Genomic DNA, 134,984 nt, shown 5'->3' on the forward strand with positions numbered 1-134,984 from the left:
AAATAGATATTTGCTTACGGGGGTCGAATATTTTACGCGCTGGCCTATGGCCTGGCCCCTGCCAAATCAGTCGGCAGCAGCCATCGTTGACGCCTTTGTCCAGGGTTATGTCATGGACAAAGGTGCTCCGGAGCGGTTGCTGACCGACCAGGGTAGAAATTTTTCCGGGAAGCTCCTAAAACAAGTCTGTGATCTCCTAGGAACGAAAAAAATTCGAACCTCTCCTTATCACCCGCAAACGGACGGGATGGTCGAGCGTCTGCATCGCACCATCTCGTCTATGTTGTCGCAGCAAGTTTCGGACTCGCAGACTGATTGGGACTTACAAATTCAAGGGGTTCTAGCGGCATACAGATTGGCTCCCCATGCTGCGACGGGGTTTTCACCCTTCTTTCTTATGTATGGCCGCGAACCCGACCCACCTGTTCCGGCACAGCTGCAGATCCCCGCGCCGCTGGGCAAAACTAAATTGGACGAACACGTTAAATTTAACCTTGACAAACTGACTGAGGCGCGGGATGCTGCGAGGCTAAATTCTGACAGGCGTCAAAAGGCGAACGAGCGCCTCAGGCTGGCTCGCGCGCACGTGCTGCAGTGGAAGCCGGGGGACAGGGCATGGCTGCACTGTCCCCAGGTACCACTCGCGACCTCCTCTAAACTCGTACGCCCGTGGCGGGGCCCCGTCGAGGTTGTCGACGTTTTGAGGCCTCAGTGCGTTCGAATCAAATGGGGGAGGCGCCGGTGGTTTGTACACCCCTCTAGGCTAAAACCGTTCGTTGCGGTGCGAGGGCCCACTCCACATGCGCGGGGCCAAGCATGTGGGGGGTCGACCGACTCGGAGGGTCCGTCGCTGCTCTCGCCTGATGTGTTGCCGGCTGTCCCACCCACAGGTGCACCGGGAATGACGGGCTCGTGCCCTACAACCCACACGGGTGATGCCGACGGTCGCGCCACTTCAATCGCGACCTCATCTCGAAAGGGACAGCCGCCACCGGATGGTCCGCCGTCCGGGGTTGCCCCGTGTGACGGGCCTGCGGCAAGGACGCGCGCTAAAATGCGCAGACTCTTATAAAATACGAAAGGAAGAAAATGTTTTTTTTATTTCACGTCTCATGGTTACTGTATGCTGCGTCGGTGGTGCGCTCCTGGCACATTGTGTGTGTGGGCGGGGTGTGCGTGTTGTGGGTGCGTTGTGTGTCGTGGGTGTGCTGTGTGTGCTGGGGGAGTTCCTGGCTAGTTGTATATACGCGCTTTTACGGATTTCGTATTTATACGGGGGGGGGGGGGTGCGTCGGACATTCCCTTCGGGGGTGTGGTTGTTCTTCTTGTTGTTCTTGTTGTTGTTGTTCAATTTGCATTTTGTTGAAAAAAATTAGGCACACACGGGCTTGAGGGGTAAATGTTCCTTTATTGGAATTGTTGCAGCCGGGACGGCTGCGAGCTGTAATGGGGGGAGTGATGTAGGGTTGTTACGGGAGGGCTGTAGGTGCATAGGATCCTACGGGGAATAAACACAGTGGGCGGAGCTCCGGGAGTACACGGGGGGGGTGCCCGCAGCGACGTCCGCATCAGGCAGCCTGGGGGGTTGTGATCCTGACGAGGGGTATAAAGGGGGAGGACAGAGAGAGCTCGGGGCTCAGTCTGGGAACGAAGGAGGAAGAAGGAAGATCTTCTAGTTAGAAGCCCTGGACTCCCCTCGACGCCGCCCTTGTAAGGGCTGCGGAGGATCGAGCCAGAGGCGTGGTTCCGTGAACCAGGGTCAGTACCCTGGGACTCCGGAGACCGTAGCCCGACTCACCAGTGTCGGGCCAGTTAGCCTCCCCTAGCCCGTTAGTGGAGGACTTGGGAGTAGGTCAGGATTAGCTAGAGTGTATCCCGAGTTATCCGGGTGAGGGGGCTGCTACCCCCTCTAGTGCTGTCCTGTACCGACAACTTGTAATAAAGATACGTGTGCCTCAACCTGGGTGTCCAGCGTAATTACCGGTACTTCACTGGCAAAGGAGGTCCAATTAGGTAGATGCTCACCCCGAGCCCTCATTACTCTGATAATGTGTGTCTTTGTGCTGTACGCCTTTTGGCGTCCTCTGGTCTAACACCGTTGAGACTAGGCTCAAATAAGAAAGCTGTCTCTGGTGTTGATCAATCAGTCTCAAAGACAATGCATATATTATCAGAGTATGTTTTTTGTTTGCATGCTGACCACAAGTATTGTGGTTAATGCAGACATGATTCCTTGTAAAAGGTTTCAGTTTGGTGTTTTAACATCTTAACACCTGTTTTGTTGCCAGAAAAAAGGGGAAAATCTATTCTCACAGGAAATGTAATGTTGCTTATAGAAGGTCTATCTAATTATCCTACCTTCTGAATTGTGTTAACTGTCTTGCTTTTGTACATAATTAGCTTTGTTTTCTCTTTTATCTTGGCAAAGTGTAACTGTCCATTCTCTGATGGTTCCTGTGCTAAATTTGCTGCGAACATGGTCAAGTTACAACATTCTGGGGTTTCAGCTGCCCCTTATTAAACTGGGTTCTCAAAAAAATGGTTTGTGAAAAAGTTAATGCATAATAGAGATTTTTTTGGGTTAGATCGCGTAAATATATAAATGTTTCGTTAAAGCCTGCCACCACCCGATACACACAATGGACGGAAAGGACAGGATACAAAGGCTCGCATAATGCACATGCATAATGTGCGTTAGCTCATTAATCGCCCCCCCCCCCCCCCACATTGCGTAAGAGCGCAGAAGAGTGGTCACCACATCTACGCCTCTATATAAGGAACGAAACAGGTGGACTTCTCAACATATGAAGCTGTCGCCTGATGAAGCTAGTTGTAATTACTGGCGAAACTTCGTACTCAGATTGTAAATGTTGTGGCTTGGCTTTCCAACACAGTGGTGTGCTGTACTAGTGACGAATTGGCACGTTCTGTTTACGTGACAACCCTTACTAGTTGGCTGTGTCGGGTGGTGGCGGGTTTTAACGACACATTTATATATTTACGCAATCTAACCCAAAAAAAAGAAATATTATGGATGATATTGGTCGCGAAAGCCTACGTGTTAAAAAGTTAATGGTCTTAGCCCAGTCACCAATGACTACCTGAAAACCCAATTATATATACTGTATATATTTACTTAATTTGGCTTATTACAGTTCTGATAATTAAAACAAATGGTTTACCACGTGATGAACACCCGTTTGTAAGGCATATAAAGAGGTGTGTGCCCTTCGTGTGAATAAAGAGGCCTCGTAAATTGACTTTCAGAAGTCGGTCTGTGACATCACATCCCAGAGCCATTATCAAACACTGCAGGGCACAAAGAGTTACAAATGTAAACTTTTTTTTTTCCTCCAATGAAATTGGTAAGATAACAGATAAACAACAAACATTTCAACTCATAATTTTTCAAACAGCTGATTTTATTATCATGACAATGTTATTACGTTCTCAATAAAACACATCAAGAAAGATTACATGCAAATTTTAATCATACCTTCACATTGTGAGGTTTTTCAATTACAAAACATTTTCTAAATATTTTTTATCATAAATACTGTTATTCAAAATCACAGAGCAAATATTAAATAGCATTTCTTAGGTGCAGGCAATACATTTTGCAAATCATATTAGTTAAATGACGCACTCTCTCGCTCTCTATGATTCTTAAATATTCACACCTCTCAACATTTTAAAAATAGCATTCTACGGTGGGGAACTTGTCGGTTCAAAGTTACATGATCTCCCTGCTCACATTATCCATTGGGCAGTACAGCCCTGAGCTAGTGGTTGGAAATTCCACATTCCTATGGTAACAAATAGGGAAGGATGATAGGTTAAAACGACGTAGAAATTTCCATTGGGGGGGGGGGGAGTGAAAAAAGTGCATTAGTGCAAGGTGTCTATTAGTTATGAAAACATAATTTTTAGCATTATAACATTTAGCCAGAAAGAAAAAAACACAGTTTTGTAGCCAAAATACATGTAGCTCCACCACTGCCAGGCCCATTATAAAGACTAATAATATTATGCCAGCCAATTTCAAACACTCCCCCTTTCAACAAATGAAATATTCCAGTCAATAACGTGTGTGTGTTCACCACACTAGCCTTCTGCACGAACACACTGGAACTCGTCGGAGTGTACCATTTTAACGGAGACGACCAACAGCGGGGGTGGGTCGAAATGTTCTCAAATTAAAAGTGTAAAAAATAAGGATAATTTAAAAGTGCCTGTCAGAGGTCTGTACTTGGAATTGCCCAATTAAACATGCTCTTATTTTTCATTTCTTAAGCTGGGTTACAGGCACTTGTGTCGTTGTTTTCAGCCTCTAAACTCCCACTCACTGCCAGGTACAGGTCCTCCCGTATTTTCTCTCAATTGTGCGACCTGCGCCAATGATTGAGAAGGATATTTAAATTTACCGTGAGACCCGTCTGTCAAGAGCAGACAAAGACTCTTGAATGAGCAACCCTGCGTCCTCTCACCGCCCCCTCTTCTATCAATATGAGTTACAGTATGATTCAGAATTAGTGTATTTTGGGATAGATCGCGCTGTAAAATTTTGGTGAACGACATAATTTTGCCAACACAATGAAGCAGGACCAATGTTTTACAGGACTCGTGTTTTACTGACACCAAAATATGATTGGCATTCGTGCCCTCAACCGCACAAAACAACGTGAGTCGTTTATAATATAATATAAATCCATAAAAGGACAGGGAGAATCTCTTGACAACATTCTTCAGTTTACATGTCACTTGATTCCAATCTACAGATCAGCTGGATTTAGTCTACACGTGAACTGATTACAGTATGTGTGACTAACACGAGGCAGCCAATCAGTAAAAAAGTGTCACGTTGACAAAAGACAAATTAGTTCACTGCTTTAGCCCACCGGTGTGTTGAAGCGCGAAACCACAACATTTACAATTTGAGTACGACGTTTCGCTGGTAATTGCATCCAGTGTCAACGTGACACTTTTTTACTGATTGGCCGTGTCGGGTGGTGGAGGGTTACGACACATTTATAAATAACGCGATCTAAACCCAAAAACGTTGATTATGAATAATATTGGTCGCGAAAGCCTACGTGTTAAACTAACACGAGGCACTTTACCTGAGCAATAGGCATTGACCGATTCACTCACTCTCTGTAATGATCAAATTACTTGGGGACAATTTGAGATCGATTGCTTTCCAATAACCAATTGATATCTTTTTGACATTGTGGTGAACGCACCATCACTTCAAGTGACTGCTGCAGGGATGAGTAAACCTATTCCATAAAACATAGGAAACAAAATTACGATGCATGAATCGTCATCATAATACCGATTTTAATAAGTTAATGAATGTGTAAGTTCATGCCGAACTATTAAAGTGTCGGCTACCTCATTGCGACTTTGTCCAGAAACCCCACAGAATCACGAGGAATTCCTCCTCATTTTGTCATTATTAATTTTATTATTTAGTTCGAAAGGGGTTTAAAGTTAATATTATCGCTCTCGAGGTAGCATTGTTTTAATCAAAGTTAGAACAAACACGCTCGCCCTGTTCACATAGTTTGTTACCATGTCATGATTTATTAATTTCCCACGATGAAATTGGCGATTAAGAGTTTGAACTAAATGAGGACATGGAGATCCGACGACAACATTCCATCTGCGAGATTCGAATCCCCGACCGTTGCCGCCGCTGTAGAATATCGTCGATTTGGAGGATTTTCACTGACACCCGTCCTTCTCTTCCTCCACCTCTTCCTCCACATGAAGGTCCTAGCCAGAAGCGGGCAACATAAATTAATGGGGAAATGGTCGTATTGGCGGTTACACCGTTGCAGCATGACACACACTGGTCTTCATAAAACAGCTCTTAAAATCAAAATTTTAACTGCCGTTAGTCTTCCGACTGCTTCGACACCACGAGAACTGATTTTGACGCTCACCACCACCCCGCAAGATTTTCTGACCGGGGTTGCGAATCGCTGAGAAAAAAAAACACAATTATTGCTTAAATTTTTTTTTATATATATACCGCGCACCACAGGCGTACCCCCAATAAGTTGAATTTAAGTGGAGCAGATATAGTCGGCAGAGCCAACGCATACATTGTAGCAAAACCACCGCTGCTCCACGTGCAGATGAGGCGAGATTGCGTACTGCTGGCGTGAGACCAGAATCGTACGATGTAAAACTGCACGTGCCATGATCATCATTATCATCATAATAATGTTGTCAACTCGCAACGCAGCACTTCGCAGGATTCGCTCACTCTCTCGATGAGAGAAAACGATTCAGAGGTGCGAGGCGGAATCACGGACGAGCGGGAAGGCAGCAGCAGCAGCCACGCGGTGAGACGGCACCAAATTGCACCCTCTCCCCCGTGCTCTGCGGTCCTCTGTATATTAAGGTGTAATCGGCCAATTAATGAGCGATTACATGTGGGGCGAAACCGGAACTCCCAGATACATTTTCGCGAATGCGTTTTTACACGTGACTTTCGACGTGACTTTCACACGGCCAGAGCACCAGATACACAAATATATAATTATAAATAAATAAATACATATGTATGTCGATATTACGCGTGCAAGGGAGTAACAGGCAGTCTACAATTGCTGTACGGGCAGCCCTCGGCTTACGAACCTAATTCGCTCCTGAGACCCGTTCGTAAGTGGAGCGGTTCGTAAGTCGGAACACAACAACGCACTGCATTTAAATGCTCATACGGCGACTGTTATGAAATAAGTTCCGGTTCAGCAGCAAGGTAAGCATCATTAAACGCATTATATCGCACGGAGGATCGCTCCTCTGAACAAAATAGCTCCGCAGTTCAGTTTTCAAGCACGACTTCGTGTGTTAAGTCGATGTTATTTGCTCGTATTATTTTTTCATGGAAGCTGGTTTGTAAGTACAGGTGTTCGTAAGTCAGGCGTTCGTAAGTCGCCTGTACCGCCTTTTGGCGAGCCAGGGTATGGCAACCCCCATGACGCCCACGGGAAGGGGAGTTTCACAGCATATGCGTGATTATAATCTCGTGATTATAATCTCGTGATTATAATCTCGTGATTATAATCTCCCAACACACCGGTGTGCTGAACTAGTCACGAATTGCCACATTTTGTTTACCTGACAAATCTTATGTATTGGCTGTCGGGTGGTGGCGGGTTTAACGACACATTTATATTTACACGATCTAATCCAAAAACCTCTATTATGGACAGACACCATTGGTCGCGAAATCCTACGTGTTAAACAAAGTGTATGATGTGGTGGGCCGGATTATTTTTTAGTGGGAGCCCGAGGTGTGGGGGGCAGGGGGGAGGTTAGTTCTGGGGCGTCCTCATTGTCCACTACATTAATTTCCCCTCCCTTTAATATTTTACCACTGCCCGTGCCTGATGTCAAACGCTCTGTCGTTATTTATTTCGGGGGTTTTGTCAGCTCCGTTTTTTTTAATGTGACACGCAAATCGTCATCGCTAATATCAAGGATACAACAAACTAAACTAGTTTAAGTTCTGCACGTAAATAATGTGGGCCATAATTACAAAATTTCACAAAGGATACAGTATTGCATTTGAACCATTATACATTAAAGCAGTAATTTGTTCGTTCGTTTGTTCATTTCTCAATCCGCTTGTCCTGGTGAGGGTCGCGGCGGCAGCGTGTTGAGTAGTGGTGGTCCACATCTCCATTTCCCTGGCGACGGACTACGGCGCTACTCCACCATACACTACTATACACTACTACACTATACACTACACTATACCCTACTACACTACTATCAACTATACACTACATTACTATACACTACTACACTATGCACTACAACACTATATACTGCACTATACACTACTATACACTAGACTATACACTACTACACTATACACTACTTTACACTACTACACTACTATACACTACACTACTATACACTACACTATACACTACACTACTATACACTACACTATACACTAATATACACTACACTATACACCAGACAACTATACACGACTATATACAGACTCGAGCTCTTCCTGGAGAATCCCCAGGTGTTGTTCCCAAGCCTGCCGAACGACACACATATTATTTTTGTGGGGGGGGGGCTCAAAATCCGAGGGCCCCCCGGGGCCCTAAAAGCCGCCGCGTTAATCCGGCTCTGGCAGTGTAGGGGAGAAGGGGCGAGTGTGTACGCGCCCCCCACCACCGGCGTACCTACCTCTGGACGCCTCGGGGATGGGTCACTGCGATACCAAAGTGAGAGCGACAGGGACCAGCAGCAGAAGCATCACAGCCAGGCACGACGTGGGCTCAATGCGACTCGAATCGTTGGTTGTTGCCACGGAAGAGGACGTGGTGCTCCCCGCTGTCCCCGTAGACCCTGATGCAGACGAACCGACGGATCCACTGGATGCAGCCTACGAGCAGATGGGCAAGCGGATAGGTAGGTGGGCAGGCAGACGTGTAGGTGGGTGGATGTTCGGTGGATGGAAAGGTGGATGGGTAGGTAGGTGGATTAGAGGAAGGGTAGAAGTGTAGGTGGAAGGATAAGGTGCGTAGATGGTTGGATGTGCAGGTGGGTGGATGGATGCACAGGTGGCTAGGTAGGAAAATATGTATGTGGGTGAATGAATGGATAGGTAGTTAGTTGAGTGTGTAGGTGGGAGGGTAGGTAAGTGCATCGATAGCAGCGTAGGAAGTGCGGTAGGTATGTAAGTGAATTGGTGGATGTGCGGGTGGGTGGATAGGTAGGGTAAAATATTTGTGTGGGTGCGTAGGTAGATGAAGTCCCTCTGATATGAGTGTTGCATAACAATAGTGGGTGGTCTTAGAGTTATAGCAATGTTTGGACTACAAGGTAATAATTTATTGCAAACAGTGCTCAGTCAAAACAGCATTTTAATTGTGACATTTTTTATTATATTTGTTTCAACCGCATGTACAAATGAAAAAAACTAAACCAAATCACCAACCTGAGTGCTTGCTGCACTTCCGGGTGCAACGGTTGTGGTTGTTGCAGTATTCGCAGAGGTTGACTGCAGTGCAGACAGATGGACAAAAACAACAACAACCGTCATTCGCCACTACGTGGTGGTGACGTCACCCCGGCGCTTGTGCCAGGCTAAGTGCACTGTAAGGCCACGTGAAGTGTTGAACGCCTGCTGGCAGGAGGTCATGGGACAGACACAGGTGCCATGCATTGACTGACTGAGATGACTGGACGATGCACCACCTGTGTTCCCTACTGTGCCAACTTGCTGTGTTTTAGCCGCCCGACGCTCCGCTCATTGCTGTGAACGTCGCTCCTCTACCCTCAGTTGTTGATGGAGGGCGACTGCCTCCAACTGCCCAGTAGCATGCTTCATGAGCCTCCTCCACATAGGCCGATCGTGACACCGCTGATACCAGTCATCGGCAAGTCCACTCAGCTTCACATCCTTTTATACCACATCACCCCATCTCTTTTCAAGCCCATACTGCACATATTTAGCCACCTCTATCCGGCCGAACAAAAGCTGTTTAGGTATGCGGTGGCTGGGCATGCGAGCTACATGACCCAGCCAATGCAGCCTTGCCTGCCGGAGGAGCACACCGATGGAACTTTGTCCAGATCTTTCAAAGATTTGTGAGCTCATCACACCATCCAGCCTGATTATAGCCAGGATGGAAAGTAGGCAGACCAGCCTAAATTATTCTAACCGATGAAGATGTTCCATTCGGGGGGTCCATGTTTCGCAAGCACAGAAGAGGGAGGGCATGAGCATGGCCGAGAAGACCCAAGCTTCATGTGGAGCAACAGACCAGGCAGCTTCCACACAGCGTTAAGCAGCCGATGAAAATATAATGCCGCTCGACTGATTCGGAGTGAGACCTCTACTGTCAAACCGGAGCTGGTCATAAGCACACTGCCCAGATATGGAATACTCTCAACTCTGTCCATAACTGCCCTATCACCAATAAGGAGTTGAGGGGGTGGCGTGTTTGATGGAACTAAATACCCAGGCAGGTGATAAGTTTTGGAGGGGCTGATGGTAAGTCCCCAACTCTTAGTGGCACGTTCTAGGGTCGGCAGCAGTGCCTCCAACTCCTCATCTGAGTAAGCAGCAATTACCAGATCATCAGCATACGTAACATGGTTGCCTAATACGGAGCCATCCCTTGACCACACCCTGGCATCGATCAGCCTACCATTCTCTCTGTACCAGATGGAGATTCCTCTGGTACAGCCAAAGAAGGCTTCACAAACTACGTGGTCGAAAAATATGTTAAATAATGTGATAGATAGAGGACATCCCTGTCGCACCCCAAGGTGAACAGGGAATGGCTCCGACTCCCAGCCATGTAATTTTACCAAGGCCGGCACACCATCATGAAGGTCCTTAAGCAGAGAGTCTGAGACTCCGAAAACACGAAGAACAACCCAGAGCCCGGGCCTATTGATGGTATCATAGGCCTTGACTAGGTCAATAAAGGAGAGATGTAGGTCCTGTTGGAATTCCCTATACCTCTGCTGTAACAGACGGACAGAACATATGGCATCTCTTCAGGACCGCCCTGGCCTGAATCCACATTGGCGCTGCACAAACTTCTCCTCAGCATGCCTGGCAAGACGATATTCAATAATCTTTGCCATGACCTTTCCTGGCACACTGAGGAGGAAGATGCCCCTGTAGTTGTTAAAGTATGTGTGGTCCCCCTTCTTCAACAGGAGAGAACCACCAGGGCATCTTTCCAATCTTGCAGAACCCGTCCAATGGTCCAGCCTGTTATCATGATGTCATATAGGGCAGTCTGCACATAAACGCCACCCTCCAGCAGCATAAGCAGAGTAAACAAAGATTGAACCATTTTCTTCTTACAGTGTTTCTTGAGAAGTTTAAAAATCACCTCTCCAAAAGAAAACAGAAAAAAATCGTAAATATGTCTAGAAATTTATTATAAAGTTACGTTATCTGTGAATGAGAATGTTGTTAATATTGATTATGGCTGGGGCGGAAAATCCTGTTAGTTGGCTGCACGCCCTTCAGGTAAATCAAGATGTCACCAGGATCCACAACAGATGTCATTGTGAAATCACAGGATTTGAGAATACAACTACAATTATCTGTCACGGATTGATCTCGTGCCATGTAAATTGACATTGCATTTAATAGGGCTGGTCTTACAGGTACAGTGATTGCTGTACTAGAACGCAATAATTCATTTCAAATAGCGCAAAGTCAAAACAGCAGTTTCATTGTGCAAATTGTCAGCGCATGTGTTCCAACCACATGTACACATTACAAATCCACACAAATCACCAACCTGAGTGCTTGCTGCACTTCCGGGTGCAACGGTTGTGGTTGTTGCAGTATTCGCAGAGGTCGACTGCAGTGCAGACAAATGGACAAAAACAACAACAACCGTCATTCGCCACTATGTCGTGGTGACGTCACTACGGCGCTTGTGCCAGGCTAAGTGCACTGTAAGGCCACGTGAAGTGTTGAACGCCTGCTGGCAGGAGGTCATGGGACAGACACAGGTGCCATGCATTGACTGACTGAGATGACTGGCCGATGTACCACCTGTGTTCCCTACTGTGCCAACTTGCTGTGTTTTTTACCGCCTGACGCTCCGCTCATTGATGTGAACGTCGCTCCTCTACCCTCAGTTGTTGATGGAGGGCGACTGCCTCCAACTGCCCAGTAGCATGCTTCATGAGCCTCCTCCACAGAGGGCGATCGTGACACCGCTGGTACCAGTCATCGGCAAGTCCACTCAGCTTCACATCCTCTTATACCACATCACTCCATCTCTTTTCTAGCCCATGCTGCACATATTTAGCCACCTCTCTCCGGCCGAATAAAAGCTGTTTAGGTATGCGGTGGCTGGGCATGCGGGCTACATGACCCAGCCAATGCAACCTTGCCTGCAGGAGGAGCTCACCGATAGGACTTTGTCCAGATCTTTCAAAGATTTGTGAGCTCCTCACACCATCTAGCCTGATTAAAGCCAGGATGGATAGTAGGCAGACCAGCCAAAATTATTCTAACCGATGAAGATGTGCCATTAGGGGGCCCATGTTTCGCAAGCACAGAGGAGGGAAGGCATGAGCATGGCCAAGAAGACCCGAAGCGTCATGTGGAGCAACAGACCGGGCAGCTTCCACACAGCGTTAAGCAGCCGATGAAAATATAATGTCGCTCAACTGATTCGGAGTGAGACCTCTACTGTCAAACCAGAGCTGGTCATAAGCACACTGCCGAGATATCGAATACTCTCCACTCTGTCTATAACTGCCCTATCACCAATAGGGAGTTAAGGAGGTGGCGTGTTTGATGGCACTAAATATCCAGGAAGGTGCTTTGTTTTTGAGGGGCTGATGGTAAGTCCCCAACTATTAGTTCCACGTTCTATGGTCGGCAGCAGTGCCTCCAACTCCTCCTCTGAGTGAGCAGCAATTACCAGATCATCAGCATACATAACATGGTTGACTAATACGGAGCCATCCTTTAACCACACCTGGGCATCGATCAGCCTACCATTCTCACTGTACCAGATGGAGATTCCTCTTGTACAGCCAAAGAAGGCTTCACAAACTACGTGGTCGAAAAATGTATTAAATAATGTGGGAGCCAGAGGACATCCCTGTCGCACCCCAAGGTAAACAGGGAATGGCTCCGACTCCCAGCCATGAAGTTTTAACCAGGCTGGCACATCATCATGAAGGTCCTTAAGCAGAGAGTCAGGGACTCCGAAAACACGAAGAACAACCCAGAGCCCGGGCCTATTGATGGTATCATTGGCCTTGACTAGGTCAATAAAAGAGAGATGTAGGTCCTGTTGGAATTCCCTACACCTCTGCTGTAGCAGCCGGACAGAACACATGGCATCTCTACAGGACCGCCCTGGCCTGAATCCACATTGCAACTGCACAAACCTCTCCTCAGCATGCCTGGCAAGACGATGTTCAATAATCTTTGCCATGACCTTTCCTGGCACACTGAGGAGGAAGATGCCCCTGTAGTTGTTACAGTATGTGTGGTCCCCATTCTTCAAGAGAAGAAGACCACCTGGGCATCTTTCCAATCCTGTGGAACCAGTCCAGTGGTCCAGCCAGTTATTATGATGTCATATAGGGCAGTCTGCATATGAACGCCACCCTCCCTCAGCATAAGCAGAGTAAACAAAGATTGAACCATTTGGTTCTTAAAGTGTTTCTTGAGAAATAAAAAAATCACCTGTCCAAAAGAAAACAGAAAAAAGTCGTTCATATGTTTAGTAATGTATTTTAATATTAGGTTATCTGTGAATGAGAATGTTGTTAATATTGATTATGGCTGGGGCCGAATATCCTGTGAGTTGGCTGCACGACCTTAAGGTAAATCAAGATGTCATCAGGATCCACTGCAGATGTCATTGTGAAATCACAGGATTTGAGAATACAACTACAATCATCTGTCACGGATTGATCTCGCGCCATGTATATTGACGTTGCATTTAATTGGGCTGGTCTTACAGGTACAGTGATTGCTGTACTAGAACGCAATCATTCATTTCAAATAGCGCAAAGTCAAAACAGCAGTTTTATTGTGCAAATTGTCAGCGCATGTGTTCCAACCACATGTACAAATTACCAAACCACACAAATCACCAACCTGAGTGCTTGCTGCACTTCCGGGTGCAACGGTTGTGGTTGTTGCAGTATTCGCAGTGGTCGACTGCAGTGCAGACAAATGGACAAAAACAACAACAACCGTCATTCGTCACTAGGTGGCGGTGACGTCCCCACGGTGCTTGTGCCAGGCTAAGTGCACTGGAAGGCCACGTGAAGTGTTGAACGCCCGCTGGCAGGAGGTCATGGGACAGATCCAGGTGCCATGCATTGACTGACTGATATGACTGGCCGATGCACCACCTGTGTTCCCTACTGTGCCAACTTGCTGTGTTTCAGCCGCCCGACGCTCCGTTCATGGCTGTGAACGTCGCTCCTCTACCCTCAGTTGTTGATGGAGGGCGACTGCCTCAAACTGCCCAGTAGCATGCTTCATGAGCCTCTTCTACAGAGGCCGATCGTGACACCGCTGGTACCAGTCATCGGCAAGTCCACTCAGCTTCACATCCTTAAATACCACATCACTCCATCTCTTTTCAAGCCAATACTGCACATATTTAGCCACCTTTATCCGGCCGAACAAAAGCTGTTTAGGTGTGCGGTGGCTGGGCATGCAGGCTACATGACCCAGCCAATGTAGCCTTGCCTGCCCGGAGATCACCGATGGGACTTTGTCCAGATCTTTCAAAGATTTGTGAGCTCCTCACACCATCCAGCCTGATTAAATTCAGGATAGATAGTAGCAAGGCCAGCCTAAATTATTCTAACCGATGAAGATGTCCCATTAGGGGTGTCAATGTTTCGCAAGCACAGAAGAGGGAGGGCATGACCATGGCCGAGAAGACCCGAAGCTTCATGTGGAGCAACAGACCAGGCAGCTTCCACACAACGTTAAGCAGCCGATGGAAATATAATGCCGCAAGACTGATTCAGAGTGAGATCTCCACTGTCAAACCGGAGCTGGTAATAAGCACACTGCCCAGATATGGAATACTCTCCACTCTGTTTATAACTGCCCTATCATCAATGGGGAGTTAAGGAGGTGGTGTGTTTGATGGCACTAAATACCCAGGAAGGTGCTTTGTTTTGGAGGGGCTGATGGTAAGTCCCCAACTCTTAGTTGCACGTTCTAGGGTCAGCAGCAGTGCCTCCAACTCCTCCTCTGAGTGAGCAGCAATTACCAGATCATCAGCATACATAACATGGTTGACTAATACGGAGCCATCCTTTGACCACACCTGGGCATCGATCAGCCTACCATTCTCTCTGTACCAGATGGAGATTCATCTGGTACAGCCAAAGAAGGCTTAACAAACAACGTGGTCGAAAAATATGTTAAATAATGTGGGAGCCAGAGGACATCCCTGTCGCATCCCAAGGTGAACATGGAATGGCTCCGACTCCCAGCCATGTAATTTTACCAAGGCCGGCACACCATCATGAAGGTCCTTAAGCAGAGAGTCAGGGACTCCAAAAACACGAAAAACAACCCAGAGCCCGGGCCTATTGATGGTATCATTGGCCTTGACTAGGTCAATAAAGGAAAGATGTAGGTCCTGTTGGAATTCCCTACACCTCTGCTGTAGCAGCCGGACAGAACATATGGCATCTCTACAGGACCGACCTGGCCTGAATCCACATTGGGACTGCACAAACCTCTCCGCAGCATGCCTGGCAAGACGATGAATAAAAACACGAAAAACAACCCAGAGCCCGGGCCTATTGATGGTATCATTGGCCTTGACTAGGTCAATAAAGGAAAGATGTAGGTCCTGTTGGAATTCCCTACACCTCTGCTGTAGCAGCCGGACAGAACATATGGCATCTCTACAGGACCGACCTGGCCTGAATCCACATTGGGACTGCACAAACCTCTCCGCAGCATGCCTGGCAAGACGATGTTCAATAATCTTTGCCATGACCTTTCCTGGCACACTGAGGAGGAAGATGCCCCTGTAGTTGTTACAGTATGTGTGGTCCCCCTTCTTCAAGAGGAGAAGACCACCAGGGCATCTTTCCAATCCTGCGGAACCAGTCCAGTGGTCCAGCCTGTTATTATGATGTCATATAGGGCAGTCTGCACATGAACGCCACCCTCCCTCAGCCTAAGCAGAGTAAACAAAGATTGAACCATTTGGTTCTTAAAGTGTTTCTTGAGAAGTAAAAAAATCACCTGTCCAAAAGAAAACAGAAAAAAGTCGTTCATATGTCTAGTAATGTATTTTAATATTAGGTTCTCTGTGAATGAGAATGTTGTTAATATTGATTATGGCTGGGCCTGAATATCCTGTTAGTTGGCTGCACGCAATGAAGAAAAATCAAGATGTCACCAGGATCCACTGCAGATGTCATTGTGAAATCACAGGATTTGAGAATACAACTACAATCATCTGTCACGGATTGATCTCGCGCCATGTATATTGACGTTGCATTTAATTGGGCTGGTCTTACAGGTACAGTGATTGCTGTACTAGAACGCAATCATTCATTTCAAATAGCGCAAAGTCAAAACAGCAGTTTTATTGTGCAAATTGTCAGCGCATGTGTTCCAACCACATGTACACATTACAAATCCACACAAATCACCAACCTGAGTGCTTGCTGCACTTCCGGGTGCAACGGTTGTGGTTGTTGCAGTATTCGCAGTGGTCGACTGCAGTGCAGACAAATGGACAAAAACAACAACAACCGTCATTCGCCAGTAGGTGGCGGTGACGTCACCACGGTGCTTGTGCCAGGCTAAGTGCACTGGAAGGCCACGTGAAGTGTTGAACGCCCGCTGGCAGGAGGTCATGGGACAGATCCAGGTGCCATGCATTCACTGACTGATATGACTGGCCGATGCACCACCTGTGTTCCCTACTGTGCCAACTTGCTGTGTTTCAGCCACCCGACGCTGCGTTCATGGCTGTGAACGTCGCTCCTCTACCGTCAGTTGTTGAGGGAGGGCGACTGCCTCAAACTGCCCAGTAGCATGCTTCATGAGCCTCTTCTACAGAGGCCGATCGTGACACCGCTGGTACCAGTCATCGGCAAGTCCACTCAGCTTCACATCCTTTTATACCACATCACTCCATCTCTTTTCAAGCCAATTCTGCACGTATTTAGCCACCTCTATCCGGCCGAACAAAAGCTGTTTAGGTATGCGGTGGCTGGGCATGCGGGCTACATGACCCAGCCAATGCAGTCTTGCCTGCCGGAGATCACCGATGAGACTTTGTCCAGATCTTTCAAAGATTTGTGAGCTCCTCACACCATCCAGCCTGATTAAATTCAGGATAGATAGTAGCAAGGCCAGCCTAAATTATTCTAACCTATGAAGATGTCCCATTAGGGGTGGCAATGTTTCGCAAGCACAGAAGAGGGAGGGCATGACCATGGCCGATAAGACCCGAAGCTTCATGTGGAGCAACAGACCAGGCAGCTTCCACACAACGTTAAGCAGCCGATGGAAATATAATGCCGCTCGATTGATTCAGAGTGAGACCTCCACTGTCAAACAGGAGCTGGTCATAAGCACACTGCCCAGATATGGAATACTCTCCACTCTGTTTATAACTGCCCTATCACCAATGGGGAGTTAAGGAGGTGGCGTGTTTGATGGCACTAAATACCCAGGAAGGTGCTTTGTTTTGGAGGGGCTGATGGTAAGTCCCCAACTCTTAGTTGCACGTTCTAGGGTCAGCAGCAGTGCCTCCAACTCCTCCTCTGAGTGCGCAGCAATTACCAGATCATCAGCATACATAACATGGTTGACTAATACGGAGCCATCCTTTGACCACACCTGGGCATCGATCAGCCTACCATTCTCTCTGTGCCAGATGGAGATTCATCTGGTACAGCCAAAGAAGGCTTAACAAACTACGTGGTCGAAAAATATGTTAAATAATGTGGGAACCAGAGGACATCCCTGTCGCATCCCAAGGTGAACAGGGAATGGCTCCGACTCCCAGCCAGGCCTGCACACCATCATGAAGGTCCTTAAGCAGAGAGTCAGGGACTCCAAAAACACGAAAAACAACCCAGAGCCCGGGCCTATTGATGGTATCATTGGCCTTGACTAGGTCAATAAAGGAGAGATGTAGGTCCTGTTGGAATTCCCTACACCTCTGCTGTAGTAGCCGAACAGAACATATGGCATCTCTACAGGACCGCCCTGGCCTGAATCTACATTGGGACTGCACAAACCTCTCCTCAGCATGCCTGGCAAGACGATGTTCAATAATCTTTGCCATGACCTTTCCTGGCACACTGAGGAGGAAGATGCCCCTGTAATTGTTACAGTATGTGTGGTCCCCCTTCTTCAAGAGGAGAAGACCACCAGGGCATCTTTCCAATCCTGCGGAACCAGTCCAGTGGTCCAGCCTGTTATTATGATGTCATATAGGGCAGTCTGCACATGAACGCCACCCTCCCTCAGCATAAGCAGAGTAAACAAAGATTGAACCATTTGGTTCTTAAAGTGTTTCTTGAGAAGTAAAAAAATCACCTGTCCAAAAGAAAACAGAAAAAAGTCGTTCATATGTCTAGTAATGTATTTTAATATTAGGTTCTCTGTGAATGAGAATGTTGCTAATATTTATTATGGCTGGGCCTGAATATCCTGTTAGTTGGCTGCACGCAATGAAGAAAAATCAAGATGTCACCAGGATCCACTGCAGATGTCATTGTGAAATCACAGGATTTGAGAATACAACTACAATCATCTGTCACGGATTGATCTCGCGCCATGTATATTGACGTTGCATTTAATTGGGCTGGTCTTACAGGTACAGTGATTGCTGTACTAGAACGCAATCATTCATTTCAAATAGCGCAAAGTCAAAACAGCAGTTTTATTGTGCAAATTGTCAGCGCATGTGTTCCAACCACATGTACAAATTACCAAACCACACAAATCACCAACCTGAGTGCTTGCTGCACTTCCGGGTGCAACGGTTGTGGTTGTTGCAGTATTCGCAGTGGTCGACTGCAGTGCAGACAAATGGACAAAAACAACAACAACCGTCATTCGCCAGTAGGTGGCGGTGACGTCACCACGGTGCTTGTGCCAGGCTAAGTGCACTGGAAGGCCACGTGAAGTGTTGAACGCCCGCTGGCAGGAGGTCATGGGACAGATCCAGGTGCCATGCATTCACTGACTGATATGACTGGCCGATGCACCACCTGTGTTCCCTACTGTGCCAACTTGCTGTGTTTCAGCCGCCCGACGCTCCGTTCATGGCTGTGAACGTCGCTCCTCTACGCTCAGTTGTTGAGGGAGGGCGACTGCCTCAAACTGCCCAGTAGCATGCTTCATGAGCCTCTACTACAGAGGCCGATCGTGACACCGCTGGTACCAGTCATCGGCAAGTCCACTCAGCTTCACATCCTTTTATACCACATCACTCCATCTCTTTTCAAGCCAATACTGCACGTATTTAGCCACCTCTATCCGGCCGAACAAAAGCTGTTTAGGTATGCGGTGGCTGGGCATGCGGGCTACATGACCCAGCCAATGCAGCCTTGCCTGCCGGAGATCACCGATGAGACTTTGTCCAGATCTTTCAAAGATTTGTGAGCTCCTCACACCATCCAGCCTGATTAAATTCAGGATAGATAGTAGCAAGGCCAGCCTAAATTATTCTAACCTATGAAGATGTCCCATTAGGGGTGGCAATGTTTCGCAAGCACAGAAAAGGGAGGGCATGACCATGGCCGATAAGACCCGCAGCTTCATGTGGAGCAACAGACCAGGCAGCTTCCACACAACGTTAAGCAGCCGATGGAAATATAATGCCGCTCGACTGATTCAGAGTGAGACCTCCACTGTCAAACCGGAGCTGGTCATAAGCACACTGCGCAGATATGGAATACTCTCCACTCTGTTTATAACTGCCCTATCACCAATGGGGAGTTAAGGAGGTGGCGTGTTTGATGGCACTAAATACCCAGGAAGGTGCTTTGTTTTGGAGGGGCTGATGGTAAGTCCTCAACTCTTAGTTACACGTTCTAGGGTCAGCAGCAGTGCCTCCAACTCCTCCTCTGAGTGAGCAGCAATTACCAGATCATCAGCATACATAACATGGTTGACTAATACGGAGCCATCCTTTGACCACACCTGGGCATCGATCAGCCTACCATTCTCTCTGTACCAGATGGAGATTCCTCTGGTACAGCCAAAGAAGGCTTAACAAACTACGTGGTCGAAAAATATGTTAAATAATGTGGGAGCCAGAGGACATCCCTGTCACATCCCAAGGTGAACAGGGAATGGCTCCGACTCCCAGCCAGGCCGGCACACCATCATGAAGGTCCTTAAGCAGAGAGTCAGGGACTCCGAAAACACGAAAAACAACCCAGAGCCCGGGCCTATTGATGGTATCATTGGCCTTGACTAGGTCAATAAAGGAGAGATGTAGGTCCTGTTGGAATTCCCTACACCTCAGCTGTAGCAGCCGGACAGAACATATGGCATCTCTACAGGACCGCCCTGGCCTGAATCCACATTGGGACTGCACAAACCTCTCGTCAGCATGCCTGGCAAGACGATGTTCAATAATCTTTGCCATGACCTTTCCTGGCACACTGAGGAGGAAGATGCCCCTGTAGTTGTTACAGTATGTGTGGTCCCCGTTCTTCAAGAGGAGAAGACCACCAGGGCATCTTTCCAATCCTGCGGAACCAGTCCAGTGGTCCAGCCTGTTATTATGATGTCATATAGGGCAGTCTGCACATGAACGCCACCCTCCCTCAGCATAAGCAGAGTAAACAAAGATTGAACCATTTGGTTCTTAACGTGTTTCTTGAGAAGTAAAAAAATCACCTGTCCAAAAGAAAACAGAAAAAGTCGTTCATATGTCTAGTAATGTATTTTAATATTAGGTTCTCTGTGAATGAGAATGTTGTTAATATTGATTATGGCTAGGCCTGAATATCCTGTTAGTTGGCTGCACGCAATAAAGGTAAATCAAGATGTCACCAGGATCCACTGCAGATGTCATTGTGAAATCACAGGATTTGAGAATACAACTACAATCATCTATCACGGATTGATCTCGCGCCATGTATATTGACGTTGCATTTAATTGGGCTGGTCTTACAGGTACAGTGATTGCTGTACAAGAACGCAATCATTCATTTCAAATAGCGCAAACTCAAAACAGCAGTTTTATTGTGCAAATTGTCAGCGCATGTGTTCCAACCACATGTACAAATTACCAAACCACACAAATCACCAACCTGAGTGCTTGCTGCACTTCCGGGTGCAACGGTTGTGGTTGTTGCAGTATTCGCAGAGGTTGACTGCAGTGCAGACAGATGGACAAAAACAACAACAACCGTCATTCGTCACTACATGGCGGTGACGTCACCACGGCGCTTGTGCCAGGCTAAGTGCACTGGAAGGCCACGTGAAGTGTTGAACGCCCGCTGGCAGGAGGTCATGAGACAGACCCAGATGTCATGCATTGACTGACTGAGATGACTGGCCGATGCACCACCTGTGTTCCCTACTGTGTCAACTTGCTGTGTTTTAGCCGCCCGACGCTCCACTCATTGCTATGAGCGTCGCTCCTCTACCCTCAGTTGTTGATGGAGGGCGACTGCCTCCAACTGCCCAGTAGCATGCTTCATGAGCCTCCTCCACGGATGCTGATTGTGACACCGCTGGTAGCAGTCATCGGTAAGTACACTCAGCTTCACATCCTCTTATATTACATCACTCCATCTCTTTTCTAGCCCATACTGCACATATTTAGCCACCTCTATGCGGCCGAACAAAAGCTGTTTAGGTATGCGGTGGCTGGGCATGCGGGCTACATGACCCAGCCAATGCATCCTTGCCTGCCGGAGGAGCTCACCGATGGGACTTTGTCCAGATCTTTCAAAAATTGTGAGCTCCTCACTCCATCCAGCCTGATTAAAGCCAGGATGGATAGTAGGCAGGCCAGCCTAAATTATTCTAACCGATGAAGATGTTCCATTAGGGATGGAGATTCCTCTGGTACAGCTAAAGAAGGCTTCACAAACTACGTGGTCGAAAAATATGTTAAATAATGTGGGAGCCAGAGGACATCCCTGTCGCACCCGAAGGTGAACAGAGAATGCCTCCGAATCCCAGCCATGTAGTTTTACCCAGGCCGGCAAACCATCATGAAGGTCCTTAAGCAGAGAGTCAGTGACTCCGAAAACACGAAGAACAACCCAGAGCCCGGGCCTATTGATGGTATCATAGGCCTTGACTAGGTCAATAAAGGAGAGATTGTAGGTCATGTTGGAATTCTCTACACCTCTGCTGTAGCAGACGGACAGAACCTATGGCATCTTTGCAGGACCGCCCTGGCCTGAATCCACATTGGCGCTGCACAAACTTCTCCTCAGCATGCCTGGCAAGATGATGTTCAATAATCTTTGCCAGGACCTTTCCTGGCACACTGAGGAGGAAGATGCCCCTGTAGTTGTTAAAGTATGTGTGGTCCCCCTTCTTCAACAGGAGAGAACCACCAGGGCATCTTTCCAATCTTGCAGAACCCGTCCAATGGTCCAGCCTGTTATCATGATGTCATATAGGGCAGTCTGCACATTAACGCCACCCTCCCTCAGCATAAGCAGAGTAAACAAAGATTTAACCATTTGGTTCTGAAAGTGTTTCTTGAGAAGTTTAAAAATCACCTGTCCAAAAGAAAACAGACAAAAATCTAGTAATGTATTTGAAAGTCAGTTTTTCTGTGAATTCGAATGTTGTTAATATTGATTATGGCTGGGCAGAATATCCTTTAAGTTTCCTACCTGCCCCTAAGGTAAATCAAGATGTCATCAAGATGCAATTGAGATGTTATTGTGAAATCACAATATTTGAGGATATGACTACAATGATCTATCACAGATTGATTGTACGCCATCTGCATTGTCTTTGCATGTAATAATTCAGCAGATAATAGGGCTGGTCGTATAGGTCCAGTGATGCCTGGACTAGAATGCAATAATTTATTTACAATAGTACAAAGTCAAAACAGCAAATTGTTATTCTATTTGTTCCAACCACATGTACAAATGACCAAACTACACAAATCACCAACCTGAGTGCTTGCCGCACTTCCTGATGCAGTTGTTGTGGTTGTTGCAGCATTCGTAGAGGTTGACTGCAGCATAGACAAATGGACAAAAACATGCACCCATAATAGAGGGGTTTTGTGGGGGTTTAACCGCTCAAAAATATTAATTTGTCCTTAAACCCGCCACCACCCGACACAGCCAAATAGTAAGGGTTGTCACATAAACAGAACGTGCCAATTCGTCACTAGGACAACACACCGGTGTGTTGGAAAGCCAATAAAAAGCTCTATTCTGGATGATATTGGTCGCGACAGCCTACGTGTTAAAAACATGCAAGTTCATACACACACACTCATTTAAACATCAGAATACTACAAAAATTATATAATTTGGTTCTTAAAATGTTTCTTGAGAGGTTTCAAATCACCTGTCCAAAATGAAACGTTACAAAAATGCATAATAGATGAAGTGAAGGTGCAGACTTGCTAAATATGAAAAGATATTATATATTGCTAAAACACATCACAATACATGTTGTGGGTGTGTATGTGAGTACGTGTGTGCCATACGTAACCTAGAGGTTGAATTGCAGTTAAGATCTTCTGTCTGGTGTTTAGGACAACCAGACCAACATGATTCGTACCTTCGTTTGTGCATTTGGACGGCACTTACCTGTGTCGTTGTGGGTATTGAAGTTGAGGTGGAAGAAGTTGTAGGTGGAGTGGTTGACTTTAATAAGAAGACGTGACGAATGGAAAATACACACACGCCGCACATACACATACACACAGAATTTAAAAAAATACTTGGTGATGATTCTTCAAATAACTTATCTATTTTAAGATGAGGTGTCCATTGAATCAGAAAATGTATTCTGGTTGAGGTGGTATATCCTGGTTTTGTGCTGCCTGCCCCCAAGGTAAATCAACATATCATCAGAATGCACTGTTGATGTCATTGTAAAATCACAGTATTTGAGAATACAAATACGATGATGATCCATCACGGATCGGTTGTGGGCTATGGATAGTGACATTGCAGGTAATAGAGCTCCATACGACAAGAGTTACAATGGGACACTGCCGTGATGTAATAGTTATCACTCTGGACTTGCAATCCAGAAGTAACCAATGTGATCAAGCGGCATGGCAGTCGCAACAATGTTGCACGTATATTAAATCCCCACACCTCTGCCCACCAAACAGTATAATTGGCTAAACTCCAGCTGATGGGGCAGGTTGCATGTGGTGGGGTGAAGTGTGGCTTATCCTGCCTATCCAAACCATCAGGCCTGTGTGGAAGAGTAGACCAAATATGCTCTAGACGGGCTTTCTATAGCTCTCTCTGGTGCAGGCCCTTCTGCCAGCAGTGGCATTTCTTGCAGGGCTGAACATTTACCTTTTTAACAAGAGTTACACTGTACATTATGACCGGGGTTTAATTAACTCAACTAATCACGACCCACCACCAAAGCACATCTCTCCATCCCTGCCGATATTATCTCAGAACAAAAAAGTAATGTAGACTAAACTATAAACTCAATTATTTTTATTTTACCAGGTATGGCGCACTGCGCAATATAGCCCTATTTCAGGGGCGACCTGGGCACAAATGATTGTTCAACGAAGTGGCTTATCATCACGTGGAAATTTATCGCAGCCGAATTTATCTAAACGTATCTTTCTAAATGCGAAGGGAAAACCCGGAGGACCCGGAGAAAATTCCACACGACCACGGGGAGAGAGAGGCACGGAAACTCTAAATATACATGTGCCAGGGTTGGGAAAGAACCCACGACCTCATGTTTACCAGGCGAAGTGGTTAACATCTCCACACTACGGCGCCCCAATTACAGGCTACACACGCCTGATGATTGCGAAAACACATGACAAGACATGTTGTGGGTGTGCATGTGAGTACGTGTGTGCCATACGCAGTAGTGTAGCGGTTAGCGCGCTGCGCTATGAACCCGGCAACTCAGGTTCGATTCCCGCTCACGGCCAACACCAGTGACGATTATCTGAACCAGTCCGGGGCCTCCCCTAGGTCGACTCAGCCTGAAATGAGCACCCGGTGCGGTGTGTAAATATCGCCACTGGGGAGACAAAGGCGGTCGGGCGTGGTGCTGGCCACCCCACCCCCTCGTGTACCGTGCTGGCCTTCATAGGTGCTCGCTAACAGCACTTGCCCCTACAGTCTGTTAAGGCTATACGGGGGGTCTTTGTCTTTGCCATACACAACCTAGAGGTTGGATTGAAATTAAGCTCTTCAGTCTGGTGTTTAGGACAACCAGACCAAAATTATCGTACCTTTGTTTGTGGATTTGGAAGGCACTCACCTGTGTAGTTGCGGGGATTGAAGTTGAGGTGGAAGAAGTTGCAGGTGGAGTGGTTGACTTTTATGAGAAGACGTGACGTATGGAAAATACACACACGCCGCACATACAGATACAAACATAATTTTGTTTTAATACTTGGTTATCATTTAAAAAATAAATTATATATAAAAAAATGAGATTTCATTGAATGAGAATATTGTAGATATTTATTCTGGTTGGGGTGGTATATCCTGGTTTTGTGCTGCCTGCCCCTAAGGTAAATCAACATGTCATCAGGATGCACTGTAGATGGCATTTTCAAATCACCAGATTTGAGAAAACACGTATAATGATGATCTATCACGGATCGGTTGTGGGTGATGGATATTGACATTGCAAGTAATAGAGCTCCATACGACAAGAGTTGCAATGGGACACTTCCGTGATGCAATAGTTAGCACTCTGGACTTGCAATCCAGAAGTAACCAATGTGATCAAGCGGCATGGCAGTCACAACAATGTTGCACGTTTATTAAATCCCCACACCTCTGTCCACAAAACAGTATAATTGGGTACACTCCAGCTGATCGGACAGGGTGCATGTGGTGGGGTGAAGTGTGGGTACTCCCGCCTATTCCAAGCCATCAGGCCTGTGTGGAAGAGTAGACCAAATATGCTCTAGACGGGCTTTCAATAGCTCTCTCTGGTGCAGGCCCTTCTGCCAGCAGTGGCATTTCTTGCAGGGCTGCACCTTTACCTTTTTTAATAAGCGTTACACTATAAATTAGGACCGGGGTTCAATTAACTCAGCTAATCACGACCCACCACCAAAGTACATCTTTCCGTCCCTGCCGATATTATCTCAGAACAAAAAAGTAATGTAGACTATACTATAAACACAACTATATGTATTTTACCAGGTATGGCGCACTGAACAATATAGCCCTATTTCAGGGGTGACCTGGGCACAAATGATTGGTCAACCAAGTGGCTTATCATCACGTGGAAATTTATCAGAGCCAAATACTCTAAACGCATGTTTCTACATGAGGAGGGAAAAACCGGAGGACCCGGTGAAAAATCCATACGACCACGGGGAGAGAGAGGCACGGAAACTCTAAATATACATGTGCCAGGGTTGGGAAAGAACCCACGACCTCATGTTTACCAGGCGAAGTGGTTAACATCTCCCCACTACGAAGCCCCAATTACAGGCTACACACGCCTGATGGTTGCTAAAACAAATTACACGAAATATTGTAGGTGTGTATGTGAGTACGTGTGTGCCATACGCAACCTAGAGGTTGGATTGAAATTAAGATCTTCAGTCTGGTGTTTAGGACAACCATACCAACATGATCGTACCTTCGTTTGTGCATTCGGAAGGCACTCACCTGTGTAGTTGCGGGAATTGAAGTTGAGGTGGAAGAAGTTGTAGGTGGAGTGGTTGACTGTTATGAGAAGACGTGACAAATGGAAAATACACACACGCCGCAAATACACACATACAAACAGAATTTTTTAAAAATACTTGATCACTCTTAAAATAAATTCTTCATTTTAAAATTAGGTTTCCATTGAATGAGAATATGTTTGATGTTGATGAAAGCTTAGGTGGCATATCCTGTTTTTTTGCTGCCTGCCCCGAAAGTAAATCAACTGTCATCAGAATGCACTGTTGATATCATTGTGAAATGACAGTATTTGAGAATACAAATACGATGATGATCTATCACGGATCGGTTGTGGGCCATTGATAGTGACATTGCAGGTAATAGAGCTCCATACGACAAGAGTTACAATGGGACACTGCCGTGATGTAATAGTTAGCACTCTGAACTTGCAATCCAGAAGTAACCAGTGCGATCTAGCGCATGGCAGTCGTAACAACGTTGCACGTTTATTAAATCCCCACACCTCTGCCCACCAAACAGTATAATTGGCTATACTCCAGCTGATCGGGCAGGGTGCATGTGGTGGGGTGAAGTGTGGCTACTCCTGCCTATTCCAAGTCATCAGGCCTGTGTGGAAGAGTAGACCAAATATGCTCTAGACGGGCTTTCTATAGCTCTCTCTAGTGCAGGCCCTTCTGCCAGCAGTGGCATTTCTTGCAGGGCTGCACCTTTACCTTTTTTTAACAAGAGTTACACTGTACATCATCACGGGGTTTAATTAGCTCAACTCCTCACGACCCACCACAGTACATCTCTCCATCCCTGCCGATATTATCTCAAAACAAAAAAGGTAATTAAACTAAACTATGAACTCAACTAGTTTTACTTTACCAGGTATGGCGCACTGAGCAATATAGCCCTATTTCAGGGGCGACCTGGGCACAAATCATTGGTCAACGAAGTGGCTTATCATCACGTGGAAATTTATCGCAGCCAAATACTCTAAACGCATCTTTCTAAATGCGGAAGGAAAACCCGGAGGACCCGAAGAAAAATCCATTCGACCACGGGGAGAGAGAGACACGGAAACTCTAAATATACATGTGCCAGGGTTGGGAAAGAACCCACGACCTCATCTTCTTGGTTCTTTCGGTAAAGTCACGTAGAAGGGAAGTAATAAAATAATAAAAATAAAACATAATAAAATAATTCTCACGACGTTTCGGCCACAACACAAGCAGCCGTCCTCAGGTGAAGACCAGGTCTGTCGAGGGACAGCGTCTAAATGAAACACCACCAGGCTTGGAGCGTCTATTTAAGCTGGTTTGGAAGGGGGGGGGGAAATGCGCCTTGACAAAAGAATCTGCATATCAAGAGGAATTTAGCATATTTATGGGAAATGCAGGAATGCGACTAGTGCTACTTGTGAAATGCGTAGGAGGTGGGTGGGGGGTTTTCAAAGTCATATTATGCCCATGCATTATGCAGGATTAGCAGCATCAAAGGGAGGGGGTAGGGGTAGCATTAATAAAGGAAAGGAATGTATAAAATACATAGTATCATCAGTATGCTAAATATGCTCTCAATAAGCTGAGCTACTAACCGTAAGTAATACATTACAATTCTAGGTCGCAAAAAATATAATATGCTTCCAGCTAAACTTTTTAAACTTTTTCCTTACATCACGCGGGTCTATCCCGTACTATATGCTGCCATAGACAAACCCAACATTAAATTGTATACTGTATTACTATACACTACCCTATGTCTTAGAATAATACATAGTATAATATTACACTATGTATTATTCTACCCACCCAACTGTATACCACACTGCTGTATATTCACTATACAATTACGATACGATATTACCTTATACATTGTATTAAACATTACACTTTAATACTATTTATTATTTTACAATATGTTATACACTATACCATTGACCGTCGCGTGAAAGGTACTAAGAGGAAGCAACGAAATATGTCAATGGGAGAGTGGTGGTAGGAAGCTTGCAGCGGAGCAAAGAATCCATTCCCTGCGGAGAATACAAGATATATAGTCCATGTCAGTGAGTGGAACGCGGTCTGAAAGTCACTGTAAACGTGGACACAATCAGTTAAGATCCGAAATGGTTTATTACGTCCTTCCAATGATTGCTAAGCCGGAATCCATCTTCTCGGTTGAAATTGTCTCTGTGTTTGTATACGTGAATCGCCTCATGAACGAATCTCTCATGGTAGCCAGGTGGCTTGCAGAGAACCTCTGTCTTGGAGAAGTCAATATCATGTGAACCCACTGAATTGTAACAGTGATCTGCCACGGCTGAGGTGTTTGTCCTACCGTGTTTCAAATCTGCTTTATGTTCACGGATGCGGTCCGAGACATGTCGTTTGGTTTCTCCAATGTAACTGCTACCACAGAGGCAACTTAGTTTGTAGACGCCAGGGTACTGTATGTCTGGAACCACATCTTTTACAGACGGGGCCAGATCACGGATTTTATGCACTGTGTTGAATCGGACCTGGATCTTGTGTTTAATCAGGATTTTGGAGATCTTTTTTGTGACCCCAGCAATGTAGGGTAAGGTGATGGTCTTGAGAGGCTCCTCAACAGGATCCTTCTTGATGGTTGGAGTGATGGCTTTGTGGATTGTGTAGTCGGAGTAACCATTAGCCTTAAGAGCTTGGCGTACGTGTTTGAGTTCACTGGCAATGTGTTCCTGGTCGGAAATGCATTGGGCTCTATGGTATAGAGTCTTGATGAGGGAATTCTTCTGGGATGGATGGTGGTGGGAATCCGGTTTTAGGTAAGCATCCGTATGGGTGGCTTTCCTGTAGACAGAGTGGCTCATTGAACCATCAGGTCTCCTTTTAATTAGGACATCCAAAAAGGGTAGCTTGCCATCTTTTTCGACTTCCATGGTGAATCTGATGGCTGGGTGTATGGAATTGATGTGGTCGAGAAATTGGTCTAGAGCAGGCCGGCCATGTGGCCAGATGACAAAAGTGTCATCTACATACCTCTTCCATAAGGTTGGGCATAGAGTGGCAGTCTGGATGGCGTCAGTCTCAAATTTCTCCATGATGACGTTGGCTACAACCGGAGATAGAGGGGAGCCCATTGGGGTGCCCTCAGTTTGCTAGAGTAGATGTAGCTCTCAAGGGCCTGAGTCACATCTCTGCAGACGTAGCAAGATCTGAAATCTCTGCAACCCTCAAAAACGCTAAGATGCCAGCTAGCAACATCAGCAAAGATGAGCGTTTTGAATTAGCTCAATTAATTGTGTCCACATTTACGGTGACTTTCAGACCGCGTTCCACTCACTGACATGGACTATATATCTTGTATTCTCCGCAGGGAATGGATTCTTTGCTCCGCTGCAAGTCTCCCTTTAACCACTCTCCCATTGACATATTTCGTTGCTTCCTCTTAGTACCTTTCACGCGACGGTCAATGGTATAGTGTATAACATAATGTAAAATAATAAATAGTATTAAAGTGTAATGTTTAATACAATTGTAGTGGTGATACGCGCTGGGGTAGCGATCAGGTGCCAGCGCGTTGTGATTGGATGTGTGGGTGGTGACGCGCGCTGACGGTGAGGGATCAGGGGTCAGCGCGGGATCGTGGGTTGTGTGGTGTTGATTGGCTGGGTGCCGGTGACGTGCTGGTGTGGGAGTGATCGAGTGGCAGCGCGGTGTGATTGGTTGGTGAGTGAAAACACGCGTTGGGGAAAAAGGATCGTACAGATAGCGCGTTGTGATTGGTTCACTAACAAGCGATGCTCGCATCGAGGTCCGCATCCGCTCCGTCTCCCGGGAGGAACGACTATATAAGAGGATGCGCACAGGCACACGGGGAGAGTGTAACCAGCGAAGACTGAAGACGGGAAGAAGAGCCAGGGCCCTGCGGTACCTAGTCCCGCTGTCCTGTGAGGACCGGGACTCTGTGTAACCCAGAGGCGGAGGTAGTGTGAGCATGCAGTGTCAGCATGCCGAGTGTGTAGCCGGGGCCTAGAGTCTACACGAGACGAGTGATAAGGGTGTAGCCAGAGGCATAGGGTCTACACGAGACGAGTCTACACAAGAAGAGTCTACACGAGACGAGTGATGTGTGTGTAGCCAGAGGCATAGGGTCTACACGAGAAGAGTCTACACGAGACGAGTGATGTGTGTGTAGCCAGAGGCATAGGGTCTACACGAGAAGAGTCTACACGAGACGAGTGAGGCGTGTGTAGCTAGAGGCTTGGAGCCTACACGAGTTCAGTACGGTGTGTTATAGGAAGAGAAGAGGTTACGAGTTGTACCGGTGTCTGGTGACCGTACGCGGAAGAATAGAGACTACACGTTGTATCGAGATAAGTGAAGATTTAATAAAAGAAGTGTGTTACCCGTCAAGGAGTTTCCTGCCGTCATTTCCAATACTTCAACTGGCGTCAGAAGTGAAACCGTCTTCCAAGCATGGATACGAGGAAGACCGTTCGGACCCACGGGAGTGACCGCGAGGACAACCTTGACGACCCGGGCCAGCTGCCGTCGGGGGGTGAGGACGAAGAATGGCCCACGCTGCAGGATCCGCCGGCGGCGCCGGAGGAGTGGCGGGGGACCGAGGCCGTGCTCCGGGAGGCGCACTCTCGTCTGGCGGAGCTGCTGCTCGCCGCCGCGTCCATCCTGGCGGAGATCAGCTCGTCGGCTGGAGCAGAGACGGCAGCAGACATTCTACAGGGTCGCCCTGCAGATTCCCGCCAAAATGACTTGGCGATTCCCGCCATTTCATCGGCGGCAACTTTTGGCGGGAACGGCGACCGCCACGTGGGTGCGGGTCTCCAAGCGCGCCATCTTACGTCATCGACGCGCGCTGCGAACCGCCATCAGGCGTCCGCCATTGGAGCCGCCATTTTACACACCGACGGCGCGGCGGGAAGGAACCACGACGCGGAGGACGACTTCATTTTTCAACAGCGCCTCCCCGCATTGTCAGCCTTCAAGGCGGAAGGTGGGGACTGGGGCCAGTTTCAGCGCAGATTTTTGGCGCATCAGGAGATGTCGGCCTGGTCCGATGCTACGGCGCTGCGGGCATTGCCTGCCATGTTGGACGACAACGCGCTCGCGGCCTTCATGTCAGCTTGGAGGTCGGACCGATCCACGCTTAAGGCAGCGCTGGGTCTCATGGCCAGGGTCTACGGACCTCCCTCGGCGTGCTGCCATCATTTTTATGTGAGGCGGAAGGCGGACACGGAGACCGCGCTCGCCTATCGCACGGCGTTGCTGGCTCTCGCCGATGCTGCATTTCCTCGGATGGACGAGGAGGGCCAGGATGCGATGGTTTTGGAGCAGCTGCTTAAGTTGGCACAGGACCTGGGGGTCCCCATCAACACGGCCGACGAGATCGACATTTCTTCCTTACGGGTCGCTACGAGTATACAAGCGCACGAGGCCCTTCAACGCAAACAGGGGATCGTCTGCAACGCTGCTGTGGCCTCAACTCCGGGTCCGGTGATCACCGAACTACAAGTCGTCAGTCCGCGAGAGGAGGCGTTCACCGCGGGACGACCGGGGGACTGGAGGTCGGGGGGTCGGTCGCCCCTGCGATCGACCCGCAAGCTGGAGCAACCGAGATCACCGACGACCCTCATCACGTGCTACAACTGCGGCCTCCGGGGCCACGTGGCGTCCGGTTGCCGCGCTCCCCGTCAGCGCGACATGGGATCTCGGCTGGACGACGACCAAGGCCCCAAGGCATCCCTACAAACCCCGGCAAGTCGCGGCACCTCACATGCTCGGCCCACACACTCGACACGCATGGGCCGTCGCGGAGCGACGGAAGAGGGCCGGTTAGGGTTCGGGGATTCGGTACGGCGAGGGGGTTTCGGCCGGGACCGGAGAGACATTGAGTGGTCGGAGTTGGGACATAGAATTGTGGCTGCTTCAGCGGGTTCATCCGTCGTTGCGGGTTCTATTGATGGGGTAGAGGTCAGGGTATTGGTGGACACGGGGGCGTCGGCGACGATTATATCTGACCTCATTTATAACATTCTCCCCGTCCAGTGCCGTCCACTGCTCCCAGTGGATGTGCCGTTTTTCGCCGCAAATGGGGGATCGTTGGGCATTATCGGTCAGATTAGGGCGTCCATTGGCATTGGAGATATCAAATTGTCGGGACCCGTTTTTGTTTCGTCTTCTTTGGCGGTTCCTTGTCTATTGGGCACTGATTTTTTGGCTAAGATGCCCATTAAAATTCTAATTGATCAGCGTTGCATTGAACTACCTTCGGGTCGCCGCATTTCATTTTTGTCGAGCCCTACTGAGATTCGGACGGCGTGCGCCACGATACAAGCATTGGCGACGCAGACCGTGCACGTGCCCCCGGGTTCACAGATGTTAATTCCCCTCCGGTTAAGGAAACCATGGGTAGAGGGGACTTCGGAACAAGGCATGCTTTTGGGTCCTTCTAACAGGGCTGTAGGAGGGGTCGATTTGTCGGTGGCTCACACTTTGGTTCGGGCGGACAAGGATCCGTTTGTGATGGTTTTAAACGCTGGATCGCGGCCAGCCGTCATTCAGCAGGGTACCGTGCTGGCTCACGCGGCGCGGGTTCCTGCGGAGGAACGGCTGGTTGCGCATGTTGATCCGAGCCCCACGCAGAATATTGAACCGAGGGAGGACCTTGAATGGGTCCATTCGCTGTGCGCGGGCTCGGACGATTTGTCAGGGGTGCAGTTGGGTGCGCTGCGCGAGTTACTAATGGAATTTTCTGATGTGTTCAGCAAGCATAAATATGACATTGGGTGTACGGATTTGTTACGCCACCACATGGACACGGGCGATGCGGCATCGGTCAGGTTAAATCCCTTCCGGCTGAGTCCTGCCGAAAAGGAACATGTTCAGTCGGCCGTTAACGATATGCTTGAAGCCGACATTATTTCGCCTTCCTCCAGTCCGTGGGGAGCACCTATTGTGCTGGTTAAGAAGCAAGACGGCTCCTTGCGATTTTGCGTAGATTTCCGTCGCCTGAATAAGATCTCTGTGGCTGACGCGTATCCGCTCCCCAGGATGGACGAGTCCCTCGATGCATTGTCTGGTGCGCGATATTTTTCGACTCTTGATTTGTTATCGGGATTCTGGCAGTTGCCGCTCGACGAAGAGTCTAAACCTAAGACAGCATTTCGGACTCCAGGGGGCCTGTTCCAGTTTAACCGGTTGCCCATGGGACTTCACTCCTCTCCAGCGACGTTTCAGCGCCTTATGGAGTTGGTTTTGTCAGGCTTGCAATGGGAGACGTGCTTGATTTACCTTGACGATGTCATTGTTTTCAGTAAAACATTTGAGGAACACCTCCGGCGATTGAGAGGGGTGTTCTTGCGAATGCGATCGGCTAAATTGAAATTTAAACCGGCCAAATGCCACCTTTTTCGTAAGTCCGTTAGATACTTGGGTCACATTGTCGACTCTTCGGGGATCTCTACCGATCCCGCAAAGACGGACTGTGTCAGTTCATGGCCGACACCCACGTCGGTTGCAGACGTGCGCAGTTTCATTGGGTTTGCTTCGTATTATCGCCGATTCGTTGAGCACTTCGCCACTATTGCAAAACCCTTGCACGCTCTCACGGCGAAGGGTGTGAAGTTCAAATGGGGACCGGAAGAGGAGGCCGCGTTTTGCGGCCTCCGGGACGCCTTGGTGGGTGCCCCACCCTTGCGTTATCCGGATTTTGCGAGTCCCTTCTTGCTAGACACGGATGCTAGCAACACGGGCATTGGGGGGGTACTGTCCCAGGTCGTTGGGGGAGTCGAAAGGGTGGTCGCTTATGGTAGCAGGGTGTTGTCTCCGGCTGAGCAGCGCTACTGCGTCACCCGTCGTGAACTGCTCGCCATTGTTTTTTTTGTACAACAGTTCAGACCGTATCTCTATGGGCGTCACTTTACGGTCCGGACGGACCACGCGGCGCTACAGTATTCATTGAGGGTCGCCCAACCCTCGGGCCAATTGTCACGGTGGTTGGAAGTCCTCCAAGACTATCAGTTCACGACCACATACCGTAAGGGGTTGCGACACACAAATGCCGATGCCCTGTCGCGATTGTTGCCGTGTCAGAAATGTGCGTGTCTATCGGGAGCGGCGCGCTGTAAACCGCCGGTTGTGGAAGATAAGGGGACATTGGCTGCGACTGCGGGCGCGCCAATCGGGGAGGTCCCCGCTACTTATCAGGATCGGGACTCGCTGCTCTCATTGTCGCTGGGCGAGTGGGGCCGCCTCCAAATGGCGGACAGCTCCCTGCTAGCATTGCGCCGCAGGGTGGGTGGTCCTAAAGTGGACCAGGAGCGAACTGGCTCCTATGTACTTAAACAGGGCATGTTGATGAGATGGGACAGTTTGTCCCTGCGGCACGCGCTGGTGGTGCCTTCTGCTGTAAGGGGGAAAGTTGTTTTGGCCGCACACGAACGCCTCTTGCATTTGGGAGTAAACAAAACGCTTGCCCTGCTTCAGCGTGACTATTATTGGCCGGGAATGGGGAGTGACGTGGTAAATATTCTGAAGGGGTGCGTTGAGTGCGCCAGACGGAAACCACCACCCGTGCTAACTAATCTACCGCTGCAATCGATTCAGGTCTCGCGCACTAACGAGCTCGTTGCACTCGATATTTTGGGGCCTTTTCCAGTCACGCCTAGAGAGAATAAATACCTGTTGGTGGGGGTCGAATATTTCACCCGGTGGCCTATGGCGTGGCCTCTCGCCAACCAGTCGGCAGCGGCTGTGACGGACGCCTTTGTCCAGGGCTATGTCCTGGACAAGGGGGCTCCCGAACGCTTGCTGACCGACCAAGGTAAAAAATTTTCGAGTAAATTGTTGCAAGAGGTGTGCGATTTATTGGGTACTAAAAAGGTGCGTACCTCCCCGTACCACCCGCAGACAGACGGGATGGTGGAAAGACTTCACAAGACTTTGACTTCTATGCTGTGCCAGCAGGTGTGTGAGGCACATGTAGATTGGGACCTGCAGGTCCCGGGGGTCCTTGCCGCGTACAGAATGGCCCCCCATGCAGCGACAGGGTTTTCCCCATTCTATTTGATGTACGGTCGGGAAGCCGACCCGCCCATGGAAACGCAGCTTGGCCTGTCCGCTCCACGAACCAATTCTAAATTGGCGGAACATATTAAATTCAATATTCACAAGCTAACAGAAGCAAGGGAGGCTGCACGGCTTAATTCGCGGGCTCGCCAAATTGCTAACGAACGACTGCGGGCACGGAAGGTGTCCGTGCACGAATGGAAACCGGGTGACAGGGCCTGGCTGCATTGCCCTCAGGCGCCCTTGGCTACGTCGCCTAAATTGTTGAGGCCATGGCGGGGGCCCGTGGAGATCGTGCGCGTTGCACGGCCCCAGTGCGTTCAGATAAAATGGGGGAAAACGACGGTGGTACGTCCACCCCTCCCGACTGAAACCGTTCTCGCCTCCATATGGCCTCCCATTGTGTCGTGAGGGCCGAGCATGTGACGTGACCGACGACCCAAAGGGGGAAATGTCTCTGCCTGATCCTCACATGTCTCCGCCTGATCTGCTCCCAGGTGTCTCGGAACTGACAGCTGCCGACCACCGGCGGCCGGATCTTCGCGGCGGGGCCGGGCCTTTCAGGCCCGTTCCACGCCGTCTAGAGCAGCCGGAGCCGCCTGACGGTCGTCAGTGTCCCGTTCCGTATGACGGACCGGCCAGACGGACTCGCGCCAGGTCGCGCTACTTTGTTTGACCTGCCACGTGAGGAGTCGGGGCAGTAGGAGCGCCTCGTCACTTCGCTATTTGCAGAGACGCGGGGCGCGTTCGTTTTCTAGAAATCGCTTTTATTATGTTGTTCGTCGGGCTGTATATAGTTTTTTATATATAAGGTGTTGTGTGTGGTATTGTTAACTTTTCTTGCGGTTAGTGTCAAATTGTACATAGGTTGCTGTTGTGTTGTTGTTGTGTTACGGGGCACACTGGGGGGGAGGGTTTTTTTTGTTGTGTTAACGATGTGGGAGGTTGTTGGTTAGCAGCCGGGACGGCTGCAAGCTATGTGGGGGGGGGGTGATGTAGTGGTGATACGCGCTGGGGTAGCGATCAGGTGCCAGCGCGTTGTGATTGGATGTGTGGGTGGTGACGCGCGCTGACGGTGAGGGATCAGGGGTCAGCGCGGGATCGTGGGTTGTGTGGTGTTGATTGGCTGGGTGCCGGTGACGTGCTGGTGTGGGAGTGATCGAGTGGCAGCGCGGCGTGATTGGTTGGTGAGTGAAAACACGCGTTGGGGAAAAAGGATCGTACAGATAGCGCGTTGTGATTGGTTCACTAACAAGCGATGCTCGCATCGAGGTCCGCATCCGCTCCGTCTCCCGGGAGGCACGACTATATAAGGGGATGCGCACAGGCGCACGGGGAGAGTGTAACCAGCGAAGACTGAAGACGGGAAGAAGAGCCAGGGCCCTGCGGTACCTAGTCCCGCTGTCCTGCGAGGACCGGGACTCTGTGTAACCCAGAGGCGGGGGTAGTGTGAGCATGCAGTGTCAGCATGCCGAGTGTGTAGCCGGGGCCTAGAGTCTACACGAGACGAGTGATAAGGGTGTAGCCAGAGGCATAGGGTCTACACGAGACGAGTCTACACAAGAAGAGTCTACACGAGACGAGTGATGTGTGTGTAGCCAGAGGCATAGGGTCTACACGAGAAGAGTCTACACGAGACGAGTGAGGCGTGTGTAGCTAGAGGCTTGGAGTCTACACGAGTTCAGTACGGTGTGTTATAGGAAGAGAAGAGGTTACGAGTTGTACCGGTGTCTGGTGACCGTACGCGGAAGAATAGAGACTACACGTTGTATCGAGATAAGTGAAGATTTAATAAAAGAAGTGTGTTACCCGTCAAGGAGTTTCCTGCCGTCATTTCCAATACTTCACAATGTATAAGGTAATATATAGTATCGTAATTGTATAGTGAATATGCAGCAGTGTGGTATACAGTTGGGTGGGTAGAATAATACATAGTGTGATATTACACTATGTATTATTCTAAGACATAGGGTAGTGTATAGTAATACAGTATACAATTTAATGTTGCGTTTGTCTATGGCAGCATATAGTACGGGATAGACCCGTGTGATGTAAGGAAAAAGTTTAAAAAGTTTAGCTGGAAGCATATTATATGTTTTGCGACCTAGAATTGTAATGTATTACTTACGGTTAGTAGCTCAGCTTATTGAGAGTATATTTAGCATACTGATGATACTATGTAGTTTATACTTTAGCTTTTTACATGGTTGTTTAGTTACTGTAGTTACATACTATTAACATTCCTTCCCTTTATTAATGCTATCCCTACCCCCACCCTTTGATGCTGTTAATCCTGCATAATGCATGGGCATAATATGACTTTGAAAACCCCCCGCCCACCTCCTACGCATTTCACAAGTAGCACTAGTCGCATTCCTGCATTTCCCATAAATATGCTAAATTCCTCTTGATATGCAGATTCTTTTGTCAAGGCGCATTCCGCCCCCCCCCCTTCCAAACCAGCTTAAATAGACGCTCCAAGCCTGGTGGTGTTTCATTTAGATGCTGTCGCCTCGACAGACCTGGTCTTCACCTGAGGACGGCTGCTTGTGTTGTGGCCAAAACGTCGTGAGAATTATTTTATTATGTTTTATTTGTATTATTTTATTACTTCCCTTCCACGTGACTTTACCGAAAGAACCAAGAAGATGAATCCCTGCAGTCACGAAAGCTTTAAATCGAAATCCACGACCTCATGTTTACCAGGCGAAGTGGTTAACATCTACCCACTGCGGCGCCCCAATTATACACTGCACACGCCTGATGATTGCTAAAACACATTACGAGACATGTTGTGGGTGTGTATGTGAGTACGTGTGTGCCATACGCAACCTAGAGGTTGCATTGAAATTAAGATCTTCAGTCTGGTGTTTAGGACAACCAGACCAACATGATCGTACATTCGTTTGTGCATTTGGACGGCAATCACCTGTGTAGTTGCGGGGATTGAAGTTGAGGTGGAAGAAGTTACCGCTGGAGTGGTTGACTTCAATGAGAAGACGTGACGAATGGAAAGTATACACACGCCGCACATACACATAGAAACAGATTTTTTTTTCAATACTTGGTTATCATTTTAAAAATAAATTTTATATTTAAAAATGAGATTTCCATTGAATGAGAAAATTGTAGATATTTATTATGGTTGGGGTGGTATATCCTGGGTTTTTTGCTGCCTGCCCCGAAGGTAAATCAACATGTCATGAGAATGCACTGTTGATGTCATTGTGAAATCACAGTATTTGAGAATACAAATACGATGATGATCTATCACGGATCGGTTGTGGGTCATGGATATTGACATTGCAGATAATAGAGCTCCATACGACAAGAGTTACAATGGGACACTGCCGTGATGTAATAGTTAGCACCCTGGACTTGCAATCCAGAAGTAACCAGTGCGATCAAGCGGCATGGCAGTCGCAACAATGTTGCACGTGTATTAAATCCCCACACCTCTGTCCACCAAACAGTATAATTGGGTACACTCCAGGTGATCGGGCAGGGTGCATGTGGTAGGGTGCAGTGTGCGTACTCCCGCCTATTTCAAGCCATCAGGCCTGTGTGGAAGAGTAGACCAAATATGCTCTAGATGGGCTTTCTATAGCTCTCTCTAGTGCAGGCCCTTCTGCCAGCAGTGGCATTTCTTGCAGGGCTGCACCTTTACCTTTGTACATTATGACCGGGGTTTAATTAGCTCAACTACTCACGACCCACCACAGCACATCTCTCCATTCCTGCCAATATTATCTCTGAACAAAAAAATTAATTAGACTCAACTATAAACTCAACTATTTTTATTTTACCAGGTATTGCGCAATGAGCAATATAGCCCTATTTCAGGGGCGACCTGGGCACAAATTATTGGTCAACGAAGTGGCTTATCATCACGTGGAAATTTATTGCAGCCAAATACTCGAACCGCATGTTTCTAAATGTGGAGGGAAAAACCAGAGGACCCGGAGAAAAATCCACACGACCACGGGAAGAGAGAAAGACACGGAAAAACTCGAAATATACAGAAGCCAGGGTTGGGATAGAACGCGTAACCTCATATATACCAGGCGAAGTAGTTAACATCTCCCCACTACGGTGCCCCAATTAAAGGCTACACACGCTTGATGATTGCTAAAACAAATTACACAAAATATTGTGGGTGTGTATATGAGTACGTGTGTACCATACGCATCCTAGAGGTTGGATTGAAATTAAGATCTTCAGTCTGGTGTTTAGGACAACCAGACCAACATGATCGTACATTCGTTTGTGCATTTGGACGGCACTCACCTGTGTAGTTGCGGGGATTGAAGTTGAGATGGAAGAAGTTACCGCTGGAGTGGTTGACTTCAATGAGAAGACGTGACGAATGGAAAATTCACAGATGCCGCACATACACATACACACAGAATTTAACAAGCTACTTGGTGAAAAAATAAGATTACGTTTTACCCTTTCTGGCAAACAAACATGCTCTGATAATATATGCATTTTCGTTTTAACTGATTGGCCTACACCAGAGACAGCCTTCTCTATGGGCTAGTCTCACCGGTGTCAGACCAATTGAACGCCAAAAGACAATGCACGTATCAAAGAACACTTATAGCTCGGGTGGAGCAGTGATACCTGTCAACTCTTTGTCTCCTCATTACAGACCAATTCAGACATTATTGGTCACCCCGTGCCCTTATAAATCTCAACGTTCATCCTGCAAAGTCCCATCACGAGGGAGAAACGCAAACAAATTGATACAAAATATGTGTATGTTTTGCCCATATTGAAACGGCTGTACGCCATATGGACCTGAAAACTCAATTTCCCTGTACGGGTTAACAGTATGGATTGACAGGTATCAGTTCTATCTATGGGACCTTTTTGCCAGTATCAAACATTAAAAATAAAATAATAACAGGTTTTATCTTTTCTGGCAATAAAAACAGGCGTTCAGATGCTCCGGTTTACACACATTCGTCAATTAACATTGCTTGCCTTAAAAAGAAAATAAAAATTATAGTAGGCGACATTTTAGGCAATGGTCCTTCTGCACAAGCATAATAGTAGAGGCATGGAAAGATCAAACAGAATCGCCGTAGTTACGTGAGCCTAGGGGTAGGTAACTTGCGACCTATCCACTCTTTTCTCCATAAGTGGACTCGCATTTGTTTTTTATCCTTCCGTGGCTATCGAATGTTGTGTGGCTCGCTTTACAGTTCGGTCATCGATTATCCGGCTGTTTTGCAACATCTGGTTGAGGTCCCGGGCCGATCCGGCAAAAAGTGCGTGCAAATTGACCGTTCGTATCAGCCCGGCGATCGTGAAACGCATGGTTGTGTGAAAACAAGATGCACAGTCTTCGAGATTGGACCGTGTAAGTACGGTACACAGTAAATACGATAACTTTTTGACAGGAAGTCTCTATTTTAGCATACCGATAAACCCGTACGGTTTACCCCGTATTCTTGTACAGGGAAATTGAGTTTTCAAGTCCATACGGCGTACAGCCGTTTCAATACGGGCAACAAAAGAAAAAATGTGTCTATTTGTTTGTTTCTCCCTTGTGATGGGACTTTGTAGGATGAACGTTGACATTTACAAGGAGCACGGGGTGACCAATGAGGTCTGAATTGGTCTGTAATAAGAGAGGGCACTGAAATGGAGTTGACAGGTATGATATTTCGTGGGCATGAAGTCGACACGCCGTGCTATGCCACACAACTGACGGCACCACAAGCCACACAACTGACGGCACCACAACAACAACACATCAGAGAGCTGTGCAACAACAACGAAGTGTGTTAAAATTTAAACAATGGAGGACTTTGTAATTGCAGTCACACCCCATTAAAGCATGCGCACGAGCACCAGAGCCCCATTCGAGAAAAATAACCTAGCCGAATCCTTTTCAGAAAGAAAAAAAATCCACAAAAGACCTCCACCAAAATGCTGGTGGCAACAGGAATAACAACGAAAGGGTTTACACACTTGCACAACGCAGTGTCCACGCAAGCAACATTGATTTCTCAAACAAGTTACACAACAACATCGCATGTATTAAATGGGGCTTCTGGGTTATTCACAGTTGCACTGACCACTGCTCCCCAACAAAGATTCCCCCGTATAGGCTGTAGAGGCAAGTGTTGTTAGCGAGCAGCACCTTTGAAGGCCGGCACGGCACACGAGGGGGTGGGTGGCCAGCGCCACGCCCGGCCGCCTTTGTCTCCCTAGTGGCGATGTTTACACACCTTACCAGGTACTAATTTGAGGCTGAGTTGACCTAGGGGAGACCCAAGACTGGTTAAGATAATCGTCACTGGTGTTGGCCGTGATCGGGAATCGAACTCGGGTCACCAGGTTCGTAGCGCAGCGCGCTAACCGCCACACCACCGCTCCCCAACACACACACGGACACACAGGTGCGCCCCACCTGTACAATTCCCACCAGTGGCTGATTGGAGGCTTGCAAAACATACCTGTATAGTAGATAAAGTCTGAGCTGCTGCTGAAGGCTAGAGGCAACAACAAAAACATTTACACAAAAACGCATGAGTGCAAATGAGAAGCGTCCATATAATTACATGCAAAATGTATGCATTAATAATAATGTACATGTATTTGTAAGGCGCCTGCCGCTCACGTCTCAAGGCGCATTGCAGCTTCCTCGTTCATCCCGCAAGACTTTCGAGGCCACATGTTTATAAAGGCCGTTACAATAACAAAAAAAAGTTCAAAAGGCAGTGCGCTAACAATTGAACCACCCCCATCCCCCACCGTACGTATTGAATATTACTGGATTAAAACAACCAATACCCATACAAAAGATTAAAAACAATAAATCCTGAAAACATGCAGCATTTGCAAAGGCATGTGACCAAATCACCTCGTCTTTGGTTCCTCCATTTAAATCACAATTTTATGCTAAAATGAAAACTACACTTACTGTTGCATTTGACGCATAATCCTTGGTTCTTTACATATTGTATAGTTACACAGATATCCGCGTAAATGTTAACGTTTCAATAGCTTAGTTTTGTCATTTGCGCAGCGTTCAATCCGAAAGTAAATATGCTTGAGCCGATTCACGCTGCAGGGAATTAAGTTAGCGATGGTTGCAATTCCTCACGTTGGGTACGCGTTCTAAATTCCAATTGTTTTGCGTTTGTCATTTTGGTGAGCGAGTGCCACGATCCTGGTCTCTTGAGTTCTCTCCTCAATATAAACAAAATAACCTGGCAATTTAAACGTGAAACCTAGAATGTGCCCAATCTAATCTGGCTTCAAGATAAGCTGGCTTCAACATGGATAATGCTCGACTAACCTGCTTCCGTTCCTCCATTCAAACTCAAATATTCTCCCTCGCCCATGCTACTGCTACACCCCGTCTCCACCTCCCAGCTACAACCAGGCCTATCGCAACCACTCCCACTACCCCAACTCCTATCACTTCCCCAAACCCTATCACTACCCCTATCACTCACCTTACTCCTATCACTACCCCAACTCCTATCACATCCCCAAACCCTATCACTACCCCTATCACTCACCTTACTCTTATTACTACGCCAACCCCTCCTTAACCTCCTCCACCTGTCCTAACTGCTACCATAACTACATCATCATTTTCAATAACCCCACTATTTATCTCAACACCATTATCATTTTATGTACACATTTTTTTATTGCTGTAAAACGCATTGTAATAAGGTGTTATATGAATCTAGATAAGGTAAGACCAACCGTCCGCTCCGGCTTATTATGTGCAAATATGGAGCGATTATATACCCCGTGGTTATCAGAGGCCAGTGCGTATAAATAAATGTTGTATTTATACTTCAATTCTGTTACGTCCAAACATCACCAAGCCACGCTGACCAGTATGAACAGCTGTGGTCAAACCAACCCCCCACGACTCGCACAGCATGGAGAGAAGCCCTCATGCAGCAATGGATTGACAACGGGCATGTTGAACATTTCATCCCAAGGGCTGATGCCTGCTGCCATGTGTTAAGGCACACAAGGTGTGACTCATTCAGGCCCTGTGCTTTACAAAGCGAACACTCATCCGCTGAGCCCTCCCTTTGTCCGTGCGTTTGTATTATTGGTGTGCACATCAAAACAGGCACACATCCTTGCTTTTGAATAGACTGAACGGCAAGTTCAATTTCTGAGCTCCTATTCAGCCTGGTGTGGTCAACTCTACGCCCGACTGCACTGATATTGATGTCTTTAGGATAAGTCAACCTCGGGTGTGCTCAGGCAAGGTTTAGAGACCATTAGTTACTGTTGTGTGTAATTTTTGCAACTTGTAAAAATTAAAGCAACACCTAAATGACTTTCCTTAAGTATAAAGCGTAAGTATATTACACAACTACATTACAAATAAAATGTAAAAAGCAAGAAGGTGTAACGTGTATATATGTCAGTCATATAATTCAAAATAACCTACATATTTACTTATTATTTAATTCGAATCGTTTCGCAGTGCCATTAATATTAGTTTTTTACTTAAAATAAATAAGCAATTAAAATTCTGCGTTAGTCGTTTCCCGTAAACGAGAAACAATCCTGTTTCAATGGGCTCTGGCCTGCCTCAAAGAGAATGTAAACCCAAAGGTGGACAATGGAAATTGCTTGCACTCTTCATTTCAACAATGTTCATTGCAATAATGTTGTCGGTGCAACCATATTCTTAGGTTTTTTCGGTAAAGTCACGTAGGTGTAATGCGGGCGTAAGCGACCTTCCGGATGTGACGTCACGGGGGGTGGAGTCATGTGACGTGGGTGGAAGGTTCGGGTCCTTAAACGGGTAAACCGGAAGGGGAAGTCAGTCGGGGTGTGAACGGAAAAGAGTGAGGCCACGCGGGCGAGTGAGAAGAGGGGGGGCACCGACGGCCATCGGGAGCCAACCCCGAAGAGAGGCGGAAGCTACGGAGTGGTGTGCAGCTGCGGAGAAGACAGCCAGAAGAGCTGCGTGTTAGAGGCAGCGGTGTGGCTGCCAGCTGAGGCGGGAGAGAAGAGAGAGAGAGACAGCACGAAGCTGTCAGAGCTGCAGAGAGGACGAAAAGAGAGAGGAGTTGCAGCGAGTACAGCCAAGGGGGGCTGTGTGAGAGTAACAGCAGCGGGGCTGCTGTTGTGGATCGGGCCGACATCGGAGTCAGCACCGTGGAGAAGCTACAGAGTAGAGACAGCCGTGTGGGAGTACAGCACGAACCGAATAAAGGACACTGAGCCAGACATCGTGGTCCAGTCGTTTATTACACTGGTGTCGGAAGTGCAACGGCATGTCGAAACAAGTGAGGAAGAAAGTTAATCCGGTGCCTGCATCGGCTTCTTCGTCCGACGACGACGAACTCCCTCCAACCACGGATCCTGTTGGGGTGGTGGAGGAGAGCCCGGCTGAGGCGACCACGGGAACGGGAGTGGAGGATGTTGGCGCGGTGGCGGGTCCGTCGACATCATCAGACGCGGATCAACGATGGCAAGCGATGGCGGTACAACTGGAGGCACTTAAGGACGTCCTGACGCATCTATGCCATCTCGTCGCGCCAGGGACGATGGAGGACGCAGTTGGTGCTCCGCGGGCCGCCACGTTGCCTGTCCTGCCGCCGCCATTGCCCACGCGGCAAGAGGCCGCCATCTTGCGCGCTCCGCGGCGCCAAACCGCCATCTTGGCCACGCCGCGGGCCGACGCCATTTTGAATTTGCCACCACAACCACCACCATTGGAAGACGGCGGGAAGAGGAGTCGGAGTCGCCACCTTACCACGGTTAAAGAATTTTCCGTCGGTGGGGACTGGAGCGCGTTCGCCTGCTGCTTCTTGGCGGCGGTACGCACAGCAAGATGGACCGATGCGGAGGCTTTGGAGGTGTTGCCGACTCTCCTGGACGACGAATCTGTCCGATTCTTCCGTTCCATAACGACCGATAAGAAGGCTACTTTATGTGGTGTTTTTCAAGAAATGGCCGACGCTTATGAGCCACCAGATGATGCGCATCGGCGATTCGCTCAACGACAACGAGCACCAGAGGAGTCGCCCGTGGCGTTCAGGGGTGCGGTGCTGGAGCTGGCCATGGCAGCTTATCCTGAGACGCCACAGGACCTGCTCGAGCCTCTCATATTAGGGAAAATGTTGGAGCTGTCTCGGGATCTAGGGATCCCCATGCCTGTGTGTGGGCATGAGAAGCTAACTTCCCGGACGGCTGCTAAGTGTCTCGATGCGCAATTCAACCTCCGTCGCTGGAAACAAGTGACGGCGTGGACGGGGGGGCCCGTCAAAGAAGGGGATGCGCTGGGGTGGAACCCTGCGCAGGCTGTCTATGTTCCGGATGACCGGGGCCCTCAACAGCTGACGGCCGCCTCCGCTCCATGGACGGGACGCGGCGGGCCAAGACCGCGCGCGGCGCTACCAGAACGGGGCCGTCAGGAGGCAAGGCCTGCGCTTCGGCGCAACGAGGCCGAATGTTTCCGCTGCGGGCGTAGGGGCCACTACGCCAGAGACTGCTGGGCCCGATTCCCGGCTCCGCCGCAGCAGGAGGCCTCGGCACCGGACAAGTCGACTAAAGATCCTCCGAAACAGGCATGTCGGCACGCACCAGACACTCGGCAAGGCTTTACACCTCACCCATCGCCTTCGTTGCGCCATCCTAACGTTGTGGTTAAAACATGCCCTTCGACGGGGCCTTGTCGCTCGGTCACGCAGTGGCGCAAGTTAGCACGGAGAGTCGTCGCGGCCGCTACGGGCTCGTCCACTGTACCGGGGTCTATACAAGGGGTGGACGTACGCATTTTGGTCGACTCCGGCGCGTCTGCGACTATTATTTCGGATGTCATTTTCCATCTGTTGGGCATCCCGCCGGGGGCTGTGCATCCGGTTTATGGGTCGTGCGTCGCTGCGAACGGGGGTAGCATGGGTATCGTGGGTCAGGTAGATGCTAAGATATCTATTGGGGATGTGTCGGCCTCGGGCGTTGTGTTGATATCGAGATCTTTGGCGGTTCCTTGTTTGTTAGGCACCGATTTTTTGGCTAAGATGCCCATTTTGATCAAAATCAATGAGAATTGTATTGAACTGCCGGGGGGCCGTCAAATCTCGTTTCTGCCGTCGCCCTGGGGGCGACCTGCTTCGGCCGTACAAGTGCAGGCGCTGTCCGTCGCATCAGTGGACATCCCACCTGGTACACAGATGCTTATACCCTTGCGGTATCGGAAGCCCCTGCCTGATCGGCTAGGAGCAGTAGGGGTCTTGTTGTCACCGTCCGCCACGATAACAACCGGGTTGGCGTTAGTGGGGGCACAGACCATCGTCCGGCCGGATCAATTACCGTTTTTACAGGTGCTTAATGCGGGGGGGGAAATCGTCCGTGTCCCGGCCGGTACGGTTGTGGCACATGCCACTACGGCGTTTGCGACCCATGATTGTCCGCATAGCCGGGGAGTTGTTGCTGGGGTTTCCGAGCCAAGGAGTTCGGATGATCGTTGGGTTGCTGATTTATGTGACGGAAATTCTTCCCTGTCCATGGAGCAACGTGGTGCGCTGCGTAAATTGTTGTTGACATATTCCGATGTGTTCAGCTCCGATGATTTGGATTTGGGCCACACATCGTTGCTTTACCATCACATTGAGACGGGCGATGCTGCCCCTATTCGATTAAATTCGCATCGGATGAGTCCTGCGGAGCGAGAACACGTACGGGGGGCAGTGGAAGACATGTTGGCTGCGGACATTATATCGCCATCTAACAGCCCATGGGGCGCTCCGGTCGTCTTGGTTAAGAAAAAGGATGGCAAATTGCGATTTTGTGTTGATTTCCGCAAATTGAATAAGATATCGGTGGCAGATGCGTACCCCCTGCCGCGTATGGATGACTCCCTCGACGCATTGTCGGGGGCTAAGTTCTTTTCCACATTGGACCTCTCTTCGGGATTTTGGCAGCTTCCCCTTGACGAGTCCTCACGGGAGAAAACCGCATTCCGTACGCCGCAGGGGTTATTTCAATTCAACTGTCTCCCGATGGGATTGAATGCGGCCCCTGCTACATTTCAAAGATTGATGGAGCTCGTTTTGTCGGGGTTGCAGTGGGAGACGTGTCTTATATATTTGGATGATATTATTGTCTTCAGCCGCACATTTGATGAACATTTGACGCGGCTGGAGACAGTGTTCACGAGGATGCGTTCTGCCAAATTGAAATTCAAACCAAAGAAATGTCACCTACTGCAACGGTCCGTCCGCTATTTGGGGCACATTGTGAGTGCTGAAGGGGTGTCCACGGATCCGGAAAAGACGGCGTGCGTCCGGGATTGGCCGACTCCGGCCACCGTGGGGGATGTTCGGCGGTTTTTGGGATTTGCCTCGTATTACCGAAGATTTGTGCCGGGTTTTGCGACGATTGCGAGGCCCTTGCATCTCCTTACAGGTAAAGGACGGAAGTTTGGTTGGGGACAGCCGGAGGAGGCGGCCTTTCGGAGTCTGCGTGATCTATTGGCCACGGCCCCAACATTGGATTATCCCAATTTCGATCACCCATTCATTCTTGATACGGACGCGAGTGACACGGGTATTGGGGCGGTATTATCACAGTCTAAAGGGGGTGTAGAGCGCGTCGTGGCGTATGGTAGCCGAGTCTTGTCTCCTGCGGAAACCCGCTACTGTGTCACTCGCAGAGAACTATTGGCGGTTGTTTTTTTCCTACGGCAATTTCGACCATACCTCTACGGTCATTCTTTTATTGTGCGTACGGATCATGCGGCCTTGCAATATGCCCTTAAAATTGACCAGCCATCCGGACAGTTGGCACGTTGGTTGGACACGCTACAGGAATTTTCCTTCCAAATTCAACATCGGAAGGGAGTGCGCCATGCGAACGCTGACGCACTTTCCAGATTACCGCGGCGCGCCCCTTGTAAATGTGAGTCGGGGACGCATAGGTGTTCGCCGATTCCAAACCCCCCTCAGCCGCTTACGTTGGCCGTCGAGAAGTCGGATACTCCGATGGAACCGGGACCGGCTGACGGGGTTTTGAATCTGCCGCGGTCTGTCTGGATCCGGGAACAGATGATGGATGAGTCGTTGGTGTCCTTGCGGAAGCGGTCTGCTAGGGACAATGGGAGTCCGAGTGCGGCTGTGGGGCCGCAAACCGCTCTCCGAGATGGTCTGCTTATGTGGCGGGAGGGGTTCCAGGAACGTTGGCGCCTGGTGGTACCAACGTCCTTGCGATTCGAGTTGATTAGAACTCTCCATTGTGACACTCTCTTACATTTAGGGGTGCAGAAGACCTTGTTGACGTTGCAACGTCATTATTTTTGGCACGGCATGGCGACAGATGTCGTAGGGCACGTGCGCGCGTGCCCTGCGTGTGCACGACGTAAGCCGCCGAAACATCCTTACGTGCCGCCTCTCCAGTCGATTCAGGTGTCTCGAGTCAATGAATTAGTGGCACTGGACATATTGGGACCTTTTCCACCATCGGCGAGGGGAAATAAATATTTGCTGGTAGGGGTTGAGTACCTCTCCCGTTGCCCGATGGCCTGGCCATTGCCCGATCAGTCGGCCGCGGCCATTACCGACGCCTTTTTGTTTGGGTATATTATGGACAAGGGGGCGCCTGAGAGACTCCTCACGGACCAGGGCAGAAATTTCTCTTCTAAATTATTGTCGGAAGTGTGCGCGGGCCTTGGGACTAAGAAAGTACGGACATCCCCATACCATCCGCAGACGGATGGTATGGTTGAACGGCTGAACAGGACATTGTCTGCCATGCTTTGCCATACCGTGAGTGAACAACAATCAGATTGGGATCTGCACATCCCCGGGGTGCTTTCGGCGTACAGGATGACGCCTCATGCGGCTACAGGGTATTCGCCGTTTTACCTTATGTATGGTCGGGAAAACGTGCCGCCGGTGGATGTGCAATTGGGAACTGGGGTGAAGGGACCTCGTAAACCACTTCCTGAATACATTCAGGACACGGTTCGCCGAGTCACGGAGGCGCGGGAGAATGCCCGCATGGCTACGGCCAAAGCCCAGACCCGGAACGAGCGATATGCGCGACGGTCCGAGGGGGAGTGCCCTTGGAAGGTTGGGGACCTAGCCTGGCTTCATTGTCCACAGGTACGTCCGGGAACCTCGCCGAAATTGCACAAACCCTGGCATGGTCCCGTACGCCTCATTGCGGTTCCCAACCCACAGTCAGCACGCGTCCAGATTGGGTCTCGTCGCTGGGTTGTGCATACGTCGCGCTTGAAACCATATGTTGCTCCCTTACATGATGCGTCATCCCCCAATGTTGCCTTGCCGGGGTCTGTTGCTGCTGACTCTCCCCTGCCTGCGTCCATTGATCTTGCTAGAGTGCCTGTCGTACCTGTTCCAGACAGGCCAGCCGTGACATTGCGGGGGACGAGGGGCCCTGCTCGGAGGACGCCTGCCAGGTCTGCGGGACCTTCGAGCCCTGCAGCCCTTCCGACCCAGCTGCGGGCACGGTCACAGGACAAGCCCAAGACTAACTCTTTAGGGACACGGGACATCGGTGGACTTCCAGCTGCGACAGGGGGATTACCCCCTGTCATTCCTCGACTTTCATCGCGTTCCCGTTCTGCGAGTGGGCCGCCGACCGTCCGGGACGGGCCGGCGACCCGCACACGTTCCAAATCGCTTACGTTTCGTTGATTGTTGCTGTGTTGTTATCTTTTCTTACAGTTGTATTTATTGCATGCTTTTTGTACGTTCGTTGATGTTAATTGCGTTGTTGTTGTTGTTCTTGCTGTTACATTGTATGCTTAGTGTCCTTTAGGGGGGGAAGCTCGGTTCGCCGCATTACGATTTGCTATTGGTCAGCCAAGGTCGGCTGGGATTTTTCTACGGGGAGGGTGGTGTAATGCGGGCATAAGCGACCTTCCGGATGTGACGTCACGGGGGGTGGAGTCATGTGACGTGGGTGGAAGGTTCGGGTCCTTAAGCGGGTAAACCGGAAGGGGAAGTCAGTCGGGGTGTGAGCGGAAAAGAGAGAGGCCACGCGGGCGAGTGAGAAGAGGGGGGGCACCGACGGCCATCGGGAGCCAACCCCGAAGAGAGGCGGAAGCTACGGAGTGGTGTGCAGCTGCGGAGAAGACAGCCAGAAGAGCTGCGTGTTAGAGGCAGCGGTGTGGCTGCCAGCTGAGGCGGGAGAGAAGAGAGAGAGAGACAGCACGAAGCTGTCAGAGCTGCAGAGAGGACGAAAAGAGAGAGGAGTTGCAGCGAGTACAGCCAAGGGGGGCTGTGTGAGAGTAACAGCAGCGGGGCTGCTGTTGTGGATCGGGCCGACATCGGAGTCAGCACCGTGGAGAAGCTACAGAGTAGAGACAGCCGTGTGGGAGTACAGCACGAACCGAATAAAGGACACTGAGCCAGACATCGTGGTCCAGTCGTTTATTACATAGGTAAAACATTAAAATTAATAAAAGAAAAGCAACCATGTTAAACGTCGCAACAATCTCCAACACATTTATGAATAACACCATGACCTTAAAAGGGTAAATATAGCGACGTTTCGGTCAATGGCCCTTCTTCATAGCATATAAATAGAGGGCAGAGAGATAGAGTGAGGTGGTTTGGATACGACTGCACTTCACGCCTTGGGACCTTATAAGAATTACGCTTAAAAAAAATCCTGATTAACAGTTTTTAAATTAGCTTTTAAATTAGTAAAAAAAAACTCTATTATGGATACATGTTCTTTGTTGCTCCGTTTATCATCGCGGACAACAATGTTGAAATTATATTTCGTCGGGGATGGAAATGCAGATCAACTTTCTTCCAAAAGTCGTCGAATAAACAACATGCTCATGGCTATCATGGATACCCTCGCTCCAACGCGACTGACTTGTGTGCGGCTGGCAGAAAGTGGTTAATAAGACAACGGAATTGTTTCCTTTGGAAATACAAGTAGCACTTTCAACTGAGTTGTTTCAAATAATTTGTGTTGTTAAAAGTGCCAGTCCAGGTGGCGTTAATGATGTACATGCATTCGTTGTTCACAAAAGTGAATTGTCATCTTCAATTTGTGATGAAATTGCTTCTCAGAAGCTAGCGTCGCAAAACACGAACCTCGACAAACATTTTACTTTAAAAAAAGCTTTAACATGTACAGTGTTAATAATAATAATACACAAGGATGTCCATGTTAATATTTTTGCCTACAACAGCATTCTTATATATTTCCACACGTTGTGCAAACAAGCCATAGAAGGGAGTGAATGAGCTTAGCTGAACAAACAATTGCTGCTGGACCGTCACGCCCTGTTGATTTTCATGAACTCTTGTTTTCACTACTTTATTAAAACGTCACGTGCGTGCCAAACGCCTTGCAACAGAGCAATGCACTGCGGAGATCGATCGATGCTTTCGAGACGTGAGTGGCAGCAAATACACTGAGCAGGTGAAAGCCACCTCGCTCAAATGTTATCCTTAATTTCACCGTTATTTAATGATGCTTCAGTTACACGAAACAGTATTGTATCGCATCATGACGTTTGAACATCTGTATCGCCTCGATGCAAAAAAAATAAACAATTGTAAATTTTTATTCGTAACTTCATCGAGCTCTGTTTTAAGTAATAATTATGTTTTTATGTTTATAACTGTATGAATACAATGTATAAGACCATACCTGTCAACCCATACGGTTTACCCGTATTCTTGTACAGGGAAATTGAGTTAAAAAAAATGGGTGTCTATTTGTTTGTGTTTCTCCCTTGTGATGGGACTTTGAAGGATGAATGTTGATATGTATAAGGGCGCCGGGTGACCAATAAAGTCTGAATTGGTCTAAACTATATAAGGCACTGATAAAAGGTTGACAGGTATGTAAGACTGACTCGTTTAAACTAGCGAATTCATAATACATGGAGTGAATGAAATACATCAGCGCTGATTAATCATTACAAATCGCATTATACATGTGTGTGTTTATATCTATATAATTAAATGACCTGTACACTAAAGTTATGCGAAATTAAGAGAGCACAAACGTTGACGTGATACGGGGAAGGCAGACGTCTGTATTCATAATTACACATCACAGTTGGTGGATAGCTCTCAAACATCTCAGACCCCTGTTGATCCTGGTGGAGATAACATTTTCTTCTTTCTCATTGTATGGCCACTTAATACGTGGCCATACAATTTGACAGTTCTTTAACTGGCCGTCAATAAATGTAAACAAATCACTGATCCCTCCTAGTTTTCTAAAATACGAATTAAATAGTAATTATATGTACCCATTCAATACAGACAAACCCATTTCAGTATCAATTATTGTTTTTACTTGGCTCCTACTTGTGATGTTTGATCAATAAAAAATCTCTGTCCCATCCGCACTTCTATCCCAGATTTTTTTCTGTTGCTAAATATTTCGCGTTACAATTTTTGTATTTATTGATGGGCTATACATCGGGTTTCCAATTAGATTTGTCTGCTGAAATTAGTGCTATGGGTTGTTTTCTGATAAAGGCACGGCGGGGGTGGTTTGGATAAATTAACGGTTCAGAAAAAATATCCTCCAATTGCCAAAGAAATACCCCTTTCCAGACCAGGATTTATTTTAATAAACGTATTTATCTTATCTCAAAATAATGTACAGAGCGTCTTGTGCAAGGCGCTTTACGCATAATTAACAATGGCACATATCAATGCAATGGAGGAAATCAGGTGACTGAAATAGATGAGAGGAAGCAATGGGTGGCAAATCTTTGGTGATGCGTGTCATCGGTGATAGCGAAATTGATGACGGTAAATGATGAATAGATTGCATGAATGGGGAATGAATTGAAGCCATGCAATGAGGATGAGCGGATTGAATGAATGGGGAATGAGTGAAAGCGATATAGTGAGAATATGAAGAGGGAAAAGTAACGGTGACGGTGACGAGTGGGAGATGAAGGGGCCTTGGGACGAGCGAGAGAAACTAGGAGAGTTTTGAGTGCGGAGCGGAAACTAGTGAGCGAAGGTGACTTTAATTTAGACCACGAACGAGATTAACAATTACATATTGGTGGGGGTTTTGGTTTGAACATTTAAAAAATAACTATTGTACTCTACTTCTATGTTTCCACATTTTATGTTCACCGCATTATAGCCAATCCTCACTCACCGGCGGGGTGAAATTTGTGAATCAACCCGCAAGGCATGGGGAAGTCCTCTCCCAGCAGTGGATTTATAGAAAAGGGCTTCACGTGTACAATTAATTGTGGTTTTGATATGCCAATGAGCGACATACATTGTCCTACTTTCAACAGCAAATCCGAATCATTTACAATTAGTTAAGTAGACGAAAGCTAGTTAAGACTACTCAGTGTCTTTTTTTAAATCGAGACTTGGGCCACAAGAGCAAATACAAAATCAGATCCAGAAATCGCTTTATATGGATATGCCTGTACAATGAAAATATATTGGGCTCCATGCATATTTGCACCAAAATATGATCTCACTTACGATTGCTACTGTGAAGAGCAGGGCCAGAAGCACTCCCACGATGTTCAGATGCATTCTTCCCATGGCGATGATTCAGGGCAGCAGCAGCAACGGATGCTAAGAAGAGAGTGGTGGAGCTTTGCAGGGTTCAGCTTAGCTGCAGGTGGGTGGGGTCTGGCTTTTCCATCCTTGCTAGTCCTCTATTTAAATCCCTGTACCCCCGACGCGGTTACTAATTGCACTAAATTGCCATGGAAACCTTGCAAGCACAGAAAAGTAAGGTGAACATGGCGACTGTGGTATTGCACGATGTTTGTTGCTGTGGTTGTGGTTTACCACGTGTAGACTCACTGTGTCACACACCGCCACATATGCGATTATCAGTCATGCTTGTCATAGCATGCAATGACTTTGTGTGGTCCGTTTTATGGCCTGTGCATGCTGTGTGTGGCTTTAATTTCTTTGGTGCACAACAGAGAAATCACACATCATATGATTGATGATATCAGTAACCCATCATCGAGAACAGATATTGACATTGGTGATGGGATACAAGATATGTGTGGATAAAAACAACACGAGCAGCAGTAGTGCGTATTACTGCGCTGCGGATTTAACGATATTGGTTTGATTCCCAACCAAGGATAACATCAACGGTGACTACTATCCGAACTAATATCCGAACTGTACCTCCCCTAGATTGACTCAACCATAAATATAATATCTGGTGCAGTGTGCAAATAATGACATCATAGGGGAAACAAAGGCGGTCGGACGTGGACCTGGCTACAACCAACCTCCTCATGCACTTTGCATAAGGGGGAGCATTGTCTTTGTACTTTTGGAGGTAGCCGTGTGTTTTTCCCACTGCATATCCTGGTGTCCCAAAAAGCCGGGTTCGATTTCTGACTCAGGTCCAACACTTCAGTGGTCTCTCCTAGGTCGACTTAGCCAAAAGTGAGCATTGGTCACGGTGTGGTAAACAACAGAATATTTGTCATTCAGAGTTTTTGTGAACAGGAGTTTGCCAATGAACTTGCTTAACAGCATCGCTATCCTAGCGGGGTTGTGTACTTATGTGCTAAGAAGGATATTGTAAAATGCACTCTTCCGGAAGGTGACTGGTTTACCGTTTGAACTCACGTAGACCTTGCTATTTATGGGTGATTGTATTGGTTACATAAACCTAAGTTTTAAAGTGAACTGGCTACTGGTTAACACTCTTTAAAACTCATTTAGGCTATGATATGTTTTCACATAAGTTGAAAACATTGAAAAACAATGCAGGTCGTAGCTGTTCCTGTTTTTTCCTGGCATCGTTAGTAAATGTGTTTTTGGTAATATAGTACATACGTTAATACATGTTTTCCTATAATGGAAATGACATATATATGTAATCCTCAATGCCCTCTCTATTGAACTAATTTACCTGAAATCAATGGGTCAATACAGAGGACTAAACCGGCAACTACTGATAACTGGGTTCAAATCTGGGTTTTAGTAACCCTTGGTTAACATATATTAAGGGTAGTAAGTGAAATTTCGATTTAAAGCTTTCGTGACTGCAGGGATTCATCTTCTTGGTTCTTTCGGTAAAGTCACGTAGAAGGGAAGTAATAAAAGAATAAAAATAAAACATAATAAAATGAAATAATTAATGAAATAATTAATTTCATTTTATTATGTTTTATTTTTATTATTTTATTACTTCCCTTCTACGTGACTTTACCGAAAGAACCAAGAAGGTAGTAAGTGAGTTGGTCAATGGTCTCAAGACGGTCAGCAATGAAGACACCAAAAATACCTGTCATTGTACAACTCTGATTGTGAAACATTTGTTTGGTTGCTTAGCTATTCAACGAGACGCTCCTTACAAAGAAAAGTGGTATTGGGTAAGACAGGCCTATTGAAGTCACTATATAAGTAGCTATGACATAATTTTCACGTGTTGTTTTCTCACAGCTTTTCAACTATTGCCCGCGTGGAATAGAATGATCACGACTATAACAATAATTATCATTGACTTCAAATTGTCAGTTCAGTGCTGAATCAAGCTCTCTATTTTTCTCTTTTACAAAAACTATTTAATTAAGACACAATAGGCCAAATCAATGAATGTGAATATAATTATGATTAAAACAATCTCATGCGCGTAAATCAACACGTTACTTTCATATCCACGTGAGAGTTCATACAGAGATTCAAGACGCGATCCTCCTTCTGGGATCGCGCTCTCATCATCCTACAATCTCAGCCAGGCGCAGAAGAATGCTCACAAACAGAGTGGAATAATGCAGACGTCCAGAATGAACACATCATTCTAGACCCAGACATCGCACCTCCTCCTGACTTTGACATTCCTCAAAGACGCTGGAGGTGTAACCATCAATCGTATCGTAACATCAACAGGCAGATGCGCACATCTCCTTCATGAATGGGAAATTAAAGACAAGCCACAGTAGTGCGATTGTGGCCAAACAACCCAAATTATGGACCGTGTAGTAAACCCCTTTAACGAAGGAATGTCAAAACTGTAGCAACTCTCTCCTGAAGCCCCCCCATGGCTCGCACAACCTCAACTTTGCCATATATCTCCTGAACAAAAATTGTCAGGCGCGAGAAGAGAAATTCACGTTGACAATAATGCTCTTTTGTGAAAGACTCTCATTGGGTGTGTTACGGCATACATTGATTTGAAGCTTTCGTGACTGCAGGAATCCATACTCTTTGGTTCTTTCGGTAAAGTCCCGTAGGTATAAAAAATAATAGATCACGATGTTTCGATCGCAACACAAGCAACCGTCTTCAGGTGAAAAAGAGGGGGAATCTTCTGAGGCAGGCTGTTTATAAAGGTTTAGAGATGGGCGGGGTAGCTCATGTTAATGTAGGAGCGAGCAGGAGAGAGCGAGTAGGAGAGATAAATTCGCTTGTAAATGTAAGCTCGGCGAGGGCCGAGCTCGGCGAGTGCCCGGAAATTTGAGAGTCGGCTAATATCGGCAGGTAGGAAGGGAACATCAAAGCAGTTAAAACTTTACCTGGTTGATCACGTCCTTCCAATGATTGCTTAATTTGTATCCATCTTCTCGGTTGAAGTTATGTCTGTGTTTATAAATTTGGATGGCTTCATCTTTGATGATAGCCATATGTTGCAGACAAGTCAAAAACTCACAGGCATGGAGCCAAACTCAGGGCTGATCGAAAGCCCTGACCCAGACAGACAGAGGAGGCCTTGAGATGTTTCTTAAAAGTCAGAGTGCATTTGATGTTTCAGATGTGCAAATGGGTTAGAGGGTTCCACACCGAGGGGGTGACAGCAGAAAACCGATGTGAGGCTGTAATAGTTCAAAACCTTAGTGTCCGAAGCAGATACATCTGGTAGGAAACATTTTGTCTAGTTCCTGATACTTCATAGTGCAACTACCACACACATGGGTCATCTATCATATTCAGTCACACTCATTCATTCATACTCAATATTGCTCATTCACATTCAATTGCGTAGAACTGCAGGCGAATGAATATGCAAGTGCCTTTACTATTGAAATCTGCCTATTAAAATCCATGTAACTCGTGCTGGAGCGGTGGTCTTATCTAGCTTGAGACTGCCTATGGGCATTCGACATATTTCATGCAGCTCATGATTCCTATTTTTGGGGCATGCTTGGTGTGTGATGCTATACACGAATATAGTTTTCAATGTATTCTTCAGAGAAATCACACATCACATGATTGATGATATCAGTAACCCATCATCGAGAACATACATTGACATTGGTGATGGGATACAAGATATGTGTGGATAGAAACAACACGAGCAGCAGTAACGCGTATTACTGCGCTGCGGACTTACCGGTATTGGTTTGATTCCCAACCAAGGATAACATCAACGGTGACTAATATCTGAACTAATATCCGAACTGTACCTCCCCTAGATTGACTCAATCATAAATTGACATCTAGTGCAGTGTGCAAACGTTGACATCATTGGGGAGACAAAGGCGGTCAGACGTGGACATGGCTACAACCAACCTCCTCATGCACTCTGCATAAAGGGGATCAATGTGTTTGTACTTTTGTAGGTAGTCGTGTGTTTTTACCACTGTATATCCTGGTGTGCCAGATACCCGGGTTTGATTCCTGACTAAGGTGCAACACTTCAGTGGAAATTAATTTCTGACCATGGCCGTGGTCTCTCCTAGGTCGGCTATTCCAAAAAATTTGCATTGGTCATGGTGTGGTAAACAACAGAATGTTTGTCATCCAGAATGTTTTCGATAAGGAATTTGCAAATGGACTTCCTTAAGAGTATCGCTATCTGAGTGGCATTGTGTACCTACGTGCAAAGGCTGCAAAGGTATAATGCCAGTGATACGCACTGACCGGCGCAGCCTTTGTGTGATGTTAAACCTCGCAAGGGAACATTCCTCGCCTCTAAACGATACGCCTGATATGGACGATGCTGAGCAATAGGCGACTGCGTTGTCTTCATGGGCGACAAAGCCAGCTCACACCAGTTCCTCTACAATGGATTGCCACCAAGGTTCAGTACTCGCGCCAACGCTCTTCAATGTCTACACCAGTGACATGCCACCGACCGGGTCACGCATATTTGCGTGTGTGGATGACTTTGCCCTGGCAACGCAAGCAGCCGCTTTCAATGACATCGATTCCACTCTGAACAAAGTCCAAAACACCATGGGGGGAATATTTCCAGAAATGGAAGCTCAAGCCATAACCCGAAGAAAAAACAAAAGTCACTGCATTTCATCTTGGTAATAGGAGAGCCAAGCACACTCTGAACGTGACCTTCCGTGGCAACACTGTTGCGACACGACACCACTCCAACCTATCCCGGAGTGAAGCTGCACCCGAGGCTAAACCTTCCATGACTACCTCAAAAAGACAGCCGCCAAGACCAAAACAAGGGGACGCCAGTTTCTTTATCAGGTTGAGCACAAGCTGGGGGGCATCAGCACCAGTGCTACAGACATCAACGATGGCCCTTGTGTACTTTGTAGCCGAGTACTGTGCATCAGTATGGACCAGAGTAGTCACCACACGACTTGTTGATGTCCAACTTAACACTGCGATGCAGTGTATCTCTGGAACCCTCAAGTGGACCCCAACATCTTGGCTGCCCATGCAATCAGAAATCTCTCCCCTACCCATCCACCGTGATGCTGCAACCCTCCGGGAAGTTCCTGCGAATCGAGGAAAGCAGTCGCCTTCCCATTCATCAGGACCTCAGTAGCGTCCCTCGTCATCGCTTAAAGTCATGTCAATCTCTTTTTGGACCCATGCGCTTAGCCTGAAACAATGCGAATTAAACCCCGATGAAGCCTGCAGAGCTGAATTTAGTTAAAAATAACTCACGAACACCTTGTGAAAGACCCAACGCAAAAGATCCCTGGGTTTGATCTTCCATGAAGCTCATGGCCGGCTCTAAATCCCATCCGTATAAACCGCAACAGATGCGGATACCTGGTGCACAAATGGAAAATTATGAAATCTCCAGTAGTGTGTAACTGTGGTCATCCAAAACAGACCATACAACATGTAACGATGCAATGCCCAATCCACAAATACGAAGGAGACGTCACGGCGACAAACTCCGCTGCTCCTGACGCGGTTATCTGGCTTGACCACCTGAATGTGAACTTATAGTTGTTGCTCTACACCTACATCGGGAAGGTGATCGGTTTGACTATTAAATAGTACAGAACTCGTCCAAACACTCAAACTCATGTAGAACTTTCTACTTATGGGTGATTGTATTGGTTACAAACCTAAGTTTTAAAGTTAACTGGCTACTAGTTAACACACCTTAAAACCCCTTTAGGCTGTGATATATTCTCACACAAATTATTTGGGTCTTTTGGATAAGCCATGTAGATAAAAAAAATAATAATAAATAATAACAATATCACGACGTTTTGATCGCAACACAAGCAATCGTCATCAGGTGAAAAGTATAGCGGGAGAACTGCTGAGACTATATGGTGGGAGAGCTGCTAAGGCAGAGAGTTATAAAGGTTTGAGATGGGTGGAGCCCAAGGGTCAGTGGGCGGGGCTAGGTAGTCGTGTGTTTTGCCCACTGTATATCCTGGTGTGCCAGATACCCGGGTTTGATTCCTGCATGTAAATGTAAGATCAGAGAAATGTTGACAAACGAAGCTGTGGGGGTGGCCATTGTATTGTGAGATATTAGCATGTCAATGTGAGAAATGTGCTTGTAAATGTAAGCTCAGAGAGAGCTCGGAAAGAGCCATCGCCACATGGAGGTGGAAAAGGATGGCAAGCCGCCATTTACTAATTATCTCAGCCTCGCTGTGCGCTGCGTTGCACCGCGAGTCGAGTAGATAACCTTGCATTCAATAAACCCTCGGAGCCAGGATGAACGTCCAACTCCAATCGTCATTTATGGATTGTAACAAGGTAAAACTGGTGAGAAAACACAGACACAGCATCTGTTATATTCCGGAAACACCAACACAATGAACACCACAGCATCAGAACATTGTCTTAGATAACAATAGATCCTGGACGGACCAGGCCCCTACATTACCACTGAACAGCTAGACAAGAGCACAATCCGGTGCGTTGCATACAGGCACATTGTGTATTCATCCCACTGCACCCCAAATGTACAGCATTACACATAACACTAAACTGTGGATGAGATACTTCGTCATCTTTACTCTCAGGATCGCAACGTAGGCACAAGTCTGACTCGACCTACTAAATCACAAGTAACATCCACAATAAGGAAAGTCGCAGGCTTCGTTACTAACTAGGCCTCGTATTTACTACAACAACTTAACGGCACCATAAAGGCATTTACATCACTATAATGGTCATTCCAACATTACAACAGCATTGCCAATATTATAGGAATATAAACAAACTTACAGACAATGCTTTTTAAGCTCCCACAATGGACAGGTGCGACTGTGGTCTCACTAAGATGCGATGTGTGCCGCCATCTTGAATTATCAGTAAGATGGCAGATGCCCGCGTGGTTCGCTGAAAATCTAACATCGTCACTTCCTGGTCACGTGACCAAAATTAGTATAAAAAAACAGGAACTTCCTGTGAACGTACGCTCCACATCTGCCATGAGGCAAGACACTAATACAGCTAAAGGTGGCTGTTTTAGTGAAAGTAACTCAGAGAGTAGAAAATAACTGCTAACATGGGTAGGTAGGGAGGGAACATCACAGCCAGTTATAACCTAAACTGGTTAATAACGTCCTTCCAATGATTGCTAAGTTTGTACCCATCTTGACGGTTGAAATTGTGTCTGTGTTATATATATCTAGATGGCTTCATGAACGAATTTTTGCTGATAGCCAGTGGGCTTGCAGAGTACCCTCGTCTTGGCAAAATCAATTTCGTGTGTGTCCACAGCGTTAAAACAATGATCAGCCACGGCTGAGGTATTGGTCCTACCGTTTTTCAGATCTGCCTTTTGTTCACGAATCTGGTCCAAGACATGTTGTTTAGTTTCCCCAATGTAACAGCTGCCACAGACACAGCTTAGTTTGTAGACACCAGAGTATTGCATGTCAGGGATCATATCCTTTACAGATGGGATGAAATCACGAATTTTACATACTGTGTTGAATCGTACCTGGATCTTGTGTTTGCTCATGATTTTGGAAATATTTTGGTGACCCCTGCTATGTATGGCAAGGTGATGGTTTTGATTGGGTCCTCCGATGGTTCTCTCCCAACGTTTGGGGTGATAGCTTTATGGATTGTGTAGTCTGAATATCCATTCTTCATGAGGGCTTGGTGTACATGATCCAGTTCACTGGCTAGGTGGTGATGGTCGGAAATACAACGAGCGCTATGGTATAGAGATTTGATGAGGGAATTCCTCTGGGATGGATGGTGGTGGGAGTCAGGTTTTAGATAGGCATCCGTATGGGTGGCTTTCCTGTAGACAGTGTCCCATTGAGCCATCAGGTGTTTTTACGATTAAAACATCCAAGAATGGTAACTTGCCATCCTTTTCCACCTCCATGGTGAATTTGATGGCTGGGTGTATGGAATTTATGTGGTTGAAGAATTGGTCCAGAGCTGGTAGGCCATGTGGCCAGATGACATCCTTAATCGAACCAGCCAAGTGGCTTTCCTTAAAACCCTCTACTGCTAGACCACCCAGATTTTATGACTTACCAAAAATCCATAAAGAAGGTACACCACTCCGTCCTATTGTCTCCACCATTTGCTCACCCACCTACAGTACAAACTGGCCCGATTGATGTCTAATACCTTGCAACCATTCACTGGTAAGACCACCTCAGCTGTACTTAACTCAGCTCACTTGATATATTCAATTAAGGACACCTCACTATCTCCAGGTGATTTGGTTGTAAGTTTCGATGTGGTATTTTGTTTTATGGTAGCGTTCGTTAATGTGCTTTTAAAAATAAAGTACACATGTTATTACAATTTTCCCTATAATTCACATGACATGTGTAGGGGTGTTACGGAGGAGCTGTATGTGTAGGGGTGTTAGAGAGAGAGCCGTTATGCATGGCAGCTTATGGGAAACAAACACAGTGGGCGGGGCTACGTGAGTGCACGGGGGGGGTGCTCTCAACGACGTCCGCACCAGGCAGCCCGGGGCCCCACCCCTCAGCGGGGGTGGAGTATAAAGGGGGATGTGTCAGAGGGCTCGGGGCAGAATGTTTAAGTAAACTCTTGAAGACCGAAGACTGCCTAGCTAGAGCCCTGGACTCCCCTGGGACGCCGCCCTTGTCAGGGCCGCGCAGGACCGAGCCAGCGGCGTGGTCCCGTGAACCAGAGCCAGGACTCTGGGACTCCGGGTACCGTAGCCCGACTGACCAGTGTCGGGCCAGACAGCCTCCCCTAGCCCAGTATTTGGAGGATTAGGAGGCAGGCTAGGGGTAGCTAGCCGTGTGTTCCCAGCTATCCGGGTGAGGGGGCCGATACCCCCTCCAGTACTGTATGTCCCCAGTGACTGTTGTGAAATAAATACGTGTGCCTCTACTCGGGTGTCCACGCGTCCTCAACGGTACTACATCTGGTGACAGAAGTGAACAACAACGAACATGGACACGCGCCGAACAGCTCGGGCCGGGGTGCAGGAGGCGGAGGACACCGCGGGAAGTGCAGTGCCAGAGACGGCTGATGGAGGCAACGAGCAGCCGGGGCTGAATGCATCCTTACCGGGGCATTGGGAGGAAGGGGAGTCGCCATCCGACGGACTTCGGCTGGCGCACGCGAGGCTGGCGGAGCTGCTGTATGCTGCTGCTGCCACACTCGAGAGCATCACTCGGCTGGGGGCTGCTGGACCGCCGCGGGGCGAGGACGGCCGACGACCGTTGCGCCTTCCTGCCATTTCTACTGACTACAACTTTGAATCTCCCGCCATCGCCGCAGCAGCTGCCGAGGGCGTGGCCAGCCTCAACCTGGGGTCCGACATCGGCCTCGCAGGGGCTGCCGCGTCACCACCAACGGATGGAGCATCACCATCAGCGCGACAGGCGATTCCATCTGTCGTTCGTGCCGACGCTCAGCCGAGTTGCGGGGACAGCAAAGCGCGGGCCTCCACGGCGATCGCTGTGCTACGCCAAAGGCTGCCCCCGCTGAAAGAGTTTGTAGCTGAGGAGGGCGACTGGGGGGGGTTCCAGCGGCGCTTCCTCGCGCACCAAGAAATGGCGGGGTGGTCGGACGCCGAAGCCCTCTGCGCGCTGCCGGCGCTCCTCGACGGCGACGCCCTCGCCGCTCTTACGTCGGCACCGAGGGACAAGCGCTCCACTCTTCAGATGGCGCTGCAGTTGCTGGCTGGGGTCTACGGACCTTCAGCGGAATACAGACAGCGATTTTACGATCGCCAGCGGGGTGCAAAGGAGTCGCCCCTCGCCTACTGTACGAGCCTTCTGGCGTTGGCAAAGACGGCCTTCCCTCGTATGGATGACCAAGGCGTGGACGCGATGGTCACTGAGAAAATTCTTCTGCTGGCGGACGACCTGGACATCGCCATCGTCGCACAGGAGGACACGGAGATGGGTTCCCTCCAGGCGGCGCGGCTCCTCCACGCTAACCTCCTGTCACAGCGACGGAAGGCCAGCAGGGCAGCGGCCGGGCGTACGGTGGCTGCCGTCACCCCCCCGACGGAGGAGGTCTACGCCGCCGACTTCCGACAGCAGCAGAGGGTGGGAGTACGGGCGGGCCGGGATGGGTCGGGCCGCTCCGACCGTCCGTCATCACCGCCTGCGCTCCCGCGCTGCTATAACTGCGGCATCCGGGGCCACGTCGCCTCGGGGTGCCGCTCTCCTCGACAGCGGGGGACGACGCCTCGCCGGGACGCCGGCCCTCCTCCTCCTTCCAAGCTCCATCAACATGACCCGGCGAGTCGCGGCACCCCACATGTTTGGCCAAAGCACACACCCGTTACACACAAGCACACCGCAACGAACGGGGGCCAACATTGCGCACCGTCGGGCCAACACGCACCACTATGGGGACCCAAATCGAACCCAGGCAGTGGTCCGTGTTGGCCCACCGCGTTGTGGCGGCGTCGTCGGGGTCGTCGGCCGTAGTAGGGCACATTGACGGGGTCGAAGTGCGTATCCTCGTCGATACAGGAGCGTCGGCGACTATCATTTCGGAACTCATATACAACATTCTCCCCGTCCAGAGTCGTCCTTTGCTACCGGTTAATGTCCCATTCTACGCTGCTAACGGGGGCTCATTGGGTATCATGGGTCAGATTCGCGCACAAATTTCGATCGGTGATATTAAATTGTCCGGCCCCATTTTTGTTTCCTCCTCGCTGGCGGTTCCGTGCCTGCTGGGGACGGACTTCTTGGGCAAAATGCCAATTCGGATTTTGATTGATCAAGGTTGCATTGAGCTCCCGTCGGGACGACGGATGGCGTTTTTGCCTTTCCCTACTGCGGCTCGGTCAGCGTTCGCGACGGTACCGGCGTTTGTCGTTCAAACGGTTCGCGTGCCGCCGGGGGCACAAATGTTGGTGCCCCTAAAACTTCGTAGGCCCTTCGCTAAGGGTGTTGGGGACCAGGGTGTCCTGCTGGGGCCATCTAGGGCCGGGGTTAGCGGGCCACATTTAATTCCCGCCCAGACCATCGTAAGGGGGGACGGGGACCCTTTCATCGCGGTCCTCAATGTGGGGTCGCAGGCCGTGGTAATTCCTCAAGGGACCGTGCTTGCTCACGCAACGCCGGTGCCCTGCGAGGAACCTGTCGCCAATCACGTTGGCACTGCCACTCTGCCGCTTCCACATTCGGACACCGATGAAGGGTGGCTTGAGGCGCTTTGTGCGGGATCGACGGACCTGTCGGATGTAGAGCGTCAAAAACTTAGGACACTCCTGCGCGAATTTGCCGACGTGTTCAGTCAGAACAAATTCGATTTAGGCTGTACCCATTTGCTGCGTCACCATATTGATACGGGTGACAGCGCGCCCATACGCCAAAATCCCTTCCGGCTGAGTCCCGCCGAGAAGGACCATGTCAAATCGGCTGTTGATGACATGTTAGCCGCCGACATCATTTCTCCCTCTACCAGCCCGTGGGGAGCGCCGATCGTTCTGGTTAAGAAACAGGATGGATCGTTATGGTTTTGCGTCGATTTTCGCCGCCTCAACAAAATTTCCGTTGCTGACGCATACCCGCTTCCCCGTATTGACGAATCGCTGGACGCCTTGGCGGGGACGCGATTCTTCTCCACATTGGATTTGCTTTCGGGATTCTGGCAGCTTCCTCTGGACGATGAATCTAAGCCTAAAACTGCATTCCGTACACCACATGGTCTCTTCCAATTTAACCGGTTGCCGATGGGATTACACTCGGCGCCGGCGACTTTCCAGCGATTGATGGAATTGGTTTTGGCTGGATTGCAGTGGGATTCGTGTTTAATCTATTTGGATGACGTTATCGTCTTTAGCAGAACATTTGACGAGCATCTCCAGAGGTTGCGGGCCGTTTTCCTCAAAATGCGGGCTGCTAATTTGAAATTTAGACCCCAAAAGTGTCATTTATTGCGCGAATCGGTACGTTATTTGGGGCACATCGTTGGACGCTCGAGTATTGCTACCGATCCCGCCAAAACGCAGTGCGTCAGCTCCTGGCCGACTCCCACCTCGGTGGGAGAGGTCAGGAGCTTCGTTGGTTTCGCGTCATATTACCGACGCTTTGTCGCGGACTTTGCCACCATTGCTAAGCCCCTGCACGCTTTGACGTCAAAGGGGGTCCGCTTCCATTGGGGACAGGAGGAGGAGGCTGCGTTCCGCTCCCTTCGGGACGCTCTGGTTAATGCCCCTCCCCTGGTTTATCCCGATTTTTCAAAACCCTTTGTGCTCGATACCGACGCGAGCAACACAGGTATTGGGGGCGTGCTTTCCCAGGTGGTTGAGGGCGTGGAACGGGTGGTCGCGTACGGTAGTCGAGTGTTGTCTCCAGCGGAGCAACGATATTGTGTCACCCGTCGGGAACTGCTGGCAATTGTCTATTTCATCCAGCAGTACCGGCCATATCTGTACGGGCAGCGTTTCACCGTCCGTACAGACCATGCGGCGCTACAGTACGCCCTGCGAGTCCAACAACCATCGAGACAATTGTCTCGATGGCTGGAGGTTCTCCAGGATTTTGATTTTGAGACCACGTACCGTAAGGGCGTTCGCCACACCAACGCGGACGCTCTGTCGCGCATGCCAACCACCCCCGAATGCGCATGCCTCCTGGGGTCGGGTCGGTGCAGGCATCCTGGTGAAATGCCTGTTCCGGTCTTGGCGGCTGCTGACGACGCAGCGTCAATGACGAATTCCATCGCACAACAGGGATCTGATTCCCTGTTGGGGTTGCCTGCCACGGAATGGGGGCGTTTGCAGATGGAAGATACCTCCCTCCTTGCGTTGCGCCGCCGCGTCGGGGACCGGGGGCGGGGGAGGGGTGATGCCGACGCATGGGAAATGCTCGGTGGGTTGTTAATGCATTGGGACGGGAAATCCCATCGATACCGGCTGGTGGTCCCTTCGGGGTTACGGGGTAGGGTGGTGTGGGCCGCTCACGAGCGCCTCCTCCACCTGGGAACCCAAAAGACCCTGGCCTTGCTCCAACTTGATTTTTTTTGGCCGGGCATGACAAGGGATGTCGGGGATCTGTTAGGGTCATGCCCTAGGTGTGCGCAGCGGAAACCACCAGCGAGGGAGTCGAACCCGCCCCTGCAGTCTATCAGGGTCTCCCGGGTGAACGAACTTGTCACGCTGGATATTCTGGGACCATTCCCCGCCACCCCCAGGAAAAATAGATATTTGTTAACCGGGGTGGAGTACTTCACGCGCTGGCCTATGGCCTGGCCCCTGGCCAACCAGTCGGCAGCAGCCATCGTGGAGGCCTTTGTCCAGGGATATGTCCCTGACAAAGGTGCTCCCGAGCGGCTGCTGACCAACCAGGGTAAACATTTTTCTGGCAAATTGCTCCAACAGGTCTGTGAGATCCTGGGCACGAAAAAGATTCGTACCTCTCCATATCACCCACAAACCGACGGGATGGTCGAGCGGTTGCATCGTACCATCACGTCGATGTTGTCACAGCAGGTTTCGGACTCACAGACAGATTGGGACTTGAAAATTCAGGGGGTCCTGGCAGCGTACAGATTGGCCCCCCATGCTGCGACGGGATTTTCCCCCTTCTTCCTTATGTATGGCCGCGAACCTGACCCACCTGTTCGGGCCCAGCTGCAGATCCCAGCGCCACAGGGAAAAACTCAATTGGCCGAACATGTTAAATTTAACCTGGAAAAATTGACAGAGGCGCGGGATGCTGCCATGCAGAATTCTGACATACGGCAGAGGGCTAATGAGCGCCTCAGACTGGGTCGCGCGCATGTGCTACAGTGGAAGCCCGGGGACAGGGCATGGCTGCACTGTCCCCAGGTACCACTCGCGACCTCCTCAAAACTGGTGCGGCCGTGGCGGGGCCCCGTCGAGGTGGTTGAGGTCCTGAGACCTCAGTGCGTACGCATTAAATGGGGGAAGCGCCGGTGGTTTGTACACCCCTCCAGGCTCAAACCCTTCGTTGCGGTGCGAGGTCCCACTACACACGTGCGTGGCCAAACATGTGGGGGGGCGACCGACTCAAAGAGTTCGTCTCCGCTGCTCTCGCCTGACGCGTTGCCAGCTGTCCCGCCCCCAGGTGCACCGGGAGTGACGGGCTCACGCCCGACGACCCCCACGGGGGATGCCGAGGGTCTTGCGACGTCAACAACAGACTCACTCGGAGATGGACACTTGCCACCCGACGGCCTGCCGGCCGGGGTTATCCCGTATGACGGGCCTGCGGCGAGGACACGCGCAAAAATGCGCAGACTCTTGTGACGCACGGAGTGAAAATGGGAAAAAAAAGGAAAAAAAGAAAAAAAAAATTTGAAATATTTTTTTTCCTGTGTACGTTCACATGTTATGCTCACTGTGTGCGGCGTCGGTGGTGTGCTCCTGGCACATTGCATTGAACGAATGTTGTGTTCGCTGTGTGTTGTGTGTGTGCTGGGGGGTTTCCTGAAAAAAATGTATATACGTTGGTTGTACGGATTTCGTATTTATTCGGGGGTGGGGTGCGTCGGGTTATTTTCCCTTCCTGTTGTTCTTCTCGTTGCGTTATTGTTGTAAAAATGAGGCACACGCTGGGGGATCGAGGGGTGAATAAACTTTTATTGTCAAGGTTGCAGCCGGGACGGCTGCGAGCTGTACAGGGGGGGGTGATGTAGGGGTGTTACGGAGGAGCTGTTTGTGTAGGGGTGTTAGAGAGAGAGCCGTTATGCATGGCAGCTTATGGGAAACAAACACAGTGGGCGGGGCTACGTGAGTGCATGGGGGGGGTGCTCTCAACGACGTCCGCACCAGGCAGCCCGGGGCCCCACCCCTCAGCGGGGGTGGAGTATAAAGGGGGATGTGTCAGAGGGCTCGGGGCAGAATGTTTAAGTAAACTCTTGAAGACCGAAGACTGCCTAGCTAGAGCCCTGGACTCCCCTGGGACGCCGCCCTTGTCAGGGCCGCGCAGGACCGAGCCAGCGGCGTGGTCCCGTGAACCAGAGCCAGGACTCTGGGACTCCGGGTACCGTAGCCCGACTGACCAGTGTCGGGCCAGACAGCCTCCCCTAGCCCAGTATTTGGAGGATTAGGAGGCAGGCTAGGGGTAGCTAGCCGTGTGTTCCCAGCTATCTGGGTGAGGGGGCCGATACCCCCTCCAGTACTGTATGTCCCCAGTGACTGTTGTGAAATAAATACGTGTGCCTCTACTCGGGTGTCCACGCGTCCTCAACGGTACTACACATGTATTCCTCAGTGCTCTTTCTCTATTGAACTTATTTACCTTAAATCAATATGTCAATACAGAGTACTAAACCGGCAACTGCTGATAACTGGGTTTAACTCTGGGTTTTAGCAACCCATGGTTAACATATATTAAGGGTAGTAAGTGAGTTGGTCAATGGTCTCAACATAGTCTGCAATGAAGACACCAAACATACCTGTCACTGTACAACTCTGATTGAGAAACATTTGTTTGATTGCTTAGCTATTCAACGAGAAGTTCCTTACAAAGAAAAGTGCTATTGGGTAAGACAGGCCTATTGCAGTCACTATAGAAGTCGCTATGACATAAATTGCTCGTGTTTTTTTCTCACAGCTTTACAAATATTGCCCGCGTGGAATAAAATTATCACGACTATAACAATAATTATTATTGACTTCAAATTGTCCGTTCAATGCCGAATCAAGCTCTCTATTTCTCTCTCTTACAAAAAACTATTTAATTAAGATACAAAAGGCCAAAGCAATGAATGTGAATACAATTATGATTTAAGCAATATCATGCAAGTAAATCAACACGTTACTTTCATATCCACGTGAGAGTTTATACAGAGATTCAAGACGCGATCCTCCTTCTGGGATCGCGCTCTCATCATCCTACAATCTCGCCCAGACGCAGAAGAATGCTGACAAACAGAGTGGAATAATGTAGACGTCCAGAATGAACAAAAAATTCGAGACCCAGACATCGCACCTCCTCCTGACTTTGACATTCCTCAAAGACGCTGGAGGCGTAACCATCAATCGTATCGGAACATCAACAGGCTGATTCGCACATCTCCCTCATGAATGGGAAATTAAAGACAAGCCACAGTAGTGCGACTGTGGCCAAATAACCCAACTATGGACAGTGTAGTAAACCCACTGTGAATTAAAGTTTTCGTGACTGCAGGGATTCATCTTCTTGGTTCTTTCGGTAAAGTCACGTAGTGAGAATTATTTTATTATGTTTTATTTTCATCAGTTTATTTTTTTCCCTTCTACGTGACTTTACCGAAAGAACCAAGAAGATAAACCCACTGTGGTCGACGCTCCTTCAACGGAGGAATATCAAAACTATAGCAACTCTCTCCTGAAGCCCTGTCATGGCTCGCACAACCTCAACTTTGGCATTTAACTCATGAACACAATTGTCACATGCGAGAAGAGAAGATCACGTAGACAATAATGGTATTTTGTGAAAGAATCTCATCAGCTGTGTAACTGCATACATTGGCGAGGGGGGAAGTCTGGCATTCAACCCATGCTTTGGTTAACTCTAATTCTGGTATAATTACTACTAATATAAATGTGTTTTTATTCAACAGCGTCATTTTTGCAAACTGCATCTCACACCGCTGGAACACGCATAACACATCGAGGTGTGTGTATATATTCAGATGTTTTCAGCCATCTAACGAGCGTTTATACATCTGGTATTAAACCCCTTTTGTCGAATTATTGATACCTGAAAGTGCAAGTCCTATGCGCATGGCTAATATATCACACTCAGTCACACTTGAGATATTAGTGGAAGGCGCCTTACAAAAAATATATAAATTAATCATTGTTATTACTCATTCATTTAAACGCAATATTGCTCATTCACACTCAATGACGTAGGAATGCAGATGAATTATTATACTATGTAACACAATTTTTGTTCCTGGGTAGTAAGTGTTACTTCGTAATTGATTATTCTTAAAAAGTATAGATAATGGCTATTATTCCCCACAAACTTTGTTTTGTGACCAGAACAGTGATGTTTTGAAATTTACATATTTTCAATGAGAAAGCAGGCAAATGTGTGTCTTTTCGTTCACGTAAATTCAGAAGAAAAAAACACATATGAATCAAAATTAACATGTATTTATACTAAAGTAATACAAAAATGACTACAAAAGATTTAGAAGTGAGTAGTTTTTCGAGATTTAAGATTATACTGTAAATCACTTTCACGAATCAGCCCCCAAATGTAGTCTCCCAAAATGTTCTCGCGATACTGTCCTTGGTATCGGTGTTCAAAGTCCAGTATATCCTGGTGGAAGCGCTTACCATTTCTCTTTCGAGTACGCTCCCATGTTCTCCTTGAATGTATCAAGATGAGCATCAAGGATATGGACTTTGAGGGACATCGTACAGCCCATTGTGCCATAGTTCTTCACCGAAGTCTCAACCAGCTCCACATAGTTTTAGACCATGTGATTGCCCAGGAAGCCATGAACCACTGCGACAAAGCTGTTCCAAGCCACTTTCTCCTTACTAGTGAGCTTCTTGTGGAATTCATTGCACTCTAGGATCATCTTTATCTGCGGTCTGACGAAGACACCGGCTTTGACCTTTACCTCAGACAGCGTAGGAAAGAAGTCTTGAAGGTACTTGAAGGCTACTGACTCGTTATCTACAGCTCTGACAATTGTTTCATGAGGCCCAATTTGACGTGCAGTGGTGGCATCAGCACCTTCTGGGGATTCACCAGTTGCTCCCACTTGATGTTGTTCCTCCCCACAGATAATTCAGTCCGCTCTGGCCAGTCCCACCTGTGGTAGTGCGCCTTGGTATCCCTGCTGTCCCAAAGGCAAAGATAGCAGAGAAACTTGGTAAAACCGCCTTGGAGACCCATCAGGAATGCCAACATTTTGAAGTCTCTGATGAACTCCCAGCTGTACTCATCATACTTCAAGGCGTCCAGCAAGGTCTTGATGCTGTTGTAATCCTCTTTGAGGTGCACCGAGTGAGCCAGGGGAAGACGGGTACTTGTTACCATTATGGAGCAGCACGGCTTTGAGGCTCCTGGATGAGCTGTCAATGAAAGGCGTCACTCATTCTGGTTACAGGCGATGCCGATTACCTTGAACAGACTGGTTACATTGTGGCAGAAGCAGAGCCCATCTTGACGAGTGAAGAAGCTGCAAAAAGGTTGGTGACACTTCCTCTGATCTGCGACTTGCACACTTTCATCCAAAAAATTTCACTGCTTGAGCCTAGACGTCAAAAGCTCGGATCTTGGTGAGACCAAGATCTCTGATCAAGTCGTTGAGGTATTTTTGGTTAGGGTAGTATAGGTTTCTCTCCTCAGCTCCACCTCTGAAATTGTCATCTGGATCTACAACGTCTTCCTCGCTCTCTGACTTGCTGCTCTCTTCTAAAGACGGCTACTTTCTCTTCGGAGGAGTGGGTACCTCGAACTCATGGCAGTGTAGCACCAGGGCGATGGATGAAGGAAGGTCCAGAAACGTGATAGCAGGTGAATTCTTGCCAGTCCAACGTTTGTAAGGGTCCATCATGCAGAAGTAGCAGATGCTTGAGTGGTCAGTGGGTTCCCGCCAAATTCTTTGGATAGAGAACTTCATGGCTCTCTTTTCCCCTCTGTACTATCCTACAAAAATACATTCGTTTCACCCATGACTAATGTGTAAGAGATTTTCGCAACATTTTTCATACATGATATATTTTTTCTATAACATTGAAAATTGTAAAACATTTTAAAATGAAAAACTTTTACAATTTAAATGTTTTTAATTCATTTTATAATATAAAATTCCGAGCAACAATTGTCCATCTTACCTTCCAGAGTGTTTTGCATTGCTCGCAGGTGAAATGAGATGCCCAGCGGTTGTCTTGATCCCCGACAAGCATGCCAAAATATGCATTGTAGGCCTCACAAAACTTAGCAGATGCTTCTACAGAGTACTTTTTCGCTCTTGTCTTGATAAATTGGCTGCAGACGTAGCAAAATGCGTCTACCGGATGCTTGCAGCCTATTGATGCCCTCTCAGAAAAATGCAGAAATGTATCCACTTAGGTAGCTGGAACTAAACTGAACTGGTGGGCTTAAGGCCCCTGTATTTATACTACTATTTATATTACTGGAAAGTTCTAGAATGTTCTAGAAGTTATTACAAGTTTACTCAGCACTGCATGTGTAGTGTGGTTCAAGGAGGCTTGGACGACGTAGTCGGAGGCACACTTATTTATTCAACACAGTTGTATCTACAGGCCGAGATATACAACACTCGGAGGGGTATCGGCCCCTCCACCCGTCTAACTGGGAGATTGACAACCTATGTTACAGCTAGCCTATTCCTAGGTCCTCCACTATCGGGCTAGGGGAGGCTAGCTAACCCAGCCCTGGTTAAGCTGGGATTACGGCACCCTGAGTTCCCAGACCGGCTCTTACAAGAGCATCGGCTCTGGGCTCTTGGGGCCACGCCACTGGCTGGCCTTGGTCGGTCCTGAGAAGGACAGCGATCCAAGGGAGTCCCAGGGCTTATCTAGCAGGTCTTCTTGCTTCTCTGGTTAAAGCTGAACACTCAACCCCGAGCCCTCTGGCTCACCGCCTTATATAGCCACTCCCCCCTGAGGGGTGGGGCCGTGGGGGATCCCAGCGCCGTATTAGCCCCCCAGGCTAAACGGCGCGGACGTCGATGTAAGCACCTGCTCGCGTACAGACATAGCCACGCCCAGTGTGTTTGTTTCCCATCCGTATCAACTCTATAACACCCCCTCCGTAACACCTCTACATCACCCCCCCCTGTACAACCCGCAGCCGTCCCGGCTGCAACAAAATCACACTAAAGATGCATGCCCCCCAAATCCGTGTGTGCCTCACGAAACTTTCAACAATAACAACAACAACAACAACAAAAACAACCCGACGCACCCCCCCCCCCCCCGAATAAATACCCCATCCCATAAAACCAACATATATACAAGTATCCAGGACGCCCCCCCCGCAAGGGCCCCCCAACGGCTGACCTCACAAAAGTCTGCGTGGTTTTGGCGCGCGTTCTTGCGGCGGGCCCATCACAAGGGGCAACCCCGGCTTGCCCAGTGGCGGGTGTCAACAGTCCGGGTGTGAGAGTGTCTGGCTTCGCTGCTGAGCGACCCCCGACCCCCCCTGAAGGGGTTGGCGGTCGTGAGCACGTCACTCCTGGTGCACCTGGAGGTGGAACAGTTGGTGTCAAGTCAGGCGAAAGCAGCGAAGTCGGACTCCGGGAGTCGGTGGACCCCTCACATGTTTGGCCACGTGTGTGTGAAGTAGGAACATGGGCCGCAATGAACAGTTTCAATCTGGAGGGGTGCACGAACCACCGACGCTTCCCCCATTTGACACGGACACATTGTGGCCGCAAAACCTGCACCACTTCCACGGGCCCCCGCCATGGCCGCACCAGCTTAGACGAGGTCGCCAGTGGCACTTGGGGACAGTGCAACCACGCCTTGTCACCCGGTTTCCACTGAAGCACATGCGCCCGACCCAGCCTGAGCCTCTCATTAGCCTTCTGGCGGAGTTCCGAATTCTGCATGGCCGCCTCCCGTGCCTCTGTCAATTTAGCAATGTTGAATTTAACATGTTCGGTCGCCGCATGGGGAGCCATTATGTATGCCGCCAAAACCCCCGGAATCAGAAGGTCCCAATCGGTCTGGGATTCGGAGACCTGTTGGGACAGCATGGACGTGATAGTCCGATGCAGACGCTCCACCATCCCGTCAGTTTGCGGATGATATGGGGAGGTACGAATCTTTTTCGTTCCCAGGAGCTCGCATACTTCGTGGAGAAGTTTTCCCGAAAATGTTTTACCCTGGTCGGTCAGCAGCCGCTCCGGAGCACCTTTGTCGAGGACGTAGCCCTGGACAAAGGCCTCCGCGATGGCTGCTGCCGACTGGTTGGCGAGGGGCAAGGCCATAGGCCATCGCGTAAAATATTCTACCCCGGTTAACAGGTATCTATTTCCCCTAGGTGTAGCGGGAAATGGGCCCAGAATATCCAATGCGACAAGCTCATTAACCCGGGAAACTGTGATAGACTGTAACGGTGGGTTAGATCCCCTCGCTGGTGGCTTCCTTTGCGCGCACTGAGTACATGAACCTAAAAGATCATCCACATTCCTTGCCATGCCCGGCCATGAAAAATCCAGCTGGAGCATGGCAAGGGTTTTCTGAGTGCCCAGGTGAAGGAGTCGTTCGTGCGCAGCCCACACCACTCTACCCCTCAATGCAGAAGGCACCACCAGCCGGTGTCGATGGGATTTCCCGTCCCAGTGCATCAAAAGACCCTGGACCAACCCCCACGAGTCGACATTTCCCCCCCCCCCGCACAACTCCCCCGATACGACGACGCAAAGCGAGGAAAGAGGTGTCCTCCATTTGGAGGCGTCCCCACTCCGCAACAGACAACCCCAGCAAGGAATCCCTCCCTTGTTGCTCAATAGGGCCCACAGTCGAAGGCGCGTCAGCGGCGGCCGCAAGGACTGGATCAGATATCACATTCGGAGGCCTGCAACGCCCCGAACCCAGGAGGCATGCGCACTCGGGGGTGGTTGGTAACCGTGACAGAGCGTCTTCATTCGTGTGGTGAACGCCTTTACAATACGTAGTGTCAAAATAGAAATCCTGGAGAATCTCCAACCATCGAGACAATTGTCCCGATGGCTGTTGAACTCTCAAGGCGTACTGCAGTGCCGCATGATCTGTGCGGACGGTGAAATGACGACCGTACAGATATGGGCGATACTATTGAATGAAGTTAACGATTGCCAATAGTTCCCGATGGGTAACACAGTATCTTTGTTCCGCCGGAGACAACACCCGACTGCCGTACGCTACCACACGTTCTACGCCGTCAACAACCTGTGAAAGCACGCCCCCAATGCCCATGTTGCTTGCGTCCGTATCGAGCAAAAAGGGTTTTGTGAAGTCAGGATAATTCAATGGCGGAGCCCCCACTAGAGCGTCCCGGAGGGAGCGAAAAGCAGCCTCCTCCTCCTGTCCCCAGTGAAACCTGACCCCCTTCGATGTTAAGGCATGTAAGGGCTTTGCAATTGTCGCGAAATCAGTGACAAAGCGTCGGTAGTATGACGCGAATCCAACGAAACTCCTGACCTCCCCCACGGAGGTGGGAGTCGGCCAGGAGCTGACACATTGCGTATTGGCGGGATCAGTAGCAATACCTGAGCGTCCGACAATGTGGCCCAAATACCGCACCGATTTGCGTAGCAAATGACATTTCTGGGGTTTGAATTTCAAATTAGCAGCCCGCATTTAGAGGAAAACCGCACGCAACCTCTGGAGGTGTTCATCGAATGTTTTACTGAAGACGATGACATCGTCTAAATCAATCAAACATGAATCCCATTGCAACCCAGCCAAGACCAATTCCATTAATCGCTGAAAAGTTGCCGGCACTGAGTGGAGCCCCATTGGCAAGCGGTTAAATTGGAAAAGGCCGTGCGGCGTACGGAAAGCAGTTTTAGGTTTAGATTCGTCATCCAGAGGGAGCTGCCAGAATCCTGAAAGCAAATCCAATGTGGAGAAGAATCGCGCCCCTGCCAAGGCATCAAGCGATTCATCCATCCGAGGAAGCGGGTATGCGTCGGCTACAGAAATTTTGTTCAGCCGACGAAAATCGACACAAAAGCGCAATGAGCCGTCATGTTTTTTAACTAAGACAATCGGCGCACCCCAAGGGCTGGTAGAAGGGGATATAATATCGGCGGCTAACATGTCATCAACGGCCGATTTGACATGGTCCTTTTCGGCGGGACTCAACCGAAAAGGATTTTGGCGTATTGGCGCGCTGTCACCCGTGTCAATATGGTGTCGCAGCAGTTTAGTACAACCCAGATCGTATTTGTGTTGACTAAAAACGTCGGAAAACTCGCGCAGGAGGATTCGAAGCCTCTCACGCTGTGAGTCGGACAGGTCCAATGATCCCGCACAAAGCGCATCGAGCCACCCTTCATCACGGTCCGCATGTGGTTGCGACGGAGGAGCAGTGCTCACGTGACTAATGACGGGTTCCTCACAGGGTACCGGCGTCGCGTGCGCAAGCACGGTCCCTTGAGGAACCACAGTCGTACGCGATCCCACATTGAGGACCGCGATGAAAGGGTCCCCGTCCCCTTTCACAATGGTCTGGGCCGTTATTAAGTCAGGTCCGTTAACCCCGGCTCTAGATGGTCCCAATAGAACCCCCTGGTCCCCAATCCCCTTAGCAAATGGTCGACGCAGCCTAAGAGGCACGAGCATCTGAGCTCCCGGCGGTACGCATACCGTCCTCGCAACCAGCGCCGGTACCGTCGCAAATGCCGTCCGACCCGTAGAGGGGGAGGGCAGGAACGTAACACGTCGGCCCGACGGGAGTTCAATGCAACCCTGGTCGACTAGGATACGAATCGGCATTTTGGCCAAGAAATCCGTCCCCAACAGGCACGGAACCGCCAGCGAGGAGGAGACCAATATCGGGCCAAAAAATTTGATGTCCCCAATACAAATTTGCGCGCGGATCTGTCCAATAATGCCCAGTGAGCCCCCATTAGCAGCGTAGCATGGAACATCAACGGGGAGCAAGGGACGGCTTTGAACGGGGAGAATGTTATAAATCAATTCGGAAACAATAGTTGCTGATGCTCCCGTATCAACTAGGATCCGCACCTCAACCCTGTCAATATGCCCCACAATGACTGACGACCCCGACGACGCGGCAACAACGCGATGGGCCAACTCCGACCACTGGCCCGGTTGGAATGCAATCCCCACAGTGGCACGTTTCGGCGCGACGACAGGCAATTTACGACCCCCGTCCGTTGCGGTGCGTGAGTGTGTGACAGGTGTGTGCGTAGGCCAAACATGTGGGGTGCCACGACTCGCCGGAGTTTGCTGGTGAAGCTTGGGTAAAGGCACGACGTCCTGCTGAGGCGTCGCCCCGTGCTGTCCAGGAGCCCGGAATCCTGAAGCCACATGGCCCCGGAGGCCACAATTGTAGCAGCGCGTGAGTGCTCCAGATGACTTGGGCTGATCCTGGCAGCTCGGTCCGTCCCGAGCTGGTCGTACTCCGGATCTCCACTCCGTCGGGCGATCGACGGCGCAGATTTCTTCCGATGGGAGGGTGGTTGCAGCCACGGTATGGCTGGCCGCCGCCTTGCTGGCCTTGCGACGCTGGGACAGCAAGTTCGCGTGGATGTGTCGCGCGACCCGCAGGGAACACATCTCTGTGTCGTCTTGCGCCAAGACAACAATGTCCAACTCGTCCGCCAACAGCAGGATTTTCTCCATCACCATGGTGTCCACCCCTTCCTCATCCATCCGCGGGAAAGCCGTTTTCGCCAGGGCCAGGAGAGCTGTACGGTACGCCAGGGGCGACTCCTTGGCGCCCCGCTGGCGATCGTAGAACAGCTGCCTGCAGTCCGAAGGTGGTCCATAGACTGCAGCCAGGAGTTGAAGCGCCATCTGCAGCGTGGCGCGCTTCACTCTCAGCACCGAGGTGAGGGTAGCGAGGGCATCACTATCGAGCATCGCCGGCAGCGCGCGGAGTGCTTCGTCATCCGTCCATTGTGCCATCTCTTGGTGAGCGAGAAAGCGTCTTTGGAAGCCACCCCAGTCACCGTCTTCGCCCACGAACTCCTTGAGAGGTGGTAAGCGCTGTTGTAACGCGGCGTCCGCAGTCGAGGATCGCTCTCTGTCGTTCCCGTCACTCCGTACGGTTTTTGGCGGGAAGGGCGTGTGGCATCGGCGGTCGCTCTGTTGGTGACACGCTGGCCGCTCCTGACGACGTGGCGGCTTCTGTTTGCCGAACGTCGGTCACGTGACGTAGCCCGGCCCCGCCCTCAGCATTCACTGTACCCATGGCGGCAAATTCGAATTCGGGCCCCGTGGAAATGGCGGGAACCGGCGCTGCATGTCGGCTGTCATCGCTCCGTGCAGCTCCTCCAGCCCCCAGTCGAGTAATTTCTTCCAATGTGGCGGCTGCTGCGTAAAGTAGTTCCGCCAGTCGTGAATGAGCCAGCCGCAGTCCGTCAGCCGACGGCCCCCATCCGTCCTGACGTTGCGGTGTGGGTGGACTTGGCCCTGGCTGCTCGGAGTCGCCTTCAGCCATCTCGGGCTCAAAGTTGGCCGTGGTTTCCTCCGCCCCCGGTTCCCTGGTACGAGCCGTTCGTCTCGTGTCCATCCTTTTAGAAGACCACTTCTAACGCCAGATGTAGTGTGGTTCAAGGAGGCTTGGACGACGTAGTCGGAGGCACACTTATTTATTCAACACAGTTGTATCTACAGGCCGAGATATACAACACTCGGGAGGGGTATCGGCCCCTCCACCCGTCTAACTGGGAGATCGACAACCTATGTTACAGCTAGCCTATTCCTAGGTCCTCCACTATCGGGCTAGGGAAAGCTAGCTAACCCAGCCCTGGTTAAGCTGGGATTACGGCACCCTGAGTTCCCAGACCGGCTCTTACAAGAGCATCGGCTCTGGGCTCTTGGGGCCACGCCACTGGCTGGCCTTGGTCGGTCCTGGGAAGGACAGCGATCCAAGGGAGTCCCAGGGCTTATCTAGCAGGTCTTCTTGCTTCTCTGGTTAAAGCTGAACACTCAACCCCGAGCCCTCTGGCTCACCGCCTTATATAGCAATTCGCCCCTGAGGGGTGGGGCCGTGGGGGATCCCAGCGCCGTATTAGCCCCCCAGGCTAAACGGCGTGGACGTCGATGTAAGCACCTGCTCGCGTACAGACATAGCCACGCCCAGTGTGTTTGTTTCCCATCCGTATCAACTCTATAACACCCCCTCCGTAACACCTCTACACATGTATCTGGAATGTTCTGGAAAATAGGTAAATTTCAAAATATCACTGTCCTGGTCACAAAAGCAAAGTTTGTGGGGAATTATAGGCATTTTCCTAGGTAGTAAGTGTTACTAGGAAAAACACTTACTACCCAGGAACAAAAATTTTTTTGTTACATAGTGTTATTCAAGTGCCTTCTCCCCGACTCTTGAAATCCATATTACTCGTGCTGGAGCAGTGGCCTTAATCCTGCTTGAGACTGTCTCTGGACGTTTGGCATATTTCACTCTTACGAGCAATAACCTCCCCTCCTCCCCACAGCCAATAACATCCCGTTACGTACGATGGCTGCCTCCCGACCCCCATACCGATCCAAGCACTCCCTCGGGGTCGAGATGTGGCACACTCGGGGAACTGTGACCCGAGAGGTGTTGTACGAAAGGACATAGCATTCATATTCCTTCTCGCTAGCAAGCCATGCGAGGACAGGCAGAGCGTGTGTGTGTGTGTGTGAGTTACGGCTCGTCGTGAAGGAAGAAAAATGAATCCGTTTGAATGGGATGTGACGTTTTGGCATGTGTGGCCATAGAGCCCTATACAGTTTAACACGTTATATGCTTTCGCGACAAATATCATTCATAATATAGGTGTTTTGGGCTAGATCGCGTAAATATATGAATGTGTCGTTAAACCCACCACCTCCCGACATAGCCAACTAGTAAGGTTTGTCACATTAACAGAATGTGCCACATTCGTTATTAGTGTAGTGGCATAGAATAGTAATGTAGCAGCATAGCGCTGGCTGCTGGCAGGGAAGGGGATCTGCAGCTTATGGCAGCCCTGACGTCAGCAGGCCACGTGATACACCAGAGGGGGGTCTCGGGGAAAGGTCACAGAAGGGGCACACTAAGAACCTGCTGGTAGGTTCTAGAAAGGGGGCATGGCCAGGGGCGGAGCCAGGCCATGCTGACAGTATAAGAAGGGCCTCTGTAGGGGACCTCGGGGCTGTTGTATGGAGTGGGATCCCCGTCATGCTGCTGAAGTCTTCGTCACCATCCTTCTCGTTGTCGTCTCCATCTTCACCATCTCGGGGCGTCACCAGTCAGGCAGCCTACCAACTGTCCTGACTGAGTAACGTCGCCGACAATAGACGGACTAATAATAAAGTGTGAACCCCGATGGTGCTTGTTAATAAAGAAGTGCCTCCAACTCCTATCGTCTACGAGTTAGTCACTACACTAGTACAGCACACTGGTGTGTTGGAGAGTCAACCCACAACATTTACAATCTGAGTATGATGTTTTTCCAGTAATTACAACTAGCTTCATCAGGCGACAGTCAGATTTCTGAAACGGTGGGAACCAGCAACTCCAGGAAACTGACGCTCATATACAGATGTGAGAGGTGTGCTCTCTTGTTTGATGAAGCCAGCGTCCCGGATGCTAATGATATGCCATCGCTTTGACGGCAAGCAGCAAAGTCAAACATTGCCCACAATGGTGCATGGGGGGAATAATTGGCATCGTAGATATATCACACGCTCACAAATGCTGGTGCGTGCATTGTGTTGACACGTCTCCTTCCGCGCATGTGACGTTTTTCACGTGCACATGAATGACCCAGCAGTGTAAATATTTGCATGTGTGAGTTCTTTTGTATGAATTGACAGAATTTATGAATGAAGAAAGCCATTTCCCCAGGAGAATCTGACCGAGATTAAGATCGGTTTCATTCCGTGTGATCTGCAATCCTCCATCTCAGCCAATCCACGAAAGTAATGTTCTGAAACAACTGTCCTTCCTCAAAGGGTCCTCCTCTACCGGAGCAGATAGTATTCCCGTCTTTGCTCTACTAAGTGTTGGTCACCTAATATACAAACCTATAGCCCATATTTTCAACCTGTCCATCAAAGAAGCATCAGTTCCTCTAGAATGGAAACATTCCTATGTTCGTCCACTTCACAAAGGGGGCCCTAAAGATGATCCAAATAACTACCGACCTATCTCAATTTTGTCCCCGTTGATGAAAATTTTTGAAAAATTATTGAACTACCAAATAATCAGTTTCCTGTCCGCCAACAATCTATTACATCTAAAACAATCTGGGTTCCGAAAAAAATACAGCACCACATCTGCTGCATTAGACTCTATGAATCGCATTTACAGTAGCCTTGATAATAAGCAGTACTGCGCCTGTCTTTTTCTTGACTTGTCCAAAGCTTTTGATACAGTAGACCACAACATCCTGCTTAGTAAAATAAGTTGCCTCGGTTTTTCCGAAAACACAGTAAAATGGTTAAAAAATTACCTCTTTTCTCGCACCCAAACTGTATTCACAGATGGTTGGAGGTCAAACAGTGTTAAGATAAGAAAAGGGGTTCCACAGGGTTCCATTCTCGGCCCCCTCTTGTTCTCTCTTTATGTAAATGACTTGGGCACTGAACTGGATTATTCCAGGGTAAATCTTTTTGCAGATGACACGGTACTAATTACTGCTGGCCGCTCTCCGGATGACGTGATTGCTAAGCTCCAGAGTGATTTCAACAAACTACAACATCAGCTAGTTGCTCTTAAACTAGTCCTAAATCCTGCCAAAACCAAGGTGCTATGCTTCTCACCAGGACTAAAGCGGGAAGTTATTTTCCCCAAATTACATTCCTTAAATAATGATCAAATAGAGCAAGTTAAGATCTATAAGTATCTTGGGATCATCCTGGATTCAAAACTGAATTTTGAAGATCATATTGATTATATTGGGAAAAAGACAAAAATTAAAATTGGTTTTCTATATCGACACAAGCACTGCTTCCCCCCTATGTTCCGTTTGGAATTGATTAAAGCTACCATACTGCCTCTACTTGATTACTGTGACATTGTTTATAAATCAGCCCCAAGTACTGTACTGAAGAAGCTTGACTCAATGTATCACTCGGCCTTAAGATTTGCATTGAACTGCCCATATAGGACTCACCACTGTGACCTCTACATTGGGTCAAACTTAACATCTCTGAATGTTCGACGGCTTGTGCACCAGATCTTATTTATTCATGATGTACTTGCAAAAGAATCTGCAGATTACCTGCTGGATCTCATCTCTGTTTCAAAGAACAAATTTGACCTAAGGTCTACACTCATTTACCAGCTTAATATTCCCTATTGCCGTACATATACTGGAGGAAGGGCCTTTGCTATTGATGCCCCCAGGGTCTGGAATGCTGTTGCCAATAAATTGAAACTTGAGTCACTACCTATGAGATCTTCACTCAAAACTGCTCTAGAGGAGTTGTACACCCCTAGCTGCCAGTGCTATTCAGTGACCTAAAATAAAATGTTTCGCTCCGGATGATCGCTACAAAGTATGACCTGTGTTTTGATTTAGTGTGCTGATCTTAAAGGTGGAGTGACTCATGCAGCCAGCTATGGCTGCAGGGTTTTGGTAGTACATGTTGTTTATGCCATTTATTGTGAAAATTCTGTCACAGTTCCTATGATTGCTTTTTCATTGCTTTCATGGCTTTATTTTGGTGATTTCGAAAAGTGTATTGGTTTAGCCATGTTTGTTTGTTGTAGTACAGAGTTAGACTGATGGCCTTAATTTAAGCTGTCTTGTGGTTGTTGTTGTTGTTGTTTGACTTGCATCCCACTGGGATTTTTGCACACAGCGTTGGTGTACGGTGTTTTTTCTGCAATATTTTGCTGTCTTTTCTTGGATTTTCTGTTTGCACTTAGTCACATATTCACTTTAAGATGTTTTTTTGTTCATGTTTTTGTTTTTTGTTTGTTGCGGTTGCACCCGATTCAAGAGCTGAATGGCTCACAGGGCTATACCTAATAAATGAACTTGAACTTGAATCTCTGAGATCCACCAACCGTGCCAAACTCAATGAACCACGCTCCGGGCTCCGACTCTGTGATCCCCAGAGGTGTGGACTCGAGTCATGTGACTTGGACTCGAGTCAGACTCGAGTCATGAATTTGATGACTTGCGACTCGACTTGGACTTGCATAACAATGACTTTGTCCCACCTATGAGATGTGGACTCGAGTCATGTGACTTGGACTCGAGTCAGACTCGAGTCATGAATTTGATGACTTGCGACTCGACTTGGACTTGCATAACAATGACTTTGTCCCACCTCTGGTGATCCCTACCGGGCTTTTATCTGCACGGCGCCCAGGCTCTGGAATTCCCTGCTCTTGGAGGTCAGGGAACTCGCAGTTGATGGAAGCTGAAGTCCCGGCTGAAGACCCCACCGTCTGTTTAACAAGGCCCCTCTCTCTCTATGATTTTCCGTCTGTCTCTCAAGTATTTCTCACCCCCACCCCGTTACTTATCACTTATTTTCCTCCATTGCATGCGTGGTGCTCGAAGATTCATTGTTTAAGGGTGCCTTGTACATCTAAATAGTTATTATTTGGTCATCGAACATAATAAATTTAGCAGTTCTTATCGTCTTTATCATTGCGCTTTAAAATAATGATAACATTGTACGTAAGATGATAGTGGTTAAAATAAAGAGTGGGGTTATTGCAAGTGGTGGCATAGTTATGGTGACAGGAGGACAGGAGTGACAGGGGTTAGGGGTTGGGGTAGTGATTGGGGTAGGGGTAGTGATAGGGGTAGTGACAGGGGTTGGGGTAGTGAAAGGGGAAGTGATAGGGGTAGTGACAGGGGTTGGGGTAGTGAAAGGGGAAGTAATAGGGGTAGGGATAGTGAAAGGGGAAGTGATAGGGGTAGGGGTAGTGACAGGGGTTGGGGTAGTGAAAGGGGAAACGATAGGGGTAGGGGTATTGCTATGGGCAGGGGCAGTGATAAGTGTTGGGTAGTGATAGGAGACGTGATAGGGGTAGTGATAGGGGTTGGTGTAGTGATAGCGGTAGTGATATAGGTAGAGGTAGTTATAGGGTTGGGGTAGGGGTTGGGGTAGTGATAGGGGTAGGGATAGTGATAGGAGTTGGAGTAGTGATAGGGGTAGTGATAGGGGTTGGGGTAGTGATAGGAGTTGGGGTAGTGATAAGGGTAGGGGTAGTGATAGGGGCAGTTATAGGGGTTATGGTACTGATAGGGGTAGGTGTAGTGATAGGGGTAATGATAGGGGTTGGGTTAGGCCCGGTTGTAGCTGGGGGGCCGGGGCAGGGAGTAACAGCAGCAGCAGGATGATGATGCTGGGCTCGGGGAGAAGAGATGGGGGTTGTTTTAAGAGAGGAACGGAAGCAGGTGAGTGAATATGATTTCTTAATGCGCAGCTAAATTATTAATTCAGTGAGTGCAACTGTTCCCTGCAGTCAGCTTCGTCGCATTCACGTGAGGGTTGTACAGCCACGCACCTTTTGCCCTGTTTCCAGCACAGAATACCGACTATAATCACCCAGGAATGTCCTTAACGCTCGTGACGTCACTCCAAATCGACCACCCCCTCTCTCATTAATATTCATGAGCAGGTGACGTCCTCCAAATGGACACCCCCCCCACCGCTCATTCATAATCATGAGCGGGTGACGTCACTCAATATGGAGTACTCCCCCCTCCTCACTAATAATCAGGAGCAATTGACGTCACTCCACATCGAATAGCCCCTTCTCATTAATAATGATGAGCAGGTGACGTCACTCCGCATGGAGAGCCTCCCCCTCATTAATAATAATAAGTGGGTGACGTCACTCTACATGGGGAGGGGGCGAGGCGCCTTCTCCCCCCTCCTCAGCGTCAACTTACAACCCTCACTACAAAGTTACGCGATCTTCGTAACGCTATTGAGACATATAAGTAAAAAGGACGTCATGATGTTTAAATGATTATAAACTTAAAATGAAATAGGTCTGTGTCACTGCGCCCTTACAGATTGCACACGCATTAATGCAATGAATATCAAGTCGCGGTCTGCTTTTTGCTTGCAAGTTTCAGATTTACTGCAATGCACCCGTCCTTGGACGGGCAAAAGGCTAGTGAAGTAGAGAATAACCTTCTGCGGTCGTTTCCCTGCTCTGTCCAGCCGCGAGGATTTTGCGCCCCACCGGGGGCTTAAACATTAACGGCAGCGAGCCATGGCTATTGAGTTGTGAAAGACGGGGAGGCATTCTGCACCGAGGGGGCAGGGGCTGGGGACTACAAAGAGGGGAGACATTCAAGATGGGGGGGTGGGCGGGACAATTTATGGTGGCCAAATTCATCTCTTGGGCCCATTCAAAAACGCATTGCGCCACTGAACATGCGCCAACTTGCACGTCCTGTTTCAGAATCCTCCTCCTCGAACCGGCCTCATCCATAAAGGTAAAGAGCAAAGGTCATGAACCGGGACTTAGCAAGGGTGAGTGACTCGGCAGGACGGACAAAGGAATGGGGAGTACACAAAAAATGTTGCAGTGCATGTCCAGGGGTCAACGTTAAGTAAACTTTAAACAAATGTTCAACGCTGCAGATTGAGTAACGATATTATCCGTTTTGTCTTGAGGAACAGCTTAATCATTTGAAAAATCATCAACCATCTCCAACGATTGCAGATGGTTTGTATATCGAATTATGCTTGCCGGTCAAGTCAGTATGTGTGACCTAGACAGACAGTCTGGAAATTGGCATCTGTGTTCAGGTGTCATGAATTTCATTTGTACCGATATCTGGTACCGGTATTGGGTTAAACTTTTTTTTCTCCACTATACTCAATCAATCAATCGATATTTATTTTATGTGCCAATATCACCCTCAACACAATGGGAATCGGTGACAATTACAATGGAACGGGAACGGTACAGGGGGGCATAGAGCTGCAACAGGAATGAAAAGAAGACCCGTCACACCCTCAGCCGCTAACACCGACTGAGCAAAGTAAAAATTCCACCGCGCGCAACGAATAGCATAACAAAAATGAAACGTAAAGATTTGATCGGAATCGTTATTTAGACTGGAGGAATCCGATGAGCTAAGAAAAGCAATTCTTTTTTCACAGATGTGCAACATGGGGCGGGCAAGTCTGAATCCCGCATAGATTTGATCGACCAAGGGTAGTCCGTGGAAAAGGTGGTAGCTCAAGTGTGAGCAGTCATCACAACTTATGGGACACGTTGCCGCAGCCTCAGATATGGAGCGTTGCGATCAATTGCACTGATGATCGATCACCTCTTTGCTTTCCAGCCTGTTTTGAACTATTCATGCAGTGAATATATTTTGCAGTGGACTGCATAACATTTAAAATATCATCAATACGTATGAAAATGGGCGCATTAATAATAGTAGTGCTTTAACTTTAATAAAGCGTCATTCATGCTGGTAGCATCCCACAACGCTGTACATTAATCTTCCCTATAAAATGCATTTTTTTTCTGTCCGTCTGTCTGTGCATGCCTATCCTTGTAACGTTTTTAGCTGACAAACTGTTGGGTTTACGTTTGAACAAAGTACATAGATACCACATACTAAGCCCCCGGATGAAAATAACTATTTGTTTAGTTTTTGCCCTTGGTCCAATGTAAACTAAAAAAATTACACTTTTTAACAATGTACGATCGCGGCGCCAAAGCACGCATCTGCGCATGCGCGGAAACGCTGACTCGCGGTTGCCCAGAGCAACGCAAACAAACTTGCTGAGTGGCGACGGGAGGAAGATTCTCATTCACGTTAAAAATGCCAAAAAGAAAAAAAATGAAGCACAGTTACTGCTGCACAACCACACGCTGAGATAAATCCTGAACAGTGTGATGTCCTCTTCTCCCCCCCCTACTCCTATATGTGCAGATGCTATTATAGAGTCGGTAGATAATACTATAGAGTCAGTAGATACCACTATAGAGTCGGTAGATACTACTTTAGAGTCAGTAGATACTACTGTTGAGTCAGTAGATACTACTGAAGAGTCAGATACTACTATAGAGTCACTAGAGAATACTGCCTATTGTATGTAGGGTGTGTAGGTATATTTGCCTACAAAATAAAAATTGGGTGGAGGGGGGTAAAAAGATTTTTGGAGGAGGGGGGGTTGACAATTTCTGGAAACCTTTTAAATCAACTATTTACCCCCCACTTTCTATAACTTTTTGATTTAGGACTTCTGAAAGGCTCTTGTGATTTTGTTGACGGACAAATGGACAGACAAACGGGACGCCGGGCTTTCACAATAGCTGAGTATTTGTGTATGTGTATGTTATGTTTATATTCTTTGGGTCTTTTGGTAAAGTCACGTAGATAGGTTCAAAGAAATAACAATAAACTATGACGTTTCGATCGCAACACAAGCGTTCATAATCAGGAAGCGGATGACGAATGCTTGTGTTGCAATCAAAACGTCGTAGTTTTTTGTTATTTTCTTTGAACCTATCTATATGACTTTACCGAAAGACCCAAAGAATATGAATTCCTGCAGTCACGAAAGCTTTAAGTCAAGTATGTTATATTTTTTAAGAGAAGACAAGTTTTTAAATATATTTTCCCCCCGGGCAAAGCTGGGTACTTCCTGCAAGTTATATATAAGGGCCAAATCCCATATACGGCCACTACCAAGCAAATGAAAACTCTACTACCCAAGCAAAGCCAAAAATGAATAAACAAATTAAGTGAATGGCACCAAAACAAAGAGCACAAACAACAAACAAGTTATCACAACGAAGAAATTAGTCCATTAGGTCTACTGCACATCCCAGACAACAGTCCCATCTTCCCAGCCAAGCTAGGAAACCTTTACAGGCAGGGCGGTGGTGGAGTGGCCAAAGAGTTACGACCAATGTATATCAGTCGGTCAAATATCCTGAAATGGAATGACATATTTTTCAACGGAGAAGTGCAAAGGGTCAGCCAGAATAATATTTTACATCCAACACTGTCAAATAAAACTCGGCCAATCGAAACCCAGAAGCATTTGTTGAGGCCAATCACACTATGCTTGTGGCGCTCAGAAAGTTGAAACCAGTTCAGGGTTTTCCTGTTAAAACAAATCCTGCATTGTTCCAGGAGGACAATTGTGGATTGAGACTTAAATGAGAGAGGTGCATCTCTGCAGCTGCACTGATGGAGGAAAGACCTCCTACTAGTGGGAGCTCTTGGAGAACCCTTCTAGAGGGTATATGGGCCTACTCTTCCATGCTGACCAGACATATTCGGAGAAGTTGCAGTACCCATGCTGTTAGCCCACAACACGTGACCTGCTGAGCAACTAACTACGGTGTACCCATTTATACTGCTAGGTGGATAGAGGTGGGGGGATGATTTAAGAAACTTACACCATTGTTTCAACTTCCATGCCATGGGATTGGACCAGTGACCTCTAGATTGCAGGTAAAGTGTGCTAAGTGTAGCCGATATGGGCTTAATGTAATGAATCACACATATAATTGTGAATGTAGATACTGTAATGATGACCATGGATTGGACCCATCGACTTAAGTGACTGCACAGGAGGCCATGTCAACCAGTGGAGTAATCAATTCAGGGTACAAGCCATCGATTCAGATTTTGGTGGACCCTGTACAGGTGTAATGACAGTAGAGTCAACCTATGGTGTGAGTGGACTAGTGGCCACGGGAGGTAATGACAGGGGAGTCAGCCTACAGTGCGAATGGACTAGTGGCCACGGGAGGTAATGGCAAGGGAGTCAGCTTGCAGTATGAATGGACTGGTGGCAACGGGAATGATCGAGAATAGGAGCGTGGCCAAGTGACGGAATAGGACGGTAGAGTCTACTGGTAGAGCGAACGTCTAGAACCAGCAAGATGGTTCGGGAATGTGGGCGTGGCCTCAGACCGCGGGAGACTCGGGGCTGTTGCAGTGGGGTTTGCGCCTGTTCAAGTGAAGGTGTCTTCAATAAAATAAACCATCTCAAGCAAGTGTGATAAGTCATCATTACACAGGTAACACACACATATTTACAGTTCTGTTAAAACATAGCTATACATAACTTTAATAATGACTATTGTTATTCTAATACAAATTAACCGAAAGGTGATTAATCATGTTAAATAGCTGCTGATTGTTTAATGATAGTAAATATAGTCATCGTTAACTTTTTGATAATTAAATGCGATTTTAATAGTTTCATAAAATTATTCGGGCGTTGTTGCAGAATATTCACACTTGCACTCAATACAGGGATTGAGCAGTGAGGTGCTGTGTAACGTGGGTTTGATTAATGTGCATTTGGTCTCAATTACAGATGTGCTCCTCAGAAGAACACTTGTAATATAGAGTTGTCATTGCACAACCCTCTGGGGTGTCTCTTGGTGGTGGAGTCACTCGATCCTCAAGAGGAGGGCAGAACACAACCCAGAATATCGACTCATCACTTCCGAACTCGTCTATTTTTGTTGTTGTCTTTATTAGCCAGCCCGTCCCCTCATGACGATCATGGGAGGAGAGGGATAGGGCGAGCCGCTTACATAAGAATTACATCATGGCAGCAGTACTATATTTCTTCTTACCTATAAACGTCATTTTTTTGTCTGTCTGTCCATCTGTCCGTCTGTCCGTCTGTCTGTGGATGCGTGCTTGCAAAGGATTTGGCTCGCAAACCGTGGGGTTTTTTGTTTTAAAAAGTAGCCGGGTACCACGCCATAAGCCCCGTGGTGAGCCAGCACTATTCCGTTTTCACATCCATAAACTTTTAAGTAATTAAATGAACAATTTAGTGCTATTTTTCATTATTTAATTAGTTATCCGCGCTGCTAAAGCTGCCCCGGGGTTGCCCCTAGCAACGCACACGCATCATCGGTGGAGTGGGGGGGGGATTTCTCATTCGCGTTTAAAATGCAAAAAAGATACACACAACGCTGAGGTAAATTCATGAAAGTGTCATGTCTTCTTCTCCCCCCCCCCCCACCCTAATGTGTGCACTTACTACTATAGGGTCGGTAGATACTAATATTATAGCGCTTAGATAGTATTATTGGAGCACGGGCGGAGGGATGGTAGGGGGTGGGGAATAGAGGCCCAGCCCCCAGCCTGCCAAGGTGCCACCTCGGCCGGCTGGGCAATCTAGGCGAGGCCGGTGGCTCTGCACGGGACTAGGCCTCACCACGCCACTCTGTCAGGTGAGTACTTTGTGCTATAGAGTCGATATATACTGCTAAAGAGTCAGCATGTACTACTGTGGTGATAGCAGGTACCACCACAGTCAGTATGCACTGCTGTTATCATAGCAGGTACCACCACAGTCACTATGCACTGCTGTTATCATAGCAGGTTCTACCACAGTCAGTATGCACTGCTGTAATCATAGTAGGTACCACCACAATATACATTGCTCTAATCATATCAGGTGACCACCACAGTCAGTATGCACTGCTGTAATCATGGCAGATACCACCACAGTCAGTATGCACTGCTGTAGTGAAAGCAGGTGCCACCACAGTCAGTATGCACTGCTGTAGTGAAAGCAGGTACCACCACAGTATGCACGGCTGTCATCTTAGAAGATGCCACCACGATCAGTATGCACTGCTGTAGTGAAAGCAGGTGCCACAACAGTATGCATTGCTGTAATCTTAGAAGGTACCACCACAGTCAGTATGCACTGCTATAGTGAAAGCAGGTTCCTCCACGGAATGCACTGCTGTAATCATAGCAGGTATCATCGCAGTCAGTATGCACTGCTGTTATCATAGCAGGTACCACCACAGTATGCACTGCTGTCATCTTACCAGGTACCACCACAGTCAGTATGCACTGCTGTAATCGTAGCAGGTACCACAACAATCAGTATGCACTGCTGTAATCATAGCAGGAACCACCAGAGCAGTAGGCACTGCTGTTATCATAGCAGGCACCACCACAGTATGCACTGCTGTAGTGAAAGCAGGTACCACCACAGTCAGTAGGCACTGCTGTAGTAATAGCAGGAACCAGCACAGTCGGTATGCACTGCTGTAGTTAAAGCAGGTACCACCACAGTCAGTGTGCACTGCTGCAGTGAAAGCAGGTACCACCAAAGTCGATATGCGCTGCTGTAGTCATGGCAGGTCACACCACAGTCAGTATGCACTGCTGCAGTGATAGCAGGTTCCACCACAGTCAGTATGCACAGCTTCAATGATAGTAGATACTGCTAACGAGTTGGTAGATACTGCTATATAGAGTCAGTTGATACTAAAACAGTCAGTATATACCACTACGGTCAGTTAATACTGCTACCATCAGTAGATACTACTATACAGTCAGTAGATACTACTATGGTCAGTAGCTACTGCTATAGAGTCAGTAGATACTACTGTAGAGAGGAGCCGACACGAGATTGCAGGGGTCTCGTCCTTTATTCCTTTCCTTCCATTCACACCTGTCGCCAGCCGTCCCAATCCCGTTCCCGCCAAAGGCCCCTTTTTCCCGCCCGTTCTCTCCTTATATCACCTCGATCACCCCTCCCCCTAACCCATCTATTGGTGGGAATCCTTCCCCTGACACCCCTACATCACCCCCCCCCCCCCCCGGAGAAAAAATAACCGTCCTCGGTTCTGCCTCCCCCATGGACCATTTAAGTCTCCCCATGCCTCCCACCACTGACAGTGACGACAGCCCTTACCCCCCCCCACAACCATACAATGCAATATAACACAACAAATCAATTGCGCGGCCTGCCCAGGTCTCCAGCCAGCATCCCGTAACAGCCCGGACATCCACAGGCAGCAGATGACCGTGGCGGCCCCCTCCTTCGAAGGCCCTCTCGTCGCGGTCCCTGGTTCGGTGGTGCCGGTGTCGCCTTGCCTGGCGCCGCTGTCTCTCCGGCCCCCGCTCGTGCCGCCGCTCCGTCAGGCCTCACATGGGGTGCTGTAGGTGACAAGGGAACACAGGGCACCGAACCCCCTGCCGGTCGGCGCGTGGTGGTCGGCGACCTTGGCCTGGGTAGGGATGATGATGATGTTGGCAGTGATGTTGGTGGTGATGTTGGTGAAGATGACGGTGGAGAGATGTATGGCTTAAGGCGGGTGGGGTGTACAAACCATCGTCGCTTACCCAGTTGGACCTGGACGCACTGCGGTCGGAGTGCTTTGATGACCTCGACCGGCCCTTTCCAGGGTCGGTGCAGCTTTGGTGAGAGGCCAACCGGCACCTGAGGACAGTGTAGCCATGCCTGGTCCCCGACTTTAAAGGGCTTGGCTGTCACTGTCCTCTCCCGTATCCGTACATTACTCTCTTGGCTCGCGGCCGATGCGGCCTCGGCTGCTTGGCGGGCCTCTCTCAAATAAATGAGGGAGGTCTTTAGTGCCTTCGGCCATGCGTCGGCTCTTGCCGGAATGTCCGTCAGCTGCACCTCAATAGGCGGAACGGGATCCCGTCCGTACATCAGGAAAAACGGCGAGAACCCGTCGCCGCGTGTGGGGCCACCCTGTACGCCGCTAAGACCGATGGAATGTGGAGGTCCCAGTCGGAATGGTTTTCGTCCACCACTTGGGACAGCATGGCCGCTATGGTGCGGTTAAGCCGCTCTACCATCCCATCGGTCTGGGGATGATATGGAGATGTTCGGACCTTTTTAGTGCCCAGGATAGAGCAGACGTCCTTCAATAGCTGTGAGGAGAAATTCCTGCCCTGATCCGTGAGCAACCGCTCCGGTGCCCCCTTATCAAGGACATAGCCTCCCACGAAGGCATCGGCGATGGTCTGTGCCGTTTGGTCCGGGAGGGCCCACGCCATCGGCCACCTCGTGCAGTACTCGACTCCGACCAACAGGTATTTATTTCCCCGTGGCGTGACCGGCAGCGGTCCCAAGATGTCCAACGCAACCAATTCGTTGACCCTGGTCACCGTGATGGGCTGTAGGGGCGCCCGGCTTACCCGGGGTGGCGGCTTTCGCCGCGCACATTCGACGCAGGTAGCGACCCATCGATGCACGTCAGCGGTCATACCTGGCCAAAAGTACCGACCCTGTAATGTGTGCAGTGTCTTCCGCCCTGCCAGGTGCAGCAGCTGGCGGCCGTGTACGTCCATAACCAATTGTTGACGCAGCGACTCCGGAACTACCAGGCATCGCCGGCGCCCTGTCGGGTCCCATCGCATGAGGAGATCCTCCCATACGATGTACTCCTCCCCCCCTGCCTCTGCTGAGGTGCGTAGTGTTCGCAGTGGGGCTTCCTCCAGCTGTAGCCGTCTCCAATCGTCCAAGGTCAGCCCCAGGTCGTGGTCGGTCAGCTGGACCTCACCCTGTGCGCCCTCCGCCGTGCGTACAGGAGCGATGACCGTCCCCTCCGGCCTCGCCTCCTTGCAGCGTGCCCCGCCTGTGGTGCATGCACAAGGGCCCTGGGGCACCAGTCGGGACAATGCGTCTGCGTTGGCATGTCTGGTCCCTTTGCGATGCACTACTTGGTACCTGTACTCCTGCAGGCGTTCTATCCATCTGGCCAGCTGGCCCGAAGGCTGGTCGATGCGGAGCGAATACTGCAAGGCCGCGTGGTCAGTGCGGACCGTAAATTTGCGACCATACAGGTAGGGTCGGAATTGCTGCACAAAGTGAACGACTGCCAGGAGTTCCCTACGTGTGACGCAGTAGCGCTGCTCCGCTGATGAAAGCACGCGACTACCATAGGCGATAACCACCTCCCGACCCTGCTGGACTTGCGACAAAACACTGCCGATGCCCACATCGCTGGCGTCCGTGTCCAGGATAAAGGGGAGGCCAAAATCCGGAAAGGCCAATGGTGGTGCATCTGTCAGACGTGAGCGCAGCTGCTGGAATGCCTCTTCCTCCAGAGGGCCCCAATAAAACCTCTGGTTCTTCGCCGTCAACACGTGCAAGGGCTTGGCAATGGTTGCGAAGTTGGGCACAAACCGGCGGTAGTAAGAAACGAAACCCACAAACCGGCGTACCTCCGGAACCGTTGTGGGAACAGCCCAGGCCCTCACGCAGGCCGTCTTTTCCGGGTCTGTAGCCACTCCCGACTCACTGACGACGTGGCCCAAGTAGCGTACCGACGACTGCAAAAGGTGGCACTTCGACGGCTTGAGCTTCAAGTTCGCGTTCCGGAACCGCAGGAACACCTGACGCAATCGGTCAATGTGTTCCTCGAATGATCGGCTGAAAACAATGACGTCGTCCAGGTAGATGAGGCACGTTTCCCATTGGAGGCCTGCCAAGGCCAACTCCATTATGCGTTGGAACGTTGCCGGCGCCGTCTGGAGGCCCATAGGCAGGCAGTTGAACTCGAACAGGCCCTGTGGTGTCCGGAATGCTGTTTTAGGCCGGGAGTCCGCGTCTAGTGGGACCTGCCAGAACCCGGACAACAAATCCAGCGTACTGAAAAATTTTGCTCCCGCCAGTGCATCCAATGAGTCGTCGATACGTGGTAGGGGATATGCGTCGGCCAGCGTGACGGCATTGAGGCGTCGGAAGTCCACACAGAATCTCAGTGACCCATCTGACTTCTTGACTAGGACCACCGGTGCCCCCCAGGGACTCGAGGATGGAGAAATTATGTCGGCCCGCAGCATCTCCTGCACCGCTTGTTGAATGTGCCCTTTTTCCATTGGGCTCATTCTATATGTGTTTTGGCGCAGGGGTGCGGCATCTCCCGTGTTGATGTGGTGCTGTGACAGATTTGTGCGCCCTAGGTCGAACGGTCCCCGGCTGAACACGTCCGAGAACTCCTGCAATAACGAGTGCAGCTGCTGTTTCTGGTCGGGCGGCAATCCCGGCTCAGGCCCCGCCAGCTGGTCCATCCACGATTTGGCCCCTCTGTCCTCGGACTGGCTGATGCTGCCTACAAGCTCGGGCTCTGTCCCTGGGGCTCCTAGTGACAAGGGACTAACGTGGGCCAGAACTGTTCCCTCCTGCACCGTCGCTGTTCTATCGGAGGTGTTCAGCACCTGAATGAACAGATGCTGGTTCCTCTGTACAATAGTTTCGGCCCCCACCAGCGCATGACGATCCATGGCCGCTGACGCCGGAGACACCAGGATGGGTGAGTCTGGTCGGGCTGTCACGAGGGGGGACCGATATTGCAGCGGAACCAGCATCTGGGCTGCCGGGGGAATGGAGACAGACTTACTGACCAGAGCCTGCACGTAGGGTACACCCCGGCTGGCCCCCTCCGCCTTTAGGAAATGGAGATGCGTTCCCTGGACTTCCACCCGCCCATTGGCCAGATCGATTTTCATTGGCATCCGCCTCAGAAAGTCCGTCCCCAACAGGCAGGGTACGGGCAACGTTGCGGAGACAAGGATGGGTCCTGCTACCGAAAGCTGCCCAATCTGTATCGGGGCTTCAACCTGGCCCAGGAAGCCCATGCTGCCTCCATTTGCTGCAATGAACGTTGTCTTGACGGGGACTAAAGGTCGGATTTTATCCGGCAGCATCTCATGCATGGTGCTCGAGATGATCGTGGCTGATGCCCCCGTATCGACCAAGATACGTGCCGACACTCCCGCGATTTCACCGACCAGGACCGAGGTTCCTGACGTGGCCGCTACCACCCGCCTTGCCAGCTTCCTCCATTGTGTGGCTGAGTCCAGCCACTGACCAGGCGGCGTCTCGTTATCCTGTGGTGCATGGTGAAATGATGGGGGGTGGGTGTGGATGGACTGAAGATGGGGTTCCTCCCTTTGGAGTGCGTCACAGCAGGGTGAACGCGCCCTTGTTACATAGTGTGGGCTTACCCCTGGGTTGCGGGCTGGGCTCTCTATGTAGTGCAAATTGCCCCCCCTAGGTGACGTAGGATGGGCCCCCCTTGTGGTGTGGGGGGGCCCCCCCATTGTAGGGGGCGGTGGGGACTGGGGGGTGGGCCTTCCCGTGAGCCCCTCCCTTTCCTTTGTCACGGGGGCGTGGTCCCCCTGGTTCCGTCTCGCTCTGTCGCAAAGCGGTGGTGAGGCGGGTCGTGGAATTGCTCCAGGGCGCAATGTCAATCGTGTGGGCTGCCTCCGCCCCCGGGCCGTTGCCCCTGGCAACTCGCCGGCGTTGCAGGTAACTGGTGACGTCACGCCCGCCGGCGACGTCACGCCCGCCGGTGACGTCACGCCCGCCCGCGAACCCACGCCCGCCCGCGAAACCACGCCCACCCGCGACGTCACGCCCGCCCGCGAAACCCCGCCCGCGCGCGACGTCACGCCCGGCATCGACGTCGCTGCCGGCCGCGACGTCACTTCCGCCCGCGACGTCACCTCCGCCCGCGACGTCACCTCCGTCCGCGACGTCCCTCCCGGCGTCGGCGCGACTCCCGGCGCGGTCCCCGGCCTCGGCGCGATCCCCGACGCGGTCCCTGGCCCCGGCGCGATTCCAGGCGCGGTCCACGGCCCCGGCGCAATTCCCGGCGCGATCCGCGACACCACTTCCGACCGCGACGTCACTTCCGGACGCAACGTCACGTCCGTTCGCGACGCCACTCCGGGTCGCGATGCGACCACAGGCCCCGGCGCTATCCCCTTCCCCCGACCAGAACAGCGGGGACCGGGAAACGACACCACCGGCGCCCACCCCGAGGAGACTCCCGGTGAGTTCGCGGCGTCGGAATTGTAATTACCCGGCCCGCCCGAGAGGCCGGGTGGGACGGCGTCACTCGCCTGGCTCCTGTCGGCGTTCGGCCCCGGCAGGTTCCAGGTGACGTTGGCGGCCTCCGGCTCCGTGCGGCACCCCCTCGCCACATGCCCCTCGCGACCACAACGGTGGCAGACCCACGGGGCGTTGCGTCGGGGGGGCTCGGCGCGATGTTGTAGAGGCGGCTGCCAGCGACGCGGCGGCTGGTCCCTCTGCTCCGCCAGTCCCCGGATCGCCGCGTACACCTCCCGCAGCGATGGCTCCGTCTCAGACGTCGGCGGTCCGTCCCCAGATGCCCCACCGGCAGCCTGTGGTGACGGTGCAGGTTCGGCAGTTAGTGTCGCTGGACCAAGTAGCGCCGCGGCAACGGCTCGGCTGTTCCCCCCCGCCGCGCCAGCCACCGGGCCCACGGGTGGCGCCCGGCCCATGACCTGCTCGTGGGCTTGGATGGTCCGGGCAGCCCACAGCGAGGTGCGTTCTTCCGGCGTCACTACGGGCATTACAACGCCGGCGCGGCAAGCGTAGGCGATGAGGTGCTCGACCACGAGGTCCTCGAGCGCTTCTTCAGCCAGGCGAGGGAAAGCTCTCCTCGCCAACACGAGCAGCGCCCCCCTGTAGGCTAAAGGGGATTCTTTAGCCCCTCGCTGGCGATCCTGGAACCGTTTAAAGGCTCCTTCCGCCGGGCAATAGATCTCCCCCAAAGCCTCGTAGGCCGCCTGTAGCGTGGACTTGCTGTGCGAGGGAAGGGAGGTGTAAGAGGAGAGTGCTTCTTTGCCCAGAACAGATGGCAGCGCTCGTAGGGCCTCTTCGTCTGTCCACTCGAGAGCGTGGAAGGCAGCCTCGAATCGGTGGACAAACTCCTCCCAATCTTCTTCCTCAGCCACAAACTTGTCGACGGGCCCCAGCCGACGCGGCCGTCCGGCCACCTGCTCTCCGTGTTGGGTGTTTAGCCCTGGGGGTTTTGGCGGGAGCGGCGGCGGCTGGCGTGACGAGGTTGGTTGCGGCTCCTGCCCGGCCGGCTGGTCGGCGTCCGGTTCCCGTGGCCTCTCCTCCCGTAGTACGCGTGGGGGTGGGGGTCCCGGTGCCGGCGGGCCCCCCATAGGGAGCCTCTGCAAGAGCTCCTGGAGCGCCCTCTCCACGCGGGCCATGCGGTCCTCCATGCGATCCTCCAGGCGATCCGGGCCCCCTTCTGCTGCTTCTGACAGCAGGCCCCCTTGTTGCCCAGGATGTGAAGGATCCCCGGCCCCTGCTTCCTCCTCCCTCGGCTCCCTCCCGCGAGGATTCTTCTTTGTAGCCATTAGGATCCCACCGCTGCCACCAAATGTAGAGAGGAGCCGACACGAGATTGCAGGGGTCTCGTCCTTTATTCCTTTCCTTCCATTCACACCTGTCGCCAGCCGTCCCAATCCCGTTCCCGCCAAAGGCCCCCCTTTCCCGCCCGTTCTCTCCTTATATCACCTCGATCACCCCTCCCCCTAACCCATCTATTGGTGGGAATCCTTCCCCTGACACCCCTACACTACTATAGAGTCAGTAGATACTGCTATAGAGTTAGTAGTTACTACTATAGAATCTGTAGATACTACTGTAGGTCCAGTAGATACTACTATGGTCAGTAGTTACTACTTCAGTCAGATACTACTGTAGGGCCAGTAGATACTACTACGGTAAGTAGTTGCTACAATCAGTAAATACTACTATACAGTCGGTAGCTACTACTGGCTCAGTAAATACTACTGTAGTCAGTAGATACAACTACAGTCAATAAATAATACTTACTCTGTTGTATATAGGGTGTGTACGTTTATATACCTGTCATGCTCGAACCGACACGACCGCTTCTTGTCTTTCCTCGTTACTTTATTTCGCGTATTTCGCTCAACACTCCTCCATCCAACATCGCTCAACGTTCCTCCCGCTAACACCGATCCACAGTTCTCCTCCACGCTCTCCGCTCGCTCGCCACGTTCCGCCGGCCTCACTCGCTCCCCTTCGCTCCTTCGTCGACTCTCCTCTCCACTCTCTCCGCCACAGTTCGGCTGCTCTTTATCAGCTCCACCGTCCCACTCTGTCGTAACTACATCAGCTTCTCTTCCCACACTCCAGCCGCTTTCTACTGGCTTCGTCGTCTCACTGTTACTCTACACTTCTCCACTGCTACCCTACGCTTCTCCACTGCTACCCTATACTGTTACTAGCTCTGCTGCTCCGACTCTTCCATCCTCTGTCTCCTCCCAGGCGCAAACTCTCGTTTCCTCCGAAAAACCCTGTCTTCAGCCAATTAATTCCCGATTAATCAGGGGCATCCCCCGCGACGCCACTCGCCCCCAGTTCCTGCTGCCATGTGGCATGTTTTTCCAGACAATGTGGCGCCACTCTGCGACAACAACACCCTCTCTGCCAATCAGCGCCCTGCACCCTTAATTACTCCCTGCCACCTGCTACCATCCTCAGACATCACGTCACCTCCTTTGGGACAACAACAACGACCAGCCAATGTGTCCTCATTTGCTCCCACTGTACGCCGCGTGCGCGCACACCGACTTCAGCGTGTGACGCGTATCTCAAGCACTACATACCTACGCGGGGGTAAACATATTTTTTAAGGTGCGGCGTCGACAATTTTCGGAAACCTTTGATATTAACTATTTACCCCCCACTGTCTATAACTTTTCGGACTTCTGTAAACCTCTCATAATTTTATTTTTCGATTTAAAGCTTTCGTGACTGCAGGGATTCGTCTTCTTGGTTCTTTCGGTAAAGTCACGTAGAAGGGAAGTAATAAAATAAAAAAAACATAATAAAATAATATAATATATTTATTATGTTTTATTTTTATTATTTTATTACTTCCCTTCTACGTGACTCTCATAATTTTGTTGGTGGAGAAATGGACAGACTAATGTCCCACCAGGCTTTCACAATAGCTTAATATATGTGTATGTATATGTAATGTTTTCAAGAGAAGTTTTGAATTATATTTTTAACCCGGGCAATGCCGGGTATTTCCCGCTAGTATGATATAAACTTTACAATATTACTACAATGCTGACTCAACATCATAGCGTCCATGGTGAGCTATTTCCTATAACACTCGGCAACCTAGCAGCATTTATTTAACAAGCCAAGACTCATTAGGACTGGATTCGAGTAATAACAAATTGTTTATCATCATGGGACCTCCTTTGTCAGTGTAAAAATATAAGTATAGGTTTTCCCCTTTTTTCTGGCAACAAAACAGGTGTTAAGATGTTATAACACCAAACTGAAACATTTTGCAAGGTATCATGTCTGCATTAACCACAGATACTTTTGGTGAAAATACAAACAAAAAACATCAACTGATAGTATATGCATTGTCTTTGAAAGTGATTGGTCCACACCAGGGACAGCTTTCTTTAGAGCATATTGTCAAAAACAGTGTTAACAGCTGTTCGCCTTTTGGCGTCCTCTGGTCTAACACTGTTTTTTGACAGACTCTAAAGAAAGCTGTCTCTGGTGTGGACCAATCAGTTTCAAAGACAATGCATTTCCTTGTCAGAGAATGATTTTTTTAGTATTTTCACCACAAGTATCTGTGGTTAATGCCGACATAATTCCTTGCAAAAGGTTTCAGTTTGGTGTTTTAACATCTTAACACCTGTTTTGTTGCCATAAAAAAGGGGAAACCCTATTCATAAATTGTTTAGCACTTTTTCATATTTCCGTTTTTAGCTGGACATTCCTCAATAGCGGTTGTGCCAACTTAATGTGTTTGACCTCACTGTCATGAAAATAATAGGTGGTGACCAGTGGAGAATGGCGTGCGGCGATCGGTCAGGTGGAGCCCCGAATATTTGATTTGTCTCGCACGCTCTTCAAATGTTACTGCTTAAATTAAAAGGTGGAACGTAAATGAAAGCATTTCCATAAAAATGTATTGAAACCGCATTTTTTATGTGTTGTTCTTTTTACACTGTTGTTGAAAACATTTCTCACGGTGGTGGTCAACGGTGCCCCAACTCGTCGCTTTGGCCACCAGGGGAGGGGGCAAGGCACTCCCAGCCTGCCCCACGCTCGTTACACGATGCCCGTTGGTCATAAGGCCCACAGCCAATCAGAAGCTGCAAGGAGAAGTGCCGAGCGGAGTTGTGAAAACACGTGCATTTTGCCGGCACGCTTGCCCCTGCAATGAGACACTGAACCAACTAATCGTGAGGTTCCAGGAAATGTTTTAATTGTGGTGGAATGAGTTGCGATGCCCTGTCAACATTCCTGGCACAAACCACACCCCCCCCGAGTGTAATCGACATGAATCCGCACTGCAGCAGGTATCGGGAACCAAAATAACAAGAAGAGCCATTTTATTCAAGTTCGGTCAAAAAATACTTCTTTCAAGAGCCGCAATTCAATGGGAATGAGACAGTGATCCTTAATAAATAACGGTCACGAAACAGTTATTGATTAGCAGCATGCGGCTCCGTGGTGAAGTGGACTTCCATGGTGAACTGGACTTCCATGGTAAACAGGACTTCCATGGTGAACAGGACTTCCATGGTGAACTGGACTTCCATGGTGAACAGGACTTCCATGGTAAACTGGACTTCCATGGTGAACTGGACTTCCATGGTCAAGGGTCGGCAACCAACTTAACAAGAAGTGACATTTTTTTGGTTAGAATTTCAAGAGCCGCGCTGCAGTCCTTAAAGAGCCACCGCATGCGGCTCTGGAGCCGCAGGTTGCCGACCCCTGGCACAGAACAATGTGGAAACTTTCTTCCATTGTTGGCTCCATCCTAACGCTGCCTCACTATTCGCAATTTTGGCTGCATTGAAGAAATTGTGGCGGAACAGATGCAATTCATCCCTGGTTCCAGAGACGACCCTGAATGAATTTGCAAAACGTGGAATGGGGTCAATTTTAGTAATGGGTCAAAAAGTAATCACTTTGCCAAAAAGTGGCAGAATAACAGCCAAAATAATGCCATTAATTGGTTTGCACTTGATTCTGGAAAAACCCACAGGTTGATTGAACAAGATGTTACGTTTGTTGGTATTAAAATAACTTTGTTCATTATTTTAGCTATGAAATTGATACTGATGCGGCACTTCCAGTTTAAAGTTAACAAATCGCCCACATACTAATCGTGCCACTATTCTGAATGCTACCAAAGGGTACACTGACTTCAGCTGAGCAAAGTGTACCCTTGAAAGAGAGTCGAAGCGAGTCGTCCTGCTGAGGGAACTTTATTGTTCCAGTAACGCGCACTTCGTAACACGAACTCGGTAACCCACACTCGTAGCAACCTCGTTATTCACCAACTTTTACAACTACAAAATTTAAAAAAAATTATTTTACAAGGTAAGGCCCACTGAGCTACATAGCTCTTTTTCAGAAGCGACCTAACCAAAAATGATAGCTCAACGAAGTGGCTTATTACGTGGAAATTTATGGCAGCAGTCAAATACGCTAAGCGCATGATGATTCTAAATGTGGAGAGGAAGACCAGAGGACCCGGAGATAAATCCATGCGACCATGGGAAGAGAGATGCCAACTTCAGATATACAGTTGTCAGGGTCGGGTTCGAACCCACGGCTTCCTGTATACCAGGCGAGGTAATTAACATCCCGCCACCGCAGTACCCTACCTGAGCCTCAAACGTTCAGAACACACCCCTTATCGATTCTACCCTCCCGCCCACCCCTGCTAAAACCTTCCACCAATCCCTATCAGCCTCTTCACTTCCTGCAATATATCTCTCCTTTGCGTTATCTCCAAACTCCCTATCTCCATTTTCGCGCGCCTTTGCTTTTCATTCGTTATTTGCCTTCGGGTGGGGTCCCGCGTCCCTGCGTGACCCCACCCCCCATCGTCTTGCCTGTGGTGCCGTGTTCCCCCACTTCACCTCGGCGTGCCCTTCACCCCTCACCCCTTCGGTATGACCTTTACACTCTGGACCCAAGGACGTGAGTTTTTTCAGGATGAAGGTGGATGTGTGACCAGCGCGTGAATGACGCAAAGTATGCGAATGAGGTAACCAGAGCCACAAACCACAGGCATTTCTTGGCGCCTGGGGCAAGGTGCCATGGCTAGCCCTCCCCAGCCCGCCCCAAATATCAATTTAAATTGATATGGCACTTAGTATGATAATACTTGAAACAGTCGCTTAGTATGTGGTATAATATATATTTTTATATTGAGCATTTCTAATGTTAATGACACCAGACATGGATACATTGTTTTAATAACGCCACAATCAATTGTCCCACACATAAACCAATTAATGGTCAATTGACGAATATCTTGATTATACTCTTTGATTATGTTCAAAATCTATACAATATTGTACTTCACATGAACGATTACGATATCGGACAATGTTCCACCATCAAAATACAAATACCATTTTCAAAAATGTTTATGGCACAAATGCCATACAAATATTTCCATACATTCTGTTTATATTTCAGACATACCACAAAACTAATGGCAACTATTCATTTTAATCTGTAATGTTTTATCCACGCACATGTGACGAGCTTAATCAATATTTGTCAGATGACAGAAGTCCTTCTCCATCGTGACAATGTCAGAGCCCGATAATGCCGGACTGCACGTGACCATGAGGACCATCTTGAGTGGACTATGCCATCCTACTATTTTTTTTATTTTATCAGGTAAGGCCCACTGAGTTATAAAGTTATTTTTAAGAAGCGACCTGGCCACAAATGACAGCCCAATGAAGTGTCTTATGTGCACATTTATAGCAGCCAAATACTCTTAAGCGCATGTTTCTAAACGTGAAGGGAAACCTGGAGAAAAATCCACACGACCACGGGGAGAACACCCAAACTCCAAATATACAGGCGTCAGGGTCAGGATAGAACCCACGACCTCATGGATACCAGGCGAGGTAGTTAACATCTCGCCGCCGTGGCACCCCCATCCAATCCATTGTACAGGATGGTCCCAGACATCTGGGTCGTCCAGATGCCATGTGACCCCATCTAATTGACCCCTAACATTTTTATTTCTATTTTAAACAAACTTGACTTTAAAAAATATTAAGTTTTAGAGAATCAAATGTGGGTCACAAGACATGTGGACCATCCTGAAGAGCCCAGATTAGGCATCCGTAGATTTGTATCTGTTCAGCCCTTTGAAGTACTTTAATTGCTTACATTGGCAATATTTTGAAACAAATATATCACTGCCTGTAGGAGGTGTTTCCCATTTACACCGATGTATCATTTAATCATGATGGCCGGCCTGCGCTCAATTTGTTGCTGGTGCAAGTGCGTAGAACAGGATTGGAGACTGTAACTTTTACTTAACCGATCAAGAAAACAGGGGGGAGCTTTAACTTCATTTTATGGCATCCCGTCATGGAAAACAACACCTGTTCCAGAGATAAAGAATGTCAATGTGCCCTCAGGTACTAGACTGATAATAATCCTGCCCAGTGATGTCGTAAATGTTTATGACACTGGGCATATCACGTAGCACTAGGAGACGCAATGCTTGGGTAATCCAGGGTGTGAGCGGCTGCCATCGTGGGGACTGTGCTAACGTCTGTTTGGCTGTTAGCATTAGGGCACATCTTTAGCACAGGTTGACTAGTTTATTTAGGACTAGCAGTCAGGCTTGTGTTGGGAGCTAGTTGGCTCGTGCGGCTAGAAGATGGAATAGTGTATCAAAGCCTGTTTGACTTGTTCATTTAGGAATAGGGATAATGTTAGGGCCTGGTTGGCTAGTGTGTTTATGGTTCGTGTTAAGTGCTGAATGGCTAGTGTGGTTAGAGTTGGGGATATAGTGTTTGGGGCTGAACGGCCAGTTTACTTAAGACCAGTGTTGTGGTTAGTGTTAAGAACTGGTTGGGTAGGGCTAGTGTTAAAGGCTGGTTCGTTAGTGTGTTTAGGGGTAGGGCTAAGTGTTAGTTACTGGGTTGCTCGTGTTATGACAACTGTTCTTTTAACGTGGCTACTGTTGTTAGAGATAGGGCTGCGGTGTTATTGGCAGTTGTGGTTAACGGTAGGGCCAGTTAGTGCTTAGGGCTGCTTGGTTCAATTTGGTTCACAAGGGCAGGGTTGTACAGCATCTACATTCATATGCTATGTAAATGCAACTCGTAATATACTCGAAACGCACACATGGAATGGTGAAATAATTATAGGTAATATGCCCAACATAATCAACATTTCCACACGAGCAAAAATCAACAGTTAAACTAAAACTAAACATTTGTTTTTCTTTTACCAGGTAAGGTCCATGCACTGAGCTCTTTTTCATAAGCGACCTGGCCACAAATGACAGGTCAATGAAATGGATTATCACGTGGAAATGTTTCGCAGCCAAATACTCTAAATGTAGATTTATAAATGTAGAGGGGGAAAAAAGTAATTCCTTCTAAACAATTTAGCATTTTAAAGTAGACGTGTATTTGAAGTATTGATTTTTCAAATCCCACAATGATCGTATAGTAAAAGGTTGGTCTTTTATTGGACACGTGGCATATGGCCAAGTCACGTTCTTGAATAAAAAAAAATCTCCCACATCATGCAAATCTCTCTCGGTGTTTGGTGTGTGCATTTTAAGTCGTTTGATATTTTAATAGAATTGTTTACAGATCTGCGATACAATAGAAAAAAATAGTCTTAAGCAGAGAAAGCAAGGCAAATTACATGCACACACGCGTCTGCAGTACATTTCACCGACATGCATTAAGCAGGTTTTCTTTATTCATACGAAACCTGCGCAAAGCGGACAAGACATTAAGCCACGTCACCTTGTACGCAACAACAAAACTGAGATTTTCAAATATCCATACCGTTGAAAAGAATGAGTTTTATTTAATTCATTGAACTTTGTTGATTTGATTGTCCATGGAATAAAACACAAACGTGGATAACACCGGCTGTGGGATGGACTCAATTGCATCATTAACTAAGGGACATCTATATTCGATGTCTAAGCTAAAGCAACAAAACGAAACTTTGTTTATTTTACTAGGTAAAGCCCAACTGAGCTAGAAAGCTATTTTTCAGAAGCGACCTGGATATCACAAATGATAGCTCAACGAAGTGGCTTATTATCATCACGTGGAAATTTACAGCAGCCAAATACTCGAAATACGTGATTCTAAATGTGGAGGGGAAAAACCGGAAAAAAATCCACGCGATCACGGAGGGAACATGCAAACTCCAAATATCCAACAGGCGTCACGGTCGGAATCGAAGTCACGACCTCCTGTACGCAGGCGAGGTAGTTAACATATATAATGAGCTCTCAAGGGATGGTGATATTGAAAAGGCAATCGATATAAAGCACCTTGTAAAAGCCTTACAGCCAGGATCATGGTCATACATTTGAGGCAATGATGCAACTTCTGCAGCTGTTGCACAGGTGTCCCCCTTGCGTGGGCTCATCAGCACAGCGCAGTACATTTGACCCATTGCCACGGCGACATCCCCTGCTGTTGTAAACCGTTCACCTGGAGCCGAATCCGATCAATTTCGCAACTTTGTTTGCACAGTGACCACGTGACGGAAAGTCGCGGCGGGAGTCTTGATTAAAGCGGACAGATGTTCACCGCTGTTACCGATCGTTGCTCCCAATGCGCTCATTTCCTTTCCCTTCGATAATCATCGGTGTTTGCAGTTCTACATTGCACACGCTTTGTCAATAATTACATCCAAAATGTGCCGTGTAACTGTGAGAAAAATAAAAAAAAATAGCGCGCGTGTGTCTCTCGTGTATGAGGAGCGGTGGTGTAGTGATAAGCGCTACGATGCTGTACGAACCCGGCGACTCGAGTTCGATTCCCGTTCACGGCCACCAACACCGGTGGCGGTTATCTGAACCGGTCCTGGGCCTCCCCCTAGGTCGACTCAGCCTCAAATGAGTACCTGGTGTGGTGTAGTAAACATCGCCACTGGGGAGACAAAGGCGGTCGGGCGTGGTGCTGGCCCTCTCGAGTATCGAGCTGGCCTTCATAGGTGCTACTCGCTAACAGCACTTGCCCCAACAGCTTGTGTAAGGCTACACGGGGGATCTTTGTTTTTTATAGTATAGAACCCTATAGATTTGGGGGGAGGTGGAGGAGTGTTCTATACAAGACCAACACCAACTGAAGACTAAGAGCCCCAGCCCTGCTAAATTCGTATTATAGCCAAGCCCAAAGAAAGTGTTGGTACAAACATGAGTGCGATTAGGTGATGGGTGTTGCAGCCTTTCCTCGTACACACAGCAGGGTGGTGGTGTCCAGAGCCAAAGCGAATGGTTTCTAAATTATTACAATTATATAATACGTGTCAAAAATGTAAGTTAGGATTGTATCATAGGAATTGAGATCAACACACTCTTAACAATTTGAATTCAAATTTAACCTTAAGATTTATATTCCCAACGTCCATTGCACAACTTTACTATTTAAAATGAATTTTATTTGTCATTTCATTTGAATGACTTAATCACACCAAGCTGCTTTGAAGATTAATATTTAAAGCAGCCTTCGAACATGTGTGAATAAGTGGTTAGTTGGCATGGTTAGGAGAATGGGGCGAGTGGAGTTTGATGGTAGTGGTGGAGAGATGGCGGTGGTGAAGAGGTGGTGTGGTGGTGGAGATGGTGGCGGCGGTGGAGAAATGGTGGTGGACGTGGTGGTGGAGAGATGGTAGTGGTGGAGAGATGGTGGTGGAGAGGTGGTGTGGTGGTGATGGTGGCGGTGGTGGAGAGATGGTGGTGGACGTGGTGGTGGAGAGATGGTGGTGGTGTCCACGCCGAACGCGATGGTTGCGTGGTGGCACTCCGTCCGCACCCATGCGTAGCCAACCGTGCTCATCGGAGGCTGCGCTGGAGATGGACAAGCGACTCAGAGTCCACGCATGAACGCCTGGGGGACCAGGAGGGTGAGTAGTAGCAAGCCCAGCGCCGGGATGGGCGTCGACGCAGAGGAGGGGGTCGTTTTCGGCGCTGACGTTGACACCGTGATGGTCGACGTGGCGAGCGTGCTGGGCTTGGCACTGGTGCTCGCCGTGGCGTTGCCGCCGGCCGTGGTGTTGTTCTGCAGTGGACAATTGATAACCTCGCCTTCGTGATGTTGGCAAACTGCCACCGTGGACTGGACCACGGGGGTGATTTTTCCGCGACACAAGTAAATAGATAGTGAACGTTTAACACGTAGTGGTAATTGTAGCAGGGCTTTCACGACCAGTGTTATCCACAATAGAGGCCTTTGGGTCAGATCGCGTGAATATAAATATGTCGTTAAACCCGCCACCACCCGACACAACCAATTTACATGTTGTGTTTGCGTAACAAACCTTACTAATTGGCTGTGTCGGGTGGTGGCGGGTTTAACGACGCATTTATATTTACGCGATCTAATCGAAAAACCTCTATTATGGAGATAGTAAACGTCTAACTTTAGTTAATAAAAACTAAGAATAAACATTTGCCCGAGCAGATCGAACACCATGCAAATAATACGACTGCAATTACTTCACGAGGCAAACAACTATAAAATAAAGCTTCTGACATTTGGCTATGCATGCATGTTGAAAGAGAATGTAATGAATTACATTTGAAGGATCGGGTAAGCAACTTGGAAGTTCGGAATAGAGCGTAAAAAGAAAGTGTTGTAGATGCATTCACGAACGATGGTTTGTGATGGGTGGGATACTTGTGCAGCCTAGAAGAGGGCAGGTGACCGAGATGGCCATTGCAATGGCACCCAGAGGTCATGGCCAAGGGAAAGACCTACATTCGCGTGCTGCTGATGATGATGATGACGAAGCTATCCGAGAGGATATTGGAGGTTTAGCAAAATCTCAGAGATCGAGCAGAATGAGGTGATGGTGAGGTGTGATGGCATCGTCAGAAATGGCCGCAATCTCGTCTCGATCTCGTCGCAAGTCGCCTCCATCTCTGCGTTATCCGCCAGGCCAGCTTCCAAATGGCTGAACGACAGGCATGCGCCACCACCCTCCCAACTCTAACGTGGGACAAATGTGCATTCGCTTAAAGAAGAAGAATAAACCTTTTTCAACTAAATCGTCTTTAAGAATTGTAATCTTAAAGACGAGTCCCTTGAAAAAGGTTACTTATTATTATTTTCTTCTTCTTCTACTTGAAGGAAAGGAATCGCACATCAGAGACAGGGGCGGCGATTCTAAGATACTCGCAGAAAACCGACAACACCACCGATGTGGAGTGGAGGGCGAGGGTTGTGGTGCGGGCACCCACGGCCACACCCTCAGTCTAAGATCCCATCAGTGCCGAAGTGAAATTTTACTCTAAGAGTAGACCTTGAAGGTCAACTGTTAACTGCAACTGCTTCGGGATCTGGCAACAAAGGAAAGGAAGAAAGAAGGAAGCAATGGCAACAAGGTCTGGTGATGGCATTAACAGCGCTGGTCACGATGAACTCTTCATTTTAAATCGAATACCTCCCCAGCCGCTCCAAGTAAGCTGCCACTGAATCGGCTACGAACCCCCCGCCCTTCCCCCATACAATCAACAAAGATCAGAGAGAGTCAAACATTTACAATATTTGCCTAAACATAACTGTTGATATTATATTTAAAGTACATCGTCACACAATCGTCAAGGGGACGGCTCACCAGAAATGCTTTGTCGGAGATTAAATGTGCTATTTTGTACGACTCTATGCTGAATGAAATCCCATTCTTTGGTTACCCCAATTTATACAATAATTTATTTTCGCCACTTGCAAATCTACATTCTCAATATAGATAGACGAAGAGAGAGTAGAGTCGATTCATTGCACAAATCTGCAGATCATTTAACCACATTTACTGCATGGCACGAAGAACCCACAACGTTACATGCATGCTGGTGATGATGGATTCAGGCAAATGTATATTCCTTTGTACAATAAACAACACATCATCGGCCCTCAAAAGTCAGTACAATCGTTTAACAACATTTCAGAGCAACACTTCTAAGAGCCCACGGAGGTGAAAATAACAAGACGTTTATGCTTACAGCAGCCGAAATCACTTGGAGGAACGCTGGCAAAACGATTAGCAGCAGTAGGATTGTGGAGGTCTTCATGTCTGCTTTGAAAATGAGCAGCAACAGTGACTTCAGAAAAAGCAGTTACGTTAAATCTTATGTTCACGTGCGTCTTCACTCCGACTGTGTCTGAGCTGGAGATGTAAGCTGTGATCTCAGGCGATCTCGCTTTTAAAAAAAGGATTGAGATCCTTGTAATCTGACTCCTGCTTAAATAGCTTTCGGTTTCTTATCTTTTCTGTCGTAAAACCTGGCTATTTATAAACACGCCTCCCAACCCGGCCATGCCATTTACTTCTGCAAATGTTTGCCAATGTGACATTGCAATAAAAAGTTTGACGACAAAGCGTTATATATTCCTGCTGATAAAAATTTCTCATCAATTACTTCTTCTCTTCTCTTCCTTTTCCTCCGCGTGTCCCTCCACTACTTCCTGTCCCTCCCCTGTACCCGTTTGTGATCCCTAAGTACCCCTCTATCGCTGCCACTCATTCCTCAACTCTTATACGCCCCGTGCCTTCTAAATCATTGCATTCTGTCACCGTTTTTGTAAGCTATGCCAAGCGCCTTGAGTAAAGGCGCTCTTAGAATATAAATGAGATTAGACAATGTCGTTTACCAAGCCACAACTGGATGAAGGCCGCCCCAAGCCACGTCAGTCATCGGGCTTGTTTGACCATACTTTACCACGCTGGTGAGTATAGATTGCTCGGGGAGGAGGTGGGAGGTCAGAATCAGTTCAGATACTGAACTCGTGTCGTGTGGACGTGTCATCCCTTCCAGGGATTCCCATGGACACTGACGTGTTTCCCCACATGTCAAACATGCTTCAATTAAAACGAGATTTAGAAACACAGCCTGGCTGTCTCGGGACCACAATCTCTACTGCATCATAATCATCGTTGTCGTCAATATCATCAGCGGCAGCAGAAGCGGCATTATTTAACGTCCATTGGCTTCAAAGCGGACGTTAAAGATGCCGTGATGTCATTCGTCAACCTGCCAAATTCAAAAATGAAATTGCATCACAAATTACTCAATTTTGGATTACACACTGCTATTATCACCCCCCCCCCCCCCTTAATGGCAAAATATTGCCAAGATCCTCCTGAGAGAAAGTCATGACACTCGTCGAGGCTTTGCTAGGTAGTTACAAATGTAATAAAAATCGAATGCTCGGTAAATTAAACTCCATCTCTGTAGCTATTTCGAACAATCGATGTGCTTTGTGTGCAGACCGACCGGGGCGGGGGGGGTTGACGGACAGCAACAGAAGACTCGAAAAGAAGATTGTCATTAAAACCAGAACCATCTCGTTGAGCAGCAGCATCCATGTATTCTCATGATCAGCACAATTATCAACAAAATAGTCATCATCATCTTTTATCACCATTACCACTATCATATTCATCATGCACAAGCATCAGTTTATCAACAACATAATAATTTACCATTATCGTCAATAAATCATCACCATCATATTAATTTATCATTTAAACGATGACACGATGTAAGAAGATTTTTGTTCCTGGGTAGTGTTGTTTTCTAATTGCTTATGCCTCAAAAGTATAGAAAATGGGTATTATTCCACACAAACTTTGCTTTTGTGACCAAAACTTCACGTGAAGGAATGACACAAATGCACACGTTTTCTCATTGAAAATAGGTAAATTTCTAAATATCACTGTTCTGGTCACAAAAGAAAAGTTTGTGGGGAATAACAGCCATTTTCTGTATTTTTGAGGCATAAGCAATTAGGAAATAACACTTACTACCCAGGATCGGGCCTGCCATATTGCCTGATGTTCGTCATGGCATTCTGAGTCTTTTCATGCATGTATCTTGGCCCACCTGTGAAGGATCAAGGCAAAATAACTAATCTCCCCACATTCTGAGCATTTGCAGCTTCATCAGCATTGATAGCGTCCTTGAGATGAGCATACTGTTCTACACGCAGGCGTTTTTGAATCAGTTGAATGTAAAGAAGGCGCTCACTCTCAATTTTGGCATACTCATCGACAACATACTGGTGAAAAAGGTTGGCGCTCCTTAATATGTGGTTTCCTCCTTCTCTGTCCATGATCATGAAGGAATAGAAGTATTTAGAGGAGACAGTTTTGTGAGGATATCTTTGTCCTGTAGCTTTGATAATTTGAGGAATCTGGACGTGGTACCCATCTTGGCCTTGCCACAGTGTAATGGGGTATTGTAGGGCATCATATGCTCTGTTTGTCTCAGGAATTCGTTTGATGGTGTTGTCTTGGTATCGAAGCACAATGTCTCTCTTACCATGTTCCTCACCCACCATAAGAACAAACTCATAATGGTTCGTGACATAAAGTCCTGCTCACAAGAGGAAAGTTTGTGAGGCAACAGACACAATGGCTGTACTTTGTTGTCTTAAGTAAATGAAATAGAGCAGTTAGTATCCAGGGGAAAAAAGCGTGTTATGTAGTGTATATCTGCTGTAATCAAACATGTTGTTTAAAAAGATAGCGGCGAGCGAAAGTGAAAAATGTAACAGTTAGTGACAAAATCCTGCTTGCAAGAGGAAAGTTTGTGAGGCAAAAGACACAATGGCTGTATTGTGTTGCCCTAGCCAAAATGGAATAGAGCAATTAGTATGCAGGGGAAGAAAGTGTGTTACGTAGAGTATATCTGGTGTAATGAAACATCTTGTTTAAAAATTAGCGAAAGAAGCAGGAAAATAGGAAAATAGTACTTAACATTGCTGTGGTGAGGCCTAGTCCATTGCAGAGTCCCCGGCCTCGCCTAGATTCCCAGCCGGCCAAGGTGGCACCATGGCAGGCTGGGGCTGGGCTGCTATCCCTCACCCCTCCCACCCACAACCCCCCCCCCCCTGCCCACTCAGCATCTACCGACTCTATAGTAGTAACTGCACACATTGGGGTGGGGGGGGAGAGGACATCACACTGTGAAGAATTTACCTCAGCGTTTTGTGTATTTTAATTGCATTTTTAACGCGAAATAAAATTTCCCCCTCACCCCCAGCGAACGCGTGTAAGTTGGTATGGTCGAGCGCGCGCTATGTAATAAATAAACGAAAACAGCACTAAATTGCTAATTAAACTACTTTAAAGGTGACGGACTCTAAATTGCAATAGCGCTGGCTCAGCACGGGGCTTGTGGCGTGGTACCTGGCTACTTTTTTTTTACATAAACCCCAGGGTTCGCGAGCCAAATCCTTCGCAAGTTTCGGGTCGCACACACACAGACAGACAAAGAATGACATGTATAGGTTAAAAAAATCAACAATATCCTGTTCGTCATTTTCAACATCGTTGTCTCGGCCTCGCTGTGCGCTGCGTTGCACCACTATCCAAGAAGTTAACCTCGCATTCAATAAACCTTCAGAGCCAGGGTAAACATCCGACTCCAACGTATTTAATAAATAAAACTAGGTAAAACTTACGGAAAAACACAACACAAAATACAGCATCTGTTAATACTTGCAATATCAATACAATGAATGAACACTGCAGCATCATAACATTGTCTTAGATAATATGAATCTCAACAATAGGTCTTGGATGGACCAGGCACCTACATTAGCACTGAATAGCTATACAACAAGAGAATAAGCGACTGTGTTAAATGAGGTCACTTTATGTAATCACCATACTGCAGTCTAAGTGTAGAGTGCTGCATACAACACTGAACTGTGGATGAGATACTTCTTCATCCTTGCTCTCAAGAATGCATTAAAGTTACATGGGCACAAGTCTGGCTCGACGTGTCCAACTACAAATAACTTTCACAATAATGCAAGTGGCAGCCTTCATTGTTAACTAGGCCCCATATTCATCATAACAATGTAACAGCATTATAAAGGTATTTACAGCATTATAACGGCAATCCTAACATTAAATTTCGATTTAAAGCTTTCGTGACTGCAGGGATTCATCTTCTTGGTTTTTTTTTCGGTAAAGTCACGTAGAAGGGAAGTAATAAAATAATAAAAATAATAAAAATAAAACATAATAAAATAATTATCCTACGCATTTCCCATGAATATGCTAAATTCCTCTTGATATGCACATTCTTTTGTTAAGGCGCTCTTCTTCCACCTCCAACCCAGCTTATATATAAGCTCCTAGCTTGGCAATGTCTCATTCTTCACCTGAAGACGGCTGCTTGCGTTGTAGCCGAAACGTCGTGAGAATTATTTTATTATGTTTTATTTTTATTATTTTATTACTTCCCTTCTACGTGACTTTACAAAAAAAAACAAGAAGATGAATCCTAACATTATAACAGCATTCCCAGTATTATAAAAACATGAACGAACTTACAGACAAAATCCCGCAATGAACAGATGCACCCGTCTTCACTGAGATGCTAATTGTGCCTCCATTTTGTCCTCTGTATAATGGCTGACACCCCCGCCTGGCCTCGTGACTTACAGACCCTTAACTCGTAACTTCCTGGTCACGTGACCAAACTCAACACCATCATATCATTAAGTTACTGTGTAAACACACCCCCATATCTGCCGTGGGGCAGAACAATCATCGTTGTCGTCACCATCATCGTTTCTAAGTGGTGCTAAGCCATATTTGGGGTGAGCTCTATAATAGCAGAACCTCTTGGTGCAAGGTGGAGCGATGGTCGGTCTCACACCGAGCAAGAAAGGCCGGCTCACTCTGTCGGCGGGGGCAAGCATGCGGACTAAAACAAACTATTTCAACTATTTTTATTTGTTTACCAGGTAAAGCCCTCTGAGCTATATAGATATATATTTTTAGAATCGACCTGGCTATGACAAATGATAGTTCAACGAAGTGGCTTGAAATCACGTGGACATTTACAGCAGCTAAATACTCAAAATGCATGATATTGATTCTAAATATGGAGGGGGAAACCTGGAGGACTCGGAGAAAAAATCCACGTGACCACGCGGAGAGAGAACATGCAAACTCCAAATATCCAGGCGTCAGGATCGGCATTGAATCCACAACATCCTGTATAGCAAGCGAGGGACTTAACATCTCCTAGCCACCGTGGCGTCACCCCTCCTGGCTACTGATTGTCTGTTGGGGAAACATTTTCACAGGCACGGTGGGGGCCTCCTACTCATTCCGCACAACAAATCGGGCACATTAAAAACAAAACATGTACGTTGAACAAGTAGGATTTAGTGCCCTCAATGCGATTATGGATTTCATTATTGGACAGCGTTTGCGAGATGCAATTGCATCGAATGTTGAGATATATGACCGAAATTATTATCCATTATAAAGGTTTTTGGTTTAGATCGCATAAGTATGAATGTGTCATAACCCTCCATCACCCGACACAGCCAGTAAGGTTTGTCACATAAACAAAACGTGCTAATCAGTTACTAACGTCAGCCCACCGGTGTGTTGCAGAGTAAATCCACAAGATTAACAATGTATTAATATTATTATGCTTTTTTAGCGTAATTTCTGCCTAGCACTAGATTTACAAATGTGTGCACCCAATCAAACTCTTACGTCAGTTAGGGTCATGTGCGTTCAAGTCGTGCGAGGGGTTTACTTCAGCTGATAATCTCTCTCGGGGAGGGGGGTGGGGATTGGGGTTGATAAAATCAGTACGAAGTGTGTGGGAGGAGAGCTGAGGTCATACTGTGGACAGAACATGGAATTTCCACCACTGGCTCATCATCACCGAGGGGGGGGGGGGTCGTTGAGTTGAGCAAGACTTTGCCTCGCCATGAAAACGTCAACAGGTCAACAAATCACGTGTTGCCAATGAGAAATGTAACGAGGACACCGCGTGCAATACACGTGTTGTGACGCCAACACACGTCGCCTTTATTCAGTAATGATGCCCAGGGTTGGTTCTTGAACATCCCCTCTCTCCTCGTGCTGTCTCCTTTTATACCTCCCAAGCCCCCCTCTCTGGAAGCTTCCATCACACCACTCCCTTTGGCCAATCCCGACCCTTCCCCACCAACAGTTGTCTCGGCCTCGCTGTGCACTGCGTTGCACCACTATCTGAGTAGATAACCTCGCATTCACTAAACCTTCAGAGCCAGGTTGAACATCCTACTCCAAACGTATTTAATGAATTGAATGAGGTAAAACTGATGGAAAAACACAGCACAAATACAGTTAATACTTGGGAATAGCAATACAATGAATGAAAACTACAGCATCATAACATTATCTTAGATAACATGAAACTCAACAATAGATCCTGGATGGACCAGGCACTTACATTAGTACTGAGAATAAGCTACTGTGTTAATTAAGGGCGCATCGTGTAATCACCATACTGCAGCCTAAATGTACAGCACTACAAATAACACTGAACTGTGGATGAGATATTTCGTCATCCTTGCTCTCAAGATCGCAACAAGGTTACATGGGTACAAGTCTGACTCGACTTATTCAATTACAAGTAACATTTACAATAAGGCAAGTGGCAGGCTTTGTTGATAACTAGGCCTCATATTTATCATAACAATTTAACAGCATTATAAAGGCATTTACAGCATTATAACGGTCATTCTAACATCATACCAGCATTCCCAGTATTATAAGAACATAAACGAACTTACAGACAAAGTCCCACAATGAACAGTTGTACCTGTCTTCACTGGGACGCTATTTGTGCCACCATTTTGTACTCTGTGTAATGGCTGACACCCTGACGCGTGGCTGAGAGGATGTCCAATCGTAACTTCCGGGTCAGGTAACCAAATCCAACATCAAAACAGGAAATTTCTGTGTACACATACCCCCACGCCTGCCGTGAGGCAGAACAACGGTTCTGCCTACAGTCCACCACTCGCTTTCCCGCCTTTTTTACCTTTCAAATATTTCTTCCAATCCCTTTCGATCAGCGCCTCCCAACCAAGCACTGTGGAGGCTTCTCTGCACCAATGGCAGGCCTTGGCCTACTTTCTGATTGTTTGTCTGACCGTACACTTGTTTCAGGTAAGCAGTCTGTTATCTCGGCCATTTCACACACACAACCGTGGTAAGGTATCAAAGCCTTCTGGAGGAGCCAGCTGCTGCAACACGGCGCTTCTAACCCACAATGCACCCTGGTATGCAGCATCTTTGAAGTCGGGTATCCTGAGCGGGTAGTAATGTGTCTACAGCTCGATTATTCTGACAAAAGAGATACATTCTGGCCTCGTTCACAGAGATGAGAGGGCTTATTCTGTCATACATGACAACAGGAAATGATGGGAATATTAAGCTGAATGAACGACCCAAAAGCAAAATGAACTCAACACTCCAACAATGGTTCCAAAAACTGAAACACGTCTGCAAGAGAATACAAGTTATAGAAAAAAGTAAAATCAGAAAAATCAACCAGACCAAGCAGATTAAATAAGTCCAAGCAAGGACCTCCCTTCACATTACAGGCACTGCCGGAGTCTGGCGAATGCCACCACTTCATCCACTTTGGTGTCTATCCCCAGTCGTCTCCCCGGCCACCGCTTCATCCACTTTGGTGTCCATCACCCAGTCGTCTCCCCGGTCACTGCTTCATCCACTCTGGTGTCCATCGCCAGTCGTCTCCCCGGTCACTGCTTCATCCACTCTGGTGTCCATCCCCAGTCGTCTCCCCGACCACTGCTTCATCCACTCTGGTGTCCATCACCCAGTCGTCTCCCTGGCCACCGCTTCATCCACTCTGGTGTCCATTCCCAGTCGTTTCTCTGGCCACTGCTTCATCCACTCTGGTGTCCATCACCCAGTCGTCTCCCTGGCCACCTCTTCATCCACTCTGGTGTCCATCCCCAGTCGTCTCCCCGGCCACCACTTCATCCACTCTGGTGTCCATCACCCAGTCGTCTCTCTGGCCACTGCTTCATCCACTCTGGTGTCCTTCCCCAGTCGTCTCCCCGGTCACTGCTTCATCCACTCTGGTGTCCATCCCCAGTCGTCTCCCCGACCACTGCTTCATCCACTCTGGTGTCCATCACCCAGTCGTCTCCCTGGCCACCGCTTCATCCACTCTGGTGTCCATTCCCAGTCGTTTCTCCGGCCACTGCTTCATCCACTCTGGTGTCCATCACCCAGTCGTCTCCCTGGCCACCTCTTCATCCACTCTGGTGTCCATCCCCAGTCGTCTCCCCGGCCACCGCTTCATCCACTCTGGTGTCCATCACCCAGTCGTCTCTCCGGCCACTGCTTCATCCACTCTGGTGTCCTTCCCCAGTCGTCTCCCCGGTCACTGCTTCATCCACTCTGGTGTCCATCCCCAATCGTCTCCCCGGCCACTGCTTCATCCACTCTGGTGTCCATCCCCAGTCGTCTCCCCGGCCACTGCTTCATCCACTCTGGTGTCCTTCCCCAATCGTCTCCCCAGTCACTGCTTCATCCACTCTGGTGTCCATCCCCAGTCGTCTCTCCGGCCACCGCTTCATTCACTCTGGTGTCCATCCCTACTCGTCTCTCACGGGCTTTCAGGGATCAGTACACAATTTTATTTTACCAGGTAAAAGGACCACTGAACTTTGTAGCTCTTTTTCAGAAGCGACCTGGCCACCACGAATGATCGCTGAGTGAAGTGGCTCATCATGTGGACATTTACAGTAGCCAAATACTCTAAACCACACGTTGATTCTAAATGTGGAGGGAAAAACCGGACGTACCGGAGGAAAATTCATGCGACCACGGGAAGAACACGCAAACTCCGAATATACAGCAGGTGTCAGGGTCTGGATCAAATCCACGACCTCCTGTATACCAGGCGAGGGAGTTAACATCTGGCCACCGAGGTACCCGAAAGTCACCGCTTTGAAGGACCTAGTTCCCAGCTAGTTGGCCGCAACGAATCAATGCAACCCATTGATGGTGTTTCAGAGTTGCATCAGGTGCACCTGATGCCACCACCATAAGTACATTCATGACCTGCTAGGCTAGTCCAGTCATTCCAAAACTCCATTGCTGCCATTAACACTACCGCGGTAACAAAACCCATCCGATATACACACGTTACAGCACTGCGTTGACAGCCGCTATAGTCTGCAGTGTTTTTAAGGGAGACAATGCAGTCTTAGAAGGCAGCACAATAACGTTAGACATCAAGGACCTAAAAAAACTAATCTTTCCACATTCGCCAATTTACATTGAAACAACACTCGCCTCAATCAATGTGCAGGTGAATGTTTTGACCGGCATGGAAAGACGCACCAACGAGACATGTTTTTTTGGTACCCATAATTCTCTGTCGTAAGCCAAAACTGACACCCTATCATGACAGCCCGGCTATTCAATTATTAAAATATGTAATAATTTACTGGACCCGTTATCGGTTCGATTAACTTAAATTAAATCGGATAACACACAACAAACTGTTTGGAAAAGTGTAACCTCTGTTCCTTGTGCCGCTGGGTGGGAGGAAATGGGCGGTGCTTGGTGAGGTTATGAGGATTAAGGATAAACCAAGCACAGAAACAGTAATGAACCTCATGGCGGGACCCCGGGGTCCCACAAGCCCTCGGCTCTCGCATGAACTTCGTTGCGATGTAATTTTATGTCTGTTGAAGGCGAATGATACGGCAATCTATTCCTCTCGACGAGCTCTACACGATGCACTAATCATAGTTTAAACGTTTTGTTTCTACTGCGCAGTCGTCTTCGCTGCGCTTGAAAGACATGACAACAGAATGATCCGCACCAGGTGGGTCACGGTTTTATGTGCGCGGTGGGACAGAGTCACCAAAAATTAATTAATTACTTCATTAATTGCGCTTTTGACTGCCGTTTATTCGGGATCCCGGGGACCCGTCATAAGGTGAAATTGTAGACCAGTGTTATTTGTGGCCAGGGCCTTACGTCTGTTAATTTTTTTTAGTTTGAATGAAAAAAAGTAAACATTGCCCAGCCACAGAATCCCAGAACCGTCAGAAAAACGAATGTATTCCGGACGTCCCTCGGTTAATGTTTTTAATCCGTTCTAAGAATACTGTCAACCGAAATAACTTAATTGAATCCACTTATAAGTTGAAAAATCTGTAAAAAATAATCACCGAGTCTGCAAGAAGAGAGCTGTCTTCCCACTGCCGATAACAGAAAATGTATCATATTAAACAAAGCTAGCCGTGGTCGAAACGGCTCACAAAGGGGCGTCGCTGATTGGCTAAGGGCATGCCTCAGCCCGACTTCCGAAATTAGCATTGGGTAACGCTCATTCCCTTTGTGGTTTAATCAACACTTGTGAATATTTTTTTTCACATGGAGATACAGATATAATGAAGGAGACGCTGATTATGTTGTTAATTATATTTTCCGCAACGTCAGAAATTATTATTTTAAGTTACGTATTATATAACTTTGCGTTAACCTAGGACCCATTTCTTAAAGAGAGGGTCCTTATCGTTGATATTTGGCAAATTTACCAGCATTAATGCGAGCAAGCCTGACTTTGCTGATGTGTCGAAACGGGTCCAGGGTTTTCACGTAGTGAATAAATGCTACTTTAATTATTCACTCCCATAAGGCCGTGCTTTGCTTTATTTTTCCTGTCAAGACTTACATGAAGGAGGCATTGTTGCCTATCTATTTTCTCATTGGTAGTGGTGAAGGAGTAGTGGAAATTCCACGTTCTTACACCAGGGCCCAGTCTTTCATGTACATTAACCACTGTTCAAATCCTACAAGGTGGTACCTATTTTATCGATCCGATAAGAATGATGGGGCTGAGTCAACCCCGAACTAGGATTTTTACTTTGCGAGCGAATCGAGCACTTGAATCATGTAGCCACGTGATGGTGTTTGTGTTCGTCCAACACATATCTCACAAAAACCAATTGTTTCATTTCAAAAGACTTGCTGTGATCCAAAGAGTCAGAAAATGTGTTTTAGTGTTTAATCTGCTTTCGGCCAATTAATAAGCGTGGGTACACGTGGGAGGAAACCGGAGTGAAATTTCGTCGCATTTCCGACCATCACACTACCTGACCAATTAACCGCCCGCGCCCAACACAGTGTTTTGTACGTGGTCTGTAACACAATGTCCTGCAGATGTTCACAACGCCGACCGTTTCACATATCCGCCCATACCGCAGTGTCCCCCATGAGTCAGTTGGATACGAGATGTAGCACTTGGGAGTTGATGAACACGTGCCAAGAGTTCAAAAGTCTTCAGTCGTCTCCATCTCAAATGAGCACGGCATGGCCATGCACCCCGTTTCGGTCCCATTCGGGTATGTGTTCACTCTCCAACACACCGATGTGCTGAACTAATAACTAATTTACATGTTTTGTTTTTGTGACAAACCTTACTAATTGGCTGTGTCGGGTGGTGGCAGGTTTAATGACACATTTATATTTACGCGATCTAACCCCGCGTGCAAAATGTAAACACATACCGCAAATAAAAATGTTAACGTTAGTCCAAACCATGGGGTCCTATGAGAGGCAAAACGTTTACCGAAAAAACGTTAACCGATGTCATTGTTAACCGAGGGACTAGTGTAAAGTGTTTAAAATTACACTTATCCTGTGGCCTGAAATTAAAAATATAGCTATAAATGACCGACGTATGAACTTATTATGTATTTTGATTATAGTGCGCTGTTACAGCTATTGTTAATCCGGCTGTTATGGATTGACTTATGCAGCTAGCAAAGGGTGCTAGGTTTAGTGATGTGTGTTGTGTGTGTCGCTATTGTAAACTTTTAATCACATCTGTTGAAAAAACTGTTACGTTGTTTACATAGCATTGTTTTAGTAAGTTTTAGAGGGGCTTGGTTTGGCCCGATTTTTTTTATTTAGTATAGATTTATACTTAAAATTTGTATCTGTATTGTATTCTGATTGTTATTGGGATCAAACATCGAAATTGATTGTTTTGCCCTTTCTGTACGCAGCATGGACGGGTTGTGCTTTTTGTGTACGATTTTATTGTTTACGTATGTGATGTTCAGATTTGTGTACAATTAATTTTAGGTGTATCTTGTAATTTTATTGTTTGTTGTGGTTAAACCCAAATCAAGAGCCGAATGGCTCACAGGGTAAATCCTAATAAATTAAACTGAAACTGGTACACAGAACTGGAGGCTTTACCAGGGTAGAGAGATGACAGCCTTAGTCTGTGTCTACTTGAAAACCCTAATGTGACATTGTTGGGCTGTAGTGTTCGTCGTAGGATGAATGTCCCGCAGGGCACGCTTTGGGGATTTTGTATGCACACATTTGAAGTGTGTTGTACGTACGTATATTAAGCTTCTTTCGCACCGTGTATACGCCAACCGCGCTGATGGAAGTACCAAAGGACACCCGTTGTCTGGGAGGCCCGTTTCCTTAGGCTCTGGCTCCCATAACGTTGTTTCTAGGATATCGTCTTTGTCCTGTTAATGTATGCATCTGTTGCACACTCGAAATGAAGGACGTGGGCAGGTGCCCAAATCAAGGGCAAACACATGTATTGTGGTTAATCTGTAAAATGCAACAGCACGTGTGTCACACACAGCAATTCTTCAACCGAGTCGCCATTAACTATTTGACTGGTGTACAAGTGCCGTTAATTAATAACAGTTTTCTTAAACCCAAATCTACTACTGATAAGCCATCTTTGTCTTTGACAATAACCTTTGAACTTCACTATTCACATATTACTTTAATCCTAAGCTGTATGTCTATCTATACCATCGACTTATATCGGTATCTTACACCCATTACCTGTGTAGTGGGTTCGAATTAGGTGCACACACACACAGCTTGGAGGCAACACTATTTATTAAACGGTAAATAATATAACACTGTACATGAGGTGGTGACCACCTTCCTCAACTCACTAACACTCTGGAACGCGACACAGGCTGGACCAGGCAGGCAACGGCCTGCCTGGCCCAGGACGACGACTCGGGACTTGACGACCGATGATGTCTTCACTTCGGAGTACAGTACAACAGCCTCGCTCTGCGTTCACACCACGCTTATATCTGCTCTGGCGTGGCCGGCTCCGCCCAGGCGTGGCTGGCTCAGTCCAGGCCACGCCTCCCTTCCCAGGCCATGCCTCCCTTCCCCCCACCTCTGGGAAGGTCCGGATCCCTCCACCACGTGACCCCCCAGGCACCCCGTTGGGGCCCCCAGCCCTCGTACGGGCCGACACAGTAGTGACCGTTCTATGTCACTACACCTGTACTGTATGTGTACAATATACGTACTGTACGTGTCGCCATTGTACCACATACGACTATGCATGTGTTCTATTCTCAATAGCATTGCAAGTAGTCATACTCTGGGTGCATGTGCATGGTTATAGACTAAACAGTATTAGGGTTAGAGAATTACAATTACAGTATGTAATTACAGTGCGTCATCCTTTCCAATGCAGAGTGATAAACCCCCTCCAATTGAATATATCACAAACTAACAATTCAAAGCCAAGGTTGAAGTCTAGAACAAGTCTAGAACAAGTCTAGAACAAGTCTAGAACATTTCTATAACAATCAAAAACAACCTTTGGGTCCTTTACCTGTAAGATGCAACAGCACGTGTCACACAGAGCAATTATTCAACCGAGTCGCCATTAACCATGTGGCTGGTGTACAAGTGGTTATTCAATAACCCTGCCAGCCCCCTACAGGCCCAACTCCGTTATCGCATGCTGGTGTACACACATGCATCGATGTACTACACAGCACATCAGGACTTTCATAAAACCACACTTTACTCCCTTGCTGCACAAATAAATAATTAAAAGAGTGGTCCATTCCTAATGTGCCACACATCTACATTTTAGACGGGAGAAATCAAAAGCCATATCGGTACATCATCAGCACTTTCTTTTCATAGAGCCTCAAAATTCGCATGGCCTTTGAATGACAAGTGCAACATCATCCCAAAAGCAATGTTCTGCAGAATCGAAGGCAAGTAGAATGAGAAACGGGGAAAATAGAATGTGAACAACGTAGAGTGAGTGGTAAGAGGTAGATTCAGGAGTTTGAGGAAGTTAGAGGTTGGGCAGTGCCATCTTAGTAAAAAAAATCCTTGTCTGCACCTCAATTACACAAGGGCATGACCGGATTCTCAAATCTGGACAGAGCCAGGCCGCGCTGGTAGGATAAAAGGAGCCGAGAGAGGGAGCTCGAGGCTGCCGGTTCTGGGAGTGGACTCGTCTCGTCGTCGCTGTCGTCTCGTTGCCGTCCTCGCCATCATCGCTGCCGTCTTCGCTAGATATTGTGCTGCAAGATAGTAGTTGGCTGTCTCAGTTAGTGCCGTCAGCGTTAGACGGCTAGTGTTGTTTACAGGCTAGGCTAAGCAACTGTGGAGAGTGTGTGGACAAGACCGTGAACGTTGATAATAAAGAATGTGCCTCCTACAAACCTTGTCTCCGAATCACTGACACTACACACGTGCCAATTAATGTGTTAATAAATTATGACCAATAAACGCTGCTCATCTGTGGATTAAGACTTTTCACAAAAACCGAATTCAACGTCAACATACAGTGAGGAAAAAAAGTATTTGATCCCCTGATGATTTTGTACGTTTGCCCAATGACAAAGATATGATCAGTCTATAATTTTAATGGTAGGTTTATTTGAACAGTGATAGACAGAATAACAACAACAAAATCCAGAAAAACGCATGTCAAAAATGTTATGAATTGATTTGCATTTTAATGAGGGAAATAAGTATTTGACCCCTCTGCAAAACATCACTTAGTACTTGGTGGCAAAACCCTTGTTGGCAATCACAGAGGTCAGACGTTTCTTGTAGTTGGCCACCAGGTTTGCACACATCTCAGGAGGAATTTTGTCCCACTCCTCTTTGCAGATCTTTTCCAAGTCAATAAGGTTTCGAGGCTGACGTTTGGCAACTCGAACCTTCAGCTCCCTCCACAGATTTTCTATGGGATTAAGGTCTGGAGACTGGCTAGGCCACTTCAGGACCATAATGTGCTTCTTCCTGAGCCACTCCTTTGTTGCATTGGCCGTGTGTTTTGGGTCATTGTCATGCTGGAATACCCATCCACGACCTATTTTCAATGCTCTGGCTGAGGGAAGGAGGTTCTCACCCAGGATTTGACGGTACATGGCCCCGTCCATCGTCCCTTTGATGCGGTGAAGTTGTCCTGTTCCCTTAGCAGAAAAACACCCCCAAAGCATAATGTTTCCACCTCCATGTTTGACGGTGGGGATGGTGTTCTTGGGGTCATAGGCAGCATTCCTCCTCCTCCAAACAAGGCAAGTTGAGTTGATGCCAAAGAGCTCCATTTTCGTCTCATCTGACAACAACACTTTCACCCAGTTGTCCTCTGAATCATTCAGATGTTCATTGGCAAACTTCAGACGGGCATGTATATGTGCAGGGGGACCTTGCGGGCACTGCAGGATTTCAGTCCTTCATGGCGTAGTGTGTTACCAGCTGTTTTCTTGATGACTATGGTCCCAGCTGCCTTGAGATCATTGACAAGATCCTCCCGTGTAGTTCTGGGCTGATTCCTCACCGTTCTCATGATCATTGCAACTCCACGAGGTGAGATCTTGCATGGAGCCCCAGGCCAAGGGAGATTGACAGTTATTTTGTGTTTCTTCCATTTGCGAATAATCGCACCAACTGTTGTCACCTTCTTACCAAGCTGCTTGGCGATAGTCTTGTAGCCCATTTCAGCCTTGTGTAGGTCTACAATCTTGTTCCTGACATCCTTGGAGAGCTCTTTGGTCTTGGCCATGGTGGAGAGTTTGGAATCTGATTGATTGATTGCTTCTGTGAAAAGGTGTCTTTTATACAGGCAACAAGCTGAGATTAGGAGCACTCCCTTTAAGAGTGTGCTCCTAATCTCAGCTCGTTACCTGTATAAAACACACCTGGGAGCCAGAAATCTTTCTGATTGAGAGGGGGTCAAATACTTATTTCCCTCATTAAAATGCAAATCAATTTATAACATTTTTGACATGCATTTTTCTGGATTCTGTTGTTCTGTCTCTCACTGTTCAAATAAACCTACCATTAAATTTATAGACGGATCATTTCTTTGTCAGTGGGCAAACGTACAAAATCAGCAGGGGATCAAATACTGTTTTCCCTCACTGTAAGACGACGTTTCGCCCCAAAGTTGCTTGAGCTTCAACAGGCAGTGGAGCTTAGAAATTTAGTTCATGTAGGCCAATCGGACTTCAAAGCCAATGCATATTTTATGAGACCATCTTTGCATGTTTTGCCACAAGTACGTGTGGTTAATGCAGACTTGATGCCTTGTAATGTTTCTATTTGGTGTTTGAATATCTTAACACCTGTTTTATTGCCAGAAAGGGTAAAACCTATTCTCATTTTTCCATCATCTATAAAAAATAAAGGCCTTAATCAGGTTGCGTGTTTTTCCTTTGATAGAGCGTTAAACAGCAAAACAAAATGTAAGCGAGAACCATTGTTCTATCTTTTATTGTTGTTGAGATATTTCGGATTTAATCGGTTTTGAACGAAAAAAAACGCATTTTATAATGTTGAAATCTGAATAATAAAAAACGGTAAAAATACAGGAGTTTCCCCTCTTAGAATTAGGCTAATGATGTTTTTGTTCTAATAAAAAAAAATAACGGAAGCTTTAAATTGGGCACGTCTTTAAATATAAGAAGTTGAATCAAGTTGTCAACAATGTGTTTTTTGCAGAAAAATACACATTTTTTCCAGTAGTTTTTTAGTGTCTGACCGTAGATACAAATTTCAAAAACAATCATATCAGGTTGATTGTTATATTTATTGAAAACTTTTGCCTGGCGAAGACAGGCTTAATGAACTAGCTTTAGATCCTAGCAAAAAGGGCCCCATGAACAACAACAAAAACATTTGAACAGGAGAAAAGACGAGAAAAGTCCTTTCTCTGGCCAGACAACACGGGATCGACAGCTTCCCAATATCACTCCCAGTACCCCTGCGTGCGTGCGTGCGCATGTCCAACGTTTGCTTAACCCGTCTTTAAACCTCCTTGCACCGGCGCACACGTGAAGTCACATTCGCCACCACTCGTTGGGTCCTTGACACGGCGCTGTCTGGCACGCGGTGTTGTGCTCGGGGTTGTCTCGGGGGGACAACTTCCTCTGCGCGACTGTTGTGAGGTGTGGGGGGTGGGGTGGATGTTGGTAAGGCCAACGGCACTCTCAGACAAAGGGCACCTCGTCAGGTGCAACGGCACAGCGAGCCGTGTTTGCGTGCAATAAAAGTCGTATCCATGGTGTGTGCGTGTGTGTGCGCGGTTGTGTAGTGATTAGCACCCTACGATACGAGGTTAGATTTCCTGCTCACGGCCGACGCCAGTGACTTGTATCTGACCCGGTCCGGGGCCTCAAATGAGTACCAGGTGCGGTGTGTAAACATCGCCACTCGGGAGACAAAGGCGGCCGGGCGTGGGGCTGGCCACCCATCCCCTCTTGTGCCGTTCCCGCCTTCATTGGTGCTCGCTAACAGCACTTGCCCGAGCAGTCTGCTCAGGGCCATACGGGGGGTCTTTGTGTGTGCGCGTGACCGCTTGGCACGAGGAAATGAGGCATGGACAAAAAGTTGGGTCCCTTTTTTAAGCAATGGGTTGACGCTATTGCTCACGTGTGCCACGAGATTTGTACAAAAAAAAACCACGCAAAACAATATTATTTTGAACAGAATAAAATATTGTAGCAGCGTGCCCTGGTCTGCACCGATTTCCAGTGAATGATTATCGACACCCATACGACCCCCCCGTCCCCGGCATCAATACATCATGTCGAGCCAAGTTTTTTTCAAATACGGTTACATTTACAAGAATGACCTGGGGCGATGAATTGTAACTTCCCGAGAAACGTATGGCTGTGACGCATGCAAGATAACACTCCTTGATAAGATAACGCAAGATAACCCTCTTTGTCCGTGGCCTTGTATTTTTACGTCCTAGTCAAACTTCCCATCCTTCTATAAATTTGCGTTTATAACCACGTGGCCTCGTCACAACAGACTGTGCAACTTTCATAGCAACACGAAAGGTACCGTGGTGTCGTCACATTTTGCAGGAATCACTTGATGTAGGCAAAATATTTTACCGCAGGGCAATTTCATAACACCCTCCCCATGCCCGCGGTATGTTGACTGGTACGGATGGATAATGAAGTTTGTATTGGGTTGACAAGTCTCCTAGCAGCCACTTTTGCACGGACTTACGAGCACCGTACTTCATTGTTCAACTTATTGAGGACACAATGCAATTTGCTTAAATCAGTTTAACACGTAGTAGGCTTTCGCGACTAATATTATCAACAAGAGGTTTTCTTGGGATTAGATCATGTAAATGTGTCGTGAAGCCGACCACCACCCAACAGAACCAATTAGTAAGGTTTGTCACGTAAACAAAACTTCCAATTAGTTACTAGTTCAGCACACCGGTGTGTTGGAGAGTGAACCCACAACATTGAAAATTGTAAGTTTACAATTGTAAATTGTACTTTAAAATAATTATGGAGGTAAGTCTTAATATCCGTTAGGTGCGTGCGTGTGAGATATAAAAAATTTGCATGACACTGACAGTGGGCACGAGTTTGGGGAAATCATTTTTAACTTTCCGGAGTCTCTTATATTCCAGTGAACTCGCTATTTCCACACCTGGCTGGGATGTAAACGGGGTGCGTGGCCATGCCGTGCTCCTTTGAGATGGAGACAACTGAAGACTTTTGAACTCTTGGCACGTATTCATCAACTCCCAAGTGCGACGTCTCGTATCCAACTGGCTCGATGGGGGAAACTGCGGTATGGGCGGATATGTGAAACGGTCGGCGTTGTGAACATCTGCAGGACATTGTGTTACAGACCGCGTACAAAAAGCTCTGTTGGGCGCTGGCGGTTAATTGGTCAGGTAGTGTGACAGTCGGATATGCGACGTAATTTCCCTCCGGTTTCCTCCCACTTGTACACACTCATTAATTGGCCGAAAGCAGATTAATATATGCAGCGAAGGGGTTGTGCAATTGTTCGTAGCGCCAACTCATCGCCTGACTGCTCCCCTCCTCCAGCTTACCCACGTTTCCTCAGTGATTGTGAAATGCAATTTGCATGAACAACGACACGACCTCAAACTAAGCGTTGAAACACTAAAACACATTTGTTGACGTCACGCGAATTATGGCCTATTTTTGACCCCCCCCTCCCCCCCTCGTCACACGGCGTCACAAAAAGTCAGACCCCCTCAAATATGACGTCACAAATCTCTGCCCCCCCCCCAAAACCATATTTCCATTTTAAAAATAAAATATGCTTCAAATCACTTTAAACTATTGCCATTGTAGTGCGTATTTAATGTGGCGCTGCAATCTGATGTTGTAGGAGAAAACATTTATTACATAGGAGGCGTTGGAAAGCTGAAATTTAGCATACAATTCACTTGAAAATATTCATCGTCTAACTAAAACTGCAGATGTTCAGAATATTCAATATTGAAATGATCTCATAATTATAAAATATTAAAAGTAATATTAACTTTTAAAATATACTTTAAACTTTGTAGGATAACGAAGCAAAATGGAGAGTACAATTAAAACAATCACATATTCATTCCACAGAATGAAAAGCCCTGGTAGAATAATTAAAATAAAAATGTCTATTAACAATCATTCAAAAAAATTACTAAATGAATGCTTCTCCATTCTACCATGGAGAAGCAAAATGCTCCTTCATGGAATAAATAAAAGGTGACCTTAGTAAATTTAAATCATCAAATAGTTAATAATGAAAATGTATCAAAATTAGTGTTAAATCTAAGTTTGAAGTTTTCGTGACTGCAGGGATCCTTACTCTTTGGTTCTTTCGGTAAAGTCACGTAGGTAGAAAATAAAATAAATAAATCACGTTTCGATTGCAACACAAGCAATCATCAGGTGGGAAAACCACAGCAATAAAAATGTCTGCTGAAGTGGGACGTCACATTTCTCAAACCTCCCCTCCCCCTTCGTCACACATCGTCACAAATGTCTGACCCCCCCCCCCCTAAGTGCGTGACGTCATTTATGGACGGCCCCTTACAGCAAGTCTTGTGAAATTAACCAATTGTTTTTTGTGAGTTATGTGTTGGACAAACATAAACACTATCACGTGGCTACATGATTCAAGTGCTATACTCGCTCGCAAAGTAAAAATCCTAGTTCGAGGTTGACTCAGCCCCATCCTTCTTATAGGGTCGATAAAATATGTGGATATGAACAGTGGTTAATGTACGTTAAAGACTAGGCCATGGCGTAAGAACGCGGAATTGACACCAATCCTTCAACACTACCAATGAGAAAATACATAAGCAGAAAATGTCCCCTTCATGTAAGTCTTGACAGGAAAAAACAAATCAAAGTATAGTTTACATAACCCATCGGCCACACGGCCTTACGGGAGTGAATAATTCAAGTAGCATGTATTCACTACGCGCAAACCCTGGACCCGTTTTCGACACATCAGCAAAGCTAATGTTGGTAAACTTGCAAAATGTTAACGATGAGTACCCTATTCTTTGGGTCTTTCGGTAAAGCCACGTAGATAGAAACATTATCAAAATAATAACAATATCACGACGTTTCGATCGCAACACCAGAAATCATCTTCAGGTGAAACAAGTATAACCCGTAAAAACAAAGTTTTTCACTATAAATCCTTTATATGCGTGGCGGCTAGAGTCCTCTCGTCCTCTGGCTTGAGATGGCTGCCACCTATGGGTCAGATGATTGCATTGCACCATTAAGCAATTGGTAATTAAATATTATATTTTTGTCCTAAAAAGTGTAAAATTTTGGGAAAAAAATTTCACGAACATTAATTGTCACGCACAACGAGTCTGTGTGGAAAATGTCAGCTCGATTGGATCACGGGAAGTGGGTTAAAAAACGACCTAAAGATTTGCACGGTCGTAAGCAAGCAAGCGAACTTAATATAAAGGATTTAATAAGTATAACCCGTAAAACAAAGTTTTTCACTATAAATCCTTTATATGCGTGGCAGCGAACTTAAGATAAAGGATTTAAAAATATACTCGCCTGTGGAGAACGCGGGGATCGATCCCGCGACCTTTGGCATGGGAAGCGAGGGCGCTACCAACTGCGCTACTCCGCCACGGCCTGTGGAGGGGTTACACTCTGGGCTCTTACACTGTGCGTTCTATTTGAATATATGTAAAATACATTTTTTTTGCCTAAAAAGTGTAAAATGTTGGGAATTTTTTTTCAGGAACATTAATTGTCTCGCACAACGAGTCTGTGTGGAAAATGTCAGCTCGATTGGATCACGGGAAGTGGGTTAAAAAACGACCGAAAGATTTGCACGGTCGTAAGCAAGCAAGCAAGCACGCAAGCAAGCAAGCAAGCACGCGAACTTAATATAAAGGATTTAAAAAGAGGGGGAAATCTGACGAGGCAGGCTGTTTATAAAGGTTTAGAGATGGGCGGGGCAGCTAATGTTTTAATGTAGGAGAGGTCTCCGTAACCTGCAGTAGGTCTACACCAGGGACGTGCGGTCAGGGGAGGCAGGGGAGGCAGGGGAGGCAGAGCCTAATCTGTCATACTTCAATGAAAATAGCTGTTACGAAAAGTAAAAAAAAAGAATAATCAAATAAAATATATATTAAGATTTTTCCACTGATCTGTATTATAAATGTCATTTCTGTGCGATTCCAATAATTTTTAAAGTAAAAATCGCCAAATTTGCAGAGCTCCGCTGCAAATACAGGAAGAGACGAGAGGTGAGGCAGCAACGAGCTCAGCCTCCCCTCTGATTGCGCAACCCCTCAGTAACTGGATGGAGCGCGGGCAATAAGTGCGTGCCTGTTACTATCTCAGTATGTCACCAATGTAATGTTTGTAGACCCCTTCATTTCATGTCCTCGCCTTCCATACTCCAGGTAACTTATTTCACGCATATGTATAAATATATTTAGGCTCGCTGGTTTTATCATGAAACTACAATGAAAAAGCACCAGGGGAGGCAGCTATCACATCTGCCTCACTGAGGGCGACGTGTCTAACACGCCCCCTTCAGTGTGTGAATTTGGCTCTAGCCAGTGCCTCCTCAGCCATTGACCTCACCGCACGTCACTAGTCTACACCAATCAAAGAGCTGTTTACAAATGGTTTAAAGATGGGCGCGGCAGCTAATGCCAATGGAGGAGAGGTACTACGGAGCTGTGGGGGGTGGCCATTGTATTGTGAGAGATTAGCATGTCAATGTAAGAAATTTGAAGCTCGGCGAGAGCTCGGACAGCGCAGTGGCCGCATGGAGGTGGAAAAGAATGGCAAGCCGCCATTTACTAACACAGCTAACGGTGGCTGTGTTAGTGAATGTAACTCAGAGAGTCGAAAATAACTGCTAACATGGGTAGGTAGGATAGGAATATCACAGCCAGTTATGACTGAAACTTGTTAATAACGTCCTTCCAATGATTGCTCAGTTTGTACTCATCTTCTCGGTTGAAATTGTGTCTGTGTTTCTATATCTGGATGGCTTAATGTACGAATCTTTGTTGATAGCCAGTGGGTTTGCAGAGTACCTTCGTCTTGACAAAATCAATTTCGTGTATGCCCACAGCGTTAAAATTATGATCAGCCACGGCTAAGGTATTCGTCCTACCGTGTTTCAGATCTGCCTTATGTTCATGGACCCGGTCCGAGACATGTCGCTGAGTTTACCCAATGTAACTGCTGCCGCAGCCACAGCTTAGTTTGTAGACACCGGGGTATTGCATATCGGGGATCGCATCCTTCACAGATGGGATCAAATCACGGATTTTATGTACTGCGTTAAATCGTACTTGGATCTTGTTTGCTCATGATTTTGGAAATCTTCTTGGTGACCCCTGCTATGTATGGCAAGGTGATGGTTTTTATTGGGTCCTCAAATGGTTCTCTCCCCACGGTTGGGTTGATGGCTTTACGGATTTTGTTGTCCGAATATCCATTCCTCTTGAGTACCCTCTCTTTAAGACATGGGTCCTAGGTTAATGCAACATTATATCATACCTAACTTAAAATAACAATTCCCGACGTCGCGACGAATACAATTGACATAATGAGCATCTCCTTCATTATATCTGTATCTCCACGTGAAGAAAATATACAAAAGAGTGAATAGAACCACAATGGGAATACGCGTTGCTCAATGCTAATTTGAGTAAAGGGTGCATTGACTTTTCTGGTGATTAGGCGAATGTTATCATCGTCTATGTGAAAGAAGCCTGTACAGATGAGTAATTATATTATTTAAATTACCAAAAAAATATTCCACTAGTTACGTCACCGAGCATTGTACATGTAACGTCTCGGGCCTCGCGCGGATTCTGCCATCAACGAAACTGAAGCATCGTCTCCTTCGGAACGCGTCATGCAGACTGCTTTGTTCACGGGGGGAAAAGAGAGAGAGATCTTCACTGGCACCGAAAACCACTTTTGCCCGCAAACCCTCTCCACAAATCTGGCTGTCCGCCTGATGATGCGAGTTGTAATTACCGACGAAAAGTCGCACTCAGATTGTAAATGTTGCGGATTTGCTCTCCAACACACCGGTTAGTGCTGTACTAGTGACGAATTTATTGGCATTGGTCTGTTTATGTGCACAACCTTACTAATTGGCTGTGTCGGTAGTGGCGACACATTTATATTTACCCGATCTAAACAAACAAAAAATACCTGTATTATGGATATTGGTGGCGCAAGCCTACGACGTGTTCAACAACCCCCCTCTTGTCGACACGGGGAGCCTCAGTGGGCGCCTCAATGTGTGTCAAACAGCGCCATCGTATGCACAGACGCGGGTCGTCGATAATTCATTTACTTCGATGTCAAACCACCCGGATCTTGACCGTTCTGCGTCCAGCTGCCTTACACTGCCCCCTTATGGACACGTTCCATCCGTGATACGTCTCCGGAGTAGCAACACTTGTTCGAAGCGTAATCATAAGAGTCCGTGAGCTTGGTTTTTAACTAAGAACGATACCATCCAGTGGCGTCGCAAGGACGTGAAATATCGTTAGGAAAAGCAGAGATCACTGGCAGATTTACCCCAAGAATAAGTGGCCCGAAGCACGCCATGGGATAGAATCTTCTGGAAGAAGTAGTAGAGAGCAGATGGAGAGAGAATTCCAGGTTCTTACGCCAGGGCCTAGTCTTCATTAACAAAAGATGTGATGTAGGGAAGTACGAACGAGAATCTCCTGTGATCGAGTGCGAAGTACACAAAGCCCCCGAAGGAGCTCGCAAACAACAAAGCCCCGGGAGGAGATGGCACACCTCGTGAGCCCATCAAGGGAGCAGATGGGGCTATTAAGATACATTTTGTGCCAACAGATTTGGTCTATAATACAGGTTTGTTGGGGTTAGATCGCGAAAATGTGTCGTTAAACCCGCCACCACCCGAAACAGCCAACTAGTAAGGGTTGTCACTTCCACCACACCGGTGTTGGAAAGCAAATCTACAACATTTACAGGAAGATTTATCTGCAAATCTGGCTGTCTGCCTGAAGATGCTAGCTATAATTACTGGCCAAACGTCGTACTCAGATTGTAAATGTTGTGGATTTGCTCTCCGGTTAGTGCTGTACTAGTACTGAATTGTCACGATCTGTTTACGTGCCAAACCTTACTAATTGGTTGTGTCGTGTGGTGGCGGGTTTAACGACGCATTTATATTTACGCGATCTAACTCAAAAAACCTCTGTGGACATTGGTCGCGAAAACCTACGTGTTAAACAGATTTTGTCTAGTGGCGAGTGGCCCAGAGACTGGCAGGGTTCATTACATATAGCGTTACATAAGAAAGGCGACCCCCAGAGAATGCTCCAACAACCGTACTGTAGAGCTCTCAAAGCCCGGACCA

General features: G+C 48.0%; 2 protein-coding genes and 1 long non-coding RNA gene across 6 annotated transcripts; all 3 read right to left on the bottom strand.

The window, feature by feature from the left end:
- Positions 1-3,401: 3,401 nt before the first annotated feature.
- LOC144734166 (uncharacterized) lies at positions 3,402-99,535 on the bottom strand. Of its 4 annotated transcripts, none has more exons than XM_078616242.1 (16): positions 99,003-99,533; positions 41,882-41,917; positions 39,702-39,758; positions 38,344-38,400; positions 26,344-26,400; positions 24,971-25,027; positions 23,305-23,361; positions 22,656-22,718; positions 20,818-20,880; positions 18,503-18,565; positions 16,187-16,249; positions 13,640-13,702; positions 11,307-11,369; positions 8,975-9,037; positions 8,221-8,419; positions 3,402-5,778 (listed from the first exon to the last, which is right to left on the bottom strand). In XM_078616242.1, exons 1-15 carry the CDS (start codon positions 99,007-99,009, stop codon positions 8,313-8,315), a joined length of 876 nt encoding a protein of 291 aa, XP_078472368.1. In that variant the 5' UTR covers positions 99,010-99,533; the 3' UTR covers positions 3,402-5,778; positions 8,221-8,312. The 4 variants fall into 4 exon arrangements, with proteins under 4 accessions (XP_078472368.1, XP_078472369.1, XP_078472367.1 ...); XM_078616240.1 differs by lacking the exons at positions 3,402-5,778; positions 99,003-99,533 and adding exons at positions 5,785-8,068; positions 53,876-54,219; XM_078616243.1 differs by lacking the exon at positions 38,344-38,400 and having other exon boundaries at positions 99,003-99,535.
- Positions 92,162-98,672, bottom strand: LOC144734164 (uncharacterized). The gene is made up of 2 exons (XM_078616237.1): positions 97,217-98,672; positions 92,162-92,494 (listed from the first exon to the last, which is right to left on the bottom strand). Exons 1-2 carry the CDS (start codon positions 98,486-98,488, stop codon positions 92,483-92,485), a joined length of 1,284 nt encoding a protein of 427 aa, XP_078472363.1. The 5' UTR covers positions 98,489-98,672; the 3' UTR covers positions 92,162-92,482.
- Positions 99,536-107,590: 8,055 nt separating the features above from the next.
- On the bottom strand, positions 107,591-110,390 carry LOC144734121 (uncharacterized). The gene is made up of 2 exons (XR_013588479.1): positions 110,176-110,390; positions 107,591-108,232 (listed from the first exon to the last, which is right to left on the bottom strand). It is a non-coding gene; the product is annotated as an uncharacterized LOC144734121 (long non-coding RNA).
- Positions 110,391-134,984: the final 24,594 nt, after the last annotated feature.

The sequence above is a fragment of the Lampetra planeri genome, chromosome 50 (genome assembly GCF_965212315.1).
Source record: "Lampetra planeri chromosome 50, kcLamPlan1.2.h2, whole genome shotgun sequence".
Classification (NCBI taxonomy): Eukaryota; Metazoa; Chordata; class Hyperoartia; order Petromyzontiformes; family Petromyzontidae; genus Lampetra; species Lampetra planeri.

Bases quoted from the DNA above. Each gene is read 5' to 3' on its own strand.
- LOC144734166 (XM_078616240.1), bottom strand. From the start codon at position 53,938: ATGGGAAGAATGCATCTGAACATCGTGGGAGTGCTTCTGGCCCTGCTC. The intron at 41,918-53,875 runs GTAAGTGAGATC...TGTTGCCTCTAG, and splicing joins TGCTCTTCACAGTAGCAATC to CCTTCAGCAGCAGCTCAGAC. The intron at 11,370-13,639 runs GTTGGTGATTTG...TCTGCACTGCAG, and splicing joins GAAGTGCAGCAAGCACTCAG to TCGACCTCTGCGAATACTGC.
- LOC144734164 (XM_078616237.1), bottom strand. From the start codon at position 98,488: ATGGCTACAAAGAAGAATCCTCGCGGGAGGGAGCCGAGGGAGGAGGAA.